Consider the following 134,221-nt stretch of genomic DNA (forward strand, 5'->3'; position numbering starts at 1 on the left):
GATGAAGATATGTACTATAATCCTGAACGGTATGTTCCCATTGTGGAACTTGAGAACCGACAGCAGAAAAAACAATTGGCTGAAGCTAATAAGCGGAATGAGGAGTTGTCTAGGTTAGCTACAGAGGCTCGGGCGGTTCATCCCCCACCTCCGCATGAAAACCAAGCCTCTCCTCTGAGGGACGTGCATGTCCCTCCCCGCAGGCCTCGTGGGCGACCCTGAAAAAATGCTGCCACAAGGAGACCAAAACAACCTCCTGCACCAGCAGAGCAATCTACTCCCTCGAGTCCCCAAAGAAGTACCCGTGCCAAGGCTCCGGTTAATCCAACTACGGAGGTACCAGCAGGAACTGGGAATAACCAAGCCCCTGCAGAGGCTCAGACTCAAATCCCTGGAAACACGCAGAATGCAACCGACCCGTCTCGGGCAAACTCTGGACCGTCTAGGCCTCGAAATGGGTGGCATCCACCGTCACCCATACGATTCCCTCCATCTCCTATATGATATTCTTCACCTCCTCGCAGGAATGCTCAATCAGTTCGAGATGATGAGGAAAGACATGCGGGAAGGAGGCAAGGGAACAGAGAAGCTTTCAGGGAGCAGAGAGGTGCCCAATCTGCAAGAAGTCAAACGTCCCGGTCTCGCACTGCAGAGACGAGGCAACATGAAAGAGACCCATCTTGAAATAATCATGCAACGAGTCTTACTAGTGACGACTCTGAAGACACCAGATCAGTCAGTATGCACGATCGAGGTCGAAAGAATACTGGGAACTACAGGAATCGCTCCGACCTGCGAGAACACTTGAATCAAAACCAGGGTAATGTTAACTTGTCAAACTCAAACCTGAGGGATCGCCTAAATAGGCATAAAGACCCCCTGCGGAGGCGCGAGCCTGGAATTGTAATCAACGACAGCCAATTTCAACCAAGACCCCTCGCGGACCCGATCCAGGAAAGAATTGATCAGTTGGAAAAGGCCTTCAGGCTTTTGAAAAATGAGCAAGGTCGGGGTCGATATGAAGATTCTGAAGAGGAGCTTGAACCGTTCGCTCCCCATATTTCCAAAACTCCGTTTCCTCAAGGATTTCAGATCCCTCATGTCCCAACTTTTGAGGGAAAGTCCGACCCATACAACCATTTTCACAAGAAATAAAGGCTTTAATTAAGCCTTAAAAGAAGGCACTGTTGACCAAGACCAATACCAAGACTGACCCAAGTCTTCTGGTCCAGCACTTTATGTGTTTTGATTTTCTTGTGTTAAAAAACAAGAAATGGTATATATATATAATATAAATATATTTTGAAACCTCTTTATATAAACCACATGATTGTTAATTTTTATTTTTTTTTGATTAAATGAATATATGTGTTTGATTCATTGTGAATTTAAGTTGCCCAAAAAAAATGTATATATTTGATTCCAATAAACAAAACATTTTATAAAACAAAAATGTATACGTGAAAGTTTAGCATTGAATATGTATAAAAAAAAGGCTATAAATTCTTAAAATAAATAAACAAAGCAGTATTAGTGATATAAATATATAGGTAAAGGAAAACGTTTATAATAAGAAATAAAAAGACATAAAAGTCTAGCATTGAGCAATAATGGAATATTATGTTTAGGGATATTTGTGACAAAAATACCTAATGTTTTATACTTGTTATAGTTAAATACCTACTATTTTATTTTTACGGTAAAAATAAAAGATGTTCAATACATGTTACATAAGCAGACATTTGCCACTCTGTAATCGGTCAATTTCATATTTTTGTTTTTTTATATATTTTAAATTAGAAAAATGAATTAAAAAGACATTTTAAATTAATAAAAATACATATTTTGGGAACAAAAATACATAAATTACAGAATGATACATATTTGGTGAGAAAACACTTAACAACTCCAACAGATCAGGTATTGAAAAAATATTATTTTAGAAACTTTAGGTATTTTTGCTACAAAGAAAATATATTAGATCTATATCTTTAACATATATTAAACATTGAATATTTTTACCGTAAAAATAAAAATTAGGTATTTAACGGTAACAAATATAAAACATTAAATATTTATACTGTGAATATCCTTTATGTTTATTATATACAAAAAAAAATTAAATTAAAAAAAGTTGTATAAAAATAAAAGAAGAAATAATTTTTTTGGTCTATTATCCTTGCCAAAAAAATAAAATTTGATCTTCTCAAGCAACGACATAAAGTATTATGTTAATGCTACAATTTTATTTAATGCTAAACTATACAAAATAAATAAAACAGTAATATAAATCTACTAAAATTTTATTTAATGCTATTTTTTTTAGGCTAATGTTTGAAAACAAATAACACAAAGAACTCTCTCTTTCCAACTAGCTAATGCTTAACAAAGTAAATAAGATATCCAAAACACCCAATCCACTTGAGTCACTCATCATAACAAGATTAATGATTTAATTTATATATATATATATATATATTTGGAGTTAAAAATATGTTATTCCATTTCATTAATTAAATTAATTTTTTTATTAATTATTTCTACATCAAATTTTAATTATTTAAAATATAGCTTTTTTTTAAGTTTTATATCAAATTTTAATTCAATAATATTTTATTTGGTATGATTTAATTCATTAAATAAAAAATATGGGCTCTTTTGGTCATTATGATAAATTGTTTGATCAAAATTGGGCTCATAATTTTATTTCGATCTATTTTGCAAAACACAAGTCCAGTCTATAGATTTAATGTTTTTTTATTTTGTGGTTTCTACTTTTTTTTTCTTCTTTTATATAACTTCCTTTTGTACAATTATCTGCTCATTGTTTTCTCCATTCATATTTACTTTGTATTATTTTTAACTAGGTAATATAACTACACCTCCCAGATCTTTATCACAATTGAAATTCTGTAACACTCTACAAATCTAGCACTTCTACACTAGGTATTTAAAATAGTACTTAACTCGTTAAGTGAGTTATTTGGACTCAAAAGTGTAATTAAAAATAAAATAAGAGTTTAAGTACTAAAATTTTTTGCCAAAAAAGTTTAAACTTTTCATTAAGGTTATAAAGGGTTTTACATGAGATCCCAAAACGTTTAACAAAATACATAATCACAACTAGAGTTTATCATCTTTTAATGAATAAATTATTTTCATGTGATTGGAATTTGGATCTACACAGTAACCATGCTAAAATTACCAAAATGTTCTGCAGTAACTTAGGTAGTGAAAGTTGAAGTGAAGGTCAACTAAAAGACAAGGGACAATCTTGATACTAACAAAAACTACACACATCGAAATGACAGTGTCATTGTCAATAATTATGATAAGCCAAACTTTAAGTTAGCTAAAAAACAAGGGACATTATTGATACTATCGAAATGATTGACTAATTGAAGAGTTTATGACTCAACAATGGAATGCACAGAACCTGTGCTTCTTAATCACCACAGTAAGTAAACTTATCTGAGAGAGAGAAGAGAAGCATGTGTGAGGTTGGAGTAGAGGACTTGGTCAAGGCTGGGCTAAGCACTGAGGAGGCCAAGTATTTCCAAAGGGTCCTTGAAGATATAGTGAATGGAGCCAAAGGGTTTGACAACAATGATTAAATGAAGTTTACCAGAAAAAGGAGATGAATATGCTGCAATCAAAGGGCCTTTAGTTTACCCTGTTTTTAGAAGTGTAGTTGGAGTTTAAGGAAAAAGGAGAGCAACTGCAACACTACATTATAAGGTTAAAAACATGGAATAAATAAACAAAAAAAAAAAGTGCTAAGAACAAGGACCAGTTACCCCGAGGAGAGAGCTTCATCCTTGATTATTATTATACAAAGAAATGATTCTCAAACTTGTCCAGCTACTCTTGCACCCTTTCCCTTTTCGTCTCCTCAAGGCGGTAGAGAAGAGAGCGAGTTGCTATACTTTCTTCTTAATATTCTCTGTCAACGGGTTCGCTGTTGCAACAACATTTTTAGACGAACCTCGATATTTAACTAATTCTCTTGGATCCTTGCAAGTTTTCAATATAGCCGACATTGCTTCAGCTTTTCGAAGAATGGAGGATCTCCGCGCACGAGATGCGTCTCCATCTCTTTTATAAGTATCTGGCAACTTCATAGAGTGGGGAACAGAAGACATCAGGCCACATACTTTCCATGCCATCTCGGTCATTCCTTGTTTCTTTAGTTCATCATTTAGTCTTTGGAAAGTAAGATACTGAGGAACAATGCCTCTTCTGATCATATTTCCAAATTCCAAACTCGCCTCTTCGAATTTTCGCATATCACAAAAAAGATGGATTAACAGTGTGCTTGTAGCTAAGTCCATATCACATCCCCTGGATCTCATTTCTTCAATAACTTGAACTGCCAACTTAAGTTTCCCATCCTCACACAACATCTTTAACAACAGATGGTATGTGAGTCGATCAGGAGAATATCCAGATTCAATCATCTTAGTATACAAGTTCATTGCTTCCTCAATTTTTCCCAACTTTGAAAAGTACTTAAAGAAATAGTTATAAGTTGTTGGTGTTGGGACGAATCCCCGACCTATCATCATCTTGAGAATCTTACTTGCCCCAACAAGATTTCCTGCCTTGCAAAAACCCTTCACCAGAGAATTGTATGTTGAGATAGTGGGTCCTGATTCCAGAACCAAAAAGCGCTCCATCATGCCCAATGCCTCCTTAAACATCCCGGCTTCCCCCAGCGCGTCAATTATTGGGTTATACACAATAGCATTCGGCTTAATTCCTTCTGTTTTCATCTCACTAACTAGTTCAATTGCCCTTTCAGACCAACACATCCGACAGTAACCTTCCACAAGAGTACCATATGTCACAACAGTAGGCTTCACATTCTCCTTGTTCATCTCCATCCAGAGTCGCTCTGCGTGTTTGAGCTTCCTCATTCGAAACCAACCATTCAACAAAATGTTGTAAACTCGGATCGACGGAATCCAATTTGAGTCTGACTTCTTTTTCCTATCAAAATAAGCTGAAGCATCTCTAACATGCCCTTCCTTGCAAAGAGAATCCAACAAAATCTCAAACAAACTCATTTCTGAACCCAAACTAACAACTGTAGTCAAAGTACTCGCAAATTCAAAAGTTCGAACTGCAGATTCGGGCATACCTGCACGACCATATCGTCTGATCATGATCACAAACGTATCCACAGAAACCAAAACGGGTTCATCCTCTTTGTCAATTTGATCCTGAATCAAAGACCACGCTGAGTCAAACTCCCTAGATTTCGCAAGCACATTGACCATGGAGTTAAAGAGCGCAGCAGATGATTGAAATGTGGTTTGCTTCTCTGCCCAAAGAAAGAGCGAGTACAATAACTTGGGGGAAGAATCAAAGTGGTCAACCACAGTTTGTAACAAACTTGAATCGAGCTTGATTCCTGTCTTGTCCAAGGCATCATGGAGGGAAGGACCAGAGGAAATGTCAGGGTTGGTGAGGAGCCCAGAAACCGTGAGGAACTCATTCTAAGAAACTTTAGTGCCTAAGTCAGGAACCGGGGCTAGTTGTGTGGCTGGCGGAGTGAGGATGTCGTGAGGCCACTTGATCAGGGGCTTACTAGGTATGGACAGCCATGACTGATCGGAGGAGAAGAACTGCAAGTAGTGAAATTGAAAAGGTTTGGAATTAGGATTTGGTCCAAAGAGAAGAGAGGTTAGTGGGATAGCACGGCAACGTTTGAGAACCATGAACATGAATTACACCTGCCGAATATAAACAGTGCAAATCACATAAATCACTTTGAAAAGAGCAAAGTGTATATTTGTTATAAATAAATTGAAAAAATACAGCACAGAAAAAGAGCAAGAACCATCCACATGCATCTAGCCACATTTGTTCATTTGAAGGAAAATGCCTCCTAAAAAAAGGAGAATACCAGAACATGCCATTAAAAGCCACAAAGGCAGCAAACATACAAGCAAAGCAACAGAGAAGAAGCCAAAGTCTAGAACTAGATTCAATAATGTGAATCTAGTTCCAATATCATCATCATATCATCATCATCATCAAACAAGTGTTTAATTTTACTCTGGCAAAAATAATTTCAACGTAGCATAATGTGAATGTTTACATACAAATAAACAAAACAAACTATACTACACTATAACATCACTTCAAATATATAAATTTCACAAATTAACAATCAAGCAAATTGTTTTCTCTGTTTTTCAAAATTAAAAAGCTTCCCAGTGGAGTGAGTGTATTAATCTTCAAGAAATCAAAAACAGAAACGTAATAAATTTCCCAATAACAGTTATTTCCCAATAATTTAGGTTATTTTACCGTGTTTGTGGGTCGAGGTGAGAGCTGTCCTGCGCCGTCGAGAGAGAAAGCAAGAGACGGTGGAACTGGAGGCAGAGAAGAGGAGAGACCGGTCTTATTCAGTATTCACTTTTTAGTATCATTAAAAATATATATTTATATATATACGCGGTCGGGTCGGGCTGTGCCCGCAATGAGAAATCTAACCGATCCATCCATGACTTCTCCAACCCATTCTGAGTCTCAAGATCAAAGCTTTCTCCCCCGAAATCCTGTCTCGGAAGAAACCCTCAACCCCATTCCCTTTGTGTCCCTCAAAAGTCTGGACTTTTCGAATCACAAGAGCTTTCGAGTAGGCATGGGGTGTGCTTTGAAGCTCCCGGTGAGAAAGAACAGCATCGATTGTAATGTGTTTGAATTCATAATTGGCATTTCTTTCGTTGGTATTCTTTTGAATGCTGAGAAATTTACCTTCCTCAAAAAAAAAATGAAGCAATTTGGGATAAGGATATTATGCTGTTTTGGTCAGATAATGCGTGAATAAATGGTTGAACTGAGTTTGTTCTGTCTTTGATCTAATCTACTGTGGAGAGTTCACTGATAGAACTCCAACCAACGATTGCTATGAATATTGTGATGAGATTGATTGCTTGCTGTAATGATTGATTATTGGAAACTAAGTGATGCAATTACTGCAGCTGGAAGATAATGTAAAACTTCCAAGTTAACTAAGCATTGGAATGTTAATGAAGACGAGCTTGATTCTGGAGTAGGTGAAGGTGAGATTTTGGAGTCTTTTCTTTTCTTTGTTCATTTTGGTTAATATCAGTTTACTTTATTCCACAGAGATTGCTATCCCAAGGAATGGCAATTCAGATTATTAGCAACTCTTTTCCCATTTGAGTCCCCTGAATTCTTTACTTAAGATGTTCTTGTTCTCTATCAACATGCTTGGCAAGATATGCATACTTGATTACAAACTTTTGGAGAGCATTTGCAGCAAAACTTTTGGAGATTGACGCAATGCAGCGGCCAAATTCTACGCTTGAAGATTTTGTTAGTAGTTTTCTGTTTGTTAAAGAAAAGAACCTGCCACAGTTGAATAAAACTGAGAAAATAATTCAGAAGTTCAAGTTTAAATATTTAAAGGCCATTTTTGATAATTAGAAAGAACGAATTGACCTGTTGTTTTCATTTTTCTCAAAATTGAATCTGTTTCACATTGTGCTGCTACTGCTGTCTAATTTGTTCTAACTTCTATGTCGAATAATATTCAAGAATAATGTATATTGTAATTCATATATTCAAATTGTTCCTTTAAAGATTTGTTGTCGTTTGAAACAAAAATAACATCTCTCTCTGTATGTTTGCAAAGCCTTGCATTTTTCTTAACTACAAATTGCTAATTCTTTTTGTCATTTACTTTCATTATCTAAACTTTCCTTTTATAAATAGAGGAATTTCAGTCTTCTCTCATCAAAATTCAAAAATAAAAAAACAAAATTCCTTTATTATTTTCCTAGCCGTTAGAAGGGTTTATATATATATATACAATTTTTTGTAAACCAAAGCAAACCAAATAGATTCTCAAATCTTTCCTAGATTTTTCAAAAAGATTTTGGTTAATTTTGGCCCCCAAGGTTTCACATTCTATTTTACTTAATTTTGGTTTTGATTATTTTTCTAAGTTTATGATTTGATCTCACATTTTGGATTGATTGAGATTCTTAGTAAAGAAATTGGTATTGTCTTCAGTTTAAAGAAAAATTGGTGCCTTTGTATCATGTATCACACACATGTTTTTCGTTAAAGCTTTTTGTTCGAAGTGTTACAATAATATAGAAAGATGAACTGGAATAGGAAAAGGAAAAGGAAAAATGAACATATACCATAGGCTTTGAATTTTAAGGAATGAAAATAACGAAAAGCTTTTCTTTTTACCATATGTTTGGCAACATTGTTTGTAGAGCCAGCTCAGCCAAGAATGATCATTATTTTCAACTTAGACTCAGAACAATATTATCAGTTCAGCTTACTAGGCCTTACTTTTGCCACTTGAAAGAGTCAGTGCTTTCAATTTTGTTTGGTTGAAGCATATTGTTGAATTGTTTTTTTTTTCGTAAATCATTTTCTTAGGGAGTAGCTGGGATCAATCCTCAATAACAGAAAATCACTTCTGACTATTAGTAATAGAATGTTGTTTCTTGTCTGAGATTTTTTATCATAGGTATGTAGTTTGTCTATGTCTCTTTAGACAAGAGAAAAGTTAGAAGAATCGAGGCTATTGCATTGTAACCGTGGCACATTTGTTTTGGTTTATGCTTTTGTTGCTTACAATATTTATGGATTGAAATTTTACTTCCAGTTTTTCACATCTGGCATGGGAATTTGTTGGGAAGATTAAATTTCATTTTCATATGTTATAATTTACACCCAACTTTGTAATGAATACTAAACGCGTGACAATTCTTTTGGAGATGATTCATTGATATTTTGTTTTGTTTTGTTCTTTCTGTTTCTTATGTCCACAGCTTGCAAGAATATTTTAGCTTAAAAGCAATGTTATTTCTGCTTAGCTGGGATGATTAGCAGTATTTACACAGTGTGTTTATGTTTGTAGGGACACCATATGAAGGCGGTATATATTTCCTCGACATAACATTTCCCAGTGATTATCCATTTAAACCTCCAAAGGTAGTTCCCTATTGTTGGTTACTTCCAACTTTTAAAGATAAAACATCTCTTAGTAGTGTTTTTTTTTATCCAACTGTCCTCTTTTTCAGCATTGAAAGCAAATTGGTTATTTGGTGTTTAACTGTTCAGTTTTTGAATGGAAGTGCTTTCTTCAGAGATCCCTTTTTGTGTTAAACATACAATATGTCTATATTCTTCTGTAGTTAGACAATGCAGGCTAGTGAAGTTGTGTAACTTAATTTGGTTTTCGTTAGTATTAATCAATGAAGTTTTTCAGGTTGTGTTTAAAACCCGAATCTACCACTTCAATGTTGATTCTTCGGGTAACCTTAGATTGGAGATCTTGAATGATGGTTGGATTCCAGCTCTAACAATTACAAAGGTGTTGCTTGAAATTAAAAAACTTTTCACCCATGCTGACCCTTGTAAGTGTTCTGGACTAAACAATATTAATCCATTAATCTGTGTCTGTATTCTTTTTGTTCTCTTTCTCTTTCTCTTTTGGTTGTGGAAGGGGGCCAACATGTTGAGGATTGTGATAATACTATTATTTCATTGGGCTTTAGTTTAGATTACAATTATCTACATGTGCTTTTGCTACAAAACTCTGAACTTAAACTTGTTCTAGAGAGGTTCTTACATAGTTTGGCATATCCCAAAAATCTTATGCTACTTGAAAGCGAGAATTTCCTATAACAATTTCAAGAACATTCACTTTCTTATAGGTAATAAACCTCTCGTTCCCGGCATTGCACAGCTATACTTGGCAGACAGAGCTAAGCACGATCAAATCGCTGCGCAATGGACATTGCGATTTGCAAAGTGAATCTGACACAAGAGCTAGAGCTCTTTGTGTGTAGCATGCATTCAACAATTTTGTATATATACAATTTGAGGATATGAACTTTACAGTGTAAGTGTCACATTTCCAGCTTATAACCGAAGCTTTACTGTGTTCTTTAAGCAATAGCAATCACAAGGGAAAAGCACTTCTTGTAGTATATCTTTTACTTTAATTTTTTCTTTTTGGTACTAATCACGATTAGTGATCGTATTTTGTTATCAACTCTTTCGTTTTATGATAAATTATTTTTTCAATAATCATGTACAAAGAGAGAAATTTCTCACCTATTGCAATGCAACTAATAAATATTGAACATATTTCAGTTTAGGAAATTATATATAATCTAACTTTATAAGCAACAATAATTAAAACACTAATAAATTCACAAGTAAATCACGCAGAGAGTCCTTTTATGTAATACATTCAAAGATACAAATACTAAATAAAGATGATGATTTTATTTGGAGCCATAATCTAATGGATAAACATCTTGATACTTCCAATTGCAAACTCTTGAAGCTTCAAAGCTACACCTTCTGGCATGTGATAGACATAAACAGAACAATGAAACAAAATTAATCTAAGCCATAGAAGAAATATGAAAAACTGAATTAAGCTAATACTTTATTACCTTCTAATTAAGGAACCTCCTCTTCAATAAATTTGTCTTGACAGAGATCGTCACGTAAAGCCAATCTCCTATGGTGCCCATGTAATGGAAATAGTTACGTCTCCAAGAAGCATTGACTAATAAATTACCACAAACTCCAGCAAATCCAATTCCAAATCCAACTCCAATTCCCATATGAAACCATGACATGTCAAACCATTCTTCACCATCGTTAAAAAAACCTTCAGTACCACCCAAGTGATCTTGAGAACCATTTGGTGACTCATCTCCAACGCATGATTTGGTCAATGGAGGTCCACACAATCCATCATTGTCAATGTACATCGAAGCATCAAAACTTTGTAGTTGAGTGCTGGTGGGGATTCTTCCTGATAATTTGTTACTTGACAAATCCAAGAACGACAAAGAAGACATGCTTGCCAAGCTTGTTGGAATTACACCACAAAGCTTGTTGTGGGATAAATCTAGAGAGTCTAACTTATTCAAGTTCCCGATCTCCATAGGGATAGTACCATTCAAATCATTCCTTGAAAGGTTAAGTTGAACCAATTGAACAAGATTTGTTAACTCTTCAGGAATTTTTCCAATCAAATTATTACATGAGAGATCAATCACTCTTAATAATCCAAGAGTGCTGCTATACTCACGAAGAATACCTTTCCACATGATCGATATAATAACATCAGACCGTACAACGGCAGTCATTGTGCCAATGTCTTTCGGATCATTAAACTTGTTCTCCTTGGCCTTGGCTACCATAGAGGTGAAATTTTTTATGCATAAAGGAATATATCCAGATATAGCATTTATGGAAATGTCAAATATTCGAACAAATTGAAGATGGCATAAATTTAATGGTATAATTCTATAGAAATTATTTGATCTTATTCGAAGAAAAATCAGATTTGTGAGTCTTTCCCCAATCCAAGATGGTATATTTCCTTCTAGATTATTGGATTCGACATCAAGAACTTTAAGTTGTGTACACTTTTTTAAAGATGAAGGAAGATTTCCAGAAAAATTATTATGTCCCAAAAGCAAATGCTGAATTTTAGATAACGAACCAATTGATCTTGGAATTACTCCAGACAAATTATTGCTATCTAGTTTCAGAAAAATCAAATCCTTCATGTTCCACTGACAATCAGGGAGGCTTCCATTCAGCATATTATTGGAAATGTCAAGAAGTTGTATTAATCCTTGTATTGGGTAGCAAAGAAAAGTCTTTACATTAATGAATCTATTATTAGAAAGAAACAATGCTGTGAAATTAGATAGATATGGTGGAATAGTACCACGAAATTGATTTGAAGATAGATTTAGAAAATGCAATGTCAGAGTTTGACTGAAAAACCAATTGGGGATTTCATCATGAATTTCAGAGTTTGAAAGATCAAGTTTTGAGATATCTATTTGGGTTTTGAGCCAAGTAGGAAATTGTGGACCTGACTTGCAAGACCTCAATGATAGAACAACTAGTTGAAATGGTGGGATCCAAGTGGAATTGATCCTCAATGTTAAGGATTTATCGGATAAATCAAGAATTTTCAATTTGGAAAGATTTTGAAAGTGGACTTCAGTCACAAGCCCAGTGAAAGAGTTTGAGGAGAGATCTAAATACTTGAGTTGTTGGAGCTTTCCAATTCCTTTAGGCAGAGTACCATTAAGCTTATTATTAGAGGCATCCAACTGTCTAAGGTATGAACTAAACGTTGAAATATTGGGCAGTGGTCCTTCAAATTGGTTTGGATTCAAATCCAAAATTTCTAAATTATTAGCACAACCAATAAGTCTTCCTATAACATCACAAAGTGTTGAATTGAATTTGTTGTAGCTCAATACTAATTCCTGAAGATTACAAAGATTCCCCAATGATTTTGGTAGTTCATCTTCGAATCCATTCCCAGACAAATCCATGCGTGCGAGAGATCTCATGTTTTCGAAAGAATTTGGAAGAGGGCCTTTTATTTCATTTTCCAATAAGGTGAGATTAACTAGATTGATACTCATATTTAGCAACCAAGGAATTGTTTTAGGAGGTATGATACTGTATGAAATATCAAGATTGGTGAGAGAATTTGAAGAATTTTTGTAGGTGAAGATATGATCATCTGTTGGTGGAAATAGACAGTCAGATAATTCTAAACTTGTTAGAGATGGTGCTATTTCAATTGAATGAAGCCAATCTGTAGATTTAGTTACATTGATGTCTCTCAATGTTAAGAATCTCAGAGAAGAGAGATGAGAAAGCCATTCAAGATTAGTACTAATATAAGAAAATTCAGTACCTTCTAGATTGAGAAATTGCAACATGGTGAGGTTCCCGAGCTGGGGAGGAATGGACATAATAGGATTGTATTCAAAGGAGAGAGATATGAGTCTAGTTAAAGAACCAATAAACTCAGGAATTTTAGTAAATTCATTGGCACTAAGATACAAGTATCTCAAATGTTGCAAATCAACCAAGGAATGACCAATTTCACCACCCAATCCGTTAAAAGAAAGATCAAGACTTATAACATGATGAGTTAAGTTATCACACCTGATACCACTCCAGGTGCAACAATCTCGACTAGAGCTTGTCCACGAGGATAGAGTGTTGTCATTATCAACAAAGCGTTGCTTCAAGCTGAGAAGAGCTTGTCTCTCCTTCTCTATGCAATAATGGACTTGATCAGAATCTCCAATAGTAGCACTACTCCACACATGACTTGTGACTAGCGCCAACACAAGCACAACAACTTTGATCATATTTAGAACAAAGTAATTTAAAGTGAGATAATTATATTGGGTTAATGCAAATCTAGTTACACCATATATCACCAAATATATAGGAAACGAAAAAACACAACTCAACGAAAATAATATCACATTTTTCTTTAATTGGGAAGACTTCGAAAGTCAATATTTTATTTAGTGCTATTTTTTTATTGGCTAATGATATTTGAAAACAAATAATAACACACCCCAAAGTTGACTACATTTTTCTTTTTTGAAAAAACTTTAATTAGGTACATTCTTTTTTGTTGTTGTTGTTGTTTATAACTAATAATAATTATTATTGTTTGAATGCGTGTTTGTGGCTAATTTGATTTTTTGAGATGTTGCAGATTTATTTTATACATGATAATATGCGATACATCTGTAGAAGGGTAATTAATGATTATTTACCCAATTAAGTCTTCTGTTAGTGGAGTAGGACCAACAACACATTTAATATATATATATATATAATGTTATAAATTCTTAAAATAAATAAACAAAGCAGGTTAGGGTATTTGCGGCAAAAATATCTTATATTTTACACTTGTTATAGTTAAATACTTAATTTTTATTTTTATGGTAAAAATACTTAATGTTCAATATATCTTAAAGATAAATACCTATTTTTTTTTCTTTGCGGAAAAAATACATAAACTTGCTAAAATATTACTTTTGTCAGTACCTCCTGTGTTGGAACTGTTAAGCATGTTGACTAAGCAGATATTTATCACTTTGTAATTGGTTAATTTTATATATTTTTTAATATTTTAAACCATAAAAATGAATTACAAAGACATTTTAAATTAATAAAAATACATATTTTGAGAACAAAAATATATAAATTACAAAGTGATTCATATCTGGTGAGAAAACACTTAACAACTCCAACAGAGCATGTATTGAAAAAAGTAATGTTTTAGCAACTTTATGTATTTTTGCTGCAAAGAAAACATATTAAGTATTTATCTTTAACATATATTAAACATTGATTAATTTTGCTGTAAAAATAAAAAAAAATAAGTATTTAACTATAACAAAGTAAAACATTAAGTATTTATGCCGCAAATATCATTTATGTTTATTATATACAAAAAAATTAAATTAAAAAAAAACATTAGTGTAAAAATAAAGAATAAATTTTTTGGTTTATTGTCCTGGCCAAAAAAATAAAATTTGATCTTCTCAACCAACGACATAAACTATTATGTTAATGCTAAAATTTTATTTAATGCTAAACTATACAAAATAAATATTACCGTAATATAAATTTTATTTAATGCTATTTTTGATTGGCTAATGTATAAATCTTTTAGGAGCACATCTGAATCCCCATAAGCACTAATCTGCTTGAGGCACTCATCACAACAAGATTTATGATTTTATTTTATATATATTTGGAGTTGAAAAAATGTGCTTCCATTTCATTAATTAACTTATTTTTTTATTAATTATTTCCACATCAACTTTTTATTATTTAAAATATAATTATTTTATTATTCTTTAATTTATATCAATTTTTAATTCAATTTTGGTCATATTGATAAACTTTTTTTATCATAATTGGGCTCATAGTCTTATTTTGATCTGTTTTGCACAATACATGATTTGATTAATTGCTATTTAACAATACACATGGTTTGATTAATTGTTATTTAACAAAACACAGGTCCCGTTGTGTAATTGAAGAAAAACTACTGAGGCAAAGTTTAAAATTTTCCTTTATTTATTTATAGAATTACTATTTTTATTTGGTGGTTTCTACTTTTGTTTCTTCTCTTTTATATATAATCTTATTTTGTACTTTTTTCTGCTTGATTAGAGTGTAAAATTGCATTCAAGATTTCATTTTTAGGGTTTTGAAATAACCCTCAACTACAAAGAAATAAACTCCATAATCACATTCATATTCACAAATATAAATATTCAATGAAAATAAATAAGTTTTTGAGAAGAAAGAAAACCTAGATTGAAGATTGTAGATGCTAGTGTCTTTTCTCATCCTCTGCTGCTCTAGCCTCTAAAATTCGCAACCCAAAGTTATATTAAAAGTTAACTCTAATCCCTTTTACAGCCCATTAAAAATGACATTTAAAAATCAAAATTTAAGAAAAATTATATCGCAAGCTGCAGGCACGAGACTGTTCTGGGTAAAATATGCGCTCTGGTTGCGACCAGGAGTTTATGGTGACTGCTGCCACTACTCTCTGACTCCCAAGCCGCGGCCATTTACCACGCGTGCTTTTTTCTTCATTTTTTCGTGTTTCTTCAGCTGCAGCCACTGACGATATTTTAACCCAAACTTCCTCAATATAGCTTGATATTGGACGATTCAAAAAGCTATGGACAACTAAGAAAAAGATCTAAAACTTGTATTTATTGAAATATTTTCAAAAGAGAATTGGAAAATTATCAAAATCAAGTGTGAAGTTTCAGACTTGTAATTTCGAGCTTAATCATTACTTGTAAAACATTCCAAATTTATTATTTTTCACTCAAGTGTGTTGGAAGTCCTAAAACACAAAGTAAATTTATTAAACATATATAAACAAATGATCATGTGCATAATCATAAAAGAATAATGAATTAAAAATAGATCAATTCGACACTTATCATGTGGGTTGATCCAATTATTGACTCATGGCCCAATCCAATTGAGCAATACTAGTCATGAAGTGATCTTGACTCCATAAGACCCCTTAGCCCTTCAAATGAAAGAACAAGCTCAAGTTCAAGTCCAGTGAAAAACTTCATCCGTACGTATACAACAAAGAAGTAGATGGGCCCACATGCTGATGCATTTACTTGTTTTAGGTGATAAAAATGAGTGAATTATTTTAGAAATATTGGTGAGATTAGAGTATAGTTCTTGTACTTCTCATTCTTAATAGTGATATTGATTCTTTTTAGGGGCTGTTTGGTATGAGGAGTTCACAGTTTTCATATTACTGGGAAGGTTGAAGAGGGTAATCTGATAGTCTAGAAACTTACATCATTGTGTTTGGTTGTGCACTGTAATCTTATCTATGATTTCTGGGAATATTACTTTCTATGTTTGGTTGTGCATATGAATCTATTAAGTTTTCATATTTTCATAAAATTAATATAATAATATATTTCATCAAAATAATTTATAAACAATTTTACTCATGAAATATTTTTTAACAGAATTAAAAAAATACATCTATTGAATACTAGAATCAAATATCATTTTTAAAATTACAAAAATACCCTTATTTTATTTTTAATAATATTTCATTTGTTATTTTAAACTAAGGTAATGATATAAAGGCTTTACAAATTAATTTCTTTAAATAAACAAATATTATTTATCATTTTATAGTTTGATATATGTATATTTGTTTTTTTTCTTCATATTTTCATAAAATTAATATAATAATATATTTCATCAAAATAATTTATCAACAATTTTACTCATGAAATATTTTTTAACAGAATTAAAAAAATACATCTATTGAATACTAGAATCAAGTATAATTTTTAAAATTACAAAAATATCCTTATTTTATTTTTAATAATATTTCATTTGTTATTTTAAACTAAAGTAATGATATAAATGTTTTACAAATCAATTTCTTTAAATAAACAAATATTATTTATCATTTTATAGTTTGATATATGTATATTTGTTTTTATATTATAAACTTCAAAAATAAAATAAGTCATTAGCTAAAAAATTATTGGTTTAAGATTTTTTTTAAAAAAAAAATAATAATAATTTTGAAGTGTTTCACATTCCTGGGTATCTGAAAACCACTTGTCAGATGAGTTTCACTTGAACCTAGAATCTGGAAAAGTTAAAACCCCTGGAGTACAGATTCCCAGGTTAGAAAAACTCAAACCCAGTACCAAACATGAGAAAGTGTTCAGATTCTCATTCCCGTGTCCAGACTCCTGCATCCCAAACGACCCCTTAGTGTTTCATCTTCATATCTCATTAATTATTTTGTTTCTCATCTTCTAATTTTTTTTCTAAAATTATTTTACATTTTTTACATAAGTTCAATCACTTTTTTCTTATGTAACTTAGATTTTTAATTAATTTTGGTTTATTGATTATATTGTATGTCTTTTATTGTATTCTGCCAGTGGTATTTTGTCGTTCTTATATATATATAGTATGATATGTTATGAAATTAGAAGTTAAATTTAATTTAATATAGATCAATTAATTTGTGCTTTTAACATATACATCTTCTAATTGCAATGGATGGTGTAGAATTGCAATTGTGTTTTGAATTAATATATCAATATTAGTCTCTTTATGTATTTTTCTCACTTGAATATGTTAATTATTGTCTAGAAAATGAAATAAATACCCTCACAAAAATATTATAACTCTTGTTTGTTAAATTAGATTAGAACATTTTTCATCTAAAAATAGATGTTGAATTGGTTTTTTTTTTTTTTTTTAAAGTGTTCTATACACACATACATTAATATATTAAAATTTATAAAAATATTTTTCTTAACCTAATAAAAAGGAATAGGTTTAATATATACACACTCCACACTGTAATAAACACTGTTAGGTTGAATTGATCAAATAATTACCCAAAATTAAAACACAAATTATATACCTATAAGAACAATCTGATTGCAGTAGCATGTATAAGACATAATTTAATACATATACATTTTTTTCGAGTATTAAAGAGAGAAATTTCTCAACTATTGCAATGCAACTAAAAAATATTGAACATATTTCAGTTTAGGAAATTATATATAATCCAACTTTATAAGCAACAATAATTAGAACACTAATAAATTCACAAGTAAATCACACAGAGAATACTTTTATGTAATACATTCAAAGATACAAATACTAAATAAAGATGATGATTTTATTTGGAGCCATAATCTAATGAATAAACATCTTGATACTTCTAATTGCAAACTCTTGAAACTTCAAAGCTACACCTTCTGGCATGGGATAGACATAAACAGAACAATGAAACAAAATTAATCTAAGCCATAGAAGAAATATGAAAAGCTAAATTAAGCTAATACTTTATTACCTTCTAATTAAGGAACCTCCTCTTCAATAAATTTGTTTTGACAGAAATCGTCACATAAAGCCAATCTCCAATGGTGCCCATGTAATGGAAATAGTTACGTCTCCAAGAAGCATTGAGTAATAAATTACCACAAACTCCAGCAAATCCAATTCCAAATCCAACCCCAATTCCCATATGAAACCATGACATGTCAAACCATTCTTCTCCATCGTTAAAAAAACCTTCAGTACCACCCGAGTGATCTCGAGAACCATTTGGTGACTCATCTCCAACGCATGATTTGGTCAATGGAGGTCCACACAATCCATCATTGTCAATGTACATCGAAGCATCAAAACTTTGTAGTTGAGTGCCGGTGGGGATTCTTCCTGATAATTTGTTACTTGACAAATCCAAGAACGACAAAGAAGATATGCTTGCCAAGCTTGTTGGAATTACACCACAAAGCTTGTTGTGGGATAAATCTAGAGAGTCTAACTTATTCAAGTTCCCGATCTCCGTAGGGATAGTTCCATTCAAATTATTCCTTAAAAGGTTAAGTTGAACCAATTCAACAAGATTTGTTAACTCTTCAGGAATTTTTCCAATCAAATTACATGAGAGATCAATCACTCTTAATAATCCAAGAGTGCTGCTATACTCACGAAGAATACCTTTCCACATGATCGATATAATAACATCAGACCGTACAATGCCAGCCATTGTGCAAATGTCTGTCTGATCATTAAACTTGTTCCTGGCTACCATAGAGGTGAAATTTTTTATGCATGAAGGAATATATCCAGATATAGCATTTATGGACATGTCAAATATTTGAACAGATTGAAGATGGCATAGATTTGATGGTATAATTCCATAGAAATTATTTGATCTTATTCGAAGCAAAATCATATTGGTGAGTCTTTCCCCAATCCAAGATGGTATATTTCCTTCTAGAATATTAGATTCGACATCAAGAACTTCAAGTTTTGTACAATTCTTTAAAGATGAAGGAAGATTTCCAGAAAAATTATTATGCCCCAAAAGCAAATGCTGAATTTTAGATAACAAACTAATTGATCTAGGAATTACTCCAGACAAATTATTGTTATCTAGTTTCACAACAATCAAATCCTTCATGTTCCACTGACAATCAGGGAGGCTTCCATTAAGCATATTATTGGAAATGTCAAGAAGTTGTATTGATCCTTGTATTGGGTAACAAAGAAAAGTCTTTACATTAATGAATCTATTAATAGAAAGAAACAATGCCGTGACATTAGATAGATATGGTGGAACAGAACCACGAAATTGATTTGAAGATAGATTTAGAAAATCCAATGTCAGAATTTGACTGAAAAACCAATTGGGGATTTCATCATGAATTTCAAAGTTTGAAAGATCAAGTGTTGAGATAATTATTTGGGTTTTGAGCCAAGTAGGAAATTGTGGACCTGACTTGCAAGACCTCAATGATAGAATATCTAGTTGAAATGGTGGAATCTAAGTGGAATTAATCCTCAATGTTAAGGAGTTATCGGATAAATCAAGATTTTTCAATTTGGAAAGTTTTTGAAAGTGGACTTCAGTCACAAGCCCACTGAAAGAATTTGAGTGGAGATCTAATGCCTCAAGTTGTTGGAGCTTACCAATACTTTTAGGTAAAGTACCACTGAAAGAATTTGAGTAGAGTACTAGATACTCGAGTTGTTGGAGCTCTCCAATTTCTTTAGGCAGAGTACCATTAAGCTTATTATTAGAGGCATCCAACCGTCTAAGGTATGAACTAAACGTTGAAATATTGGGTAGTGGCCCTTCAAATTGGTTTGAACTCAAATCCAAATTTCTAAATTATTAGCACAACCAATAAGTCTTCCTATAACATCAAAAAGTGTTGCATTGAATTTGTTGTTGCTCAATACTAATTCTTGAAGATTACAAATAAGATTCCCCAATGATTTTGGTAGTTCACCTTTGAATCCATTCCCAGACAAATCAAAGCGTGCAAGAGATCTCATGTTTTCAAAAGAATTTGGAAGAGGGCCTTTTATTTCATTTTCCAATAAGGTGAGATTAACTAGATTGATACTCATATTTAGCAACCAATGAATTGTTTTAGGAGGTATGGTACTAACACCAACACAAGCACAACAACTTTCATCATATTCACAATAATTTAATGTGAGATAATTATATTTGGTTAATGCAACTATACTATATATCACCATATATATATTTATATAGGAAAATAAAAATACAATTAATTGAAAATGACCATTTTCTTTAATTGGGAAGACTTTGAAGTCAATATTTTATTTAATACTATTTTTTGATTGGCTAATGATGTTTGAAAACAAATAACACACCCCAAAGGTGAAATTAAAGGTCCCTTATTTTATTTACTATGACTTACTAGCTCATACACTTGAAATTTAATATTATGATCAATCATTATTTTTTTAATAAATAATGGCGCCTTAAAATTTCCACAAGAAATAAAGCCTTTAATTAAGCCTTAAAAGAAGGCACTGTTGACCAAGACCAATACCAAGACTGACCCAAGTCTTCTGGTCAAACACTTTATGTGTTTTGATTTTCTTGTGTTAGAAAATAAGAAAGGGCATATGTATAATATAAATATATTTTGAAACCACTTTATATAAACCACACGATTGTTAATTTTTTTTTTTTTTGTGATTAAATGAATATATGTGTTTGATTCATTGTGAATTTAAGTTGCCCAAAAAAAATGTCTATATTTGATTCCAATAAACAAAACATTTTATAAAACAAAAATGTATACGTGAAAGTTTAGTATTGAATATGTATAAAAAAATGTTATAAATTCTTAAAATAAATAAACAAAGCAGTATTAGTAATATAAATATATAGGTAAAGGAAAACGTTTATAATAAGAAATAAAAAGACATAAAAGTCTAGCATTGAGCAATAAAAGAATATTATGTTTAGGAATATTTGTGGCAAAAACACCTAATGTTTTATACTTGTTATAGTTAAATACATATTCTTTTATTTTTACGGTAAAAATAAAAGATGTTTAATACATGTTAAAGAGAAATTTCTAATATTTTTTCTTTGCGGCAATAATATCTAAAGTTATTAAAACATTACTTTTGTCAATCAACCTATGTTGGAACGGTTAAACATGTTAACTAAGCAGACATTTGTCACTCTGTAATTAGTCAATTTCATATTTGTGTTTTTTTAAATATTTTAAATTAGAAAAATGAATTAAAAAGACATTTTAAATTAATAAAAATACATATTTTGATAACAAAAATACATAAATTACAGAGTGATACATATCTGGTGAGAAAACACTTAACAACTCCAACAGAGCAGGTATTGAAAAAAATAATGTTTTAACAACTTTATCTATTTTTGCTACAAAGAAAACATATTAGATATTTATCTTTAACATCCATTAAATATTGAATATTTTTACGGTAAAAATAAAAATTAGGTATTTAACCGTAACAAATGTAAAACATTAAGTATTTATGAAATATCCTTTATGTTTATTATATAAAAATAAATTAAATTAAGAAAAAGAGTTGTATAAAAATAAAAGAAGAATAAATTTTTTGGTTTATTATCCTTGCCAAAAAAATAAAATTTGATCTTCTCAACCAACGACATAAAGTATTATGTTAATGCTAAAATTTTATTTAATGCTATTTTTTTATTGGCTAATGTTTGAAAACAAATAACACAAAGAACTCTCTCTTTCCAACTAGCTAATGCTTAACAAAGTAAATCCGCTTGAGTCAATCAGATTTATGATTTAATTTTATATATATTTGGAGTTAAAAATATGTTTTTCCATTTCATTAATTAAATTAATTTTTTTATTAGTTATTTCTACATCAAATTTTAATTATTTAAAATATAGTTTTTTTATTATTCTTTAAGTTTTATATCAAATTTTAATTCAATAATATTTTATTTGGTATGATTTAATTCATTAAATAAACAATATGAGCTATTTTAGTCATATTGATAAATTATTTGATCAAAATTAGGCTCATAATTTTATTTCGATCTATTTTGCAAAACTATAGATTTACTATTTTTATTTTGTGGTTTCTACTTTTTATTTCTTATCTTTTATATAACTTCCTCTTGTACATTTATCTTCTCATTGTTTCCTCCCTTCATATTTACTTTGTATATTTTTAACTTGGTAATATAACTGCACCTCGTGAATCTTTATCACAATTAAAACTCTGTAACGCCCTACTAATCTAGGACCTTTACACTGAGTGTTTAAAATAGTGCTTAACTCATTAAGTGAGTTATTTGGACTCAAAAAGTGTAATTAAAAATAAAATAAGGGTTTAAGTACTAAAATTTCTTGCCAAAAAAGTTTAAACTTTTCATTAAGGTTATAAAAAGGTTTACATGAGATCCCAAAACGTTTAACAAAATACATAATCATAACTAGACTTTACAAAATAGTCAGCCTATACCGGGCGGGTGTGTACAACAATCCCATAATGGCCCTGCTATCACGACCTGCATTTTGCATGTTTATCGTCGAATACGACCCATGCCAATCAAAATCACAGATAATTATAACGCAATCAGATGCAACAAGCACAAATATAAAACGAGTTACATAACCCTAACTTAAACATTCAAGTATAATGTCATAACCATTCGCATATCAATATTGGAGCCAATGCCATGCTCTATGTACATATACTAGTTTTCTTACCTCGAGTCACATGCACATGTTACTGTTATGAGAAACTAGAATCGACAAAATACCATTGACAATATGCAGGAAAAGTCTATCCACAAAATAATAAATTAAGATCTCATGCTAATACTATTGTTATGAGAAATCCTAAATCGACACTACACCATTTTGACGATAATGCAGTAAAAGACTATTCACAAAATAATAAAATTAATATAAAATATTTTTATATAATTACATAAAAAAAAAAGCTTGACTGAATCTATATAAAATTAATAATAAATATTAATTGCATTAACAAAATTATGAAAGAAATAATAAAACTCAAATATTAGGCTTTGAAAAATATTTATAAAATAAATAGAGATTACAAAATACAAAGTTTCACCCTTAGTCTCACCAAAATAAGCTCTAGCCTAAGTTAAAAGTCATTCTCACATTTTCCATTGAAAATGTGAGAAGACTACGCTTAAAGAGAATGGAGAGAAAGAAAGAGAGAATTGAGAGGTGTAAGAGAAGGTGGTGGTGAATGGTGTCTTTTACAAATGAAAACTACATCTTATTTATAGATGTAGAATACAAATAAATTATGGTGGAAATGTGTAATGACCCACTAATCTAGACTAATTGGACCATTATCGAAACTATACATAAAACTTACATTTTTACGAAAATACCATAATTTATTGAGTAACTTGAAAATAAGAGTTATTTACAAAGAAACAGAATACTAAGAAGGATTTTGGGATCCCATTGTCTTTAAAACAAAACAAGATTTAAAATAAAAGACATTACATAATAATGCGGAAAATACACATAAAAACCATAAAAAACATAAAAGGAGACTATATCCTCGAATCGAATAACGCTCGGCCCCTTGACTCCATTCATCATCGATACACATTCTCCAAGCGTCACGAATCTTTCCGCCTCTAAACTTATTTTCCTGCACATAAACAGAAAGGAGTGAGCCTAATGCCCAGTAAGGAAAATCTAACACAAAGTCACATACATAATTTCATAAGAAAACATAAAGACTTAACATAATATATATAACATACACTTATTATAATGGCCATTATTACTTGGGGTCCCATAGACTAAACAAGCATATGCCCATGGGATTAGTGGGGTCCTACTAGCTAAGTAGGTCATATGCCCATAACCCATTTGGGGTCTTGTTAGTCATATGGGTCATATGCCCAAGCCTACAAACATACACATATACATATCATAACACTTTTAATAACATAAAACATATAGATAACATAATCACATAACATGTTGATTCTAGCCTATTTCCTTACCAAAGTTACCGAGATTATGGACTGAGTTGGGATTGTTGGAACACTCCTAAAACCATAAAAAAAAAGTAAGTCTAAAGAAAGGAGATGAAATGAAAGAGATGGAAAGACTAAACCATAGAAAACATACTTACCAACTTATATGCTTAAAAGCTTGGATTCCCTAACCAAAATAAGAATAAGGTTAGGGGACTGAGTAGAAGGTTTTGAGAAAGGAAATAACATAAAAATACAGAAAAGAACTAGAGTTTTGGGTTTACCTCAAAGATTGCAAGATCAATCTAACATCCACCGAAATACTATAGCACTCACTTACTTCCCAAAGTGTTTGATAAGCTTATGATGTTTAAGCTTATAGTTTTTCCCCAAACCAAGTGTTTACACTCTCACACTCACTTAACACTAGCAGCCTCTGAACTTAGAGCAAATGGTGAATAATGGCTGGGTACTAGGTCCTATTTATAGAGTTTGGGAATGAAAATATCTTGATTTTACTTGAATAAAAATAATGGCTTTTTAGGTGAAAATCATTTGAATAATCGTTCAGCAGAGGCTGAAGACTCGTTCAGAAGATGCTGGACTGTTGAAGGAGTTTGAATGGCTGAAGGGAAAAGAATTCAAATGTATTTGAATTCATGCTGGTGGAGGCGATATATCGCCCCCTATAGGCGATATATCGCCTGGACCTTTGTTCCCGAGGCGACCGTGCATCGATTCGTGTTTTCCGTATCTACGTGCTGCGATATATCGCCCCCTATAGCTGCGATATATCGGCATACGCTGAATATTTAAACACGAATTTACACATTTTTAGCTGAGTTTGAATGGAGTAAACAGCCTTGACTAAGCCCTCAACGTGCTCAAAGCTGCTGACTGACCCTATACATTCAAACTTTTACCCTTATTTAATTTAATCCTCAAAAATACTTAATCCTTAATTACCATTCAAAACATGTGCTTAAAATCCTATTGGTTGATGTCTAAACCTTATAATATAATAATATAATCCTTAATATCAGACACATTAATCAAACCTTAGGTTATACTTAATATTCTTAAACTATAGGTTAAACTTAGAAAATCTATAAGTACTACTATGAGTGTCCAAATAACTCCCGGTCTGAACCAAAAATCCAAAGTAACAATGATAACACTAAACATACTATAATACTACTAAACAATTAGCTAAGTAAAGTTCTTGGACTCTACAAAATGACATGTGGCAAGCTACCATTGGTTGAGAGGGAAGCATATGCATTGCTAATTTTTGTTGAAAAGAAGACACTTCTATTAATTAAAAATGAAACACTACAAGAAATCTGACATTTACCTACCAATTTCTTACCTATCTATATATATTGGTAGGTAAAGTTACTTTTACCTACACAAAATTTAATGGTACGCATTATTAGTAGATAAATATTAAAATTTTCCAGAATTATATTTTCTGTACCAATAATATTGGTAGGTAACAGGTTTTTCCTACGAATATATTGGAGGGAAATTTTTTCAGCTTTTGGAGCTCATTTTTCCCACCAATTTTATTTAAAGTTTTAATTTTTTTAATTAAAATTAATGCTGATGTGGACAACATTAACATTATAATATTCATTTTTTCTTCATAAAATCACAATCATATACATTTATATATATAAAAAATAACATAAATATTATTATATAAATATATTTTATTTAATAAAAACATAAATATAACTTTTATAAACCTAAACCTAAAACTATCTATCTCTCAAATCCCTCTTTCTCTTCTCTCTTCTTAGTCACGAACCAGTCCCTCCCAGCCGCCTCCCTCTTCATCGGGCCCAGCCGCCACCTCCCCATCGATGAACCCAGCCACCTCATCTCATCTCTTCCAAACACTCAGCCAACCCTCTCTTTTCTCTTCTCTGAAACACCTCATTTCTTCAACCTCTTGTTGGAACCCAAACGCCTCTTAAGCCACTCATTGCAGCATCCAGAACCACCCATCACCGCCTCTAGAGCCACCCATTGCTGCCTTTTTTCTCTGTTTGCACGACCTTCGATTTTCGACTTTATCTGTGGTTGGTCCTTAATTTTTTTTAATTTTATGTTTGTGGTGGGTATTGTTTTATCCAATTCTAATTATTGTGTGGTTTTGAGTATATGTGTATATGTGTTTATTAGATTGCATTTTTGGTTTTTTTTGGAGGCAGGGAGCTCGGGCCTGGCTTTGGATTGCAGTTGCTGGGTTATGGCTTTGGATTGCAGCGATTAAGGTGCGGCTTTGGAACGAGTTTGAGGTTTTCATATTGGTTGGCTGGTGGCTTTGATGTTTTTGTATTCGTTGCTTGGTTTTCAAACCTAATTATGGTTTATTTTGGTTAAGTTTGAATATGTAAATCTAAGTTTTAATATGAGTTTCGGCTTGTGGCTTTCAGATTTTTGGATTTGTGGCCTTGGTGGATTTGAGATTTTTCAGATTGGTTGGCTAGTTGTTTGAGGTAATATTTATGACAATGCTGATGACATCCCCAATAATCTGAAGGGCTTATGATGAGTCATTGTTCTCAGATTGTTTGTGTTGTTTTCTTTATGATCATGTTATGTGTATTTAGCTTTACAGTATGTTTGTGTTATAATGTTAGATTTATATTTTATTTTAGTGATTCATTTTTCAGATTAATTGATTTTAACACATACATGTTTTCGTTGGATTCATTTTATCTTAATTTAAATGTGTGGGATTTATAGGGATCAAATTTATGACTTTGATGCATTTCTGTTTTGGCGATTTATGTGTTTCATTGTTGTTCTGAGGCTTGAGTTGTGTTTTATTGTTTTGGAGGTTTGTTTCATTGTTTTGAAGCTTTATTTTTTTCATTGTTGAACAATCTAAAATATATAAAGATCTCCATTGTTGTAGACCTATGTGTTTCTAGGTTGGGTTTAGTCTTTATTTTGCTCCTGTGATTGTGATGCTATGTTAGTATAAGATTCAAATTTCTAGTATTTTTTTCTTTCAAGATATTTAAAATCTGTTTTGTGGATTTATGTCTTTTGTAATATGAAGAATTGATGATGGCGACTTTTTACACTTTCTCTTATATATATCTCTGTTTTGTTGTTATTTGGTAGTGAGTTTTAGTTAGTCTAAGTACACTTGCTCTATTTTTAAAGTCTTGCATTATAAGTGTTTTTCTGAAGCATAAATGATATTTATAATCTGGTTTTTTAAGTATGAGATATTTATATGTTTGAATCTGATTTTTTAATCTAATTGGAGTGTGTTTTATGATTTGTGTCATGTTTGTAAATTTTCTAACATACTTGTAAATATTTCATTGAAAAATACCTTAGTCATTTTGTTTGAGTGATCTTATTTGATGTTTGCTATCTATATATGTATATAAGAAACTAGTTTTTATGATTCTTTTGCATATTTAAACTTTATTTATTGTTTTATTGAGATAAGGTTTGACAAATTTCTGTTTTGATGATTAGTGTGTTTTGGCTTTGAGTTGTGTAGAGTTTTTCAGTTATATTTCATTGTTGTAATCTGGTTTATGTGTTTCATTGCTATATTCTAGTTTATTTGTTTGATTGTCCTTAAGCTTTGAGTTGTGATTTATGGTTTTGGGGTTTTGTTCATGTTCAGGGAGTTTGTCATATCTGATATTGTTTTCCCTATGCTTTCATTAGTTTTATTTTGATGAAAAGTTAGTTTTACATGTAGTTCTATATAAATCTGATTGATTATACTTTAATGCAGTTTCAAACTTTTATTTATTCATGTATAAACTTTAATGGGAAACTTAGGAAATGTATATTTATTTATAGAGTAACCAATATGTTTCAAGTATTAGTGTGTTTCACTGTCCTAAATCTGATTGATCAAGCTTTCTTTTATATATTATAGCTGATGTAATTGACTAAGGATGAATTTTTTTTAATAGTTAAGCACTGATTTGTTTGGTACTTTGTTTCTGATATTTGTATTTAGCTTTGGTGTTGTTATTTGAGTGTAGGGTGTGGTTCTGTTTTGAGGAAGGAATCTGTTTTAATGCCTGTATATGAAGGGATCTATTTTAAGCTATATTTTAGTATATTTTGTTTGATACTTTGTTTATGATATTTGTATTAAGATTTAGTGTTGCTCTTTGGCTGTAGGGTCTGGTTCTGTGTCTATAATCTGATTTTTATAGTTTGTGGATTTTCGCCATTGTTACTTTGAATTTATTTTGCCTATGATGTTCAAGAATAAGTGTACTCATTCTATGTTGGTGATTATGAGACTTGATGTGCTCATATATTTGTTTTTAATATATGCTGGTATGTCAAGTGTCATAAATGCCCATAATAATAAGTCATATATAATCTAAAATCCTTATGATGATTAAATTGAGGATATTTTTTATGTTGAAGTTAATTATAGTCATTCCCACTATCGCCAACCCAAACCTCACCTCTCAAAGCCATCATCGACAATCTCAAAGTTCAGTTAGAGGAAAGAGGCTCTCGTGCAATAATTCCAAAGTGAAGAATATCAAGAAAAATGTAGTTAGAGAAAAGAGAATTGTATAGAATTGTTGATATTTTATTTTATGAAATGTAATTAGTGTAACACTCATCATTTAATAAGCAATGAATATTTTATAATATATGTTTGTTTATTTTGTTATTCATGTTAAATAATTTATTTGAGGAATAATGACAAATATTTTTAAAATTAATTACTTTCATTTATTGTTGATATTAAATTAAATTTAAAGATATAATTAAAATTACCTACATATAAACATTATCTTTACTCACAAATAAATAAATGTAGGTAAAAATAGGTATACCAGCTCATGCCATGTGGACCAGTTATTTAGTGCTACGTAACCAATAAAAAGGGACAAGTAACCCAATCATTCAGTGCCACGTGGAGTGCCACGTCACTTGCCACGTATAATGCCACGTCAAATGATGGACCCAAAACGGGTATGTTTTAAATATTTATAACTCGCAAGCGCACGAATCATATTTATAGAATAGTGTTCGTGTAAGCACGAAATCGAACCCAAATGAGTTGTCTAAAATAAAAAAGAAAACTATTTTAAACCAAAATTAATAAATTCTAACCTAGTTCCAAAGATTGATGAGAATTTGTAACAATAAAAATAAAATAAAAGATAATAATAAAGAAATTAAAGACAATATATAAACATAAATTAATAATTGTAAACAATGTGGTAAAATAAGATTATTAAATATTAGAATCCACAAAATATAAGTTTAATAATATTTATAAGTACATTGATTCCCAAGTTTTAGTGATAGTTAAAATAAATCAAATTATCATTTTCTTAATAGATTTATAATTTTAAGCACAAATTATTTCTAAAATGATAGGATTTTTCTTCACTTTTCAAAATTATAGTTTCAAAGCATTTAGTGTAAATCAATCTAATGAAATAACAAATAAATCAATGAACATTATTTATAAGGCAAAACATAATATTTTTGTTCTAAGCATGGATGTGTACAATTTAATGACACATCTTACACAAAGAATATTATGTTTTAACACTAATGAAGAACAAAGTGTAAATATGTGCTAACAATCCAAAATACATGATATTTAAGATGAAAGAAGATATTTGAAGAAGAAAATTCCATAAACTTTGTTGCACAAAATGGGAAATCAACATACAAAATAGATACTATCTAGTTACATAATGTTTCATCATCACCTTAATAATCTTAAAAAGATTAGAAACACATAACTAGAATAACAAATACAAACATAAATAGGAAAATTTGGAGGAGAAACCCCCAAAATTTCCTCTAAGAATACATAGAAAATAACCAAAAAGAAGAAGAAGAAGAAGAGAATTTAGAGGTTTTGAATGTGTAGAAATTATGGTATAGTAATGTTGTGAAAATTAATATACGCAAGTATACGCAGTCACACAAGTAATAAAGTGATAAGTAAGATCGTCTCCACAGGGATTGCAAGTAAAATTTAATGCAAAATCAATTATTTAACAATTTGGATTTTAAGAAAATAAATTGATTGGATGTTGTGAACTAGAATAAAATTGATTGAACTGGAATTAAGATTGAAATATTGCTACAAATGCTGGAAAATTAACTGCAAGGAAAAGTAATCAAAGGACAAACAGACTTGAATAGCTAAATCCCCCTATGTCTAAAACTGCCCAGTTGCTACAGCATTGCTTCAGCAAAACACACAGAGTTAACTAGAATTCCTATATGTTCATGAGATTTTTCCAAAACTCATGAAATAAGTTCTATCATCTAACCCAATATATTCCTATATTAAATCAGATCTAAGAACACAATCCAAGCATCAATTCTCAAAGTTATGCAAGGTAGTAAAATACTCCTATTCTACTTACTAAGAACAACCTAGAAAATGGGTGTTCTCTTGCATCACTCAAGTACCAACTACTAGATTTAACCTTTCCAGTATTAAATCTAGCTTAATAACCTGCCATTGATTTCCAAACAACAACAGTAAATAAACATGAAACTCACTTGAATGAACAATGGCAATTTAGCTTAAGTAATGCATTCAAACTTGAAATACATGAAAAATAGGTTTTTAACTATTCAAGTCTCAAAAGTTTAGCTCATAACTAAAGTAGCAAACATAAACCAAAATAGAAAATTAATATCCATGAGTGCTAGAATAGCTATGCAAAATAAGAAAATACAAAATAGAGAAGAAAGGAAGAAATGAGAACAAAGCCTAGATTGATGATGTTGTAGGTTGGATCTTCTTGTCTTTATCTTCCTCATTCAATTCCTTGTGTTTCCTTCTTTTTCTTCTTCTTCTTCTTCATGCTCTTTTTTTTCTGCAACTTTTCTCCAACGATGGCAGCCCCCTTTTGTGTGTATTCAATGTGATGGTGGCTGGTACTTAGTTGCCTCCTCTCTAGGGTACAATTTTCATTTTACCCTAATTAGAAAGCCCACTTTCTTCTCTTTGGTCCACTAGTCCAATCCACATCAGCCAGCTGATGTAACTTTTAAGTAACTGCCACATAAGCGCTGAGTTAGATGAAGAAAAGCCTGCTGGTATTTTGTCCACGTCATTTCCCAATACCCAGAAATGCTATAGCATTTTGTTCTCCAGCAATTCAGCAGCATTTCCAGCTTAGTGTTCTCTTTAGCCTCAGATTCCTTTCTTTCCCTTAAAGATTCAAAAATTCATTTCCTAAACAACAAAACAAACAGAATTAATTAATTAATTACATTTAATACTAACAACTTAAAAGACTCCTAAATTAGTACACTAACTAGAAAAGAAAGATAAAAACTAATCAAACTTACAAACAACATCACATTCATTACTCTTTTCACTAAAAATCAAGTTTAAAGTTAATAAAAATAACTCTATACCATAGAGTTATCAAGTAACCTCCCCTCTCAAAATGGACCCCAAATCTCTTATTTATAGCCAAAAATGAGGTATTAAAATAATCAATTTAAATTAATTAAATTGATTAAATTAATTTAATTAATTATAATATGGCAAATATGATTGTGATTAATTAATATAGCCACATTATAAGGTGGATTGGTTCGAGCTAGTCGACATGAGACGATCATGAGATGTAAGTGTTCGGTCTAGTCATAACGGGCTTATTAAGTTCGGGGCTCGGGGTGAGTCTCGGGGTGAATTTTATGATTAGAGCATTACCGGGAATTAAAGGGTAATGGGATATGATTTATTGGTATTTAGGAATATTGAGAATAGCGAGAGTTGGAGGGTGTTAATTGTGATTAATGAAATAGGTGCGAAAGGACAGTTTTGCCCTTGGTGGCTGTTAAGGTTTTGTTTAGACCTAAGGGTATTTAGGTCTTTTTACCCTAAGAGATATATATCAGCCATTAAGGCTAAGGAAGAGTATCAAAAACAGAGTTTTCTTTTCCTTCTCTCCCGATGGATTTTCTTCCTCTTTTCTCTTTGGATTTTCAAGCTCAGTTTGTGGGATTAAGCCAAGGAACCAAGCTTAGCCAAGCTAGGGCTGTGCTCCACCATTGAAGAGGGTGTGTTGCCAAGATTAAGGTGAGTTTCTAGCCATTAGAACTCTTGGTTTTACTCTGTTTTCTAAGTTAAGTTTCAGCTGGTTTTTGAGTTGGTAACTTGGGAATTGGTTGGAGTTTTGGCTAGGGTTCTTGGGGTTGTGGTCCCTAGGACATGTGGGGATGGTTTTTGGGTTCATTTGGCACCAAAAATGGGATTTGGAAGCTTTGGAATCGAGTTAGAATTGAGGAAATCGAAGAAGGAAGTTTCAGGGGTGGTGCTGTCTGGGGGTAGCGCTATAGCGCCCATTAGAGGGCGCTATAGCGCTACACAGGGTTTTAGCAGGGCGGTTGTAGTTCTGTCTTGAGCGCTGGGGCGCTAGAAGGGCAGCGCTGTAGCGCTACCCTGTTTCCTCATAACCCTGTTTTGGGTGTTTTTAAGGGCTTTTGGCTTGGGGTTTCAATTCTTAAGGCCCGGGATCGAATCTACTCACCGTATGGGCATGTTTCGAGGTCCCGAGAGTGGGGTTTAGGTTAAGACCCTATCTTTGGTGATTTTCATTAATTGGAGATTTTATTTGGTTATGACTAGGTGACCGCTAAAGGACTAAAGTTGATCGTTCTTAAGGGTCGTTCTTAGATTGGTTCTAGCTCGGATTTGAGGTAAGAAAACTGCACCCTGTGTATATGTGACATGCGTGGTTATTATTGATGCATGTCGGTTGATTATTATGTATGACGTACATGGCTATTCTTGATGCATGTTGGCGGGTTATTAAACGTGACGTGCATGGCTGTTATTGGTGCATGTTAGATTGCTGGATGTATTGTATATGATGCATGAGAAACAGGTGATTAGGACATGCTTTGTATACTGGGTATGATATTGTTCAGAGCTTGAGCCTCAGTGTTATTGCATAGTCCTAATTGTACTGGTATCTGTTAGTAAGCATGCTAAATACCTTGTTTATGGACATTGGACATGTGATATATATTTGGTGGCATGGCTTACCTGTGTATGGCGCTGGCTTATTAGTCAGAATCGACAATGGTGTCAGATCCGTCTGTGAAGCTATGACTTATCAGTTAAGTTCACCACGGGCTGTGCACTGGTCGCGTTTTACCGACCCAAGGGTCAGAAGTGGCAGTGCGTTGTGAACGCCGGGCCGATTAAAGATTGGATCTAATCGAGGTCGGCATTGAATGACTCATATGGGGTATTAATGCTAGACCGACCGGAAGGTCAATGAGAACTATAAGCGCTTGCCTGGTCTACGACCAGATGACTATAGCCAAGGTATATGACCCCGGTGACCGTTTGTCACATGGCTAAGGGACGTTGTCCATAGTTTCGACTCTAGAGTCGTGAGGAAGGTTATGTTGGTGACTAATCACCATGCACCTATCCTAACCAATCTTATGAAAGAAACACTTATCAGTTGAGCCACGGTGACCCTATCGTCACGTGGCTAGAGGGAGCGATGCTCATTATTGTGACTTTCGGCTATTGTCACCTATCTGGATGGACCATTGGTTCCAAATGGTTACTATGGTTATAGTTGATATTATATCATGTTATATTGTGTTTTCTTGCTGGGCTTCGGCTCACGGGTGCTATGTGGTGCAGGTAAAGGCAAGAGGAAGCTGGACCACTCTTGAGTTGGAGAGCTTAGGTGATGACGTGTACATATGCAGCTGCTCGTCCGCCACGGCCGAGGTTTAAAGTGGAACTAGGGTTGAACCCTGTTTTGCCGCTTAGAACGGCCTGTTGTAAATATTTTCTGTAATAAACTCTGAAACTTTATTTTCGGGATCCCAATGTATATGCTAAACGTTCTAGTGAAACGTTACCTCCTAACCAAAATGTTTAATCCCTAAACCGCTAATCATACTTAGTTCACGATTTTGGCCAAATGACTCGGTTAGCGAGTTTAGCACTGTTTACAAGGCACACCGTAACGGTCCTTGGAGTTTGGGGCGTTACATTGTGTTTGGTGATTTTCTCTTCAGATTTGGAGACCCGAAAACCATTCAGATATTTCAATTTTCTGGAGTAGTTATACAGATTTTTTTGATAAGGTGTCTTTGAGTTGGAATGAGGATGTTACAGGGACTCCTATGTACTGTTTAATTGTAATGACCCAACTACTCTAGACTTTTGGACCATTGACGAAAACTATACATACTAATCCTTAAGAAAACTTACAAGTGAAAATACCATAACTTTATTAAGAAACTTGTAAAAATAAGAGTTGAACTTACATAAAATTTAGGTTAGGATATGGGATCCCATTGTTTTAAAAACAAAACAAAACATAATTTAAAATAAAAAGGGATTACATAACAAGTGCGGAAAAATACATGTAAAACCATAAAAACAAGACTACATCCTCGAATCGTAACGCTCGGCTCTTGAATCCATTCGACCTCAATACACATTCTCCAAGCTACCAAGAACCTTTCCCGCCACTAAGTCTATTTTCCTGCACATATAAACAAAAAGGAATGAGCCTAATGCCCATCAAGGAAAAATCTAACACATAGTTCACATACATAAATTTCATAAGAAACATAAAAACATAACATAACATAACACTTATATCATACACATACTATAATGGCCATTATTACTTGGGGTCCCATAGACTAAACAAGTCATATGCCCATTAGATTAGTGGGATCCTACTAGCTAAGTGGGTCATATGCCCATAATCTGTTTGGGGCTTGTTAGTCATATGGGTCATATGCCCAAGTCTACATACATACATATCATAACACATTTCATAACATAAAAACATAAGATAACATAAGCATATAAAACATATAACATATGAATTCTATCCTATTTTCCTTACCAAAATTACCGGGATAAGAGGACAGAGGTGGGACTTTGGAACACTCCTAAGAACCATTTGAAAAAGAGTGAGTATGGAGAAGAAGAGAATTGAAAGGAATGGAAGGACTAAACCATTGAGAAAATACTTACCAAAAACTTATGTGCGAGTTCTTAGATTTCCTAACCAAAATAAGAATAAGGTTAGAATAAGTAGAAGAATATGAGAACTTTTAAAGAAAAGGTACAGAAACGAACTAGAGTTTGGGTTACCTTGAAGACTTGTAAGATCAATCTAAACCTCGAACCAAAATACTATAAAACCTTACTTTCCCGAGTGTTTGATAAGCTTTTGATGATCAAGCTTATGATTTCCCCACCCAAGTGTTTACACTCTCACACTCACCTAGCAACTTGCAGCCTCTGAACTTAGAGCAAAAGATGAATAATGGATGGGTACCAGGTCCTATTTATAGAGTTTAGGAATGAAAGGATCTTAATTTTACTTGAATAAAAATAATGGCTTTTTAGGTGAAAATAATTTGAATAATCATTCAGCAGAGGCTGAAGACTCGTTCAAAAAGGTGCTGGACTTATCAAGAGGTTGAATGGTTGAATGGAAAACGAATTCAAAATGTGCTGAAGGAGGCGATATATCGCCCCCTATAGGTGATATATCGCCTGGACCATTATGCCCGAGGCAAACGTGCATCGTTTTGTGTTTTCCGAATCTACGTGCTGCGATATATCGCCCCCTATAGCTGCGATATATCGACATTCGCTGATTATTTAAACACGAAATTACACATTTTTAGCTTAATTTAAATTGAGTAAACAGTCTTGACTAAGCCCTCAAACGTATTCAAAGCTGCTGACTGACCTTAGAGCATTCAAACTTTACCCTTATTAAATTTAATCCTCAAAATACTTAATCCTTAATCACCCATACATAACATGTGCTTAAAATCCTATTGGTTCTTATCTAAACCTTATAGTATAATAAATATTATCCTCAATATCAGCCATATTAATCAAACCTTAGGTTAACATTAATATTCTTAAACTATAGGTTAAACTTAGAAAATCTACAAGTACTACTACGAGTGTCCAAATAAATGTCGGTCTGAACCAAAAATCCACAGTCATAAAGATAATACTATTAATACTATAATACTACTATCTAACTAGCTAAGTAAAGTTCTTTGACTCTACATTAATTACCAAATTAAAACGGCTTAGGGGAGTTTTAGCTAAGATAAATAAGGAAGGAAATGGAGATGTATTTGTTCAGGATGCTAAGAAATATCACAAGCTGATGGAGATTCAGGAAAGAATTAAAGAAACCCCTGGCAATACCAAGTTCATGAATGAGGAAATTAGCTGTAGAGTTGAGTACCAACATGCTCATCAGAATATGATTCAATTTTTAAAACAGCAGGCAAAAATGGAATGGTCAAATCAAGGAGATGAAAATACAAAAGTTTTTCATAGGTGTACCAGAAGTAGGAGGATTCAGAATTCTCTTCATTCTATATGGGATATGAAGGGCCAGTGGTTTGATACTCAAGAAGGAGTGACTCAGGCTTTCCAAGATTATTATGCTGAGTTGTTGGGTTCTGTTTCAGTTGGGAGGAAATCAGTCTTAGACAAGGTGATGCAAGTAGGGAAGTTAGTTTCTGTGCAACAGGTAGAGTTTTTACTGAAGATGTACACCAAAGATGAAGTGAAAGAAGCTCTATTTTCCATTCCTGATGAGAAGGCACCAGGACCTGATGGGTATAGTAGTGCCTTTTTTAAACACACTTGGGATATAACTGGTCAGGATGTTGTTAAAGCTGTGCTCTCTTTTCTTCATTCGGGTAAGCTTCTTAAGGAACTCAGTACAACCAACTTAACTCTTATTCCTAAATCTAGCTGCCCAAAGAATGTGAGTGATTATAGACCAATTGCTTGTTGCAATGTGGTTTACAAAATTGCTACCAAACTTATCTGTTCAAGACTTAGAGAGATATTACCTTCAATTATCTCTGAAAATCAAAGTGGGTTTGTTCAAGGCAGAAATATAGCCCATAATATCATGATATGCCAAGACTTGGTGAGGGGTTATGGGAGGAAAAGTACTAGCTCATCTTGTATGATTAACATTGATCTTCAGAAAGCTTATGACACTTTGGATTGGAATTTTTTGCAAGAAATGATGATGGCTCTTAAATTTCCTTATAAGTTTATCAAGTTGGTGATGGTTTGTGTTACTACTCCCAGATTTTCTTTCATGATTAATGGGGCTCAAATCGGCTACTTGAAGTCTAGGAGAGGTTTAAGGCAAGGGGATCCTTTGTCCCCTTTGCTGTTTGTTATTGGTATGGAGTATCTGTCAAGGATAATGGTTTCAGTTGGGCAACATAAGGATTTCAATTTTCATCCAAGGTGTGAATATTTGAAACTCAATCATCTTTGTTTTGCAGATGACTTGCTTCTGTTTAGCAAAGGAACCTTTAAAGCTATTCATGTTTTACTCAGAGGTTTCCAACTGTTTACTGATAGTTATGGTTTGCAAGCTAACAGATCAAAGTCAGCCATTTTTGGTGTTGGGTTGCAAGAAGGGGACTGGAATAGGATTACTGATATGACGGGGTTTAGCCGAAGTAATCTTCCTTTTAAATATTTAGGAATGACCATAAGCAATACTAGAATAACTAAAGCTGATTGTGAATGTTTGGTTGAAAAAATGGTTAAAAGGATTAGGAGCTGGAGTACGAGGAATCTGTCTTTTGCAGGGAGATGTATTCTTATCAATTCTATCCTCCTTTCTATCAATAATTACTGGTCTCAATTGATTATCTTGCCCCGAATGGTGATTACAAGAATTAACCAAATTTGTAGAGCATTTCTATGGAAAGGTACAGAGTATATGGAAGGGCCGGGTCGAGTTTCTTGGACTGAGATTGGGAAGAGTAAACAAAAGGGAGGTCTTGGTTTTTCAGATATTGGCATGTGGAACATATGTGCTATTGGGAAGTATGTTTGGGCTATAGCAAAGAAGGAAGATAATCTTTGGGTGAAGTGGGTTCATTCGGTGTACATTAAAGAGACAGACTGGTGGGGCTACATGCGGCTCCTCTAAACAGCAATTGGTACTGGAAAAAAATAGTCAAAATAAAGAATGAGTTAAAGGAAATTCTGATGCACAGTATACATAGTTGGCCTACTTATACCATTGCTCATTTGTATAAGCTGCTGAAGGAAAAAACAAATACAAAGTGGAAATTTTCCTTCATTTGGGACAGACTTGGAATGCCAAAACATAAATTTGTGACTTGGTTGGTGTTAAAAAAAAAGATTACCAACTAGGGATAGACTTTTCAGGTTTGGTTGTGTGCAGGACACTTGTTGTGTTATTTGTGGTAAGATGGAGGAAACTCATAAGCATTTATTTTTTGATTGTGAGTTTAGTAAGCTTTGTCTATCCCATATTATGAGATGGTTAAATTTTTGATCTAATAGATATGAGATAGATGGAATTATGAACTGGATTAGAAGGAATGGTCAGACTACTTGTCGTAGGAAAGTGTACTGTTGCGCTTTAGTGGCTAGTGTTTATCACATTTGGAAAGTTAGGAATGAAGCTCTTTGGAATCATTGGGTGCCAATGGTTAGCACTGTTGTGGGGAAGATTAATCTGATGTGTGTATCAGGTTATGTTGTCAAAAAAAAAGGGAAGATAAGTAAGGAGGATTTAGCTTGGGTGGGATAGTTATATTTGTAATTAATTGGTGTTTTGTATTTGTTTCTGTGCTTAATAAAATTCTTTCTCTAATTTACCAAAAAAAAATTACCAAAATGTCCTTTAATATCACAATTACATAAAAGAATCAATAATTTTCTAAAGATTATCATATGACAACAAAATTTATCAACCAACTTTCCAAAACTCTAAATAATCAGTAAAGGCTCATATAAGACCAAAAAAATTACTTTTAACATTTATAAATTATTTTTCCTTAATTTCCCAAATAAAACCTAATAAATTCAATTAATTCAAAATAAATATACAACCATTCCAAAATTCAAACTAATCATACAGAACTATTCAAAGAGCCAAAATAAACTTATAAAAATTATTTTAGAATTTTCTGGACACGCTAACTAGTTTTTCTAAATTCATTTAATATAAAAACTAAATAATTCAAGAAAAATACATAAACGATTAAGAATAGAATCTAACTTTTCAGACCGGATTTTAAACTCTACAGGAACACATAAAAAATACCTAGGGTTCAGAACAGTAATATTAATATTTTTCATAATTAAAATATAGAATAAACCAAATAAATCATGAAAATTACATAATTGATACAAATTTTAAATATAAATTACAGAGAGTCTTAGAATCACATTTAAACATATACCAAAAATTCCCAAAATCTGTAGAATACTTTAAATAATTTTCCATATTTACTTCTTTAAATCATATATTTAAAAGCAAAAATTACCAAACATGATGAAAACTTAAATATAAACATACAGAGCCATTTTAAATCATATGAGATCATTCAAACATAAACTCATATTTTTCTGAACAATAAAATTATTTTTCATAATTAATCTCTATTTAAAATTCAATAAATCATAGAAATTCAAGAAAAAATCAGAAAAATACCAAACCAGTTGGAAATTGCTCTAAAATTATTGTAATAATTTTTAAGATTGAAAAAACAAATAAAATACCTCAAGAAACACCCAGATCGGGTTCCTCGGAGTTCACGCCAGTGTTCCTTCTTCTCTGTTGATTCGTATGACCATTCAAGATTCTTGAGAAAGCAAAGCAAATTAGCAAGGTGAGGAAGAAAATATATACTGTGGTCCTGGCTACTCTGGTTTACCACATCTGGATAGCCCGGAATGATGCTCTTTGGTCTCACAAAGTTTGGGAAATTAACCATACTGTACAGAGAATTCAAAGCGATGTTAAATTTCGTATATATCATGTAATGCCTAAGAAGGCCAAGATTGTAGATAGAGTTTGGTTTGAGCATATATGTAGTTCTATACAGGGGAGAAATTAGCTTTGGGTTCAGGTGTTTTGGTTTTTCAAAGACTATTGTAGTTGTGTTTTGGAAGTAATACAATGGTTCTTATTCACAAAAAAAAAAAAAGAAAAAAAAAAGATTCTTGAGAAAATTGGACAAGTAGCCTATCGGTTAGCCATGCCTGCAGCATTGGCAAGAGTGCTCAAAATGTTTCATGTCTCCATGTTACGCAAGTCTGTTTCAGACCTGTCTCACATTCTTAGCTATGAGGCGTTGGAGATGCAATAAGATCTCTTGTATGAAGAAAAACCAATAATGATTATGGATAAGAAGGAAAATGTGTTACAAAATAAGATAATTGGTTTAGTCAAGGTTCTTTGAAAGAACAACTCCGTTGAAGAAGCGACATGAGAATTGTAATCGGATATATATATATATATGAGCATTTAATAACAGTTATAACTTACTGAACAATTCATCCAATTTTGACTCCCATTCATCTTCGCTGATTTGATCTGTTACGAAAATAACATTCAATATAGTTAATATGAGGTTAAACTAATGAGTACTTCTATAATTGTTCACGCGTACTTCAATTTTTATTTTTCTTGCATTGTTCATACGGATGGCATAAAGACAAATTTATACATATTGCAAATTGAAACACAATTGTGTACATATTTGTTCTAGTCAACTAAACACCTTACTTTCACATTAATCATGAAAAATGAGAAAGGTTTATATATTCAGGTTAATGGGACGTTAGGAAATGAATTAATTGAAATAAATATTATAGTATACAATAATACAATATCAAAACATAACTTACAAAGAGTTCACTTACCTCGAACAAATTCTATGACTGCCACAATCTGTTCCATTCTACACATCCAGAATTTTCCATCAACTGGGTAATACAGTCGAATGTCTACTCCAGCTCTATGAAAGGTCTGAAAAGTTTGCGACATCAAGAGGATTTTTGGCAGTTCAAACCATTGAAGTTTTTTAAGGTTTCTTAAACATTGGAATCCAGAGGGAAGCTGCTTTAGCTGTGGGCAACCCCCAATGTGGAGGTCTTCAAGATTACACAGTGCTCCTTCCTCGATTACTATCAAACGTAAGTTGACCAAGGACTCCAGCAAGAGCAGCTTAAGTTTTGGAAAACTTTCTTTCTCAAATTGTAATTTATCGCCATCATACCCATCGTTACATATTCGGAGTTCTAAAAGATTGGGCAGATCACCAAGGACATTCAACGGATCAATTTGTAGCTTTGACCTATAAATTCCTATCCTACTTAGATTTTGAAGCTTCACGATCCATTTATCAAAGTTCTTCAAAGGCCCTAAGAGGTGGAGATGTCGAAGAAATTGAGGGGGACAAGACATGGATTCCAAATCAATCGTCTCATCTTCGCTTATTGAAGATATATCAAGGGATTCAAGGAGATTCATGTTTTGAATACAGTCACATAATCTCTTTCCATCTTCACTTCTCAACTTATTGATGCCCAATTTTCTCAACTCGGTCAACTTGCACAGCTCTTCAAATAAGTCAAATCCATCAACATTGACATTAATAAAGCTTAACTTCTGCAAGGCTTTCAATTGACCAATCCCCATGTCTACTTTTATTCCTTTTAGATAATCAAATCTTTCATTCCCATCTATACGGTAGGCTAAAAGGTGTCGCAAATTTCGAAACCTCTTGATCTCAATGGGTATCTCCAAAACCAGAGTATGTTTTAAATCAAGGGTCTCTAAATTTTCTAATTTCTCAATTGACTTAGGCAAAGACGAAACTCTTGTGTGCCGAACACTTAAATATTTTAAGTGAAATAGGATTCCAACATCTTTGGGAAGGTGATTTAGATTTGGAGCATTTTCAAAATCAAGAACTTTTAAGAGCTTGAAATTAATGATAATTTCCCTTACACGATGATTAAGCACTTCGCCTTTATCAAAGATAAAAATAGACCGCACCTCAAAATCTGTACTAGTATTACTCTTAATAACTTCATAAGACCCGTTGACAATGGAAATGCGCCGAGATGATCCTTTGAAGCTGCAACCTTTCGCTGACAAAACTTGACAGAAACTTAAATCTTCCATCTTATTGATCACAATCTCACGTAGAAGATCATGGATTCGACATGTTCTAGCTTTACCATCAAAATCTACCTCTAACACTTGAACGAGATTTCTATTTACTAAATCTTTCAAGTAGTCTTCTGCAATGTCCTCTAATGCTTTACCCTTACTTGACTTCACAAAGCCTTCAGCAATCCATTGTCGAATTAATCTTCCACATCTCATTGGGTAATCTTCGGGAAAATATCCCAAATATAAGAAGCACGGCTTAAGATAGTATGGTAGATCATTGTAACTGAGAAGAAGAATTTTTGTTATGCTTTCCAGATGTTGATTGCTCTGCAGCTCTGAACTAATAGTAGTAAGCATTTTTCTCCATTCCTCAATAGTGTTGTTTGTCGTTGATAGAAGGCCAGCAATGAGGACAATAGCAAGTGGTAATCCTTCACATCTTTCAACAATTTCATGCGATAATTTTTCTAAATGGGGGGGACAACAACCATCATTAAGTTCATTGCGAAAAGTTTTCCTGCAAAAAAGTTCCCATGACTTCTCTGGAAGGAGAGGTTGTAGTTGATGGATATGGGCATATGATGATTCATTACAAAACCTTGCAACTTCAACATTTCTTGTGGTGAAAACTACTCTTCTATTTTTTTGGCCATCATCAGGGAAAATATTTTGTATATTACCCCAAAACGTTTGCTCCCAAACATCATCGAAAATCACAAGATAGTTTTTTTCTTGTAAGTAATCCCTTAACTTTGTTGTTAATGTGAATTCATCCATTGCATCAAATCCATTAGGAATAGACTCCTCTCTTGAGTCATATAATTTCTTCGCTAACTTTTGTAGTAACTCCACCTTTTCGTATGATTGAGAAACTTCTATCCAAGCATGACAATCAAAACTTCTTTGTGTACGAACATACACTTGATAGGCAAGAGTAGTCTTGCCAAGTCCTCCCATCCCTACTAAAGAGATCACAGTGCGCTTTGGAGATCCACCTACAACTTTTTTAATCAATTCATCTCTAGAAGATTCGATGCCCACAAGCTCCCTTTCCTTAATGAAGCATGAATTTTTTCGTGGATCATACCATCTACTCGATTGAGAACGAGATGATGACTCTTCTTGCATTGTCGAATTGAAGCCATAGGATGCACTTGTTTGATTTATTTCTCGAATTGTTTGTCTAATATCTTTTATTTTAGAGGCCATGTTATGGTGTGGTGTGAGTTTGATAACCAAGCATGCACTTGTACGAAAAAAGGCAATAAATCTTTGGCTATAAGAATGACTTTGTTGTTGCTTGAACAGATGTGTGTATTCATCAATAACGTCTTCCACTTCAAATGCTGCTTTTCGAAGCTTCTCCACCCATACTTTAACACCGTGGCTAATGTTGTTGTTTGGATTTGTATAGGCTTTTGCGTCTGCATCCTTGAGGAAAGCGAGAAGAAAGTCTAGATCACACTTGATTCTCTCAACATCTTTGTGAATACCTCTCAATAGGTATGCTTCTTCAGTCAACAATGGAATCAGCTTGTCTATGACTAAGCCCACAGCAATCTCTGCCATTTGACTGAGTTTGGTTCAGTACCTACCATTAATTAAGCATTTAAATATACGCATGTTAGTATATATCTATTTTATATGTATATATATATACATATATACATACATATAAATGCATCGATCTATCATCTTATCTACATATGTTTCTAATCACTACGTTACAAGCTAGTCTAAGCAAGCCATATTGAGAGTGAATATTGTGGTTGTAACTCTAATTTTTTCATACGATGGTGTATATTGTAGATATATGGAACCTCCTACAAATTTTTAAAAAATTCTGAATAATTTAGAGTCCGGAAATTAGGATTCAAATTAATAATTGCATGCGTGTCTATTTTGTATTTTAGCACCCTAAATTATTTAGAATTTATCAAAAATTTGTAGGAGTTCTTCTATAACTATAAATACACATGCATATGGAAAAAATGAGATTACAACTTATCCATACCAAAAATAGAAAACATTAACTTTTTAAGGGTTTCCTAATATAAATTAAAGCTCCCAATATATATAATGGTGTAACTAAAATGTGGAATTGATTGAAGGGTATAGTAAGAAATGTGAGGTTTAATCTCAAAACTTTTAAAGATAACATATAATAATATTAATTTAAAGTACTAGAAAGGTAAGGAAAGAGAAAATAATACAATAATTAACACAACATACTGAAACTTAAAAAAAAAAACACAGCACTAATTAATTTGGGTTTTTTAATGTGTAATAATTGATTTATTGAATATTTTATTTTAATAAATTATTAAAATATAATAATTTTAATATATAATTTAATTTTTACATATAAATTAGTTATCGAGTTTTAATGGAAATAAAAAGAAAAGGTATAGTGTTTGAAAGAATGTTTTCTTGGTGTAGCATTTGGTGCTCTAATGGTTTGTGTTGTGTTAGTAAACGTAATTGAATCTACACCAAATTAGTGTAAAAGTTACACCAAATTAGTGTTATCCCTAGGAGATGTCGTTTTTATTCGACTATTTTTCTGAGAATCAAAATTGCTTCTATTTATTGAGGAATATATATATATATATAATACTTAGTGTTGGACCCAAATTTCGGTCAACTAAAACTTTCCATTCAAAAATATTTTATAAAATTAAGGGAAGTGGATAAAAATACATTGATTTAATAAAAGGTTGTTAGCCAGCAGTAGAGAATCAACAAGGCTATGCACCTCCACAGTTGTAGAGGCAAAACCACATTTTTAGAATAGAATTAGCTTACTCGATCAATTCACTGATCGCATAATAGTTCCTCTTTTGAACAATTTACATTTTGCCTATAAATGGTAGAATTCTAACCTACAAATGGAATTTTTATTCATTTTTCATACTGGTGCTCTTTCGAAATAGAGGAGAGATCCATACTGTCTAAAGTATCAAAGGATCTTTTTGTATGTATTCCCACGTTCTTTCTTCCACACTCAATTATGTCATGATGGTTTATGTATTAGGGATATACAAAATAGGGATGATTTGTTGTAGTTTAGAATATTTGATGAGATATAGTAGTGGCAAGAGTAAGTATGATGACATGAGTTACGATATTAGGTGTGAGTGTAGTTAATGTTGTTGAGTGGAGAAGTGAAGAAAAGGTATTTGGGTTTAGAGGAGTAATGTTTGTGTTTTAGAGAATATAGTATAGTATAGTAGAAAGTAGTAGATTTTTATTGATAGTTTTTTTTTTTTTTGCACCATTTGCAACTTATGATGAGGTACTTATAGTGGCTAACTCACTTTACACTTGTGGCTATTATTATTTGTTCTGGATCATTCTTTTACTAGAGAAAATTTTAATCACACAAATTTAATTTAGTTGTTTCTCAAGCATAACTAGAAAATGGGCCAGTGTAAAGCTCCTTTTATGCATTTTTTGCCGACAAATTTTATTTTTATGAGGAAAATGTACTTTTGCAGTCGACTTATTATCGGGGGTCTTCACTGCCACCAAAATGCCCTAGAGCAAAGAGAATTATGGCCTTTACTAGCTTGTTTTATTGACTTTTGCCAATTCAAAAAATCCTTAGCAAAAGTCTTCATTTGTTTTATGATTTTTTTATATCATAATAATAAAAAGAAAACATATTATAATATTTTGTGTTAATTGTATTTTGTCGATTTGGTGATTAGTTTTATGGTCCCTACAAAAAAATATTACTTTTAGTCACTAATAAATTTCTGACTAAAAGTGAAAAATGTGTGACTAAAAAAACATCTTATCACTAAAAAGGTTGTAGCTAAATGTATTAGCCACAAAAGTTATAATTTATTATAACCAAATATGTTTTTAGTCACAACAAATCTTATCACTTTATAGAATAGGTTGCAACTAAAAAACATTAGTTATCACAAGCAATGTTTTGTTTTGACTAAAAGTGATCTTTCACAAAAATCTAAATTGACTAAAAAGTTGTCACTAAATAATAATTTTTTTTTCAATGAGTTTCATAGTTCAAAAAATGAAAAAACATTAGTCATTCACTAACTCATTGGCCAATAATATATATTCTTTATTCTAGTAGAAAATAGGCCTTTCACACAATTTTAAAAAAATGAAAAAAAATGGCAATTTATATTAAAATTGAAACAACATCCTACCTTGAACTACTAAAACAAACAATTAGAAGCATATTATTTTTATAAATAATTATAATACTTAAATAATTTTTATACATTAGTAATGTTGGATTAAAAACTTGATCCAATTCATTTGTGATAGCCCAAGTGCAATCCAAATTGAAGTTCAACAAATAAGCTAGTCATCAACCCAGAAGTTTCTAAGTTAGGTGGGTGAATAATTACCTTAATGTAAGATATTAAAAGTATTCAGGGATACTTTAAGTCTAAGGGATAAATCATTAAAAGTTATTGTTTATAACTAAGTGGATAAGTCATTAAAAGTTGTGGGAGACGTAATTTGAATAAATTAAAAAATTCAGAATAAAATAATTAATTTATAAAATTGCAGATTTTGGGAGGCATCTAACGTCTCACCTCGGTAGACGTGGAGACATTCAACGTCTCTCCTGGGAGTCATCATAGGGTGTAAACCGTACACTTTACGATGAATCCTAGGGGAGGCATTGAATGTCTACAAAGTCTCTCATGAGAGTCATCGTAGGGCAAGTTATGATGGCTCCTCCAACATTGTCTACAATGTCTCTCCCGTATAGCCATTAATTAAACTCCTATTTTGTTGTAGTGTAGTGATGACTCAGTTGTATTTTCTTTAGTGTGTGTGGTTGTGATTAATTTGGCTTTGTTTATTGAAAGGCCCGGCATGATTGAATTCAGCTATAAATAGGCCTTGTATTTTATGTTTATATCATTAAGCAAAGAGAGAAAAACACGAGGGAAAGAAAGAAAGAAACAAATTAAGCTTCTTATAGTGATCTTGTGAGCGAAAGCTTGAATGAGTAGTGTGAGAAGTTTGTAAGAGTGTTTATCTTTGCAATAAATTTTCAAAGTTTTTTTTATTTCCAACAAAGTGGTATCAGATCAGCTAAGTCCAAAGTCTCTTGATTGAGATTGTAGAAAATTTATTCTAAAGATATCATCTTTTTGAGTGATATGACAAATAATATTATGGCATCATTTCAGGTTACCAATCTCAATAATGAGAATTATGATAATTAGAGTGTCAAGATGAAGGCACTCGTTGGGGCTCATGATGTTTGGGATGTCATTGAAAAGGCTATATATGATGAACCAAAAGATGAGTCAACACTAAAAAGGATAGTAATTGTTTTTAGAAGATCTCAAGTGTAATTTCAGCCAAAGAAGAATGGGAAAAGCTACAAACATCTTACAAGGGAATAGAGCAAATCATAAAGGTGTGTCTCCAACGACTAAAAAAGGAGAATATGAAGTACGTACTACGCATGAATTATGGTGAATCGGTGTCAACCTATTTCTCTAGAGTTTTGGCCATTACCAATCAAATGAAGAGAAATGGTGCCAAGTTGGAAGATTTTACTATCATATAGAAGATTCTTCTATCGTTAGATCAAAAGTTTGATAAAATTGTAACTGTCATCGAGGAAGCCAAAGATTTAACAACCATTACAATTGAGTAACTCTTAGGTTCGCTACAAGCCTATGAAAAAAGAAAGAAGAAAAATAATATCAAGGATCAATAACTCCTCAAGATACAACTAAACCCAAACAAGAAGGAAGAGCCTCATGGGAATGATAGAAACCAACATAATCGTGGAGGAAGTCATAGCCGTGAAGGAGGGCATGACCATGGACGAGGTGGAGGTAATAGACGTGGACATGGACGTGGAAGAGGCTGGAGTTTTAAAAATAACAACACAAATTCAACAACAACTATGAAAGAGGAGAAAGCTTAACAAGAGGTCATGGAAAGGGAATTTCAACTCGAGGTATGATAAAACTCAAGTTGAATGCTACAATTACTATAACCCTGCGCATTATGCTAGAGAATGTAGAGCTCCAAATAATAGAGCCAATAAAAAGTGAACTATGTGGAAGAAAAGAAAGAAGAGGATGGCGCAAACAACAACAATGAAGAACAAGAGAGTACATGGTATCTCAACACTAGCACAAACAATCACATGTGTTGAAAACGAAGCATGTTTACATAACTCAATGAGACAATCAACGGAAATGTCTCATTTGGAGATAATTTCAAGACATCGGTCAAGGGAAAATGGAACATTTATATTAATGCAAAAGATGGAAATCATCAGATAATCTCGGAGTACTCTATGTTCCCAACATTAAAAGCAATATTTTGAGTTTGGGTTAACTCTCTTAGAGAAATGCTATGATATTCATTTGAAAGATTATAGTCTTTACATAAGAAATGACAAAAGGAATTTAATGGTGAAGGTGATAATGTCAAAGAATAGAATGTTTCCTTTAAATATCCAAAATGATGTTGCAAGATATCTAAGGGCATGCTACAAAGATGCATCCAGGCTTGACATCTTCTTTTTGGGCATCTCAATTTCAGAAGTCTATAACTGCTATCCAAGAAAGAAGTGGTGAAGGGACCAGCTTTGTGAAGGGTGTGTAGTTGGAAAACAATTTCGATAAAACTTTCTAAAGGAGTCAGGGACTCATCAAGAGCCAAGAAGCCACTCGAGCTCATCCACATTGATGTATGCAGTCTGATTAAACTAAGTTCTCTTGGCAACAGTAACTATTTTCTTCTCTTCATTGAACAACCGATGGGTTATGAAGTGAAGGGACAAGAAGGTAAAGAATTAAAGTAAAAGAAGGCACTCTATGGACTGAAGCAAGCACCAAGAGCATGAATCACTCGCATAAGCATGTATTTTCTCAAAAACAACTTCACCAAATGTTCTTATGAGCATGCACTAGTCTACGTCAAAGTCAAAAATGGAGATATTCTAATTGTGTGTCTTTATGTTAATGATCTCATCTTCACCCGAAATAATCCAAGTATATTTGAAGAGTTCAAGAGAGTGATGAATTATGAGTTTGAGATGATAGACATTGGAGTAATGGCATATTATCTCGGAATTTAAGTCAACCAAAAGGAAGAAGGTATTAATTTTCATCTCCCAAGAAAGTTATGCGAATGAGATAGTAAAAAGGTGAAAAGGTTTAGGATGGACAATTACAAACCCATAAGCACACCGATTTAATGCGGAATCAAGCTATCCAAGCATGTGTCCAACATTCTTCAAGAGTTCGATTTGAAGTTTGTGTTACCCAACTTATTATAAACCCGATCCAATTCATTTTTGATAGCCCAAGTCCAATCCAAATTGAAGTCCAACAAATAAACTAGTCATCAACCTAGAAATTTCTAAGTTAGGTGGCTGAATAATTACCTTAGTGTTGAGTGAGTTGTATTTTGTTTAGTGTGTATTGTTGTGATTAATTTGGCCTTGTTTATTGAATGGTCTAGCATGATTGAATTCAGCTATAGATAGATGTATTAATTTGATGTGTATATCATCAAGCAAAAATAGAAAAAACAAGAGAGAAAGAAAGAAAGAAGCAAAGCTTCTTATAGTGATCTTGTGAGTGAAAGCTTTCTAGAAAATTGAAGATTGAATTCGTAGTGTGAGAAGTTTGTAGGATTGTTTATCTTTGCATTAAATTTTAAAAGTCCTTTTATTTCAAACAAGTAAGATTATAATTTAAAACATTATTATCTTATTATGTTAAATCTACCAATAAAAAAAAAGTCCGAATTTTCCCTACACGTATACCTATATATGTTATCCTCAACAGTAATTTTATATTACAAAACAATCAACAAATCCATTACAATATTGTAAACTAATCCAACAATCATGGTAAAATAAAAATATATTAATTATAAAAAATCATAAATAAGAAAATAAAACAAATAATACAACAATTATAAATTTTTTGAAATACATACCTCAGGTTCAATTAATTAAAATCGAAGCACAACTCCAAATTGCAAGTTCTCTAGTGATTATTTGTCTGCCAAATCGAAGTACCAATAAAAAAATGTCAGAATTTTCCCTACAGTAGTTTTATATTACAAAACAATCAACAAATCCATTACAATATTATAACCTAATCCAACAATCATGGTAAAAAAATATTAATTATAAAAAATCATAAATAAGAAAAAAAAATGATAATACAACAATTATAAAATTTTAGAAATACATACCTCAGGTTCAATTAGTTAATATCGAAGTGCAACTCCAAATTGCAAGTTCTTCTAGTGATTAATTTGTCTGCCAAATCACGTTTATGGTAGATTTAGAGGTTGTACATATCTTTTATAGGGAACAATCAAGTTCTAGTAATTATATCTTGATTTACAAAAGCAAGCAAAATCCATCAAGCTGATACGCAATATAAAAGCTATATTATTAATTTCTCTGTAGCATTCTTTTCATGGTGTTCAAGATTAATGAAAAACCCAATTTCGAATCCGAGAAGAATATATTCAAGAAGTGTTAATGTCAATCCCAGGTACCCATAAGTAGTTAGAATATAGAAAGAAATATTGTACAAATGTGATAAGATTTTGTAATGCCGTATTAAGTATTGAAAGAGAGCTCAGAGAAAGCTTTCTACCGATAGTTTTTGAAAGGCTATTTCTAAACAGTAGTTGTATTCGATCTTTAATGATTCATAGTAGTAGATTTAAATCTTGCTGTTCATTTGTCACGACCCGAGCCCTAGGTCGTAGCAGATTTGTAATATCCATAACTTGGGTAGTCAAAGGTCAAACTTTGACCCTCGTTGAAAAATATTCTTTATAAATGATCATTTAATTTATATTAAATCGTACTATAATTATAAGTTAAAATAATGAAATAACTCCTATAATTATATATAAAAATATTAGTAATAAAAATATGATCACTTATCATTATACATAAAACAATAATATTCCCACAGTTATGTAATCACCAAATAGTTAAATTTAATAAGTCATAAACACCCAAAATAATACTTAGTATTCACCATTCCTCATCCCTAACTATTTCATAGCTCATTCAGATATACCGATCATTAGATTCGAAGTCGAATACATATATAATGTTCAAAAGATAAGACAATGACACGAAATAGAAATAGGCTAAACATATTGGCCCCATCGATAATTCATCTTTTCCACGTTCGCGTCACTAGGCTCCTAGAATGGGAGAGATAGAGGGTGAGCTTATAAAGCCCAGTAGGAAAACAACTAATAACATAGGACTCAAAAATGTAATACAACCCCTGCATGGTTAGCTTTGAAAACAAAACATACATCATCATGTATAAACCAAAATAGAGAAACCACAAATAATCATAAGAGCATAGCTACAAGTGCACATCACACCGTCCACTAGATCCCTAGTTCCCATTACCCACCATAGAAAATCCGACATCCTAAACCGGGTAGCCGGACCTGATAACCACCACAAGGGGGAGGCTTAGAACACTTCCTGTATACAGATGCTAGCTCTTTACACCTACAGGTGAGTGGACACCTGATCTACCTGTGATGACACAGAGACTAGGTCGTGAAACAACAACGTGCACCAATCATGATCACTATGGCTCTCATCAGTATAACAAAATGCAGGTAAACATGAAAAGAAAGAAACATATTCCCTTTATATTTTAGAAAATTAGGCAGCATAACAGCTACATTTGAATAAACTCAAAAATCATAACCTGCATAAATAAGTGAACAAAAATATATATTTGGCACTCAGTGCCCTCAGAACAGATCAGAAAACATGCAGGTTAAGTTTTCAATTTTTCAAACATTTTATAAATATCAAAATTTGAATATGTTTAATGCAATTCAATACGAATAAAATAAGTCAAATAGTCAAGTTGAGTCCCTACCTCTTTAGATACCTCCTTAGAATTTAATCCGAGCCCAAAGCAACGCTCCTAAACTTATCGATGATCTTAGAATGATTTAGTCCAATTTTAATATCACGTTTTTCCTACGTGCACCAAATGAGCAAACGATTATCATCATAGCATTCCTTATTCAAAATCGTGTCCAATGACATATAATATGACCATATTTAAAATTTCAAGTTCCGAAACCTTTCCCAAGCGGTGCACAATAGCGGTTGGTGGCGCTATCGGAAACGTCAACGAATATATGCATGGCATATATTAAAACGATCCTCTCAATGAGTACATCACGAAAATACAGCTCCTTTTCTCAAATGACCTCCGATGTCGCCGGAAAACGCTTCCAAAGGGCAGAGATACCAAAAATCTTGCCGGAGAAAAACGGAGAGTTGACCGGAATGACTTAGTGGGTTTTGTTCCTCTCTTTACGCTGGTTCCAAAGGTACTAACCACTTGCCGAGTGGTGGTTGGAGTTGGCCGGAAAACACAGTCAAAGTTGACGGATCAAAACTTTGACTGGCGATTCCGAACGATTAACGGCGAGTTGGGCTGTGCCGCTTGGCAGTTGTGGTCGCCAGAGCAAGGCGAAACCGATGAGCTGCCGCGCGTCAAAAATGGTAGCTGGTGGTGATTGGGTCTGGTGTCTTGCCACCGGTTGCCAAGAGAAGAAAGAAGAAGAAGAAGAAGAAGAAGAAGAAGAAGGAGACGAGAGTGCTCGGGAAGGAAAAGGAAAAGGAAAAAGAAAGAAAAAATATTCTTATTTTTTAAAACAAGTGGGTCCACCACTTAAATAATATATATATATATTCTTTTTTTTCTTTTTCTTTTCTGAGACTTCACATCATTAGTTTGATTGATTCTGCACTTGTTTATATTTCTGATATATTCTTCTTTTTATTCCGTCGTGTTACAAGTATCTTGATTAATCAGTTTATAGATTGAACTACTAAGATTAATTTTTGATTATATTGCTAACCAATCTGTTAAGGCTGACTGTAAAAATTCATCGTTACTCAAACTTTTTTTTTCCAGCAATGAATAATTCATTGAAAATAATTATAGTGTAATACATCATGAATAAAATGATGAAAATTCTTTATCCAAATTAATTATTTATCCATTTTAAGAGCATGCATAACTGGTCTATAAGCAGGCTTATTAACCAAACGACGAATAAATCTCTCTTTGTATAGTAATTATATACCTATATAGTAATTATATTTTGATTTAAAAAACACTCTAGGAAAATTGGACAACAAACTTGCAATATCATCTAATAAAGAACTCAAAATAATTAAAAAACTTGGATCTTTAAGAGAATTGGTGAAAAAAAAATCCAAAAGACCATGGCCCCCCAAACAAGGTTGGAACTAGAGAAGTTTGATGGAGCAAGCAACTTCAGAAACTCAAAAGAAGGGTGGAATTGTTGGATATTTTTTAATGAAAAAAACCAATTGGTTTTTGTCCCACATTTTTTGTGAATAAAAGTGTCTCAAGAATAGCCTATATATAGAAATCTTAGGCCTTAGTTTTATTTACACCAAAAACTTATATTCATATATATATTTTGTCTTCCTTTGAAGATTAAAGATATATATATTTTCAATATTGTTTTTCCTTTCTACTCTTTAGAGTTCTTAGATATATTCTAGTGTGATAGAATTCGCGTATATTTGGTTCGAGTTACTTGTCGTTCACCGTTGTATCCTGAGAAATAGACGTCGAAACCTCGTAGAGGCGGCGAATCTGTTTTAAGGAAACTGTGTGTTACACAGACCTCGACTTTTAATTTTGTTCTTTATAATTATTGTGTAAATTAATTATAATTGCTATTTATATTATAGTTGTTTATATATTGTTATTTATAATTATAATATTGTTATATATATTATAAGTTATTTATAATTATAATATTATATTGTTGTATATATATATATTATAAGTTATTTATAATTATAATTTTATATTGTTATATATATATTATAAGTTATTTATATTGTATTATTTATAATTATAATATTTATGTATCTTTAATTTAGTAGATATAAATATTGATTTTATTATATTGCGTTTATTCAAGTATTATATAAGATATGTTATTCTTCCAGGAATTTGGTGAATGGGGGACCTCGGATGAGGACCTTGTATTTGCACATAAATGAAAATGGTTTGAATTCACTGATGAAAGAGGAAGTTTTGTGCAATCTTTTCCCTTAGACCATTGTCTTTATTTGAAAACTTGCATTATGGGAAAGCAACATAGATTGAAGTTATGAAGGACTATATCAAGGAAATTTGAGAAGACAAGGAGGTTTGCAATGAAAAAGAGATGGGCTCACTTACCAAGAATGACACTTATTGGGAATTAGCCATTAAACCAGCAAAAAGGAAGGTGATCTCTTGCAAATGGGATTTACAATGTGAAGGATCGTGTAACACAAAATGAACCAGTTAGATTCAATGCTACGTTAGCAGCCAAGAGATTTATACAAACTAAGGGAATAACCTAATACATATGTATTCTCCCAAGTTGTGAAGTATAAGATAATTCGGCTTTAATTTGTTATCGATCACAGTTTAGTTAGACCTTGGAAACATTACTTTTAAATGGTTTCCCCATTAAGCCATTTACATAATGGAACAACCACTTGGATTTTTAATATTTTAAAGATTAAAAATATAAAATTATCTATTAATTGGCTACCTTAATAGACAATATCTTTATTATTCAAAAGTGTGTCTAGAATGTATGATATACATGTTTAATTTTTAGTATATATATGAAAGGCATGTTTATTTCTTATATTGTGTTCATATTGCCAAAGCCAAAGATCTGATTATTTATTTAAAAATGATTTTCTTGTCTTAACTTTTTGAAATAATTAAATTGTGAAATTTGCATGTAATTCGTTCATTTGGAAATTGGAACATACAATGATTTTTCTAGCTAAAAAGATTATTTTTATTTTCAGAAATATTTTCTTAAAATAAAATGAATATTTCCTTGTTTAGAAATGAAGACTTTGGTGCAAAATAAAAGATATTTTATTTAGACTATTTGTTCTATGAATATATATATATATATATATATATGAGCTTTTATTGCAGATTCTGATATTAAATAGGAAAGGATATGAAATCCAATTGGTCGAAAACTTCGTTCTAATGAATCTAGACTATCTGTCCGTCCAGATACACAATTTGTCAAGACAGAATTTGACAGACTAATAGAATCTTCTTTATAAATAATTTGTGCAATTTTTTCTTTGATGTTTGCAAATTTCGTAAACTGCTTTGAAAGACCATTCCTCCTATAAATAAAGGACCAAACAACCACAATCCTGAGTTCTCTCTCTTCTCATATTTAATGTCATTTCTATTTTTGAGGGAGTTGCTTTTGTGAGATTAAAAGTGCATACCTTAATTTATTTTATATAGGTAAAAGAATAAAATAAAAAATGTGTAATTCATAAAATCAAAAGATAAAAATAATTGTATATTTTATCATTGGTAGTGATATATATTTATTACGATATAGTAAAATCATTTACAACTAAATTGAATGCATTATCAAAAAGATACAAGTACAAAGTAAACTATTCGGTTTATCTCATTTATGTTACATTATTTATGTAATTACATAATTAAACTACTAAGTTAAATAATTTATTTAATATTTTAAGTTATAAATTTTATACCTATTAAATAAGATTTTACGAGTATTTAGTTAGTAATTTTTAAGTCTAAAATAAGGCAGCAAAAAGAAATCTAAAATCAATATATAAAAAAACAAATTTCATAGCATTAATTTTTATGAATTTATTTGTGTGGATTTTTTCTTTTGTAAATTAAATATATTTTGAAAATTTTAAATTAAAACTATGAATTTATGTATTATTTAATTATTGAGTAGAGAAATTAAAATAAGTAGTTTCTCAATAAAAATAAATAAACAATAATATAAGAAAATATGTAGATTTATGTCTTATTTTAATGTAACATGTATGTTTGGATAAACAAAATACTTTAAATGAATGAAGAAATATTTAATAAAAGAATAAATTTAAGTAAAGAAGTATTTTTCGGTTTGAAAATATAATTTATAAAGTAATTTAAATACTTTAATACGAAATTTTAAAATATATGTGATGAGAAATTATTATGGTTTATTTATCACTTTCTATTGTTATTAAATTTATTTATCTTATTTAGATGATTTCAAAACAACAACTTCCATTAAATACAACACAAATCACACTTAAATATATATATATACGTACGTATAATAAGCATCCATACATAATATAATTTATATTCCATAACAATTCATATTTTTATATGCCATTAGATAATTAGTAGTTATGATTACCTTTTTCTCCTCTTGCTGCATATGCTATATATACATGAATTCCTCCGAGTAGTTATCTGCTTTAATAAATTGATAACCAAAATGTTAAGTTGATGTATATATTTATTAACTTACAGAAATGAACGTTTTTAAAGAGTATTTTTATATGACATGGTGCATTATTGTTGAATATATAATTATTTTTCCTAGTTAAATATATATTTCGTAGATTTGTATATGCAATTTAACCATGTTATTTTTTTTCCGTAATTAAGCTTCGTGTATGGTTATTGTATAAAGACATAAACTAACTTTTATATTCAATATATATATTATCAGCTATATTACAATAGCTATCATCAATTGCATATATACATATATATATATATATATTGGGTAAATTAGAATATTATGTAGTTATTTATACCATATAGTTATTGTATCAAACACAAAATGATTTGTCAACAACTAATACTAATAATTTTTCTTATACATGCATATAGTTATGTATTTGATAGAACTTTCCACTAGACAGGTCTTCTCTATGAATTTTCTATGCTTTTTGAGTGATGAGACCAAAAAAGAAGAAGAAGAGGAATGATATAAATGTAAATATAGATATATACATATATATATTTCATAATATAATTGATTTATTCATGAAGTGTGTATGCTATATTAGATATGATTAGTTAGTTAATTACCTTTTCTTGCTTGCTGCAGGCTTCATATATATAGATCTACTATGAATTCTTCCAAAGTATTCATCTGCTTTAACGTTAAGTTGATTGAGCTACTAATAATGAATGTAAAGAGTATTATTGTATAAATATACGATGACGTACGTACGTGTTGAATTGTTATTGGATACGCATAATTATCTTTCTTAATTGTATTATGTTGTCTGAAAAATTATAATTATTTAAGTAGAGAAATGGTAAGGGGTACCACTGGTATCTAGCACTACATGGCATATAATTATTGGTGCAATATAATATCGGAGCCCACACAATTTGAATTTATAATTGATATAGAGTATCGTTGAACCACCCCTTGTGGTGTTGGGCACCTTAAAGTGCCAAATAACAACTCCCTTTTAAATATGTAGAATGGTCTATACATTTGACCTAGTCATATTTCTTCCTATTCTTTACCCACGTAAGCAAGGAAATGGACATTCTAACTACTACCTGATTAATAAATTATTAGTCAGACAATCTCAGCATATAAAGAATGACGACTCATCTAGATTGAAAGAGTAGGTAAACGAATTTCGTTTGATTTGTTTGGAACCACTTATCAGAAGAATAATCTATCAGTGTGATTATGATGTTATTCGTGCATCTTAGAGTATATTGAGTTGTTCGATCTAAACAAAATTTGTATATGAAATTAAGTATGCATGCTAATTGACAAATGATGATTATATGTGAACTTCCCATTCATTTTTTTATTTTTTAAAAGCGCTACTTAATAAATATATATTTGCTGCAAAAACATTAACAATGAAAAGAGTCAATTATTCTATAAATATAGTCAAGAAAATAGGACAACGAAGACGAAACAAGATTTCTACCCACTCGACCTTATTTTTTAATCCTAAGTCATCATGTCCTAACTTTACTTGTTTTCATTTTTTAATTATATTATAAAAGTAACTGCTTCAAATAGTTTTTGTGACCACTAGTTGTCTCTCAAAATAGTAACCTCTGAAATTCCGTTTTTTTATGATTACCAACTTAATTATTTAAATTAAATAATTAATTGTTGAGCTGTTACAGAAATGTTTAAACAGATATCAAGACTGTTTTAACAGAAACCAGATATGTTTAAACAGTTTGTGACCAGAAGATAAAAACGAACATAAAGTAAAGAACACACGAATTTTTACGTGGTATCAGCAATCTTTGCAGATTACTACTAGTCCACGAGGCCACGCCCAGAGAATGAAATTTATTAGAAGAATATCTAAACGATTACAAAACCAAATTGACTTATACAAATAAAGACTCTCTCTTGAATCTGTCGCAACTGTTGTAATCTAAACTCCTAATCAAATTTCTGAAGTGCTAAGATCTTGAACTCCCTTCAAATCATAACACTTGCACTTTTCCTCCCGAAAAGTGACTCACGAACAAGACTTCTCCCGAAGCTTGATGACCAATGTCCAAGTGTGTTCAACCTGCACAATTAACACAAAGAAAACAATACAGAAGTACACTGTAATAAACCACTAAGAACTTGCTGGACTCAAGTTCTTCACATAATAAAAAGTCTCTCTAAAACTTGAAAAATATTTGGAAAATAATACACCAAGAGAGATAATTAGAAACCAGCAACCTAAGGATGATTATATACATTTTAGAATCCCTTTAGGTCGTGGAAAACAAATCAGAAATCAAACAGCCAATAAATGGAAAATCTTCCAAAACAGGAAAGTCAGAATCTGTTCAAACAGACTGGCAATCCGTTCAAAAAGATTCATTGAACCTGGACAGTTTTTCAACCCAGTTTCCTAAAATAAATAAGGAAACAATATATAATTTATGATTGCAAGCTGTACACGATTTCTGGGCAACCAAATCAGATAAATAAAATAAATACTAATAATTCCCAATTCAAGAAAAAAAAAATCTTTTATAGGAAAATATATATATTTATTTTATTAACACATAAATAGAATAATCTGATTTATAAAAAGACACATTTCAACAAAACAGGAAACTACCTATTTTTCGAAAATTACCACTCAATTTTACAAAACAGGAATCTACCCATTTCGAAAATACTCCTTTAATTAATTTTGTTTATATTGTCAAATATGCCAATAAAGGATTTTACAACCTCTTTGTTAGGGAATTCACTTTCCTCACACGAGCTTCATCTATAAACACAAAAGCAACAAACCAATAGACACAACATACACAAATTTCAATAGAAAAAATCAGCAAGAAAAACAATAAAATGAACACCAAGAATTATAGAGGTTCAGCCCAAATAACTTGAGCTTACATCCTCTTTGAACTCCCCTTGGGATGTTCTTCTCTGCACTATGAAACAGCAATGAAGATTACAATTTGTCACCACTAGAGAACTTCTACACTTGATGGATTACAATGCCTTGAACCCAAGCAAAAACCCCAAGTACACTTGACCATGTACAAAGAAATCTCTCACCCAAGACCCAAGTGTTTCTCTCTCAAGCTCTCTCTCTTTCTCTCTCTGAAATAGCTCCTATTTTACAAAATGAAATCTGTTCTCATCTCACTCTTAAACAACTGAGATAATAAGACTTATTTATAGGGGGTTTTACAACTGTCATCTAACTTAAAAAAATACCATAAATAAACGTAAACTCATCTGGCAAAATGGTAGACAAGACTGGAAGAAAAAACATAACTTTGCTGATGAATTCTGATGTTTAATGCAGACCAAATATTCTAACAAATTTCCACCTTGGTCTTCATTAAACATGGATTGCAGAGATAAACATAACTTCCCAAGGATCCCAGTTCAGCCATCAACTATCATCCATGATCAATTCCGAGCAAGCTTAGGCAGTAGTTAAACTTGCTCAATGGCAATATCTTAGTTCCAGCATCAGCGGGGTTCTCTTCTGTGGGGACTTTTTCGACATTGATGACACCTTCAGTGACCTTGTCACGAATAAAGTGATACTTGATCTCCACATGCTTAGTCCGGTCATGAAATACTGGATTCTTACACAAATGTATGGCACTTTGACTATCTGAAAAAAATTGTAGCTTTTCCTTTGAACACTTGTAGCTCTTTTAGAAGACCTTGAATCCAAATACCTTCTTTGATTGCTTCAGTAGCAGCCATGTACTTAGCTTCAGTAGTTGAAAGTGCCACTACAGATTGTAGTTGAGACTTCCAACTCACACAATTCCCACTTACTAGAAAGTAATAGGCTGTAGTAGACTTTCTAGTGTCTCGGTCTCCAGCATAATCCGAGTCTACAAACCCACTGATTTCCACCTGGTTATGATGTCGCTTGTACACCAACCCATATCTAGTAGTATTAATCAAATAACGCAGCAACCACTTCATAGCATCCCAATGAATTCTTCTGGGATTTGCCATGTATCTACTTAGAGCACTAATCGAGTGTAATAAATCAGGCCTAGTGAAAATCATTAGATACATTATAGCTCCAACAACATTAGAATAAGGTACCTTGGCCATATCTTCCCATTCAAACTCAGTTTTAGGACAATCAGCATTTGTAAGCTGATATTGACTTGTCAATGGCTGTTTGACAGCTTTAGCACCCTTCATAGAAAACCTTTTTAGAACCTTTTCAACATAAGACTTTTGACTGATGAAGATGGTATGTTGATCCCTATTTCTCTTGATCTCCATACCTAAAATCTTTGTAGCCATGCCCAAATCCTTCATTTCAAATTCTGTTTTGAGAAGAGCCTTCAATTTATTCAGCTTGTCCCTTTTGTCACTAATCAGCAACATATCATCCACATACAACAGTAGATACTCAACATCTTTGAATTGTTGTCCTTTGAAGTAGAGGCAAGGATCATAGTAGCTTCTTTGAAAACCATGCTTTATCATGAACCCATCAAAACGTTTATACCACTGCCGAGGTGATTGCTTGAGGCCATACAACGATCTCTTGAGCAAACAAACTTTATCTTGGCCTTTGAACATCTCAAACTCAATTGGTTGTTTCATGTAAATAGTCTCTTCTAAGTCACCATGTAAAAATGCAGTTTTTACATCCATCTGGTCAATTTCCAGATTGAACTGGGCAACCAAAGATAACATGATTCTTATGGTTTTATATTTAATGAATGGTGAGAAAATCTCTGTAAAATCCACTCCTTCCTTTTGAGTGAAGCCCTTAGCAACCAACCTTGCTTTGTATCTCACTGGTTCTTGATCATTCATGCCTTCTTTTACTTTGAACAACCATCTACATGCTACTACATTCTTTTCTTTGGGTCTATTAACCAGCGTCCAAGTATCATTCTTGTACAAAGACCGCATTTCCTCCTTCATAGCATCAATCCAATGCTTTGAATTTGAACATTTTACTGCCTCTTCATATGAGTTGGGTTCTGAATTAGCTAACTCAAGTGCAGACATCAGTGCATAAGCTATCATGTCATCCCAAGCTGTAAGTGGAAGCTTCTGGACTGGTTTTGGTTCCCTCCTGACTCTGTCTCTTGCAAGCTGATATGACGCAGTCGAATCTGCATGTATTTCAGATGCATCTACACTTTGTTCGGTTTGCATTTCAGCTGGAGTTTGAGTTGGGATCTGAATCTTATTTTCTTCCACCTGGTTTGTGTTGGGTGTTCTTGTTCCCATCTGAACTAAAGTCTCTACTGTACCTGCATTGTTAGTACTATTTTGTTCCTGACCTGTAGGAATGTTAGTTTGAGATAAACAAGGAAAACAATCTTCTTTAAATATAACATCACGACTGATTATAAGTTTGTAACCTTTGTTTTCTTTAACCCATAATTTGTAACCTTTAGTTCCCTGTGGGTAACCCAAAAATACACACTTAACTGCTCTAGGATCTAATTTACCCTCTCTTTGATGTGCATAAGAAGCACACCCAAATACTCTTAAGTAAGACAAGTTTGGTGGTTTATTTGACCATTTTTCTTCAGGTGTCTTAAACTCTATAGTTGTATTAGGACATCTATTTGCTAGATATGTAGCTGTCATTATAGCTTCCCCCCAAAATCCCTTGGGTATACCTGAACTAATCATCATACATCTAGTTTTATCAAGTAGTGTTCGGTTCATTCTTTCAGCCACCCCATTTTGTTGAGGTGTTAATCTCACAGTCCTATGTCTTTGAATACCATTCTCTCTACAATATGAATAAAAAATCTCATTGCAAAATTCTAATCCATTATTGGTCCTCAATCACTCAGATATGAATCAAAAAGCTTACTTGTGCATGGCCCTGATCATTCAGATTTTGCATTGGTCGTGTGTTACCACCCTGGGAGCTAGAAATGGCATAAGCATCATGAACGCACAACCTGTAACGCCCTGGATAACCAAGACTGTTACACTGTGTGTTTAAAGTAGTGCAAAACTTGCTAATCAAGTCATTTAAACAAAGTGTGAATTCAATGTCATCAACAGATTAGGAATAAAAGATTTTGGTCACAAACAAGCTATTTTCATTAAAATGGCAGTTTACTACATGGAAACTCAAAACAGGATTCGGATGTCTTAGTTACAACAAATTCCAAGAGTTACAAGTAATTCAAGCCACTCTAATGGCAAAATATATATTTTAGGTTTCCGTCCCTGTACAATTCCTCGACCGTGGCGGCCGAGCAGCTGACCATGTACACCTCGCCCCCAGAGCTCTCCAACTCGTGGTTGATTCAGCTTACCCTTGCCTTTTCCTGCACCACGTAGTACCCGTGAGCCGAGGCCCAGCAAGAAAGCATGATAACATAGCAAGATCAACATCATCTATCAAATATTTCACAATGCACAACCAAGAATTCAACATTTCATAACATTTATCCAATCAGTGATATCACACAACAGATTAATAGTTTGTCATCCAAACAGCCAGCAAATCACGTTCATAACACAATATTCACAATCATAATCAACAGTTCATCACATCATTAAATGATATTCAGGGTCAGCGTCCTTAGTCGCACCCTCTATTTAATACACTGTCTTCGGCTCTCTTGGGCCGCCCCCAGTGTAATACTCACTGACTCCGGCCAGCTTAACCGAGCTCAGTGATAGATAGGCTGCTTCAGCTACCAGTGGCCGAGCCGCGCCCTGTGCGCAAATATTGATTCCGACACTCTTAGGCCGGTTATCGCATGTCCCGTGGCATAATAATACCATCTCATGACATGATATACAAGTGTAGGGAGCTCTTAGTCCCATCGTGTCCACATGGTTAAACACGTTCACATAACAATGCATACAAACATAGGGATCACTTAGTCCCAACCTAGCCACATAATCAGGTGTAGCTTTCTTACCTTTGGCTTTCAAACGAGCTAGTTATAAGCGATGTTCCTTGAGCGCGATCCGATCCTCGAGCCCTAGCTTAGCACCTAGTCACAACCAAGATAAAGGTTACCATTAACAATCTTAAATGAGCTTCTAAACCAAGTTCTAGTCCTCGGAACATTGAACTTCACCAAATATGGTAAAAGACTCAACCTCGAGCACCCTAGGTTAAATTCCCAAGCCTAAATTCTCAAAATCCCAAAATCCCTTAAGCGCCGCGGCATGGCCCCTGGCAGAACCCTCCATGGGCACAAAAAGAGGTAAGGGCCGCGGCATTGCTTGGACCATGCCGCGGCCCGCCCTCCTTCCTCAGCATGCCACAACATCGAAGGGCTGCGGCTCACCAAGAACCATGCCGCGGCCCGACCCTTCGAACCCAAAAAAAACCACCATTTTCAATCTCTAAACCTCACCTAAAACCATCCTAAAGCCCCCAACTCAAAACCAATTAATAATAACAACATTAGAATAATTTAGACAACACAACCCAACCAAAAATCCAGCCTAAGACTCACCAAAATCCCAATTCCAACTTCTGAAATTTCAAACCCACAAACTCAAAACCAGCCATGAAAACTCTCAAGTCCAACCATCAAACTTCAAATTAATCCTTACCTCAGCTGTAGAATCGTTCTAGCATCCAACCAGCTTCAAGCCCTTCAACTCCTCAGGTTCATATCCCTTTATTCCATCCAAAACTCAAACTTAAAAACTATCTCATTAAAACCCAGAAATTCACATCAGAAAACCTTAAAACTTACCTCAATTGACTGGCTTAATTCTGCTAGTTCTTCAAGCTTCACCAAAGTCCCTAGCCCTAAGCTCCATCCTGAGCTTGCTCTAGAATTCCAGCTCCAAAACCCACAAGGAATGGTGAAGAGATGACCCAGCCGAATGAGAGAGAGTGAGATAACTCTAAGTGTTCTGTTTTTCTTTCTTTCCTTCTTCTTTTCTTTTTCTTAAGTTTCTAAGTTTATCTACAACCTCCACTAACATCAAAAAGCAGAACATAGCCTAACCTTAAGTAAGCCAAATGACCACCTTGTCCTCCCAATAATAACTAAACCTTTAAACATTCTAAGGGCATTTTAGTCATTGCTCCCGATTCCCTCTAATTCCTCAAGTGTCTTAAATATTTACCACTTAATTCCCGTCACCTAGTTAGTCACCAATTATATTTCTCAATACCAAATCATCTCCAATATATTCTCCAAATTCTCAGATACATCCCCAGGCTCTCACCGAGCCGGGTAGAAATCCCCGCTGTGTCTTTCCCGCTAAACCGCTTGTTAGGATCGCCTCAAGCCACAAGCTGCAGACATACCCACATAATAATGTGGTCTCAACATTAACCTACCAGTATACACATAAGTATGCAATTACGCTCTCAGTGAGCCAAATTACCAAAATACCCTCACAACAGAGTATATAACCCCATGCATGCCTTTATCATCATATAATAATATGACCCACATAATCATGCATATAATCATATAATAGCACAATAAATCAATTATGGCCCTCCCGGCCTCCTAATCAAGGTCCTAAACCTTATTAGGGAATTTGGGTCATTACACAACCGATAAAAGATTAGATCTAATCGATATCTGCATTAGATGACTCAACAAGAGCATTAATGCCGGACCGACCTCAAGTTCGATGAAAACTAAAAGCGCTTGTGTGACTTACCCATCAATCACTCATCTATTTAAGCTAGTGACTACCCATCAGTCACTCATCTGTTTAAGCTAGTGACTACCCATCAGTCACTCATCTGATTAGAGCCACTGCAGGAAAGCCCAGGTAACGATTTCGTGACACGGCTATGGGCACCGAGCCCCATAATGACTTGCTTGTCAGTCACTCATTATGGTTTAACAGAACCTCAAAGTGATATTCACTCATTTGTTCAGGGCTATAAGCTCTGTATGATCATTCTGATCATCATTTGCATGGCTTTGGGTACTGAGCCCTGTAGTGACTTGCTTGTCGGTCACTCAGTATGGTTTACCAGAACCTCAAGTGTAGAACCCACATTATTTTGATATAATATAGCCAATAATCACATGATTGCATTGCATTACATATCATACAATATGTATAATTTAAGCATATGCATATTCTTATAAGTGTTTTCATGTATAAGTATAAAAGTTGTGTACATGATGTCTATATGTATGCTCAATATTATTAACCTTGTGGCGCTTGAGTTGTCTTTTTATGGGTGTTTGATGTGCTCAATATATAAGAAAGGATAAAAAATATGGACAAGGCATGAAATTAAGTGAGAAAAGTGAGATATAAAAGGCAAAAGATGTTAAGTGGTGAAAAATAGTACAATGTCGATTACTAGTATTTCGGGGTAAAATTTAGTATTAGTGGATTTACCAAATATAATTGAGGTATGATTAAGGTCTCATTGATGAAGTAAAAATTGTTTTAGAACCATTAGATCAATTCTTGATGGGAGGTATACATAATCAGTGGTATTGATGCAAAGTCAAAACGAGCTTAGCATAAGTGCGCTACGCTCAATCGGGTAAGCATAACTATTTGGTATGAACTCATATGGACCTAAGGTTTGGTTTGAGTGTTTTACACATAAGGATAATAGGCCTAGCAGATGATTAAGTCGAAATTATTGAAGTGATAAGGTTTTCATAAGTCAAAAGGTGAAATGGTGAGGTGAAAGGTGTCAAATTTTGATACAATAAGGCACTACAAGAAACAAGGTTTTTGCCGGTGCAATTCGGAATTGCGTCGGCAAAAACAACTTTCACCAGCGCATTTAGTGAATTGCGCCGGTAAAAGTCCTTGTTTTTGCCGACGCAATTTTGCGCCGGAAAATGTTACTTTTGCCGCCGGCGCAATTCCGACTTGCGCCGGCAAAAGTAACCTTTGCCGGTGCATTTCTGAGTTGCGCCGGCAAAAGTTTAGCAATATCTTATGTAGGGACTTTTGCCGGCGCAATTCACCTAACGCGCCTGCAAAAGTCAGCGTGAAATTAATGGTGTGCACGTTTTCAAGGAGGTAGGTGGCCAGACTTTTGCCGGCGCGTTTTGTTGCGCTGGCAAAAGTAAAAAATGCGTCGGTAAAGGTATGCTTATTTAAATTGCATCGTTTTGAACTAGGGTTTCTCTGATAGACTTTTGCCGGCACAATTTTATACTTTTGTCGGCGCAACAAATCGCGCCGGCAAAAGTCATAACATTATAACTCAGCCGCCCGAGCCTTCTTCTCCATTTTTTTTCATTTTCTCATATTTCTCTCCATAATCCTCTCTTCTTCAACAACGACACCACCTTCATTTTCCCTCTCAAGGTAAGGTAAGTTATTTTATTCTCCATTGTTTGTTTGTTTTGCCCATAAATATTTCCTCTCATTTCTATGTTTTTTTTCTCAGTTGTACACCCCGCCGACGGGACCACTCCGCCACCACCAAACCACCACGCCGACCGAACCACCCCGCCACCACCGGACCACCACGCCATCTGCAGGTATATATTAATATATATTTATATATATATTATATATATATAAATTGATATATATTATGTATTATATATTATATATTTAAACTAATATATATTTAAACTGGTATATATATTTATATTTATATATGTTTTTTATGTTTTAAAATGTATATGTTTATATTTATATTTATGTTTTTTTTTTCTGTTTTGTATTTTCTTATTTTTTATTTTTTTATTTCTGTTTATATATGATTTAATTTTTGTTTTCTATTTTTTTTTTATTTTCATTTTCTGTTTTAAATTTTAGAAAAAAAGGTACAAGAAAAAATAAAATTTTATGTTGTGCTTGATAGTATAGTAAAAATCATTACATTAGATGAATCATAATTAGAAATTAATTTAATTAGTATTCGATTAATCTTAAGATTATGAGATTAGATTTGGTATTATAATAAGATTAAATTTTAGCAATTAAAAATTAAATTTTAAAATATTTTAGAAATTTTAAGTAAATATGCGTTTATGTTGTGCATGTTCTGGGAATATTCTGTATATTGATCTAGTAATATTATGTATATTTTTGTGTGTAGTTTGCAGGTTTTATAAAATTTTGGGATAGTTTAAAATATAGCTGTTATGCTGCCCAAATTTTGTTAGTCTTAGGAAAATTAACATTAATTACAAAAAATATAGCCGTTAACATTAATTTTTATTTTAATGCTTTATATGTATTTGTTTCTCTTTATAACAACTATATTTAAGTTACTTTTATAATATATGTTTTTTTGTATTTATTAATTTTTTTTGTAAAATTAAAAAAACAGATTTGAATATGTATTTTTTTATTTTAATGTGTTATATGTATTTGTTTAATTTTGCTTGTTAATATTTATTATATTGTATTTTGCGATATATGTATTTTAGTTAAAGTATGAACTTAAAAAAAACCAGATTAATAATGTATGTTTATATTTTTAAATTGTTTTATATTAAATGTGATATTTTTGCAAATATGTATTTAATAATTTTTTTTATTGTATTAATAAAAAAATCAGTTTTGGTATATGTTTTTTTGTGGTTAAATATTTGTATATATGTAAATTGATGTATTTGTTAATGTATATATATGTTTTGTATGATCTGGGAATATTCTTGGTATATATGTGTTTAATTTGTATGTTTTTCAATTTTTGGGATAGTTTGAAATATTGCCGTTATACTGCCCAAATTTTGATAGAGTTAGTAAAATTAATAAAAGTTTAATAATTAATTAAAGAAAAATTTAAGTATAATTAAAAATTCATCAAAAAAATAATTTTTAACTATAATTTAAATAAAATAAAATTACCAATCATAATAATTAATAATTAATTTTAACATTAATATTAGATGTTTTGTAATTGAAAAAGTTAAAAATATAAATGATTTAATAAAATATAATTAAGTAAAATATAAATATAATAAAATTGTTATTGATTAAGTAAATAATCCAATACAAATTGAAGAATTTAATAAAAAATTACAAAATAAAATTAATGTATAATTAAATTAATTTTAAAATAAAAGTAATGAATAAGTAAATGTTAAAGTTGACTGGTCAAATGACACGTGGCACTACATGATTTGTCTACATTGTTATTATTCTTAAAATAATTTTTAATTTATTTTTCAATTTAACAAAAAATAAAATTTACATTTTTTTTAAAAAAAAATTCAAACTTTTTTTCAATTTAAGATTAAGTATGAAAAATACATTTTTTTTAAAATTTAATTTTTTATTGTTAATATCCTCAAATTTTTTAATTTATTATTATTATTAAAATCTTCCTATTTATCATTTTGTCTACTTTTTTTCAATTAAAGATTAAGTCATTTTGTTTATGTTATACCCAGATTTCGAGACTTGAGGTTGTAACCTCGAAAGCTGGATCCGTCAGGGGTGAGTTCGAGATGGTCAAAATACATGCTCGTAACCTAGATACTGAACCTTCAAAGCAGGTGGCAACCTCGAAGATGGCGACCTCGAAGTTCTTGCAAGCTCGAAAGACAGAACATCGGAGTACGTCTATTATCAGATGACCTTGGATCAAGTGGCTCGAGATTGGCATGAGTGTGAGCTCGGGGAAAGGCGGCCTTGGTGGTACTTACCCTCTTCAGACTGATTTCAGAAAAACAAGATAACTTGTACTTCGCTCAGACTTAGACGGACATGGTACTGATTGCTGACCTCGAACAGCTTAATAGGTCACTTGAAGAGACAGTCCATGCATTCAAGAGATATTATTGTTGTAACTTCCCCACAATAAAGGGATATTTATTAGTCAGTTTCACGCCCCCTGGTCTTCAGGGGACGTTTCCTTGTATATAGGAGTTACAGGCTTTAAAGCCATTAAATTTATTAATATACAGAATAACTTCCCTGAACGTGTGGGATAGTATTCTGAGACTCCTCTATAAATAGAGAAGTCGTGCACCTTTGTAAAGGACAAAAATTTGGTGATCTGGGAAGAAACTCTGGAGAATTCATTCTTGAAGAATTTCCAGAAATTTCCTAAGTTCTAATAACAAAGACTCGTGGACTAGGCAGAGTTAACTGCTGAACCACGTAAAAAATCATTCTTGTTTTATTGTATTTTCTGGCCATAAATATTTACTGTTAGACATTTCGAGTTGACGAAAAACGGCGTTAACAGTTTGGTGCTTTCATTGAGAGCCTTAAGCAGTGCGATCCCTGAACAAGTTATGGCCGCAAACGATAAAAACATTCCTGAAGAAAACTATCCAAGCGCCCTGGGAAGCAGCCAATGGAGAACCTGGATGTAGAGGAGAGAAGCGAGTCCTCCGATTCTCGGGGACCACCAGCACCCCCAAGGGATGAAGATATGTACTATAATCCTGAACGGTATGTTCCCATTGTGGAACTTGAGAACCGACAGCAGAAAAAACAATTGGCTGAAGCTAATAAGCGGAATGAGGAGTTGTCTAGGTTAGCTACAGAGGCTCGGGCGGTTCATCCCCCACCTCCGCATGAAAACCAAGCCTCTCCTCTGAGGGACGTGCATGTCCCTCCCCGCAGGCCTCGTGGGCGACCCTGAAAAAATGCTGCCACAAGGAGACCAAAACAACCTCCTGCACCAGCAGAGCAATCTACTCCCTCGAGTCCCCAAAGAAGTACCCGTGCCAAGGCTCCGGTTAATCCAACTACGGAGGTACCAGCAGGAACTGGGAATAACCAAGCCCCTGCAGAGGCTCAGACTCAAATCCCTGGAAACACGCAGAATGCAACTGACCCGTCTCGGGCAAACTCTGGACCGTCTAGGCCTCGAAATGGGTGGCATCCACCGTCACCCATACGATTCCCTCCATCGCCTATAAGATATTCTTCACCTCCTCGCAGGAATGCTCAATCAGTTCGAGATGATGAGGAAAGACATGCGGGAAGGAGGCAAGGGAACAGAGAAGCTTTCAGGGAGCAGAGAGGTGCCCAATCTGCAAGAAGTCAAACGTCCCGGTCTCGCACTGCAGAGACGAGGCAACATGAAAGAGACCCATCTTGAAATAATCATGCAACGAGTCTTACTAGTGACGACTCTGAAGACACCAGATCAGTCAGTATGCACGATCGAGGTCGAAAGAATACTGGGAACTACAGGAATCGCTCCGACCTGCGAGAACACTTGAATCAAAACCAGGGTAATGTTAACTTGTCAAACTCGAACCTGAGGGATCGCCTAAATAGGCATAAAGACCCCCTGCGGAGGCGCGAGCCTGGAATTGTAATCAACGACAGCCAATTTCAACCAAGACCCCTCGCGGACCCGATCCAGGAAAGAATTGATCAGTTGGAAAAGGCCTTCAGGCTTTTGAAAAATGAGCAAGGTCGGGGTCGATATGAAGATTCTGAAGAGGAGCTTGAACCGTTCGCTCCCCATATTTCCAAAACTCCGTTTCCTCAAGGATTTCAGATCCTTCATGTCCCAACTTTTGAGGGAAAGTCCGACCCATACAGCCATTTTCACAAGAAATAAAGGCTTTAATTAAGCCTTAAAAGAAGGCACTGTTGACCAAGACCAATACCAAGACTGACCCAAGTCTTCTGGTCCAGCACTTTATGTGTTTTGATTTTCTTGTGTTAAAAAACAAGAAATGGTATATATATATAATATAAATATATTTTGAAACCTCTTTATATAAACCACATGATTGTTAATTTTTTTTTTTTTGATTAAATGAATATATGTGTTTGATTCATTGTGAATTTAAGTTGCCCAAAAAAAATGTATATATTTGATTCCAATAAACAAAACATTTTATAAAACAAAAATGTATACGTGAAAGTTTAGCATTGAATATGTATAAAAAAAAGGCTATAAATTCTTAAAATAAATAAACAAAGCAGTATTAGTGATATAAATATATAGGTAAAGGAAAACGTTTATAATAAGAAATAAAAAGACATAAAAGTCTAGCATTGAGCAATAATGGAATATTATGTTTAGGGATATTTGTGACAAAAATACCTAATGTTTTATACTTGTTATAGTTAAATACCTACTATTTTATTTTTACGGTAAAAATAAAAGATGTTCAATACATGTTACATAAGCAGACATTTGCCACTCTGTAATCGGTCAATTTCATATTTTTGTTTTTTTATATATTTTAAATTAGAAAAATGAATTAAAAAGACATTTTAAATTAATAAAAATACATATTTTGGGAACAAAAATACATAAATTACAGAATGATACATATTTGGTGAGAAAACACTTAACAACTCCAACAGAGCAGGTATTGAAAAAAAAATATTTTAGAAACTTTAGGTATTTTTGCTACAAAGAAAATATATTAGATCTATATCTTTAACATATATTAAACATTGAATATTTTTACCGTAAAAATAAAAATTAGGTATTTAACGGTAACAAATATAAAACATTAAATATTTATACTGTGAATATCCTTTATGTTTATTATATACAAAAAAAAAATTAAATTAAAAAAAGTTGTATAAAAATAAAAGAAGAAATAATTTTTTTGGTCTATTATCCTTGCCAAAAAAATAAAATTTGATCTTCTCAAGCAACGACATAAAGTATTATGTTAATGCTACAATTTTATTTAATGCTAAACTATACAAAATAAATAAAACAGTAATATAAATCTACTAAAATTTTATTTAATGCTATTTTTTTTAGGCTAATGTTTGAAAACAAATAACACAAAGAACTCTCTCTTTCCAACTAGCTAATGCTTAACAAAGTAAATAAGATATCCAAAACACCCAATCCACTTGAGTCACTCATCATAACAAGATTAATGATTTAATTTATATATATATATATATTTATATATATATTTGGAGTTAAAAATATGTTATTCCATTTCATTAATTAAATTAATTTTTTTATTAATTATTTCTACATCAAATTTTAATTATTTAAAATATAGCTTTTTTTTTAAGTTTTATATCAAATTTTAATTCAATAATATTTTATTTGGTATGATTTAATTCATTAAATAAAAAATATGGGCTCTTTTGGTCATTATGATAAATTGTTTGATCAAAATTGGGCTCATAATTTTATTTCGATCTATTTTGCAAAACACGAGTCCAGTCTATAGATTTAATGTTTTTATTTTGTGGTTTCTACTTTTTTTTTCTTCTTTTATATAACTTCCTTTTGTACATTTATCTGCTCATTGTTTTCTCCATTCATATTTACTTTGTATTATTTTTAACTAGGTAATATAACTACACCTCCCAGATCTTTATCACAATTGAAATTCTGTAACACTCTACAAATCTAGCACTTCTACACTAGGTATTTAAAATAGTACTTAACTCGTTAAGTGAGTTATTTGGACTCAAAAGTGTAATTAAAAATAAAATAAGAGTTTAAGTACTAAAATTTTTTGCCAAAAAAGTTTAAACTTTTCATTAAGGTTATAAAGGGTTTTACATGAGATCCCAAAACGTTTAACAAAATACATAATCACAACTAGAGTTTATCATCTTTTAATGAATAAATTATTTTCATGTGATTGGAATTTGGATCTACACAGTAACCATGCTAAAATTACCAAAATGTTCTGCAGTAACTTAGGTAGTGAAAGTTGAAGTGAAGGTCAACTAAAAGACAAGGGACAATCTTGATACTAAGAAAAACTACACACATCGAAATGACAGTGTCATTGTCAATAATTATGATAAGCCAAACTTTAAGTTAGCTAAAAAACAAGGGACATTATTGATACTATCGAAATGATTGACTAATTGAAGAGTTTATGACTCAACAATGGAATGCACAGAACCTGTGCTTCTTAATCACCACAGTAAGTAAACTTATCTGAGAGAGAGAAGAGAAGCATGTGTGAGGTTGGAGTAGAGGACTTGGTCAAGGCTGGGCTAAGCACTGAGGAGGCCAAGTATTTCCAAAGGGTCCTTGAAGATATAGTGAATGGAGCCAAAGGGTTTGACAACAATGATTAAATGAAGTTTACCAGAAAAAGGAGATGAATATGCTGCAATCAAAGGGCCTTTAGTTTACCCTGTTTTTAGAAGTGTAGTTGGAGTTTAAGGAAAATGGAGAGCAACTGCAACACTACATTATAAGGTTAAAAACATGGAATAAATAAACAAAAAAAAAAAGTGCTAAGAACAAGGACCAGTTACCCCGAGGAGAGAGCTTCATCCTTGATTATTATTATACAAAGAAATGATTCTCAAACTTGTCCAGCTACTCTTGCACTCTTTCCCTTTTCGTCTCCTCAAGGCGGTAGAGAAGAGAGCGAGTTGCTATACTTTCTTCTTAATATTCTATGTCAACGGGTTCGTTGTTGCAACAACATTTTTAGACGAACCTCGATATTTAACTAATTCTCTTGGATCCTTGCAAGTTTTCAATATAGCCGACATTGCTTCAGCTTTTCGAAGAATGGAGGATCTCCGCGCACGAGATGCGTCTCCATCTCTTTTATAAGTATCTGGCAACTTCATAGAGTGGGGAACAGAAGACATCAGGCCACATACTTTCCATGCCATCTCGGTCATTCCTTGTTTCTTTAGTTCATCATTTAGTCTTTGGAAAGTAAGATACTGAGGAACAATGCCTCTTCTGATCATATTTCCAAATTCCAAACTCGCCTCTTCGAATTTTCGCATATCACAAAAAAGATGGATTAATAGTGTGCTTGTAGCTAAGTCCATATCACATCCCCTGGATCTCATTTCTTCAATAACTTGAACTGCCAACTTAAGTTTCCCATCCTCACACAACATCTTTAACAACAGATGGTATGTGAGTCGATCAGGAGAATATCCAGATTCAATCATCTTAGTATACAAGTTCATTGCTTCCTCAATTTTTCCCAACTTTGAAAAGTACTTAAAGAAATAGTTATAAGTTGTTGGTGTTGGGACGAATCCCCGACCTATCATCATCTTGAGAATCTTACTTGCCCCAACAAGATTTCCTGCCTTGCAAAAACCCTTCACCAGAGAATTGTATGTTGAGATAGCGGGTCCTGATTCCAGAACCAAAAAGCGCTCCATCATGCCCAATGCCTCCTTAAACATCCCGGCTTCCCCCAGCGCGTCAATTATTGGGTTATACACAATAGCATTCGGCTTAATTCCTTCTGTTTTCATCTCACTAACTAGTTCAATTGCCCTTTCAGACCAACGCATCCGACAGTAACCTTCCACAAGAGTACCATATGTCACAACAGTAGGCTTCACATTCTCCTTTTTCATCTCCATCCAGAGTCGCTCTGCGTGTTTGAGCTTCCTCATTCGAAACCAACCATTCAACAAAATGTTGTAAACTCGGATCGACGGAATCCAATTTGAGTCTGACTTCTTTTTCCTATCAAAATAAGCTGAAGCATCTCTAACATGCCCTTCCTTGCAAAGAGAATCCAACAAAATCTCAAACAAACTCATTTCTGAACCCAAACTAACAACTGTAGTCAAAGTACTCGCAAATTCAAAAGTTCGAACTGCAGATTCGGGCATACCTGCACGACCATATCGTCTGATCATGATCACAAACGTATCCACAGAAACCAAAACGGGTTCATCCTCTTTGTCAATTTGATCCTGAATCAAAGACCACGCTGAGTCAAACTCCCTAGATTTCGCAAGCACATTGACCATGGAGTTAAAGAGCGCAGTAGATGATTGAAATGTGGTTTGCTTCTCTGCCCAAAGAAAGAGCGAGTACAATAACTTGGGGGAAGAATCAAAGTGGTCAACCACAGTTTGTAACAAACTTGAATCGAGCTTGATTCCTGTCTTGTCCAAGGCATCATGGAGGGAAGGACCAGAGGAAATGTCAGGGTTGGTGAGGAGCTCAGAAACCGTGAGGAACTCATTCTAAGAAACTTTAGTGCCTAAGTCAGGAACCGGGGCTAGTTGTGTGGCTGGCGGAGTGAGGATGTCGTGAGGCCACTTGATCAGGGGCTTACCAGGTATGGACAGCCATGACTGATCGGAGGAGAAGAACTGCAAGTAGTGAAATTGAAAAGGTTTGGAATTAGGATTTGGTCCAAAGAGAAGAGAGGTTAGTGGGATAGCACGGCAACGTTTGAGAACCATGAACATGAATTACACCTGCCGAATATAAACAGTGCAAATCACATAAATCACTTTGAAAAGAGCAAAGTGTATATTTGTTATAAATAAATTGAAAAAATACAGCACAGAAAAAGAGCAAGAACCATCCACATGCATCTAGCCACATTTGTTCATTTGAAGGAAAATGCCTCCTAAAAAAAGGAGAATACCAGAACATGCCATTAAAAGCCACAAAGGCAGCAAACATACAAGCAAAGCAACAGAGAAGAAGCCAAAGTCTAGAACTAGATTCAATAATGTGAATCTAGTTCCAATATCATCATCATATCATCATCATCATCAAACAAGTGTTTAATTTTACTCTGGCAAAAATAATTTCAACGTAGCATAATGTGAATGTTTACATACAAATAAACAAAACAAACTATACTACACTATAACATCACTTCAAATATATAAATTTCACAAATTAACAATCAAGCAAATTGTTTTCTCTGTTTTTCAAAATTAAAAAGCTTCCCAGTGGAGTGAGTGTATTAATCTTCAAGAAATCAAAAACAGAAACGTAATAAATTTCCCAATAACAGTTATTTCCCAATAATTTAGGTTATTTTACCGTGTTTGTGGGTCGAGGTGAGAGCTGTCCTGCGCCGTCGAGAGAGAAAGCAAGAGACGGTGGAACTGGAGGCAGAGAAGAGGAGAGACCGGTCTTATTCAGTATTCACTTTTTAGTATCATTAAAAATATATATTTATATATATACGCGGTCGGGTCGGGCTGTGCCCGCAATGAGAAATCTAACCGATCCATCCATGACTTCTCCAACCCATTCTGAGTCTCAAGATCAAAGCTTTCTCCCCCGAAATCCTGTCTCGGAAGAAACCCTCAACCCCATTCCCTTTGTGTCCCTCAAAAGTCTGGACTTTTCGAATCACAAGAGCTTTCGAGTAGGCATGGGGTGTGCTTTGAAGCTCCCGGTGAGAAAGAACAGCATCGATTGTAATGTGTTTGAATTCATAATTGGCATTTCTTTCGTTGGTATTCTTTTGAATGCTGAGAAATTTACCTTCCTCAAAAAAAAAATGAAGCAATTTGGGATAAGGATATTATGCTGTTTTGGTCAGATAATGCGTGAATAAATGGTTGAACTGAGTTTGTTCTGTCTTTGATCTAATCTACTGTGGAGAGTTCACTGATAGAACTCCAACCAACGATTGCTATGAATATTGTGATGAGATTGATTGCTTGCTGTAATGATTGATTATTGGAAACTAAGTGATGCAATTACTGCAGCTGGAAGATAATGTAAAACTTCCAAGTTAACTAAGCATTGGAATGTTAATGAAGACGAGCTTGATTCTGGAGTAGGTGAAGGTGAGATTTTGGAGTCTTTTCTTTTCTTTGTTCATTTTGGTTAATATCAGTTTACTTTATTCCACAGAGATTGCTATCCCAAGGAATGGCAATTCAGATTATTAGCAACTCTTTTCCCATTTGAGTCCCCTGAATTCTTTACTTAAGATGTTCTTGTTCTCTATCAACATGCTTGGCAAGATATGCATACTTGATTACAAACTTTTGGAGAGCATTTGCAGCAAAACTTTTGGAGATTGACGCAATGCAGCGGCCAAATTCTACGCTTGAAGATTTTGTTAGTAGTTTTCTGTTTGTTAAAGAAAAGAACCTGCCACAGTTGAATAAAACTGAGAAAATAATTCAGAAGTTCAAGTTTAAATATTTAAAGGCCATTTTTGATAATTAGAAAGAACGAATTGACCTGTTGTTTTCATTTTTCTCAAAATTGAATCTGTTTCACATTGTGCTGCTACTGCTGTCTAATTTGTTCTAACTTCTATGTCGAATAATATTCAAGAATAATGTATATTGTAATTCATATATTCAAATTGTTCCTTTAAAGATTTGTTGTCGTTTGAAACAAAAATAACATCTCTCTCTGTATGTTTGCAAAGCCTTGCATTTTTCTTAACTACAAATTGCTAATTCTTTTTGTCATTTACTTTCATTATCTAAACTTTCCTTTTATAAATAGAGGAATTTCAGTCTTCTCTCATCAAAATTCAAAAATAAAAAAACAAAATTCCTTTATTATTTTCCTAGCCGTTAGAAGGGTTTATATATATATATACAATTTTTTGTAAACCAAAGCAAACCAAATAGATTCTCAAATCTTTCCTAGATTTTTCAAAAAGATTTTGGTTAATTTTGGCCCCCAAGGTTTCACATTCTATTTTACTTAATTTTGGTTTTGATTATTTTTCTAAGTTTATGATTTGATCTCACATTTTGGATTGATTGAGATTCTTAGTAAAGAAATTGGTATTGTCTTCAGTTTAAAGAAAAATTGGTGCCTTTGTATCATGTATCACACACATGTTTTTCGTTAAAGCTTTTTGTTCGAAGTGTTACAATAATATAGAAAGATGAACTGGAATAGGAAAAGGAAAAGGAAAAATGAACATATACCATAGGCTTTGAATTTTAAGGAATGAAAATAACGAAAAGCTTTTCTTTTTACCATATGTTTGGCAACATTGTTTGTAGAGCCAGCTCAGCCAAGAATGATCATTATTTTCAACTTAGACTCAGAACAATATTATCAGTTCAGCTTACTAGGCCTTACTTTTGCCACTTGAAAGAGTCAGTGCTTTCAATTTTGTTTGGTTGAAGCATATTGTTGAATTGTTTTTTTTTTCGTAAATCATTTTCTTAGGGAGTAGCTGGGATCAATCCTCAATAACAGAAAATCACTTCTGACTATTAGTAATAGAATGTTGTTTCTTGTCTGAGATTTTTTATCATAGGTATGTAGTTTGTCTATGTCTCTTTAGACAAGAGAAAAGTTAGAAGAATCGAGGCTATTGCATTGTAACCGTGGCACATTTGTTTTGGTTTATGCTTTTGTTGCTTACAATATTTATGGATTGAAATTTTACTTCCAGTTTTTCACATCTGGCATGGGAATTTGTTGGGAAGATTAAATTTCATTTTCATATGTTATAATTTACACCCAACTTTGTAATGAATACTAAACGCGTGACAATTCTTTTGGAGATGATTCATTGATATTTTGTTTTGTTTTGTTCTTTCTGTTTCTTATGTCCACAGCTTGCAAGAATATTTTAGCTTAAAAGCAATGTTATTTCTGCTTAGCTGGGATGATTAGCAGTATTTACACAGTGTGTTTATGTTTGTAGGGACACCATATGAAGGCGGTATATATTTCCTCGACATAACATTTCCCAGTGATTATCCATTTAAACCTCCAAAGGTAGTTCCCTATTGTTGGTTACTTCCAACTTTTAAAGATAAAACATCTCTTAGTAGTGTTTTTTTTTATCCAACTGTCCTCTTTTTCAGCATTGAAAGCAAATTGGTTATTTGGTGTTTAACTGTTCAGTTTTTGAATGGAAGTGCTTTCTTCAGAGATCCCTTTTTGTGTTAAACATACAATATGTCTATATTCTTCTGTAGTTAGACAATGCAGGCTAGTGAAGTTGTGTAACTTAATTTGGTTTTCGTTAGTATTAATCAATGAAGTTTTTCAGGTTGTGTTTAAAACCCGAATCTACCACTTCAATGTTGATTCTTCGGGTAACCTTAGATTGGAGATCTTGAATGATGGTTGGATTCCAGCTCTAACAATTACAAAGGTGTTGCTTGAAATTAAAAAACTTTTCACCCATGCTGACCCTTGTAAGTGTTCTGGACTAAACAATATTAATCCATTAATCTGTGTCTGTATTCTTTTTGTTCTCTTTCTCTTTCTCTTTTGGTTGTGGAAGGGGGCCAACATGTTGAGGATTGTGATAATACTATTATTTCATTGGGCTTTAGTTTAGATTACAATTATCTACATGTGCTTTTGCTACAAAACTCTGAACTTAAACTTGTTCTAGAGAGGTTCTTACATAGTTTGGCATATCCCAAAAATCTTATGCTACTTGAAAGCGAGAATTTCCTATAACAATTTCAAGAACATTCACTTTCTTATAGGTAATAAACCTCTCGTTCCCGGCATTGCACAGCTATACTTGGCAGACAGAGCTAAGCACGATCAAATCGCTGCGCAATGGACATTGCGATTTGCAAAGTGAATCTGACACAAGAGCTAGAGCTCTTTGTGTGTAGCATGCATTCAACAATTTTGTATATATACAATTTGAGGATATGAACTTTACAGTGTAAGTGTCACATTTCCAGCTTATAACCGAAGCTTTACTGTGTTCTTTAAGCAATAGCAATCACAAGGGAAAAGCACTTCTTGTAGTATATCTTTTACTTTAATTTTTTCTTTTTGGTACTAATCACGATTAGTGATCGTATTTTGTTATCAACTCTTTCGTTTTATGATAAATTATTTTTTCAATAATCATGTACAAAGAGAGAAATTTCTCACCTATTGCAATGCAACTAATAAATATTGAACATATTTCAGTTTAGGAAATTATATATAATCTAACTTTATAAGCAACAATAATTAAAACACTAATAAATTCACAAGTAAATCACGCAGAGAGTCCTTTTATGTAATACATTCAAAGATACAAATACTAAATAAAGATGATGATTTTATTTGGAGCCATAATCTAATGGATAAACATCTTGATACTTCCAATTGCAAACTCTTGAAGCTTCAAAGCTACACCTTCTGGCATGTGATAGACATAAACAGAACAATGAAACAAAATTAATCTAAGCCATAGAAGAAATATGAAAAACTGAATTAAGCTAATACTTTATTACCTTCTAATTAAGGAACCTCCTCTTCAATAAATTTGTCTTGACAGAGATCGTCACGTAAAGCCAATCTCCTATGGTGCCCATGTAATGGAAATAGTTACGTCTCCAAGAAGCATTGACTAATAAATTACCACAAACTCCAGCAAATCCAATTCCAAATCCAACTCCAATTCCCATATGAAACCATGACATGTCAAACCATTCTTCACCATCGTTAAAAAAACCTTCAGTACCACCCAAGTGATCTTGAGAACCATTTGGTGACTCATCTCCAACGCATGATTTGGTCAATGGAGGTCCACACAATCCATCATTGTCAATGTACATCGAAGCATCAAAACTTTGTAGTTGAGTGCTGGTGGGGATTCTTCCTGATAATTTGTTACTTGACAAATCCAAGAACGACAAAGAAGACATGCTTGCCAAGCTTGTTGGAATTACACCACAAAGCTTGTTGTGGGATAAATCTAGAGAGTCTAACTTATTCAAGTTCCCGATCTCCATAGGGATAGTACCATTCAAATCATTCCTTGAAAGGTTAAGTTGAACCAATTGAACAAGATTTGTTAACTCTTCAGGAATTTTTCCAATCAAATTATTACATGAGAGATCAATCACTCTTAATAATCCAAGAGTGCTGCTATACTCACGAAGAATACCTTTCCACATGATCGATATAATAACATCAGACCGTACAACGGCAGTCATTGTGCCAATGTCTTTCGGATCATTAAACTTGTTCTCCTTGGCCTTGGCTACCATAGAGGTGAAATTTTTTATGCATAAAGGAATATATCCAGATATAGCATTTATGGAAATGTCAAATATTCGAACAAATTGAAGATGGCATAAATTTAATGGTATAATTCTATAGAAATTATTTGATCTTATTCGAAGAAAAATCAGATTTGTGAGTCTTTCCCCAATCCAAGATGGTATATTTCCTTCTAGATTATTGGATTCGACATCAAGAACTTTAAGTTGTGTACACTTTTTTAAAGATGAAGGAAGATTTCCAGAAAAATTATTATGTCCCAAAAGCAAATGCTGAATTTTAGATAACGAACCAATTGATCTTGGAATTACTCCAGACAAATTATTGCTATCTAGTTTCAGAAAAATCAAATCCTTCATGTTCCACTGACAATCAGGGAGGCTTCCATTCAGCATATTATTGGAAATGTCAAGAAGTTGTATTAATCCTTGTATTGGGTAGCAAAGAAAAGTCTTTACATTAATGAATCTATTATTAGAAAGAAACAATGCTGTGAAATTAGATAGATATGGTGGAATAGTACCACGAAATTGATTTGAAGATAGATTTAGAAAATGCAATGTCAGAGTTTGACTGAAAAACCAATTGGGGATTTCATCATGAATTTCAGAGTTTGAAAGATCAAGTTTTGAGATATCTATTTGGGTTTTGAGCCAAGTAGGAAATTGTGGACCTGACTTGCAAGACCTCAATGATAGAACAACTAGTTGAAATGGTGGGATCCAAGTGGAATTGATCCTCAATGTTAAGGATTTATCGGATAAATCAAGAATTTTCAATTTGGAAAGATTTTGAAAGTGGACTTCAGTCACAAGCCCAGTGAAAGAGTTTGAGGAGAGATCTAAATACTTGAGTTGTTGGAGCTTTCCAATTCCTTTAGGCAGAGTACCATTAAGCTTATTATTAGAGGCATCCAACTGTCTAAGGTATGAACTAAACGTTGAAATATTGGGCAGTGGTCCTTCAAATTGGTTTGGATTCAAATCCAAAATTTCTAAATTATTAGCACAACCAATAAGTCTTCCTATAACATCACAAAGTGTTGAATTGAATTTGTTGTAGCTCAATACTAATTCCTGAAGATTACAAAGATTCCCCAATGATTTTGGTAGTTCATCTTCGAATCCATTCCCAGACAAATCCATGCGTGCGAGAGATCTCATGTTTTCGAAAGAATTTGGAAGAGGGCCTTTTATTTCATTTTCCAATAAGGTGAGATTAACTAGATTGATACTCATATTTAGCAACCAAGGAATTGTTTTAGGAGGTATGATACTGTATGAAATATCAAGATTGGTGAGAGAATTTGAAGAATTTTTGTAGGTGAAGATATGATCATCTGTTGGTGGAAATAGACAGTCAGATAATTCTAAACTTGTTAGAGATGGTGCTATTTCAATTGAATGAAGCCAATCTGTAGATTTAGTTACATTGATGTCTCTCAATGTTAAGAATCTCAGAGAAGAGAGATGAGAAAGCCATTCAAGATTAGTACTAATATAAGAAAATTCAGTACCTTCTAGATTGAGAAATTGCAACATGGTGAGGTTCCCGAGCTGGGGAGGAATGGACATAATAGGATTGTATTCAAAGGAGAGAGATATGAGTCTAGTTAAAGAACCAATAAACTCAGGAATTTTAGTAAATTCATTGGCACTAAGATACAAGTATCTCAAATGTTGCAAATCAACCAAGGAATGACCAATTTCACCACCCAATCCGTTAAAAGAAAGATCAAGACTTATAACATGATGAGTTAAGTTATCACACCTGATACCACTCCAGGTGCAACAATCTCGACTAGAGCTTGTCCACGAGGATAGAGTGTTGTCATTATCAACAAAGCGTTGCTTCAAGCTGAGAAGAGCTTGTCTCTCCTTCTCTATGCAATAATGGACTTGATCAGAATCTCCAATAGTAGCACTACTCCACACATGACTTGTGACTAGCGCCAACACAAGCACAACAACTTTGATCATATTTAGAACAAAGTAATTTAAAGTGAGATAATTATATTGGGTTAATGCAAATCTAGTTACACCATATATCACCAAATATATAGGAAACGAAAAAACACAACTCAACGAAAATAATATCACATTTTTCTTTAATTGGGAAGACTTCGAAAGTCAATATTTTATTTAGTGCTATTTTTTTATTGGCTAATGATATTTGAAAACAAATAATAACACACCCCAAAGTTGACTACATTTTTCTTTTTTGAAAAAACTTTAATTAGGTACATTCTTTTTTGTTGTTGTTGTTGTTTATAACTAATAATAATTATTATTGTTTGAATGCGTGTTTGTGGCTAATTTGATTTTTTGAGATGTTGCAGATTTATTTTATACATGATAATATGCGATACATCTGTAGAAGGGTAATTAATGATTATTTACCCAATTAAGTCTTCTGTTAGTGGAGTAGGACCAACAACACATTTAATATATATATATATATAATGTTATAAATTCTTAAAATAAATAAACAAAGCAGGTTAGGGTATTTGCGGCAAAAATATCTTATATTTTACACTTGTTATAGTTAAATACTTAATTTTTATTTTTATGGTAAAAATACTTAATGTTCAATATATCTTAAAGATAAATACCTATTTTTTTTTCTTTGCGGAAAAAATACATAAACTTGCTAAAATATTACTTTTGTCAGTACCTCCTGTGTTGGAACTGTTAAGCATGTTGACTAAGCAGATATTTATCACTTTGTAATTGGTTAATTTTATATATTTTTTAATATTTTAAACCATAAAAATGAATTACAAAGACATTTTAAATTAATAAAAATACATATTTTGAGAACAAAAATATATAAATTACAAAGTGATTCATATCTGGTGAGAAAACACTTAACAACTCCAACAGAGCATGTATTGAAAAAAGTAATGTTTTAGCAACTTTATGTATTTTTACTGCAAAGAAAACATATTAAGTATTTATCTTTAACATATATTAAACATTGATTAATTTTGCTGTAAAAATAAAAAAAAATAAGTATTTAACTATAACAAAGTAAAACATTAAGTATTTATGCCGCAAATATCATTTATGTTTATTATATACAAAAAAATTAAATTAAAAAAAAACATTAGTGTAAAAATAAAGAATAAATTTTTTGGTTTATTGTCCTGGCCAAAAAAATAAAATTTGATCTTCTCAACCAACGACATAAACTATTATGTTAATGCTAAAATTTTATTTAATGCTAAACTATACAAAATAAATATTACCGTAATATAAATTTTATTTAATGCTATTTTTGATTGGCTAATGTATAAATCTTTTAGGAGCACATCTGAATCCCCATAAGCACTAATCTGCTTGAGGCACTCATCACAACAAGATTTATGATTTTATTTTATATATATTTGGAGTTGAAAAAATGTGCTTCCATTTCATTAATTAACTTATTTTTTTATTAATTATTTCCACATCAACTTTTTATTATTTAAAATATAATTATTTTATTATTCTTTAATTTATATCAATTTTTAATTCAATTTTGGTCATATTGATAAACTTTTTTTATCATAATTGGGCTCATAGTCTTATTTTGATCTGTTTTGCACAATACATGATTTGATTAATTGCTATTTAACAATACACATGGTTTGATTAATTGTTATTTAACAAAACACAGGTCCCGTTGTGTAATTGAAGAAAAACTACTGAGGCAAAGTTTAAAATTTTCCTTTATTTATTTATAGAATTACTATTTTTATTTGGTGGTTTCTACTTTTGTTTCTTCTCTTTTATATATAATCTTATTTTGTACTTTTTTCTGCTTGATTAGAGTGTAAAATTGCATTCAAGATTTCATTTTTAGGGTTTTGAAATAACCCTCAACTACAAAGAAAACTCCATAATCACATTCATATTCACAAAATAAATATTCAATGAAAATAAATGAGTTTTTGAGAAAAAGAAAACCTAGATGGTAGATGCTGATGTCTTTTCTCCTCCTCTGCTGCTCTAGCTTCTAAAATTCGCAATCCAAACTTATATTAAAAGTTAACCCTAATCCATTTTATAGCCCATTAAAAATGACATTTAAAAATCAAAATTTAAGAAAAATTATATCGCAAGCTGCAGGCACGGGACTGTTCTGGGCAAAATACGCGCTCTGGCTGCGACTAGGAGTTTATGGTGACTGCTGCCACTACTCTTTGACTCTCAGGCCGCAGCCAATTACCATTTTTAGCACGCGTGCATTTTTCTTCATTTTTTCGTATTTCTTCAGCTGCAGCCACTGACGATATTTTAACCCAAACTTCCTCAATATAGCTTGATATTGGACGATTCAAAAAGTTATGGACAGCTAAGAAAAAGATCTAAAACTTGTATTTATTGAAATATTTTCAAAAGAGCATTAGAAAATTATCAAAATCAAGTGTGAAGTATCAGACTTGTAATTTCAAGCTTAATCATTACTTGTAAAACATTCCAAATTTATTATTTTTCACCCAAGTATCTTGGAAGCCCTAAAACACAAAGTAAACTTATTAAACATATATAAATAAATGATCTGGTGCATAATCATAAAATAATAATGTATGAAAAATAAACAAATTCGATACGGGTTGATCTAATAATTGACTCATGGCTCAATCCAATTGAGCAATAATAGTCGTGAGGTGATCCTGACTTCATAAGGCCCATTAGCCCTTCAAATGAAAGAACAAGCTCCAAGTTCAAGTCCATTGAAACACTTCATCTTTACGTGTACAACAAAGAAGTAGATGGGCCCACATGCTGATGCATTTACTTGTTTTTGGTAATAAAAATGAGTGAACAATTTTAGAAATATTAGTGAGGTTAGAATATAATTATTATACTTCTTATTCTTAATAGTGATATTGATTCTTTTTAGTGCTTCATCTTCATATCTCATTAATTATTTTGTCTCTCATCTTCTATTTTTTTTTCTAAAATTATTTAACAGTTTTTACATAAGTTCAATCACGCTTTTTTTTTTATGTAACATAGATTTTTCACTCTTTTATTTATATATATATATATAATATGTAATGAAATTAGAAGTTAGATTTAATTTAATCTAGATCAATTAATTTATACTTTTAACATATATATCTTTCAATTGTAATTGATGGTGTAGAATTAGAATTGCGATTTGAATTAATATCAACGTTGGAATAGGATTTACAATAGATCATCTCTACCTTATCAAGCTCTTTATCCGATCAATCTTTTTTTATATATCATTTTATTATTTTTTTACTCTTTTTTACATTTCACAAAATTCATCTTTTCAATTCTATATTTTCTATTTTGTATCTTTAATTTTAATAGTCTAATTTTTAGTTGTGTTTTGCTTCTTTCCGGATACGAAATATCCAGATTACTACATCAACCACTTATGACTTTATTGGGCGACATCCCTTCTCCATTAACATTTCCTTTGTATTATTTTTAACTAGGTAATTTAACCGTGCATCGTGCACAATCTTTATAATAATTGAAATTATATTTTTCAAATTATGTTAGTGTGGGGAATATATACCTTAAGTAGTTATTAACATTTTTACTGAATGACATAAAATAAATCATCACATTTTACGCTCGAAAAATAATCTTTTGTTATAAATAATTTTTTTGATTTATTTTAGATCAACAATCAATATTAAGTGAAAGACTTAAATCATGATTTGCAATGAATTTGAGTATATAATAATGTATGAAAAAAATTGAAAAAGGAAAACAATTGTTAAGAATGAATTTAAAATATGTACAATAGAAATGAAGAATTTATTTAAATAAATTGTAACTTAAGAGCTAAAAATTTAATGCAGGGAAATTAATATAGAAACTGTATCATTTTTTAGAATAAATAATTTATAGTTTTGTTTGTTGAATATAAGTCCGACCTAAAATATAAGTTAGAGACTTTTGTCTTAATATATAAATATATAGGAATTCTCTTATAGGGGCTTCACTTTAAGTCCTATCGGTAGGGCTCTCAGTGTTTACAACCCGTGAACAGTTTTCGGCGCGATTTTTTTTTTATGACCGTGTATATTGTAGCTATTTAGAGCATCCTGCAAATTTTCAGAAAATTCCGAATAGTTAACAGTACCGAAAACTAGGTTCAAACATGTTGTTGCACGCTGTTATACCCAGATTTCGAGCCATAAGGATTGTGACCTCGAAAGCTGGATTCATAATGAGTGAACTCGTAAAGTCCGGAATATGTTCGAAATCTAAACAACGAGCCTACAAAGTAGAGACGACTTCGAAGATGGTAGCCTCGAAATCCTCATGAGTTCGAAGGATAGGCCCCGAGGTGCATCTGCTCTCTGGGATGACCTCGGATCAAGAGGTCCGAGCCTGATGCGCGTACGAGCTCGAAGCCATGTGGCCTCGGGAAATGTCATAGCTCGAAAGTCAGTAAGAAACCTGGGAGAATATGGTCTTGGTGATATAGGATAATAACTTTGAATATCCTAATGAGTCATCAGTAGCAAGACGCGGTCTACATTTATTACTGAAAATCTCCTACAATCAGGGGATATTATTTGATTAGTTATACGCCCCCTGGTCTTCAGGGGACGTTTCCTTTTACATCGGATTGCAGGCATTTAATGCCATTTAATCTATTTGCAAATATAGAGTAACTACCCGAAATATGTGGGATAGTATTCTGCAATCTTCTCTATAAATAGAGAAGTCATGTACCATTGTAAATGACTGAATTTTTGTGATCTTGAGGAAAACTCTGGAAAATTCATCCTTGAAGGATTTTCAGAGATATTCTTAAGTCTTAATAAGAAAGACTCGTGGACTAGGCAGATTTAACTGCTGAACCACGTAAAAAATCATGTTTGTATTATCATATTTTTATTGGTCATTACTGATTATTGTTTACATGCTCTTCTTTCACTGTTGACAAAAAATGGCGTCAATAGTTTGGTGCTTTCATTGAGAGCCTTAAGCATTCATTCCTGAAAAATTCATGGCCACTAATAATCAGAATACACCTGAAGAGAATTATCCAAGACGTCCTGGGAAACAGCCGATGGAAAACCCAGATGTCGAAGAAAGGAGTGGATCCTCCGATTCTAGGGGACCACCTCCTCCACCAAGAGATGAGGATATGTACTACAATCCTGAGCGATATGTTCCTATAGTGGAACTCAAGAACCGGCAACTGAAGCAGCAGTTGGCGGAGGCCAACAAACGGAATGAGGAGTTGGCAAGGATAGCCGCGGAGGCGCAGGTGGCTCAGCCCCCGCCTCCGCGTGAAAACCAAGCCCCTCCTCTAAGGGACGTACATGTTCCTCCCCGTAGACCCCGTGGGCGTCCACGGAAAGATGATACCACAAGGAGGCCAGCTCAACCTCCGGCACCCGCAGATCCATTCGCTCCACCTAGGCCCCAGAGGAGTACTCGGGCTCGGGCCCCGGTCAATCCACCTGTGGAAGCACTTGGGGGAACTGAGAACAACCGAGCCCCTGGGCATGCACCACACGCAACCAACCCATCTCGGGCAAACTCCGGACCATCTAGGCCGCGAAATGGGTGGCAGCCACCGTTGCCCATACGGTTCCCGCCATCACCAATAAGATATTCTTTGCCCCCTCGCAGGAATGCTCAACCAATTCGAGATCAGGGAGAAAGGCGTGCGAGAGAGAAACAAGGAAACGGGGAGACTTTCCAGGAATGGAGAGGCGCCCCATCAGAAAAAAGTCAAACATCCTGGTCTCGCACGGCGGAGACGAGGCGGCATGGAAGAAATCCATCTCGAAATAACTATGCGACGAGTTTTACCAGCAACGATTCTGGAGACACCAGGTCGGTCAGCAAGCATGGCTGAGGTCGTAAGGATAATGGAAGCCGCAGAAATCGCCCCGACTTGCGAAAACACCTGAATCAGAGTCGGGGTAATATTGACCCGATAAATCCGGACCTGAGGGATCGCTTGAATAGACGTAAAGATCCTTTACGGAGACACGAGCTTGGAATTGTGATCGACGACAACCGATTCCAAACTTTTCCTCTCGCGGACCCAGTCCAAGAGAGAATAGATCAGCTGGAAAAGGCATTCAGGCTTTTGAAAAACGAGCAAGAGCATGATCGATATGAAGATTCTGATGAGGAGCTTGAACCGTTTGCTCCCCATATTTCCAACACTCCATTTCCACAAGGGTTTCAGATCCCTCACGTCCCGACGTTCGAGGGAAAGACCGACCCATATAGTCATCTGAGTACGTTCAACACCATAATGAGAGCCAGTAACGTGGGTTACGAGCTCAGATGCATGTTATTTCCAGCGTCATTGACAGGACCAGCTAAAAGTTGGTTCGAAAAATATAAAAGACATTCAATAACCTCTTGGGAGCAGCTGTCTAAGGACTTCAAAAAGCAGTTCAAATCCATGATGGGGGTTCGATCTGAGGAGTCAACCCTAACTAATGTTCGGCAACAACCAGACGAAACATTAAAAAGTTATCTTACAAGGTTTAACTTGGAAGTCGCCCGCTCGGAACGTGGATGACAGTGGACACTTAATGGCTGTCCAGGATAGAGTAATGCCAGGAAGGGCCCTCTGGGATGATATGCAAAGAAAACTGGTGAGGTCCCTGACCGAGTTTAATAGACGAGCGCAGAGGTTGGTCAATGTAGAGGAAGCGAGGTCGACACTTAATGTGACTTCCCAGCCCGAAACTACAACGATAAACGTAAACTCTGCCTCAACCTCGGCGGACCCAGTAGCTTCAAAGCCTGCTGTGGAAAACCCTTCCAAGAGAAAAAAGAACGAAGGAAGTAACCCCGAGGCCGAAGGAGGGAAGAAAAATAAGGGGGAGAGATATTTCTCCGTGTATAGAGTGTACACCGAGCTCAACGAGTCTCGGGAGAACATATACCTGGCTAATGAAAACCAGGTCCCCTTTAGGCGTCCGGACCCGATGAGAAATCAAAAGTCCAAGAGGGATGCAAGCAAGTATTGCCGATTTCACAGAGACACCGGGCATACTACTGATGAATGTCGACAGCTGAAAGACGAGATCGAAGGATCGATCTCGAGAGATTACTTTAGACAATATGTCAAGAACCAGAGTACTAATCATGCGTCCGCGAACCAGAGAGTTGCCGCATCGCAGCCCGTACCAAACAATAATTCCCGAACTCGGGAAGAGGATAGGCCCCCGCCGATTGATGGAGAGGATGTGATAACCATCTCGGGAGGGCCTCATCCCGCAGGAACGGGCATAAATGCCCAAAAGAGATATGTTAACGAGCTGAAGACCGGGGACAGGTCTCCCTACGAACCCGAACCTAGAGCTCCAAAAAGTCAGAGGATTAAATCCCAACCAATTACTTTACTGAGGAAGACGCGTCCCATGTTCAGTTTCCTCACCATGATCCGTTGGTCATCACTCTCCAGCTGGCAAATAAGAGGGTCCATCGAATTCTTATAGACAATGGGAGCTCAGTTAACATCCTCTATAAAGCAACCCTCGAGAAGATGGGACTCTCCCTTCGTGACCTGAAAGCATGTGCAACTACTTTATACAACTTTTCAGGAGAAGGAACCGCCTGCATGGGCTTCATCGAGCTCCCCGTAACCTTAGGAGACTATCCAGTCTCGACAACTAAGATGATGGAATTCGTGGTAGTGGATCTACCTTCAGCCTACAATGTTCTGCTCGGGAGACCTGCCCTGGTCGGGCTGGGGGCAGTCTCATCAGTAAGGCATCTGGCCCTTAAGTTCCCGACCCCTAGCGGCGTCGGGACATTAAAGGGAGATCAATTAGCTGGGAGGAAGTGCTACATCATCTCCTTGAGAGGAAAGAAACAGACGAGCGCACAAGCACTCGTCATTGTTCAAAATAAAGACGGGACGGTCTTAGAGATCGATGAAGAAATCGATCCAAGGGTTGAGGAGAAAGCTGACCTCGAACCCTTAGAAGAGCTCGAAGAAATTCCGCTCGAGGAAACCAACCCGTCAAAAAAAGTGAAGGTTGGAAAATACCTCCAAGATGAGATAAAATAGCAACTAATTTTCTTTTTGAGGAAGAACCAGGATGTCTTCGCGTGGTCACACTCGGACATGGTGGGAATAAGTCCGAATATAGCTAGCCATGCGTTGAATATAGACAAAAGCTTCCCTCCGAAGCAACAAAAGCGAAGACAACTGGACGAAGATAGAAAGAAGGCATTAAAGGAGGAGGTTGACAGGTTGAAGGCAAACCGATTCATTAGGGATGCCTTCTACCCTGACTGGGTAGCCAATCCGGTGTTAGTCCCAAAACCCAATGGGACGTGGCAGACCTGTATTGACTATTCAGACCTCAACAAAGCTTGCCCGAAAGACTATTTTCCGTTACCAAGGATTGACCAGCTCGTGGATGCCACAGCGGGGCATGGCCTGATGTCCTTCATGGATACCTATTCTGGATATGTAGAGTCCAAGAACTTTACTTAGCTAATTGTTCAGTAGTATTATAGTATGTTTAGTATTATCTTTGTTACTGTGGATTTTTGGTTCAGACTGGGAATTATTTGGACACTCATAGTAGTACTTATAGATTTTCTAAGTTTAATCTATAGTTTAAGAATATTAAGTATAACCTAAGGTTTGATTAATGTGACTGATATTAAGGATTATATTTATTATATTATAAGGTTTAGACATCAACCAATAGGATTTTAAGCACATGTTATGAATGGTGATTAAGGATTAAGTATTTTTGAGGATTACATTTAATAAGGAGTAAATTTTGAATGTTATAGGGTCAGTCAGCAGCTTTGAATACGTTGAGGGCTTAGTCAAGGCTGTTTACTCCATTCAAACTTAGCTAAAAATGTGTAATTTCGTGTTTAATTATTCAGCGTGTGCCGATATATCGCAGCTATAGGGGGCGATATATCGCAGCACGTAGATACGGAAAACACGAGACGATGCACGGTCGCCTCGGGCATACTAGCCCAGGCGATATATCGCCTACAGGGGGCGATATATCGCCTCCTCCAGCATAAATTCAAACACTTTTGAATTCTTTTCCTTTCAGCCATTCAAACTCCTCCATAAGTCCAGCATCTTTTGAACGAGTCTTCAGCCTCTGCTGAACGATTATTCAAATGATTTTCACCTAAAAAGCCATTATTTTTATTCAAGTAAAATCAAGATACTTTCATTCCCAAACTCTATAAATAGGACCTAGTACCCAGCCATTTTTCACCTTTTGCTCTAAGTTCAGAAGCTGCTAGTGTTAAGTGAGTGTAAGAGTGTAAACACCTGGTTTGGGAAAATCATAAGCTTAAACATCATAAGCTTATCAAACACTTTGGGAAGTGAGGTTCTATAGTATTTCGGTTAAGGAGTAGATTGGTCTTTCAAGTCTTTGAGGTAACCAAAACTCTAGTTCATTTCTGTATTATGTTATTTTCTTTCTCATAGTCTTCTACTCAATCTCTAACCTTAATCTTCATTTTGGTTAGGGAATCTAAGTTCTTGAGCACATAAGTTTCGGTAAGCATGTTTCTCAAATGGTTTAGTCTTTCCATCCCTTTCATTTCATCTCCTTTCTTCTTTAGACTCACTCTTTCTTATGGTTTTAGGGGTGTTCCAAAAAGTCCCAACTCAATCCACACATCCTGGTAACTTTGGTAAGGAAAATAGGCTAGAATCAATATGTTATATGCTTATGATATCTTATGTTTTATGTTATTAAATGTGTTATGAATATGTATGTTTGTAGACTTGGGCTTATGCCCTATTTGACTAACAAGACCCCAAAAAGATTATGGGCATATGCCTACTTAGCTAGTAGGACCCCACTAATCTCATGGGCATAAGCTTGTTTAGTCTATGGGACCCCAAGTAATAATGGTCATTATAATAAGTGTATGTATTAAGTGTTATGATATGTCTTTACGTTTATTATGAGGTTTATGTTTATGACTATGTGTTAGATTTTCCTTGCTGGGCATTAGGCTCATTCCTTTCTGTTTTATGTGCAGGAAAATAAGCTTTAGAGGCGGTAAGATTCGTGACGCTTAGAGGATGTGTATCGATGGTGAATGGAGTCAAGGGGCCGAGCGTTATTCGATTCGAGGATGTAGTCTTGTTTATGTTTTTTATGGTTTTAAATGTATTTTCCGCATTTTCTATGTAACTCTTTTTACTTTAAGTTATTTTTGTTTTAAAAACAATGGGTACCCATATCCTACTTATTTTTATGGAAGTAACCTTTGTTTCTACAAGTTTATAATAAATTATGGTATTTTCGCAAATGTATGTTTTAGTAAGAATTTGTATGCATAGTTCGATAATGGTCCAAGAGTCTAGATTAGTGGGTCATTACAGGATATAACCAGATTCCCATGCATGCCCCCGACCAAGAACATATGAGCTTCATAACGGATAAGGGGCTATACTGTTACAATGTCATGCCATTCGGGCTCAAAAATGCTGGGGCCACATACCAACGGCTCGTGAACATGATGTTTACAGATCAGATAGGCAACAACATGGAGGTTTATGTTGACGACATGCTTGTCAAATCTCAACTTAACGATAACCATGTTGATGACCTTGAAGAGTGCTTTGGCATGCTCCGAAAGTATAGCATGAAACTGAATCCTCAGAAATGCACTTTCGGGGTATCCTCAGGAAAATTCTTGGGCTTTATCGTAAACACTCGTGGAATAGAAGCTAACCTCGACAAGATCAAGGCCCTGATTGACATGCCCTCACCTCGAAGACACAAGGATGTCCAAAGTTTGACCGGCAGGATGGCGGCCCTAAGTAGGTTTGTTTTGAAATCTACGGACCGTTGTCTCCCGTTTTTTAACCTTTTGAGAGATGGAAAGAAATTTGAATGGACAGAGGAGTGCGAGCTGGCATTCCAGGAACTTAAAAAGCACCTCGCAGAGCCCCCTGTCTTATCAAAACCTGAAACGGGAGAAATACTGTACCTATACCTTTCCACCACCGAACACGCAATAAGCGCAGTACTCGTTCGAGAAGAAGATAAGGTACAAAAACTCGTTTACTACATCAGTAAAAGATTACTGGGGGCAGAGTCGAGATACCCCCTGTGCAATGCCCTGGCTACCCCAGAACATTTACGGTGAACGGTGGACCGGAAATTTGACTCGCTACCCGAGTCCTTTGGTCAAAAACGTGCTCTAAGTGTAATTAATAGGTTAAGGCATGAAACCAATAAAAAGGAAATGGAGATTTTCATTAAAAACTGCTCTGCAGAGCTAAACAAAACATTTACAAGTGGTTCTCAGTTCAAAATGGTCATTACAGTTTTAAATTTACAATCCCGCCGACCTAAGCGGCAAAAATTAGGGTAAACCCCCTAGTTCCTCTGAGAACTCCTTGGCCGTGGTGGTCAAGCGGCCGCATATGTACACATCACCACATCAGCTCTCCACTCAAGGCTAGGTGAGATTTTCTTTCCCTTTACCTGCACCACGTAGCACCCATGAGCCAAAGCCCAGCAAGAAAACATAATACTTTTCATAAACGTTATCAAATGATTATCATTATAATCACACTGAACATAAAACTTTCAAACCGAAGAGTGAACAACACATGGTTCAAGAGGGAGAGTGGCTGCTAGGTAAGCCACTAGCCTCCAAGTGCTTATCTCAATCATCGACCCTCACGGTCGGTCTGGCATTAATGCTCTTTGAGTCATTCAATGCCGAAAGTCATTCAATACTGATGGTCGATTAGATCTAATCTCCGTTGGCTTGCGTGATCCACGCTAAGGTCGTTCTGACTAATAAATCAGCACTATGTGACCAGTGTCCAGTATCACTGCCGAACTTGACTAATAAGTCACAGCTTCACAGCTGATACTAACATCTTTGCCAATTCTGACTAACGAGTCAGTGCAACATGACCAGTGCCCAGTACCACTGCCGAACCTGACTAATAAGTCACAGCTTCACAGTTGATACTAGCACCTTTGCCAAACCTGGCTAATAAGTCAGTACCATGCACAAGTGAGCAACATATTCCCAACATTCTATATTCAATCCATGTCCATATTACACAACCAACATGCCTCACGATTATCCATGCATGTCATACTTGGGGTGCAGTTTTCTTACCTCTGGTTCGAGCTAGAATGAATACAAGAACAACCCCGAGAACGATCAACCTTTTGGTCCTTTAGCGGTTACCTGGTCATAACCAATTATGGGATTCCATCAATAAATTGAACAATAAAAGGTTCCTAAACCAAAACCTAACCTTCAGGACATCAAACACTACTCAACCGGGTAGTAGGTTCAACCCCGAGGCCTAAGGTTTGAATCCCCATGCTTAAAACACTATTCTGGCCAAATTTGCCTTGATGGGCCGCGGCTCACCCTCCTGACAGAGGCGTTTCCACCTCTGAAGCCATCTCAGGCCGCGACTCATTATGCTAAATAACCCAGAATTCAACACGCACCAGCAAGCATCCTCATGCGTTCATCCCTAGAACCAGCCCTTCAAATCAACTCAAAACCTCTTCCAAACACCCATTTAAACCTCCAAACATCACCCATAACTCCCCCCCATCATAACCCAACCTAAACATCACAAAACTCCACTTGATTCCAACTTTCCACACCAAAATCTAGAGCTGAAATCTTAAAACGAAAACAGAGTACAACCATAAAATAATGGATAAAACTCACCTCAAATTCAGAACCAAACCCTCTTCAATGGCTGAACTAAGTCTACAACCTTAGCCCCTTGATCTCCTAGCTTAATTCCACCCTTTGAGCTCAAAACTCCAAAGAAGAAAGTGAGGGATAAGAACGTACGGGAAGGAGAAGGAAACGTCTCTGTTTTTGCTCTGTTCTATTCTGTTTCTACAGCCATCTAAACCTCACATATATCCTAGCCAAATGACCTAAATGCCCCTAGGTCATTTTAAGGCTTCTAAAACCAACTCAAGGGTAATTTTGGCACTTTACACCTATACTGTTAATCATAATTAACGCTTCCCAATTCCCGCTAATCTCAATATCCTCAAACACTAATATTTCACATCCCGTTACCCTTTAATGCCCGGTAACACTCTAATCATTAAAACACCCCGAGACTCACCCCGAGCCTCGAGCTTAAGCCTGTTATGACCAAACCGATAATTAACATTCCTTGATCGTCTCATGCCAAATGGCTCAAACAAACCCACATCATAATGTGGTCTCAAGATATATCACCAACATGCGTACAAATAATCAATTTACCCTCAACGAGCCAAATTACCATCACACCCCTGTAATAAGAAATATGGACTCACATGCATGCATTTCACATCATATCATAATATAATCAGCATATACATGCATTTTATCAATTAATAACATAATTAAGCAAGTATGGTCCTCCCGGCCTACTGTTCACACCGTTAAACACAACAGAGAATTCGGGGCATTACACCCTGATGGAGAAGCTAGCGCTTAGTCTAATTCATTGTGTTGACTGATCAACCACTTCGACAAGTCTTGTCCAAACCAGAGGCTTCAGGTTGACTTCTTAAATGGGCGATTGAGCTCGGGCAGTTCGAGATCACCTACCACCCGAGGACGACCATTAAGGCGCAGGCGTTGGCAGAATTTATAGTGGAATGTACTGGTATGCCCAACGACGAAGTCATAACCCCGACCCACGAGCTGTGGAAACTATACGTCGATGGCTCATCCAATGAAAATGGATCGGGGGCAGGAATCATTTTGATTACCCCCGCAGGGAGCAGATTTCATTCTGCCTTGAGATTTAACTTCAAGGCGTCGAATAATGAAGCTGAATACGAGGCTTTCCTGGTAAGGCTTCGTATAGCCAAGGAGCTAAAAGCTAAAGCAATACATTGCCACAACGATTCCCAGCTCGTTGTTAACCAAATCCTAGGAGAATACCAGGCTTGTGGCACGAGAATGGCGGCTTATTTGGAGAAGGCAAAATCCACATTGGAGTGTTTCGAATTTTATACAATCGAACAGGTTCCCCGAGAACGGAACTCAAATGCAGATGCTTTAGCTCGGCTCGCTACCTCCGCTGAGAATGATGAACTGAATGTTGTCCCCATAGAACACCTCTCGGTACCTAGCATTAACGAGCCGGAGGAGGAATATGTATGTATGATTGAGTCCGAGCCAACATGGATGACCCCGATAGTGGAATATCTCGAGACCGACGTCCTTCCAAAAGACCGGAACCAAGCTTGAAAGTTAATGTATCAGCTTCCCCGATATACCATGATGGACTGAAAGCTGTACAGAAGGGGGTATTCCATGCCATTACTACGGTGCGTAACTCCACCCGAAGCCAAGAGGATCATCGAAGAAATTCACGAAGGGTTCTGTGGAGACCATACTGGGGGGCATAGCCTATCCAAAAAAATCATACGCCAAGGATATTTTTGGCCCACCATTAAGTCAGATTCTTTCGAATATGTAAAGAAATGCGACAAATGCCAGAGATTCGCCACGATTCCTTGAGCTCCACCAACTGAGCTGACCATGTTGACATCCCCATGGCCATTCGCGGTATGGGGAATCGACCTCATTGGCTCTCTCCCAACTTGCAAAGGTAGTGTAAAATATGCTATGGTCGCGGTGGATTACTTCACAAAGTGGACGGAAGCTGAACCGTTGGCAACCATAACTTCCAAAAAAGTCCTTGACTTCGTAGTAAAGAAAATTCTATGCTGATATGGGGCGCCGAGAAAGATTGTGTCCGACAACAGGACCCAGTTCGATAGCGACTTGTTTACCAACTTTTGTGAAAAGAATGGAATAATAAAGAGTTTTTCGTCAGTGGCTCATCCTCAGGCGAATGGCCAGGTCGAGGCTGTAAACAAAACTCTCAAGAGTTCATTAAAGAAAAAGTTGGAGGAAGCAAAGGGACGTTGGGCCGAAGAATTGCCCCAAGTCCTATGGGGTTATAGGACCACTGCTCGAACTTCAACGGGACATACCCCATTCTCTCTAACATACGAATGTGAGGCTATGTTGCCTATTGAGGTCAAAATTCCAACAGTTTGAACACAAATTTACGACCAAGACTCGAACCACACTCATCTCGAAGAAACCTTAGACTTGATTGAAGAAAAAAGAAACGAGGCTCAGCTAAGGAACGCTGCCTACCAGCAGCAAGCTACCAGGTATTTCAACAAGAGGGTTCGAGATCGAAAATTCGGTGTGGGAGATCTGGTGTTAAGACGCGTATTCTTGGCGACACGAGATCCAGCAGCTGGTGTACTCGGACCGAATTGGGAAGGACCATACCAGATAGAGTCAGTCATCCGATCCGATGTGTACAAACTTGCGAGATTGGACGGGAGCCTGGTACTGCGAGCATGGAATGACGAACACCTTAGACCTTACTATCAGTAGTATAGGAAGTGTGTTGCTTGTAACCATGATTGATTATCTTTACTAATTTGTCTATTTTCGAATTCTATTGAATAAGGATCTATTTCGTTCAATATGTTATCTTTTTATTTTTGCAATCTCTCTTAATTTAATAACCTATGGTCACACTCATAGGATATTAAGGGGGCATCATTGGTACATATACCATCAGCTTAAAAAATAAAATAACATACACGTAATACATACAAGTGTTTGGAAACAACCAAATGCGCGAGCTTAGATAGTTTGGACGCAACCAAATTGTCAAAAACATACAAGTGTTTGGAAACAACCAAATGTGCAAGCTTAGATAGTTTGGACGCAACCAAATTGTCAAAAACATATAAGTGTATGGATTACAAACCAGATACGACCTTAATAGGTTTGGAACAAACCAGCTAAAACTAATCGATGAGTTGGAATTTAAACCTACTTCAAGATAAGTCAAGATCGAGGCTGGAATATCTTATGGGAAAATAGTTTCGAACTCATAACTTCGGAGAAATAACTGAGGACGAGGAAAAGTAACTAAGCAATAGGATATAACTAGACCATTTATATATTACACACCATACAAGTACTTTCGAGTTCATGGTTAAAGTAATGTCCGACCTTGATAAATAACGAGATCGGAAGCGGATAATTCGAGCAAACGATGCATGAATGCGTCGAGTTTCGAGCCTAAATCCAAACTATGTTTGTATGAATAAATAAACATAAACGATTCATTAATATAAAATGTGCAAAATATTTCGAGATAAGAAATGTAAAACATATGTATTAATATAAAAAGAAATTGTATCAGCCCTACGGGCATAAATTAAAGTGATTACAAAAAATAAGGGGACACAGCCCCAAGATAGGATTTCCCCCGAAATCAGATTGAAGAAGAAGCACCCTCCTTGGCCTTCTCAGCATCAGCAACATTGGACCCCTCAGGACGAATAGCATGAATATCCTTTTGAGCTCCCTCAGAGGCGGCCTCCCGAGCAGCCTCTTCCGCCTCAAGCCGAGCATTCCACTTATCTAGGAGCTTCGCCTCGAGAGGGCCTAAGAAGCTGGTATCCAGGTCTTCGTTGTTGGCCTACATTCTGTACATGGCCGAATCAACCGCCTGGTCCTTCTTCTCTTTATACTCAGCAAGGAGACGAGCCTTTTCACCCTCAATAATATCAAAGGTGGCGGCCTTTTCCTCTTCGAGCTTTTTGTTGTCCTCCTGGAGCCGAGCGTTCTCCTTCTCAAGTTCTGCGAGCTTGGAATTCTCCTTCTCAAGCTCCTCGAGCCTAGCTTTCAGCTTCCCAAGCTCGGATGCCTTGGCCTCAAGCTCCTTAGCTCCTACATCAAGCTTTGCATTTGCTGCCTTCAGGTCATCACTTGCTTTGAGGTGGAGATCCTTCGCCTCCTGAGCATAAGACTTGCTCGAATGGATCTCATTGTTCAACTTATAGTTGAGCTGGGCAGTAAAGGCAAGAGACTGACAAAAGAAGAAATCGTCATTAGCGCCAGGTCTGTGTTATTATAACTAAGAAGTAGAAGAAAACTTACCGCGGCAGCGAGCTCGATACTCTTCTCATAGAGGGTAGTGCAGTCTCGGGCATTGTTCAAGTATTGCCATTGAGGAGCTTCGAGACTGCTAAAGCTCTGGCCGATTCGGGACATAACATCCGAGACCAGCGTAGACCCATGGGACCCAGCGGCATTCTCAATCACATACGCGTTCATGTGGGTAGAAACTGACAACTTCTGAGTTCGAGAAGCAGAAGGCTTTCTAGGAGGTGGACTGAGTGTCGGCCGAACCACTACAGGAAGTTGGGGCCCGGTCATGATAGAGGCATCAATCTGTGAAGTCGGTGCCACGGTGGAGGCACCGACCTGCGAAGACGGCACCGTGACGGAACTGGTAACAGGCGGAGTCGGGGGAGGAGGTGTCTTCTCGGTCCTCTTGGGGACTTTGGCAGGCTGGTCCATCTTTCGCGACCCCGCCCTGGGATGCTTGCTCCTTTTGGCGCCACCACTCTCGATGATGTTGTCGAGGTCGGAGTCCATTTTGCCTGCACAGTCACACCACAATGTGAATCATAAAAAAAAAAGGGAATAATATATAAGCAGTGATAGAAGAAACCTAACTGGAACTCTCCCCCGAACTAGAGCTCGGGGACCATGAAATTCCCCCATCTTCAGAAGAGGCGGGGGGAGTACCTTCCCTATAGGTGGGCGTCAACCTCGAAAGGTCCCTATAATCATTGGTCCCATATTGGACAGCTATCCCATTCCACACCTTGTTTGAACTGTACATGGTGTCATACTTCCCGAGCCAACTATCAAACCTATACACTCGATCGTCTACCCAAGTCCATATGTAGAAGTGGTATCTATCATATGGACATGAAACTAACCTATCGGGTTTATGCTTTAATAAGGTGGGGGACCACATTCTCGAGGTAAGGATGACTTTACCTTCTTCACTCGAGTCTAAACTTGAGGCTTCTTCATTAGCCTCATTCCCCGATGTTGGACTCCTTTGGCGAGCTGGAGGTGGAGGCCTCACCTCTCTCCTCGGGGGGAGGATGCCTGTGGGCAAAGGCACCTGCTCCCAATGATCATACTTCTTGTTGGACCAGTCCGAGGTGGACTGGCCATCTCCTAAAAGCCCACAGGCTCGGAGTTTACTCTCATGTAAGAGGTACGAGAGAGACCTCCGGCCGTAAGGGAGTTGGAGCACGGTCTCTCTATGCTCCTTCATCGTGACTTCGGGGGTAGGATGGTGAAAATTGTCTGGAAAATAAGACACATTTTAACTAAGTGCAAGCCTACAAACCAAAGCCCGAGCACAGAGATAAAGAAAGTTGGAATACTTACGAATCCGTCTGAATGAGTAGCATCGAGACGGGGACAAGCCATCTGTCCAGAAGAAGGCTTTCTTAAAGTCTGGAGGATGGTTAGGGAGGTCCTCGAAGACTTTTTTCTCTTTGGGATAGCTCGAGAGATAGTAGAAGCCGTCTCCTCCTCGAGCTCGGGAGGGGTTGCTTTTCAGACAAAAGAGATATAAAATCTCCTGTGGTGAAGGTCCTTCCCACTTCAGCTCATGGTATAACGACCTTAGGGCTGACAGGACCCTGTAAGAATTGGTGTTGAGCTGGAACGAGGCCAACCCAACAAAGTCAGTGAAGTCCTTGAAGAAAGACTTCAAGGCAGTAGCGCTCCTGCCTTCATGTGTTCCTGGCTCCATGCCGCATACCTCAGCTTACTGTCAGGGTTTCCAGCCCCTGGAGCATGGCAGCTTCGTTCACTAGAGGTTGGAGCTCGAAATCTTAAGGAGCTTGACAGCCTAAGGCCATGTAATGCCAGGATGTCAGTTACCTAAATTATTGAGGTGACCGAGCTCCAGTAGTGCTTGGCCTCAAAGAATTCTCTCCTCGGCTGCAAGGAAGAAGGCTCCCCCATCAATGAAAATTGGAGTTATCCTGGACTATACGCGATGGTGACCTTTAATGCGGGGTCGAGTGGGATCGGCCTGGGCCCTGAGTTGGGTTCTGGATAAATGGCCTCTCGAAGAATCCCCATTTTCTTCTCTATGACCTCGTCTATTTGGCGGTGATAATGAGCTCGAATATCCTCCTGCTCGCGCGCGAGGTCGTACTCACGAATTCGACGTTGATTCTGAGCAAACAACGACTTTGGGCTCGGGGTTTTTGGTGAGTAAGGGATTGCCAGCAACGACCTCCACCGTCTTTCCAGATTCTGTGACATCTAGTGAGAAAGAAAAAATGGTGAGGGCCATGCATGCAAGAGTTCAAAGGTTACGAGCTTGACAGGACAAGCTCGGAGCTTAAGAACGAAGCGAGTTCGAAACTAAAACCCTTATTAAAGAGTCAGAAGTGTATTCTACGGGAAAAAGGAGGAGAGTGGGCATAACCTTTTGAAAATCCCGAATTATCTGGGAAAAAAGGTGGCGGTTATTCAGAAAAGGTAACATTGGGTATCATGCATTCTTCAAAACCAAGGTTTTGCACCCAAATATCTTGGTGTGCAAGATACATCTTTTAAAATTTTAAAACCTAGAAAAAAGAGATCTTGCTCAAACACCAAAACTGGGTATGGAACCAGTGGATTAAACCTAGTATGGAGACTTAAATGTGAAAGCCTATCGATCAAAAATTCCCTAACGTATCGTACTAAGAAAATAAACTAGTACATTCGCAGAAATAACAAGAACAATATGAACAAAAACAGGTATAAAAGAAAAGGAAAAGAGAATTGGACACTTACACAATAATGGCGATTACAGAGAAATCGTTGACTGAAGGAGAGGCTGCAAATATGAGCTCACGGTCTCGAACAAACTGGTGGTCCTCTGTTTCTTCGGTTGAGAGAACATGCACAAGCAAGAAGTTCTCTGGGATGGCCTCTGGTTTGTCCCTTCTTTTTTGCTTCTGATGCGTGTAAAGTAAGAGGAAGAAGAAGACCTTATATATATAGAGGGAAAAAAGTGATAAAAAGGATTAATCTGAGCCATTGGCCAGAATCCTCATAAAATCCAACGGTCAGGGACTGATGACATGATGGTACCAAAAAGGTGGTAGATGAATGATCGTGGGCAGATTTCCAAGGCACTCGAGTACCCTGAATAAGCAATACCCGACTGACACGTGTCCATTCTAAAGTATGTGACGGTACGGTTCCTGAAGAAGGTAGTTCAAAAGTTTCCTTCTCATAGGATTCGAACAGATACTTTTGAGGGGGTAAGATGTTATACCCAGATTTCGAGCCATAAGGATTGTGACCTCGAAAGCTGGATTCATAATGAGTGAACTCGTAAAGTCCGGAATATGTTCGAAATCTAAACAACGAGCCTACAAAGTAGAGACGACTTCGAAGATGGTAGCCTCGAAATCCTCACGAGTTCGAAGGATAGGCCCCGAGGTGCATCTGCTCTCTGGGATGACCTCGGATCAAGAGGTCCGAGCCTGATGCGCGTACGAGCTCGAAGCCATGTGGCCTAGGGAAATGTCATAGCTCGAAAGTCAGTAAGAAACCTGGGTGATTATGGTCTTGGTGATATAGGATAATAACTTTGAATCTCCTAATGAGTCATCAGTAGCAAGACGCGGTCTACATTTATTACTGAAAATCTCCTACAATCAGGGGATATTATTTGATTAGTTATACGCCCCCTGGTCTTCAGGGGACGTTTCCTTTTACATCGAATTGCAGGCATTTAATGCCATTTAATCTATTTGCAAATATAGAGTAACTACCCGAAATATGTGGGATAGTATTATGCAATCTTCTCTATAAATAGAGAAGTCATGTACCATTGTAAAGGACCGAATTTTTGTGATCTTGAGGAAAACTCTGGAAAATTCATCCTTGAAGGATTTTCAGAGATATTCTTAAGTCTTAATAAGAAAGACTCGTGGACTAGGCAGATTTAACTGCTGAACCACGTAAAAAATCGTGTTTGTATTATCATATTTTTATTGGCCATTACTGATTATTGTTTACGTGCTCTTCTTTCACTGTTGACGAAAAACGGTGTCAACACACGCGTGACTAATTTTTTTTATACGTGTGGAAAACAACATGTTTGAACCTAGTTTTCAGTACTGTAAACTATTTGAAATTTTCTAAAAATTTGCAGGATGCTCTAAATAGCTACAATATACACGGTCATAAAAAAAAGTCGGGCCGAAAACTGTTTACAGGTCGAGAAACACCGAGAGCCCTACCGGTAGGGCTTAAAGTGAAGCCCCTATAGAAGAATTGTTCTATAAATGTATATATATATATATATATATAATTAAGATACTATTCAAAATATTCTCACAAGATAACAATTGTTAAAATCTAATGACCGCAATAAAATATAGTTAATATATATCTCTTTTATATAATAAGTGTGTAGATAACGGAAATTCTTGGTTTTAACGATTTTTTTTTATTTTTTTAATGATAATTTTAAAAGAATATTCTTATATTTAACGGTAGTTTGTAAATACTTAAACTTAAATAAAATAAAATAAAAAATTAAAAAAAAGATATTTTTGAGATATTTTACAATGATAATTTTTAAAAAATAATAAATAATTAAACAAATTAAATTATGATATTTTTGAGATATTTTACATTGATAATTATTTAAAAATAATAAAATTATTTTATAACTTAAATAAAATTTAATCAAACTTAAACTAATTTATTAGAATAATATCTTATTAAATATATAATATAATCTACTATCAATTAGTAATAAATTGATTTAAAAAAAAACTAGCAAGAAACTTAAATTTAAAATACATGTATAATATTTAATATTATATTAAATATATAATATATTGTTGTCACTCCCAAATTCAAAAACTAAAACAAACTACAACAATTATAGGCATTTGCGGCGTGGTCATTAGGGGCGGGCTCAGTCTGCCGCCATTAGAAAGACTATTAACGGCGGACACTAATAATATTTGAGTATTTTAAAAAATATAAAATATCTATATTTATATCTATTAGCGGTGGACATACAATTATTAGCGGCGTATAGTCCGCCGCCAATAGACGTAATAAAAAAGCCCGGGAATTTTTAAATTATTATTAGTGGCGGGTAATTACTATTATTAGCCGCGGACTACCCGCCGCTACTATTATTAGCGGCGGGTAATTACTATTATTAGCCGCGGACTTACTGCCGCTTATAATATTAGCGGCGGGTAATTACTGTTATTAGTCGCGGACTACCCGCTGCTAATAATAATATTAGCCACGGGGACTAATAATAGCGGCGAGACCCGCCGCTAATGCTCTTGAGCAGTTTAAAATTTTATCGCATCCCTTCTTCCTCGGCTCTCACATTCTCTCTTCTCCGTCTGCTCTCTCTAACCAGACGAAACCGCCGAGAAACACCGAACCAATGGAAGCATCACCCACGGCGAGAAACACCCACAGTCGCCGCCTTCGTCGTAAGTTACATTTCATTTTCAATTGCTACATAGTTCCTATTTCTATAATGCCCTTGTTAAAATTAGTGTCATCTGTGGCAGAGAGGTTTTATCTTGTTATTCGTTCTTTATTGACTCAAGAGGACATCTATTTCACTTTGGAGCCAAACTTCAAGTTTCTCGAAGTAGGACGTTTCTTGACAGATTTTTTAAATACATTGACTCTAATTATAATATTCTCTGATATAGGATAATATATATATACATATATAAATATATAAAGTACATTCTAGAAATGAAGGATATATGTTAATAATATGTATGTATCGTCAAATTGATTTGTTTGTCCATTTTCCTCTCTTTTTCGTTTTTATTTCTCAGTTAGTAGTTGGGTGCTGCAAAGAAATTTTATTATTATTTTTTATTACAAAATTTCAATGTTTATATTTTGTAATTTTTAGATTCTAAAATTGAACTTTTATCAATTATGTATTGGTTGGATCTTATCAATTTTTTTTTCCTCTGTGTTTTGAGAATTGTAAGTAATACAATTTCTAAGAAATCATATTCAATATGTATTACACAGACTTGAGACATTTTGATATTGTTGTTTATTTTTTGTTTAAAAAAATGAGAATATAGGAAACCATTTGATGAATTGTTTTCAATGAACAATAGTTATTTCACTAATGTTTATATATATATATATTATTTTATAAAAAACAATTAAATGGAAAAATTAATCAATATATTAATGGATAAATATATTAAGTTTCTCGAGGAAAAATTAATAAATGAATTGATAATTATATTTAATAAAATTTTAAAAAATTATGAATAAATAATAATTTATTTTTAATTATTTTTTGTTAATTTAATTAATTAAATAATAAAAATTTGATATAATATTGTCTAATTAAATAATTTTGTTGACCCAGATTTTGGCCAACTGACACGGAGTCAAAAATACGTTTGACGCGAATGATATGTTGAAATGATTGTGATGACGAAAATAATAAGAACACAAGATTTTATAGTGGTTCGGCCCCAAGATCTGGTAATGACCTACGTCCACTTGAATTGTTATTAGAACGAGATTTCGAGGAGTGATCAAAGAACTAGGGTTCAATGAGTTTCACCAACCTCTCCAGAAAAATACAAATATTCTAGTGTCTTTTTCCCTAATCTCAAAGCTCAAGATACAAAAGATCGATCCCCCTCCCTGAGCCCCTTTCTTTTCTATTTATAAGCTCAGGGAAAGTTTACATTGATTTGTTACAGATATTATTTCCTAAACAATCGGATATTCAGGAAATTGCAGGAGATAATTTCGGATTCTATCATAACTGCTTAAGATCTTCTTCGCGTATAATGCGCATACGACCAGGCTGGTCGTATGAAGAAGCCGATTGCATGACACTGGCTGTTTTCCTAGTCGATAGTCGAGCAAAGATTCTGCCAGGTGTCAGCCATGTGTAATTAATGCTTGCCATGTCATTTACTTCTGATTTTTGGGATAACATTTTCCCCCTAAGTTTGTTTAGTGCGACCAGCAATAAAGAAACTTAAGGGAACAACCGTTCATATCCCATGATGTTTGTCAGAACTCCCGTGCGTTTTCGAAAACCGTGACATAATTATGTCTAATCAAGCCCTTTCAGTTTCCAAAAAGACACTTTTGACGGCTTATACACTTCCCCACGTTTCGAAAGTGGGAAGTGATGATTACTACCTTTCTGCCATACCCTCAATCCCTCTAAGTAACTTTTCCTTTCCCATTAAGAAATCTTTACTCATCATTTTTACCGATATTCTCAAGAACTTGCACCAGAGTTCAGAGCTTCAAAAATTAGTTCGCCATCTAGCCAAAGGTCTTCCAGTTCGAGTTTTCATTTTCTTCCGAATCTCCATCTCCTCTCTGGTAAGGACTCCATCTTTTAGGCTCTCTATTACACCATGCATGTTGTTTTTATGCTCTGATATTTCTACGTTCTTGAATAGGGTTTTTAGGGTTTTCTGGTATAAATCGCCTACTGTTTGGTAAAAGTGTGTCTTTATTCCTTGTATAGGTTAGGTTGATACTTTGATAAATAGAATCTCTAATTTGGGACGTTAGGTTGATGAAAGATTCAACCTTTAAGCTAGGGGAAAAAAATTGAAACTTTTTCTCGCCCCTTAGAAGTCGAAAAAAGTTCTTTTCAGAAAACAGTTTCCTTTCTGTCTTCATCCGTCTTTTAAACTACACACGTTGAAGTTAGTGTAGAATTAGGATGCTGCTGGTTATTTAGGTACGAGCAACGTTATCCCAACTTCCCACACTACTTCGTGAATTGTGTCTTATCTCCTCCATTGTCTGTTTGCAGTTCATATGCAAGACCCTTGGGGAGGAGAAAGATCTATCGAAGACGAACTCTTAGCTCAACTGCTCGAAGGCGAAGAGAATCCATCAACACTGATTCCAGAAATTCCATTTTCACGTCCTAACCCAAATCCTCCACCAGCTTCTACCCAGAAAATGGCCAGAACAAAAACTAAGGCCAGAAAAAGACGCAACCCTTCTTCTCCAAGTCAGCCTCCTGCTGATGCCCCCTCGACCAGTGGTTGAGGAGAATTCCCTCCTGAAACCGAAGTTCAGGGGCGTGCCCATCCTCGCCATGCCGACCAGCCGACTGTCGAGTGGCACGTGGTTTCTCCAAGCACGGTGACCATTCGCATGGTCTCAAATTATTTAAATAAGTACAATCTGACGGGGGTGACCCTAGTCAGACCTACCATCGACCAGCGAGCCAACCTGCTAGGGGGATTTTAGTGCCTGGTCGAGATACCATATCGAGGCGGGTGCCACCTTACCTCTGTATTCATTTTTCCAAGGGGTGGCTAATTACTTCGGGGTGGCCCCTTTTCAGATTACCCAGAACGGATATAGGATGCTGACCGCGCTTTATATCCTCTACAAACTCAAGAAATGGCCAGCCCCTTCCCCTTACGAGGTCAATTATCTATTTGACCTCAAGTCCAACCCCAACCAAGATGGTACGGGGTTCTTCCATTTTTTCCACCAGGAGACCGGGCGTACCTTTCTGTCCGAGACCACCCATATCTCCAACGTGGGGAAGTATCATCTGGAATACTTCCTTACGCCTGACATTGCCGCGGAAAACCTGGCCTTCACCAGAGGAGGTATGGGAAATAATGAGCCTTAAACCAGTATTTCTTGCCCTTTAAATCTTTCTTGTCATAATATTCCACTGTCCAATGTGTTCCAGGTCCATGGTTGCGCCCGACCCCCACTCCAGGAATGGAGTCGAGGGTAGCCCTCTTAGCTAGAATGTCCAATGCTGCTAAGAGTGTGAAAAATTTGATCAATGAGGCTAACCTTAGGTTGGCTGGCCTTAAAGGCTCCCCACCTGCGACCAGCGAACCCGCGGTGGGTGGTGTCCATGCTGGCATGGGACGTGAGCAGGGACCCGAGCAGCAACCTCAGGCACCACCTCCTAGGAGGAGGCCAACTGGGGTTACAATCAGGGAACCTGCTGTTCCCCACCGAGTAGCAGAAGCGTCGGTCCCCAAGGGTAAGGGGAAACAAAAGGCTGCTGAGCCTGTCAAGCAATCTGATGACTCGTCGGATGTATACGGTACACCATTCTCATTTTTAAATAACTTGCCAATTCCCATACACCTATTTGATGGGGACGGCAACTTTAGAAACACTCCTTCTTTAAATTCAGATTTCTTCCAGGAACTAGGTAGTTCAGTAGATAATGTTTCGACTAGTAGGTGTAGCTCGGGTACCTTACTTTTGTAATCCTTCTACTCTAATTTATGTTTTTCTGCGACCCTTTAATCTCATTGTTTGAAATGTTATTCTTTGTGCAGGCATGGACTCTGGGGACTTCTTTGAACATTACCAAGCTGCTACCGACGCTTCTGTCCCGAAAAAGGACAACAAAAGGGCTCGAGGGGAAAGTAGCAAGACCCCTTCGAAGAAGGCCCGAACAAAAGATGCTCCTGCCGACGCTCCCTCCAAGGAGGACTTATCACATCCGCCTGCCCCCGAGCAGCAGACTCCCACGCCTGCCAATCCTCGGTCTTCCTCAAAGGCCGCAGACAAAGAGACAGACCATTTGTCTGAAGGCTCCCTGCTCAGCCACATAGTTGGCATGGCCAAGGAGAGAATATATCGGCTCTCCAAGCATAAGCGCACCCAGGCTGCCATCAACGACACTGTCCCTATGGACGCCAACTAGATCGTCAATAGGGGGCTGAATGAGCTAGCCAGCGTAAGTCATCTTTTGATATTTCTCGGCTTATATTATACTTCTTTTCCTGACTTTCCCCATTTTTTCTTCAGGCGATGCTGTCTTTGACTGCGGGCTGGCGCCGTACTGGGGCGCTGGTTTCTCGGGAGAAGAATTCTGACTCCAGGCTTGCCCAGGCTAAGCAAACACTTGAGGGTGAGAACGCCAAGCTGCTCGAGGAGAACCGGGGTTTGTTGAAGCTGAACGAGCAACTATGCGAGGACCAATCCACTCTCACACTGGAGCTTCAGGAGAGTCAAGAGGCCCTGCAGAAAGCCATCGAGGAGCGGAAAAAATGGAAGGAGAGTGTTGTCCTCAATACCGAAGAGTGTAAGCAGTTCAATCTTGATCTGATCGCCAGCAGAGGTGAGGCGTAGAGGCTCGAGGAACGAGTACAGGAACTCGAGGGGCGCGTTCAGGAGCTTGAAGAGCGAAATCAGGAGCTCGCGGAGGATGGGGCCAGAAATCTAAAGAAGTATAAGGAAGCCACCTTCCTAAGCTTCTATGATTTCTGGAAACACAACCGGGGGGCTAAAATCGACTACCTCTCTGAGAATTTGCAAAGGACGCTAATGGCGCAGTGCAATGCTCGGCTGGAGGCTGAAGAGAGAGCTAAGACCAAGACCCTTTCTGATAAGAATGCTCCTGCTCCCAAAGATCCTCCTGCTCCAAAATAACTTTTTTTCTTTTTATTTCAGTTTTTTATGGCCCACGGGTCTATTTGCAAAGACAATTTTCTTTTATTGCTGCGAGGGCAGCTCATTTACTCATCTTTAAACAATTACACCCGAGCAGTACTGCTCGCGGTGTAAAGGTTTTTCCTTTTAATTTCATATTTACATCTGAGCACTGATGCTCGCGGTGTAAACGATTGCCTTAATGATATTATAATGTTTTTATTACAATACCTGTTCGCATGACCGAACTTAGCATAGTACTTTGGTTTTATTTAACAAAACATAAATTTTGAAAAATGCTCTAAGTACCATAGCATGCTTTCACTCATTTTGTTCATGTGTTTACATACCTCATGGTATGCTTTGCTATCGATGTACCTTATATGCCCCCAAGTGATCGAGGAGCTTTAGGTCCTTGGTCACTTGCCTTGACCATGACCTGTTCGAACATTACTGCTCGTTATGAAATTCAACACTTGTAATACAGCAAAACAACACACGTAATGAACAAATACTTGTAAAAATAAATTTACAAAGGTTGGCAAGAAATGACTGGCTGTGCACAGTCCCTTATAATCTCGTATTAAAATGGACTAAACATGTCTGTACGAGTGATCTTAAAATGAAAGATCTTACACTTATAAGGATTAGCCATACAACGTGGCTAACCTTTTCCGAAACTTGTAAAAAGTAAAATTTAATACAAGCCAGCCCTTTAAGAAGGGCTGTTCATTGGTAGTACTTGTGCAGGTGTTCTCCATTCCAATAGCGTGGAACGAGATCTCCATTTAAGCATGCAAGTTTGTAAGTTCCCGGATGAAGGGCGTCTTCGATCTGATACGGTCCTTCCCAGTTTGGTTCGAGTACTCCAGCAGCGGGGTCGCGGGTATTTAAGAAAACTCGTCGTAGCACTAGATCTCCGATGTTGAATTTTCTTTCTTTTACTTTTGAATTAAAGTACCGGGCGACCTTTTGTTGGTATGCAGCTACTCGGAGTTGGGCTTTTTCTCGTTTTTCTCCTAGTGAGTCTAGGGACTCCATCATCAATTGGTTGTTCTGATCCTGGTCGTATGTAATTCGTCGATGCGAGGGCGAATCTAACTCGACTGGCAACATGGCTTCATATCCGTATGCTAAGGAAAACAGAGTATGACCGGTTGCTGTTCGATGAGACGTTCTATACGACCAGAGGACTTTGGGCAACTGTTCTGGCCATGCTCCCTTTACTTCTTCTAGCCTTTTCTTCATGGTAGATTTGAGCGTCTTATTCACGGCTTCCACTTGTCCATTTGCTTGCGGATGCGCAACTGAAGAGAAGCTTTTAATAATCCCGTGCCTTTCGCAGAAGTCTGTAAATAGGTCACTGTCAAACTGGGTTCCGTTGTCTGAGACAATCTTCCGGGGCAAACCATAGCGGCAAATAATGTTCTTGATGACGAAGTTAAGAACTTTTTTAGTCGTTATGGTAGCAAGCGGTTCAGCTTCGGCCCATTTGGTGAAGTAGTCGACTACCACAATCGAGTACTTTACTCCACCTTTTCCTATTAGCAATGAGCCAATCAGATCTATGCCCCATACTACGAAAGGCCACGAACTTTGCATCTGCTTTAATTCATTCGGAGCTGTGCGTGGAATTTTGGAAAACCTTTGACATTTGTCGCACTTCCGCACGTACTCTGCAGAGTCTTCATTCATAGTTGGCCAGAAATAGCCCTACCTTAGAATCTTCTTTGCCAAACTTTGCCCCCCAGCATGATCTCCACAAAAGCCTTCATGTACCTCCTTCATCAGTTCCTTAGCTTTCTCAGGCGTAACACATCTGAGCAGTGGCATTGAATAACCCCTTCGGTATAAAATGCCATCGACCAGTATATATCTCGCGACCTGCCTTTGAAGAGTTCTAGCTTTGTTCCTATCTGTCGGCAGTGCACCGCCGGTAAGATACTCCAAGTATGGTGCCATCCACGTATTTTCCATCCGGATTTCCATGTTAGCCACATCTGTTCGTATGCTCGGCTCGCTCAATCCTTATTTAAAAAAAAAAAAAAGTGTTCTATACACACATATATTAATATATTAAAATTTATAAAAATATTTTTCTTAACATAATAAAAAGGAATAGGTTTAATATATACACATGTTCACACTGTAATAAGCACTGTTAGGTTGAATTGATCTAATAATTAACGAATATTAAATAAATATTGAACATATTTCAGTTTAAGAAATTATATATAATCTAACTTTATAAGCAACAATAATTAAAACACTAATAAATTCACAAGTAAATCACGCAGAGAATCCTTTTATGTAATACATTCAAAGATATAAATACTAAATAAAGATGATGATTTTATTTGGAGCCATAATCTAATGGATAAACATCTTGATACTTCCAATTGCAAACTCTTGAAGCTTCAAAGCTACACCTTCTGGCATGTGATAGACATAAGCAGAACAATGAAATAAAATTAATCTAAGCCATAGAAGAAATATGAAAAACTGAATTAAGCTAATACTTTATTACCTTCTAATTAATGAACCTCCTCTTCAATAAATTTATTTTGACAGAGATCGTCACGTAAAGCCAATCTCCAATGGTGCCCATGTAGTGGAAATAGTTACGTCTCCAAGAAGCATTGAGTAATAAATTACCACAAACTCCAGCAAATCCAATTCCAAATCCCACCCCAGTTCCCATATGAAACCATGACATGTCAAACCATTCTTCTCCATTGTTAAAAAAAACCTTCAGTACCACTCGAGTGATCTCGAGAACCATTTGGTGACTCATCTCCAACGCATGATTTGGTCAGTGGAGGTCCACACAATCCATCATTGTCAATGTACATCAAAGCATCAAAACTTTGTAGTTGAGTGTCGGTGGGGATTTTCCTGATAATTTGTTACTTGACAGATCCAAGAACGACAAAGAAGATATGCTTGCCAAGCTTGTTGGAATTACACCACAAAGCTTGTTGTGGGATAAATCTAGAGCATCTAACTTATTCAAGTTCCCGATCTCCATAGGGATAGTGCCATTCAAATTATTCCTTGAAATGTTAAGTTGAACCAATTCAACAAGATTTGTTAACTCTTCAGGAATTTTTCCAATCAAATTATTACATGAGAGATCAATCACTCTTAATAATCCAAGAGTGCTGCTATACTCACGAAGAATACCTTTCCACATGATCGATATAATAACATCAGACCGTACAACGGCAGTCATTGTGCCAATGTCTTTCGAATCATTAAACTTGTTCTCCTTGGCCTTGGCTACCATAGAGGTAAAAAAATTTATGCATGACGGAATATATCCAAATATAGCATTTATGGAAATGTCAAATATTCGAACAAATTGAAGATGGCATACATTTAATGGTATAATTCCATAGAAATTATTTGATCTTATTCGAAGCAAAATCAGATTTGTGAGTCTTTCCCCAATCCAAGATGGTATATTTCCTTCTAGATTATTGGATTCGATATCAAGAACTTCAAGTTTTGTACAATTCTTTGAAGATGAAGGAAGATTTCCAGAAAAATTATTATGTCCCAAAAGCAAATGCTGAATTTTAGATAACGAACCAATTGATCTTGGAATTACTCCAGACAAATTATTGTTATCTAGTTTCAGAACAATCAAATCCTTCATGTTCCACTGACAATCAGGGAGGCTTCCATTCAACATATTATTGGAAATGTCAAGAAGTTGTATTAATCCTTGTATTGGGTAACAAAGAAAAGTCTTTACATTAATGAATCTATTATTAGAAAGAAACAATGTCGTGACATTAGATAGATATGGTGGAACAGACCACGAAATTGATTTGAAGATAGATTTAGAAAATACAATGTCAGAGTTTGACGGAAAAACCAATTGGGGATTTCATCATGAATTTCAGAGTTTGAAAGATCAAGTGTTGAGATAATTATTTGGGTTTTGAGCCAAGTAGGAAATTGTGGACCTGAGTTGCAAGACCTCAATGATAGAGCATCTAGTTGAAATGGTGGAATCGAAGTAGAATTGATCCTCAATGTTAATAAGGAGTTATGGGATAAATAAAGACTATTCAACTTGGAAAGTTTTTGAAAGTGGACTTCAGTGACAAGCCCAATGAAAGTGTTTGAAGAGAGATCCAAGTTCCTGAGATGCTGAAGCTTACCAATACTTTTAGGTAAAGCACCAGTGAAAGAGTTTGAGGAGAGATCTAAATACTTGAGTTGTTGGAGCTCTCCAATTCCTTCAGGCAGAGTACCATTAAGCTTATTATTAGAGGCATCCAAATGTCTAAGGTATGAACTAAACGTTGAAATATTGGGCAGTGGTCCTTCAAATTGGTTTGAATTCAAATCCAAAATTTCTAAATTATTAGCACAACCAATAAGTCTTCCTATAACATCACAAAGTGTTGAATTGAATTTGTTGTAGCTCAATACTAATTCCTGAAGATTACAAAGATTCCCCAATGATTTTGGTAGTTCACCTTCGAATCCATTCTCAGGCAAATCAATGCGTGCGAGAGATCTCATATTTTCAAAAGAATTTGGAAGTGTAAGAGGACCTTTTATTTCATTATTCGCAATTGTGAGATTAATTAGATTGGAACTTATGTTTAGCAACCAAAGAATTGTTTTAGGAGGTATGGTACTGTCAAAAATTTCAAGATTGGTGAGATAATTTGAAGAATTTTTATAGGTGAAGATATGATCATCTGTTGGTGGAAATAGACAGTCAGATAATTCTAAACTTGTTAAAGATGGTGCTATTTCAATTGAATGAAGTCAATCTGTGGATTTAGTTACATTGATGTCTCTCAATGTTAAGAATCTCAAAGAAGAGAGATGAGAAAGCCATTCAAGATTAGTACTAATATAAGAAAATTCATTACCACCTAGATTGAGAAATTGCAACCTCGTGAGGTTCCCAAGCTGGGAAGGAATGGACATAATAGGATTTTATTCAAAGGTGAGAGATATGAGTCTAGTTAAGTAGTTAAAGAACCAATAAACTCAGGAATTTTAGTAAATTCATTGAAACCAAGATTCAAGTATCTCAAATGTTGCAAATCAACCAAGGAATGACCAATTTCACCACCCAATCCGTTAAAATAAAGATCAAGACTTATAATATGATGAGTTAAATTATCACACCTGATACCACTCCAGGCGCAACAATCTCGTCTAGTGCTTGTCCATGAGGATAGACGGTGGAAATTATTAACAAAGTGTTGCTTCATGCTGAGAAGAGCTTGTCTCTCCCTCTCTATGAAATAATGGACTTGATCAGAATCTCCAGTAGTAGCACTACTCCACACATGACTCGTGGCTAGCACCAACACAAGCACAACAACTTTGATCATATTCAGAACAAATTAATTTAAAGTGAGATAATTATATCACCACATATATAGGAAATGAAAATACAACTAATTGAAAATGACATCACATTTTTCTTTAATTGGGAAGACTTGGAAGTCAATATTTTATTTAATACTATTTTTTTATTGGCTAATAATGTTTGAAAGCAAATTGTTGGTGCAACAATTTGTCTTTCTATATCTAGAGGCTTCTCCCGATTATGGATGATGCTTAGTCACTATTCCGGTGATGAAAATTTTCGTTTGACTCATCGGGATCACCTGCAAGAAAGATACTCCGATGCTTAAGTTAGTTCAAAGTCCGATCCATTTTCCTTATATGAATCTTATATTTATAGGACAAAATATGCAAAGCAGTTAGTTGGTTCAAGCGAACCCTGGAATGGGGGGAAAGAAATAACAGAATTTCCCTCCAAAAATACCGACTTTGAATGTCTCGCTCAGGGGTCAGAGGCGCGGATCGCCTCTGACCCACAGCTTCTGCCTTCGGAACTTCTCTTTGCCAAAACGTTCCGTTTTGAATATTTGATAAATCAGGAAAGGGATTTTAGGCCGAAAATTTTGGGCCCAACAGATGCCCCCTGGCCCAAGCTTCGAACAGGCGAGGTGTGCTAATCTGTTAGAATCTTGGGCCAACTCTTCAACACCAAAAAGTTCGCCTAGAGCCGTCATTCTCCGTAAACCGAGGTAATCCATAGGTGCATGATCATTTGATTACCTGACAAGTTACACTTAATGCAAACATAGTTATCGAGTAAAATGTTTGATTCAAAATTTTACCTTTCATTTAAATAGTTTTTATTTCAAAATAATTTTCATTCAAATTTCCAAACTTCATTCTAACTCCCAGAGAAAAGCTTCGAAGAAACCCTAGAGATTTCCCTCAGTTCAATCCTTCAACAATCATTTCATCCTGCATAATAATGTCTTCTCGTTCATCTTCCGAGCCTTTGGACCGCGAAGGATATAAGAATGCATATGAATGCATGTGCAAATCGTTCGACATTCCTGAAAATGTCACGGTGAGGATGCTCTCGGATGCTGAGGTTCGAGAATGGCGATTTAAGGACGTAGTGAAGCCTTTCGAGATCGTCATGAGTCTGAGACACATCGAATGGCTTCGCTTCCCTCTCCCGGCTCTGCTTGTTCAGATAATTTCAAACTCCGGGGCACACATTTCGCAATTTCTCCCAAATGTTATTCAGTCGATAGTCGGGGCTCAGATGATAGGGAGCCTCAGGAATGTCACCATTCAATCGGACGACATTTACGCATGCTTCACCAAGTCTACGAACAAGGCGATAGAGGGAAAGCCTTGGAAAACCTTCTACCTCTCTCCCAAAAAGGATCGGACAATCTTCACCGATTTCGATAGCTCCCATCGAAATTGGGATAAATATTTCTTCGCTGTTGGAGGAGCGTGGTATCCTGAATTCTTGCCTCAGGAAATTTTTCCTTTGGCCAGGGTGTTTATAAAAGGTGAGTCACATTTTTCATTCTGTTCCTTATTGATTTTAATGTGAATTAATCATATCTGGATGATTATCTGCTAGTTTAACTCTGTGTATTACTGTTTTGCTTCTCTGTATTAGATTTTTCTTGGCCTCAGGTTAATATGAGTCTTGAAAGGCAGCGCAAGCTGACGGAGAAAGGGCTTCTACATGAGTCTAAGGAGAATGCTATTAGTATAAAGGGTGTACTGAACCCCTACTGTATGCAGATTATGACTCGGCTTTGTTTTGTGGATCGAGTCGATCCTGGTGCAGTGCGAATTAGATCGCAGAAGGGTGACATGACCCTCAACAAGATTACAACAGCATGCGCGAAGCACCTGGGAGCTTTTTTGAAGAAATCCCCTCCTACTCCTTCAAATCTGTCGCTGATGAAGGCTGAGTTCGAAAAGGCGTGTTCTGAAACCTACGCTGCGTGTGCCAAGCGTCAAGGGGTCCCGGAGGGTAAAAAGAAGGAGGGCTCTGGTCTGGCTTCTGCTGCAGAGTCTTCCCTTGATAAGTCCGGCTTATCGCGCAAGTCTTCCCGCATCCAAGGGCGATCATCCACGCCTTCTGACGCTCTATAGATTCAGCCTCTTCAATAAGTGCCTTTGCCTACAGACGCCTTAGGAAAAAGAAAGGAGCGTGAGGAGTCCTCTGGCGAAGATTCGGACGACGGGAAGTGCATTTCATCCAAGCTTCGGATCCCAAAAGGTTTTGTCTCCACTATTCAAGGATATCCCTTTGCAATCCCCAAACTTACCCCAGGAAAATTACCAACGGGCCAGGCTCTCTCATTGTGCAAGAAGCCACGGGGATCTGCCCCCGTTGGGCATTTACCTGTGGCGTCTCCTATTTCACACGCAATTGGGTCTTCCTTGATAGCGGGCTCAGAAGGGGTGGCTCATGCAGAGGGCGTTTCCTCTTCTCCGTCCAAATTATCAGGAGTGGTGAATGGAGATGGAGTGCAGGGTGGCTTACCGGTTGAGGTGAAGTCTCTTGTTGTCTGTGTGAAGCCGTCAGAGGCATTGCCCTCTACTTTTGATTTGGCTGAAGGGTCTGCCATTGGCCATAAGCGTGGCTCAGAGGGGAGACGCCCTTCCTCTGCCTCTCGTAAAAACAAGCTTCTAGAGGATGCCTTCGGAGAGGGTTTTGAGTCTGCGGATACCACTCCTTTGCCAGTTGAGCCAAGTAAGGCTGTTGTATCCGAAACTACCCCTGGGTGTCAGGAATCGGGGGCTGTCGAAGTAACAGGTGTTGACACTCTCAGTGTTGATGTTTCCTTATTACCGCCTACCGCTTCTGAGTCTCATCCAGGAGATGTCATTGCTGTGTCCCCGAAGGGTACTAGCACTTTTGAATCTCCTAGCGCTTTCTTGGAGCAGCTAACGTCTTCTGCCGTGCAGACGCCGGTGTACCTCCCCAGTGATTTGGGTGAAGATGATAGCCTATTTAGACGCCCTTCGAAGACGTATTCCTCTGGCGTGGGGACAGTTGTGCTGGCATCTGATAGCATTATGGTATCGACGTTAGCAGAAGGTGGGAAGCCAGCTGCCCCCGTTGCTTATGCAGCTGCGCTTGTAGGGGGAGAAGCAAGTGACAGAGCAGGAGTAGTGTCGGAATATGGCCCTTCTGCGTCTACTGAAGTTATGGATGAAATGCTACGTATAAGTAGACCCCATCTGCCGACAGAAGCAATTGGATCCTTGAGCGGGCAAGGTGATTTGCTGCAGCAAGTATCAGATCACATCTGGATGGTAAGTTGGTTAAAAAATCAGGCCTTGTTTATTTCTCGTGATATGTATAAGATGTTATTTTTAATGGGTGTAATTGATTTTTCACAGAGCTATGTATGCGCATCTGCTGCAAGGCGGGAATATGCGGCGGCTATACAGAATGGCTCTAAACTAGCAGAGCAGACGGCGAAATTAGAAGAGGAGCGGGCGGGGAGAATGATGGCCGAGGCAAATCGGTACGTGCTCATGGAAGCCATCAAGAAGTTAGAGGCAGAGTTGGCAGAGGCAAAAAAGAGGGTGACTTCCATAGAGGAGAAGCTGATAGGCACTATCGGGCTCGAAGTAAAGCGAGACAAACTGAAAGCTGACTTGGTGGATATGACCAATAAGTGGATGGAGAAAAATCAAGTCTGCGTTCAGCATGAAGCCCGCATAGAGAAGCTTAGTAGCATGATGAACGACCTTGAGGAGGATGTAGTGTCGTTGCAGACTGATAAGGAGATTTTAGAAAAAGAGAAAAAAGAGCTGGAGCGAAAGTCAAATGATCTTAAGGCCAGTGCAGCGGACGCCAGGAAGCAGAAGTTGGAGGCTGAACTCCATTTAGGGAAGAAGTTGAAAGAAGAAAAAGAGGCGGTGGCCGAAACCAAGAAGCAGTTGGAGGAGATGGCAGAGGTATGCGACTCTTCTTTTGTTATTAATGTATTTGAAAATTAATGGGCCCATAAAACATGTGTATTGATTTCATAATGTTTTTGGTTTTGCAGAGGGCAGCAGAGGCGGCGATTGAAGCCACAAGGCAGCGCATTCGAGATCGCGAGATCACCGAACGCAAACTTGTGAGGGTGGTTGAGGTAGATACTGTGAAGTATCTGGATCTGGCATTACGTAATAAGAAGCAGTCCCCAGAGGAGAAATGGGCAAAACTGGAGATGTATTGTAAAAATGTTGATGTGAAAATAGGAGAGTATGATGTCGACAAGTATTTGAATGAACTTGGGGATCTGCAGATTTCCTATCCGCCGTGTCATCTGGAGAAGTTGAAGTTGAGGGGCGACGTGCTTGGGTCGATGTATAATGCCAATGGGGAAGCTATTGAAGATAGTGCGGTTAATGTGGTGTCTGATCAGAAGGCAGCAGAATCCGTGCCTGTTGTAGAGGCCAAGCCAGATGGTGAAAGAGGTGCCGTAGAATGAACGATACACTATCGGTTTGTTAAATTCTGTCATGTCTTGCTTTGAATTAAATTTTGTATATGCATTCTTTGGGCTTGTTGGCCGCTAGTATGTAGATGAATGTAATAGAGCAAATTATCAATACAAATTGAGCTTTGTTTCTTGTTGGCTGTCTTCGTGTGTGTATTGGATGTGTTCGTTGTCGTTTAGGACTTAATTGAAGGCATGATGACAGATGAGGGCCATATGGTTTATTCAGATCAGAAGCTTCATAGACCCTTCAGGCCACTGCTTGCGAGATACAGCGAAAGGTCATACATATTGTGGGAGAGAATGCCCAGTTAAGTGTTGTGCGGACGATTCGTCTTAGTGTTTTGGTGATGGGTTGGAGCTGACAACATTGTTGTTGCAGGTGAGCACCGTGAGTGGACGAAGGTTCCCTTTTTGAGGAGAATCTTTGACAACCCACAGTGGCTTTACTCAACGTGGGCTATGGAAGAGTTTATCAGAAGTGGCATCTCGTACTACATATCGTGTGAACGCTATGGGTTAGGCCATCCGAAGCTAGAGAGTGCGATGGCAGAGTATATGCGTCGTATTGAATGGGATTAATTATGGGCAAGAAAATAGTTGTTCATAGAGAATAGATCAATTATGAAATCAGGAATTAATATCGTCGTTAATGTAACATAATTTATAAATAACAACTTCTGATTTATTGCCATTTTTGAGTATACATCGCCTTCTGATCGTGCACAGTACAAATATTCATTTTTGTTTATTGAGAAAGGAATTGATCAAATATGTGTGCCCATGCTTAGCATCTGCCAATTTAAGTTGTAGTGACAAAAGTGTTGTACTTCTGCGGCGTTGTCGTTATTGTTGAGTGGTAGACCTTCTTACGCGTAGGGTGTTTTGTAGTGGTCTTGATCGGAACAGGTTCGGCCTCTGGAGGCTGAAACTTTCCCATGAGAATAGAGGGGTTAATATGATTCAGACCGAACGCGGGGGGCGAAGCGTAGAATCGGGCATCGAGGCAGAGGCTAAAGGGTCAAGAGTGCGAGGTAGATATCTTTCCAATGCACCCATACCGTGTGGTATAACGATGGCTTGTTTGGGCTGTCTTGTATCCTGTCAGAGGCACTCATTGTGTAAGACATGGGTGCGACTGCGGGACAAGTTCCTCCCAGGCCTTGGATTGCCAAACCAGTTAGTATGTACTGGTGAAGAATCCGAAGCATGACAGTTGATAGTTCTGCTGTGATAGTCAGGGCAGAGTAGACAGTAGGAAGTGCTCCTTTTACGCAGGTAAGAGGGTAGGGTTTGTAGTGCACCTCCGTCGGACGACCATATCGGCAGACTGCGAAATGGCTGGCCGTAGCTCCCTGTGAGCTTAGTCAAGTCAGATTAGAATGCGGCGCAATATCTAGTTAAGCGGCAGAGGCTTTAGGATCGTGTATGCAGGTTGTGTGTAGTGGCCTTGCTGCCACGATCTGCTGAGATTCAGCCTGGTGCCAACGTGCGGGGGCAAGTCCTCGCCGTGCATTATTATTGCTCTTTGTTTATTGGAGTGTAGGTGTGGGTAATGTATGTGTTGAGGCTAAAGACATATGGTGTATTGGTAGGGGGGTTGATAACTTCAAGCTTTCAGACAATTATTTATTTATAGCCATTGTGGTAGGTGATTTTTGAGTGCACGTGAACAATGTTATTTTTGAACAAGGGTAGGTGGGGATATATTTGAGAAAACCTTGCAAGTGAAATGTTAATCGTCACGTGTCTGGCTTGGTGTAATATGGTGGACAATAATGCCAAGAAATTGAATGTACAAGAGAAATTTAAAATAATGTGAAAAAATGGAAAGTTGTTGTATTACTTTTGAATTGCACAGTACAACTATTAACAATAATATTGTTTCAAAGACATTGAATTCCAAGTACGGGGTACAGTTTTCCCACTACGTACATTCCTTAGGGTGTAAGACCCTCTGCCTAGTACTTTTATGATTTCAAAAGGCCCTTCCCAATTAGGTTCTAGCTTCTTCTTGTTGCCTGTGACCTTACGCAGAACCCAATCACCTTCTCGAAATGTGCGTGTGTGGACTCTTTTGTTGTAGTAGCGTTCTGCAGCCTTTTGAAAAATTTCTAGTCGTAATTGCGCCATCGTACATACTTCTTCCAGAAGGTCTAGGTTGTGTAATAGTTGAATGTTGTTGGTTGTTTGATCAGACACGATCTCTGTTCGAAGTGTAGGTAGGCCCACTTCTGTTGGGATGATGGCTTCTATTCCATATACCATGGCGAAGGGAGATTCTCCCGTAGAGGATCTTTTTGTTGTCCTATATGCCCATAACACTTTTGGTAGTTCGTCTGCCCATGCTCCTTTTTTATCTTCTAAGTTCTTCTTTATGTTGGCAAAGATAACTTTGTTGGAAGCTTCTGCTTGGCCGTTGCCTTGTGGGTAAGTGACAGAGGCAAAGCTCAGCTTGATCTTGTATGTGTCACATAGTTCTTGTACCTTCGCATTTTGGAACGGGGTTCCATTGTCCACGACTATCTCCCATGGTATCCCAAATTGACATATGATATGCTTCCGAATGAAGGACATAGTGTCTATTTTGCTGACTGTGACGTATGCCTCTGCCACAACTCATTTTGTGAAGTAATCAGTGGCCACCAGAGCATACCGCCTTCCTCCGACAGCCTTAGGTAGTTCGCCTACCACATCCATTCCCCATTTTGCAAAAGGCCAAGGTGAAACGATGGAGTGTAAGGTTTGAGCAGGTTGATGGATGGTGGGTGCAAATCGTTGGCACTTGTCGCATTTTTTGGCATAGTCACGTGCTTCTGTCATCATGTATGGCTAGTAATACCCTGCTGTAAGCACTTTATGTGCCAGACTCCGTCCCCCTGTGTGATTTCCACATGTCCCCTCATGTATCTCTTATAGCAATTTTTTGGCTTTTGATGGACGCAAACTCTGTAGGTAGGGGCCATTGAAGGACCTGCGGTATAGCATCCCATGGATTATGGAATAACGTTGTGCCCGAAGGCGCAGAAGCTTTGCGTCATTCGGATTATGTGGGAGTTTGGAGGTGGACAAGTATCTTATGATTGGATCCATCCAGCATTCAGGTTCTGATGAGGTTGAATAGATTTCCATGTCCTTGCTTGATCAGCTTATAGATATGGAGGACTGGCATGTGCAATCTCCTGCAGAGGCTAATTTGGCAAGGGCATCGGCCTTCTGATTCTGCTCCCTAGGTACTTGTATGAGTTCGAACTGGCGAAAATGTGATCGCAAGTCAGTTACCTTCTGTAGAAGGTTAGCCAGATGGGGTGTCTTAGTGTCGAAATTTCCAGCCACTTGCTCTATCATAAGCTGTGAGTCTCCTCTGACATTCAGACGCTTGATGCCCATTTCTCGTGCTAGTTATAGACCATAGATTAGTGCCTCATATTCTGCTTCATTATTCATCGTGGATTGCTCTAAACGAATGGCTTCTTCGATTTTGAGGCCCGAGGGAGCTTCTAATACGATGCCAATGCCAGCCCCTTGGGAATTGGATGCTCTGTCGGTATACATCGTCCACACCCATTGATCTTCTGACTTTAACAATTCTGGCAGAGTGTCAGGGGTGAATGACTGAATTTCGACCAGGAAGCCAGCTAGTACCTGTCCTTTTTTTTCTTTTCGTGGCGAGAACTGAATATCACACATTCCTAGCTCAATTGCCCATTTAGATAACCTTCCAGAGAGGTCGGGCTTACTCAATACTTGCCTTAATGGATAGTCCGTATATATAATGATGGTATGGCTTTCAAAATATTGTCGTAGCTTCTTCTTTGCCTAAGGAGTGCGAGTGCCAATTTTTCCATCATAGTGTAACGAGTTTCAGCGTCCAGGAGCATCTTGCTGCAGTAGAACACTGGCCTCTGACGATTGGCTTCTTCTCGGAAGAGAACAGAACTCACAGCGAATTGTGAAACTGAGAGGTACAAGAATAAATCTTCGTTAGCTATGGGGGAGCTCAATATAGGAGGGGAGCTCAAATAAGTTTTCAATTCTTCCAACGCTTTTCTTTGCACCGGTCCCTAGGTGGTGTTGGTAGATTTCTTTATGCACTGCAAGAAGGGCTGGCAACGGTCAGACATTCGTGATATGAATTGACTTAATGCTACTATTTTTCCCGTCAGAGCCTGTATGTCTCGGATGGTTCGGGCCTCTTTGACTTCTGAGAGGGACACAATCTGTGTTGGGTTCGCCTCGATGCCCCTCTGACTGATGACGTACCCCAAGAACTATCCAGAGGACACCCCAAAAACGCATTTGGAGGGGTTTAATTTCATTTTATAAGCATCGAGGATGTCAAAATACTCGGCCAAGTCGTCTATATGTGAAGAGCTTTGTTTGGACTTGCTGACCATGTTGTCAATATAAACCTCCATATTTCTCCCGAGTAATGAGGAAAACAGCTTGTGCATCAGCCTTTGGTATGTTGCGCTTGCATTCTTTAGACCGAAGGGCATAACTTTGTAGCAATATAAACCACCTTCTGTTATGAAAGCCGTATGAATTCGATCCTCTAATTTCATGGGGATCTGATTGTATCCAGAGTAAGCGTCAAGGAAGCTCATTCTTTCATATCCTGCCGTGGCGTCTATCATATGCTCGATCTTCAGTAGAGGGTAGCTATCTTTGGGACATGCTTTGTTTAAATTCGTGTAGTCTATGCATACTCTCTTTTCCCATTCTTCTTTGGAACCACGACGGGGTTGGCAAGCCAACTGGGATATGAGCATTCTTCGATTGCCCCTGTGCCCAGGAGCCGTTGGACCTCCTCTTGTATGACTTGATTCACCTCTGGAGCGAACCTCCTCTGCTTCTGCTTGACAGGTGGGAAGTTGTTGGAGATATTTAGGCTGTGACTCATGACGGAGGGGTCTATTCCAGGTATGTCATGTGGAGACCAGGCGAAAGTTCTCATTCTGGTCTTAAGAAATCGTATGAGGATCTGTCTTTCTTCTTTAGAGAGCTTGGTACTTACCAGCACTGTCTTAGAGGGGTCAGCGTCGTCTAGACCCACTTGTTCTAAGGTATCTAGCGTAACTAGGGGTTTTTCTTGGTCTTCCTCTAGATCGACTCCTTTTAGGCATGCTGGTAGGTCCTGCTGTAATTGCTATTTTTCGGGGGAGTTGTTATGGGAAGCAGTGCAGAGCTATTTATTTCTTTCAAGCTAAGGAAGCACTTTTTGGCCTGCTTCTGGCAGCCCATGATGTCGATGGTGTAGCGCCTGTTGAGTGATTGACACCGCATCACCTGATGTAGAGTTGAGACTACCCCCTGCATCCGGTGGATCCAATTTCTCCCCAAGATGGCGTTGTAGCTTATGGCGGAATCTATAATGAGAAAGTCTATTGGCAGGGCGCGTTCTGCGTGTAGGAAAAACTAATTGCAGGATCTTTATTTATTTTCATGCAATTTACATATTATCAACACAAACATGCAAATTCCTAGAACATGCTCCTATGAAATTGATACAAATACAAAGTAAAGTAAAAACTTACATTACGCAGCGGAACTGGAACAACTCCATCCTTCAATCTCTCTAACCCTTGATTCCATTCTGTAGCAGAGTATTATCAAGAGATTGAACAAGATCAGCAACACAGTCTTCCTCACCAAGCCTTTGATCAACCTAGAACTAGTGTGGGCTGGCTCTCAACACATGAGATAGAGATCTAGAAAAGAAGAAGAGATTGTGGCTAAGAAAGGATTAGAGTGTCTAGGTTTTCACTTACCCAAATCAACTGAGACTGACTTGCTTCCTTATGAAAAACCCTAGATATCATATTCCTTATATAGGCAACTTAATGGGATTTATTTAAATTTAAATTAATTAAAAATAAAAAACAAAAATAAAAGCCTTGGGCTGCCATAAATGGACTTGGGCCCAATCTCTTTATTTATTATTTTTTTTATGAGACTTGAAATTCATTATGCAGTCGTTATCCAGAAAAGTTGCATTTGTAGAGCCAAACACTTTCTTGTCTACTGGACTATAAAACAGACCACTCTGAGTACCTTTAGAATAGTCATCAAACAAGCAAACCCTCAGCTCACTGTTCTAGCTTTCTACCTTTTTCCTCATGACAAAAACATGACACCACCAAATTCCATAATGACGTAAACCAAGTTCACGACCATTTCATAATTCTAGTGGTGTCTTGGAGACAACTTTTGAGACGGCACAACATTTAAAAAAAAATATCACATGCGGTCTAGGTAGTATGTCTCCAGAAAAGATCTGGGTAAGAAGTTGGTAGAGTTTAATAGCTTATCATAGAACACACATTTTCATAAACGTGCAATTCACACCACTCAGCAACACTGTTTTGTTGCGGAGTCCTTGGGGCAGTTGTTTTAAACAAATCTTCAAGTTCAATCAAATGATCTTGGTTCTGATTATCCAAATATCCTCCACCCCTATCAGATCGCAAGATCTTTAACGTTTTACCTAATTTGGTTTTAAAGCCATAGCAATGAATTCTTTGAACTTCTTAACAAATTCGCAGAATTCTTATGCTTTAGGTACTTACACGAGTCTCTAGAGCAATCGTCGATGAAGGTGACGAAATACTCATAACCACCCCTCTCTTGAACATTCATATGTCCCCAGACATTTGAACATACTAGCCCTAGTGGTTCTTTGGCCCTTTCTCCTATCACAGAGAATGGACGCTTTGTCATTCTGCCCTCGAGACTAGATTCACAAACAGGTAGGTCACCCTAGGTGAGTTCCCTCAAAGGCCCAGCCTTTGTTAGTCTTTGAATCCTATCATAACAAATATGACCAAAGCGAAAATGCCAAAGGTACATCATTTCTAACGTTATTGACCTTTTGTCGTTTAACAGTCCTAGAATTAGCTGTCTTAAACAACTCATTATTTTTAACATAGGGTTCGTCTAGTTGCAATAGGTATAGCCTGTTTTTCATACATCCACCCCACAATTCACATCCATTTAAAGAAATAGGATTTTATTACTTGTGAAAGTAACTACAAATTGTTGTTGATGTAATAAGAAAAACTTAAATTAAAATTTCCATTGAAAATCGGAATAAAATAAACATTGTCTTAAAACAATATATTTATTTCCAAAATTCATTCAAGCTTATCCTTTTGCCTTGTTTGATACGAACAACCCTTGATGGATACCAAGTCGTGGCTTTTTATCCTTCATGGCTTTCCCAATGCTAAAAGTGTAAAAAAGGTACATACATGTGTTAGTAGATTGTGATTCAGCGATCCAAATTCGAAGTATCATCCTCTAAAATCACATGCATCCAAGACAAATTTAATTATTTTGGGTTCCATATGCCTTGAGTTCCGGGCAATCTTGTTCCAATTCCCAGTCTCCTTGCAATTGGAAACACTACCATTTTTGTGTACTTATAATCAGGCCTTGCTCCAAGATACTTTGCAGCATTTGATGCCTTGCCAGTTGACTTCTTGTTCTTTTTGTATGAATTTCTTTCTCTCTTGCTCTTCGAAGAAGAAGCTCAAAGCAGCTTCTCCTTGAGCTTGTTTAGTATTATTAGTATTCTTTCATTTGCTCGAACTACCATCAACAATCCTCTTTGAAGGATTCGGTGATCGTTGCATGGGAAAAATAGAAATATCTTTGATTATCACGAACTCGATGTTGTCTAAAATCAACACCATGTTGATGTTGGACAAACATTTCGTGAGGTTCTCACCATAGAGTAACATTTTAGAGATCAGAGAGAGTATGAGGTGGGAAGCCTAGAGCTTCTATTATCAACTAAGTAGAAATCAACGCATTGCTTGACAAACATATATTCATTAAATATTTTAGAAATAGCATAACATACAAAATGTTTTGAGATAAGCAAAATACTAAAACACTTATCTTCTATTTCTTAGGTACTTTAGCTAGCCATGAACCCATGTGTCCCGGTAGGCGAGAGTCACAAATATTCACGTAGTTAAATAGAGAAACATCTCAATTAATAAAACGTCATAGACTTTTATTAACTACCTATTCCATCCGATCAAAGTAACGGAAACTCATGTGTCCCGGTAGGCGAGAGTCACAAATATTTCTTACTTTATGAGCTTGACCCACGGTTTCGATTATTATAGACTTAATTCCTATAGTCACCGTAGGGATGAGTCTATAGAAAGTCCATCTATAACCATCTATCCTAAGAAATTTAACCATGTTAAGAAGTCCAGTGAACACCTTCCGTAGGGAGACGAAATCAAAGCGTCATGAGGCCCCACTGAACTCTAACCTTGTTAAATCAACGGTGGAGATCGAATTGAAAAATTTTAAAACTCATTATTAAATATTTTAGTATTTTATTCTTTTTGAAAAAAAAATATCAACTTAGGTTTTCCAAATTATCAAAATAATCAATAAACCAACTAAGGTTCGCTAAATTATTAAAATAATCAACAAACCATAGTTTATAATTTTTCCATTAATTCTAAAATTACCATTGAAAATTAATCAAAAAATTAGAATTAATATGTTTCTAATCAATTATTAGGTCCAACTAAAAAGAATAACCTAATACAATTAAGTCCAACTTAGGTAAATGGGCCTTAACAATTCGAGCTTGCATGGAGGAGAGCTGGGTTCAGTATGTCGGACCCACTACTAAGGCTCCCTAACTTCCACACAAAGCCCAAAAAGACAGGAATTTGAACCTTTGTTTTATTAATTGTTATTCAATTGATTAGGCCCAATCTAGTAATGCAAAGCAAATGGGCCTTCACAAGTGGAACCACTCACAAGAGAGGAATTTAAACTTTACATGTTCAATTGGGCCCAAATAAAGCCTAACATTTTATGAAAGTTTTATTTGAGTTTTCCCACATTTTTTTTTAAACGCAAAAAATGGGCCATCATTATACTTATATTTAAAGCCCAAATGCAAAAAATAACTTAATAATGATGCTTGATATGTTAATAATTGGATGGGTCTAACATGTTATTCTATAAGCATGTATTATTAAATTATGCAAATATACCACAACAATACACTATTTTGTAAAATACCATAATTAATTAACATAGAATTCATCGGACAAAATTCAATATAATTAATTAAACAAGTTACAAAATATTAAATTAATTAAAATAGAATTTATCAAACAAAATTCAATTTCAAATAATTAATTTAACCATGTTAAGTTGTTAGGAATGATAATATATTTTATTTTTAAATATTTTAACAAATTTTAAAATATCAAAATATCTTTTAACCAAATTTAAAATATCTAGTATTATCTCATAACCAATTATAAATATTTTAAACAATAAAAATATATTGAAAAATCAGATAACTAATTTTAATATTTTATTTATAACAAAATAAAAAAAATATCTTAAAATATCATGATTATCAACAAATTCAAAATATTTTAAAAAGAAAAAAATATCTATAAAATTATCAGATAATCAATTTTAAATATTTTAAACCTAACTGCACAAAATATCCAATTTTAAAAAAATAATTTTTTTTTTTTTTGCGAAAAAATGTCGCGCGCGGGTTCCGGCACCGACGCCGTATGGACGTCCGTACGGATCCGTACGGCCGGGTCCCGCCGCGCGGCTCCATGTGTGCCCAGCACACACACTGCAAAAATCAGTCCAAAAAAAAATCTGTGCAGTTTTTAAATCCATAACAAGCCAAAACACAACCAAATTATTGCTAAATTTACATAAGAAAACATACATACATACACCAATAACATGTACCATCCAATTAACACCTAACATATCAATCAATTTCATACATATTCATTCATGAAAATAAACTGGCAACCTGTGGCTCTGAGGCCAATTGTAGGAAAAACTAATTGCAGGATCTTTATTTATTTTCATGCAATTTACATATTATCAACACAAACATGCAAATTCCTAGAACATGCTCCTATGAAATTGATACAAATACAAAGTAAAGTAAAAACTTACATTACGCAGCGGAACTGGAACAACTCCATCCTTCAATCTCTCTAACCCTTGATTCCATTCTGTAGCAGAGTATTATCAAGAGATTGAACAAGATCAGCAACACAGTCTTCCTCACCAAGCCTTTGATCAACCTAGAACTAGTGTGGGCTGGCTCTCAACACATGAGATAGAGATCTAGAAAAGAAGAAGAGATTGTGGCTAAGAAAGGATTAGAGTGTCTAGGTTTTCACTTACCCAAATCAACTGAGACCGACTTGCTTCCTTATGAAAAACCCTAGATATCATATTCCTTATATAGGCAACTTAATGGGATTTATTTAAATTTAAATTAATTAAAAATAAAAAACAAAAATAAAAGCCTTGGGCTGCCATAAATGGACTTGGGCCCAATCTCTTTATTTTGAATTTAAATCCCAACTGGGCCTAAATTCAAAACCTTTTATTTATTTATTTTTAATTAATTAATTAAATCCTTATTCAAATTAACTAATTATAATTTGAAACTTGATTTAATATTATTTATTTATATTGATACCAATTTATCAATATTAATAAATTTACCCAAATATTCTCTTTTATTCTCTAAATCTCATATCTCTGTAAATTTTCCAAAATTGACCTAGTCAACTTTAAAAAATCCTAATTGATAATTAAATCAATTAATTGAGACATTCTAGATGATTTACTCAAAGGTGATGCGGGGACCATGGATCCATGAAATCAAGCTCCAACAAGTTACCGTGAATTTATTTACGAATAATTTCACTACCTTATTAATTCCTCGTGACTCCACTATAGACTCGGAATTGAACTCTTGAATTCATAGAACGTATTTTCAAAAGCATAAATACGTTATCCATTGTTATAACCATTACAATCAGTCAATCCTCTATCGATGACTTACTAACGAGCTGGGTGCAAATTACCGTTTTACCCCTCATCAGTATTTTATCCTTAACTCCCACTAAGTTCCTTATAAATGATATTTCCGTGAACTTAATCACATAAATGAGATCTCAATCATTTAACCTTTTGAACAAAGCAATTAAGGAAATCATCTTTTCACTTCTCATACAGAAGTTATAGATTTCGTATCTATGAATAATACTCCCACTCAATTACACTAATAAATCTCCAAGATGTAAGTATGGGCTAGACCGTAGGGTAAGCTGGTAACGAACAAGTCAAAAGATTTAAATAATATAATTAGCAGAATATTATCACTCAGAATTAAGATCGGCTTAATATATGGTCAACGTTGTGACATTGATTAGATTTGATAACAACGATACTTATTTATCAATCAATAATCAATATCGGTCCTAGTTCGATGTAACTAAATACATCCGATCTTATCTACTTGGTCGATGCCTTGGACAAGACATCACACCCTGAATGTGTAAGTAGATCATATCGTAGATTGCCTAATCAGTGAAAATCCAATGCACTGATCTAATCTTAGGACTCGTTCTTTTGAACATATAATTACAACTATAATCCACTGTGACCTAGTCACTATAATTGTAACTATCCATATGTTCAGGATTTTATAAATGTTTGTATTATTTCAATAATCATGTAATAAAACAAGCAAGCAACACGGTTGTCAAACTAAATGATTTCTACTACTTTTATTGATAATATGAAATCATGCTACATGTCCGACATGGTTTTATAAGGGCATAAAACCCAACACTGCGGCCACCACAGTTAATCTAATGATGCCCTTCGGATATACTCTTTGGCTGTTGAATCCCAAAATGGGCGTGGTGGAGGACCGGATCTAATTCTCCTCCAGCCCCATCTTCTAGAAGGCTTCTCAGAAGAGGATGTCGACCCCACTGCCCCCGTCGACCAGAACTCTGCCCAGCTGGCAATGGTCAACCTGTAGGGAAATGACGATTGGATCATCATGGGGTAGGTGCACGCCCTTCAGGTCGTCATCGGTGAAGGTGATTGCAGAGGCTGGGTAGCTTCTGTCTTCTAAAGTGACGAGATTGACCACGTGGCCTAATGATTTGTATCGCTTCACTCGTTCTTCCATTCTTTTATGGATTTTGGTGATATGCTCTTGATTGTTAGTGAGTTCTACGGTCCCGTGGATCATAGGGACTTGCTTAAGAGGCTCCTGGGTACTGTCAGAGGTTGGGTGCACAGGGCTGACGCTTGTGGAGCGGGGGTAGAGGCGGGATTATGCCGCGAGGCGCCGGGTCTGCCCGTCTCCTTGATGCATTGGGTGAGCCTCCCACTCCTCATGAGGGCTTGGATCTGATTGTTCAAGTTGTGGCATTCAGCGATCGTATGACCATGATCTTTGTGGAAGAGACAGTATCTGCTTTTGTCCCTTCTGTCAGAAGGAGTGGTAATTTTGTAGGGTTCTCGCCAGATAGGTCTGTCTTTATTTTCTTCATAAATGACTTCTTGCGGGACAATGTATTCGAAGGACGGGTATCGTGATGACTGTCGATCCTATCTTGGCCTTTTTCCTTCCTTCGTGTGATCTGTTTGGTTCCGCTTCCTCTTGTCATCCCTAGTAGGTGGTGGAGGATTATTTGTTGGTGGAGCAGAGATGAGTGCATACTTCTTCTGTGTGCATTCTCGAAATTCCAAGACCTTGAAGACGCCCTCGGCTTGGGTCTGCACGTCTACCATGTCGTATGGTGGCGTCATGGTGAGATTCTCATGTAAAAGAGATCCCACCTGCAAGCTCTTGACGAAGAGATTTGCTGCAATGACTAGATCGACGTCGTGGATTTGATGCACGAGGTCAATGAAACGCTGTAAGTATGCTTTCGGATGTTCATTCTCCTTCTGTTCAATCCGATAGAGATCAGCCATTTTTCTGGGCGCCTCTCGGTTCGCACTGTATTGCTGTAAAAAGGTCCGTCGGAGATCACTAAAACTATTGAGCGACCCGGGATTTAATTGTCGGAACCATAACAGAGCTGGCCCGGAGAAAGTCGTTGAAAAGACTTTGCACAGAATAGCTTCGTTATTGGCTTCTAATGCCATCTTCTATTGAAATTGGAATAGATGGTTTAGTGGATCTCCTTTTCCATTGAACGCAGGCAAGGAAGGGATGACGAAGTCTCGAGGCTTTGGCTCATTCTGGATCCACTCCGAGAATGGTGATTTCTCAGTGGTTCTTGATACTAGATCCAAATGGTCGGTGGCGTAGGTTGATCGTCCATCTGAGAACTTCTGCATCATTTCCCTCATCATGTCTTCTTTCCAGCTGTCCAAGAACTGGATTGAGGGAACACGACCTTCAGAGGGAGAATCGTGCGCGGCTTGAGGTGTGGTGCGTTGAGGCCAGATTTCAGCTGCTGGCTGAGCGGATCCGGTGGGTTCTGCTTCCGTCCGCCCCTGCGTGTCAGAGGTTGGGGCTCGTCGCTCTTCGGCCCCGGAGGATGGTGGGATGCCCTGAGAATTTTCGTTACCTGGGTTCATGTTTTGATTAGGGGAATTAACGTGGTCGGTTGGAACTTCAGATCTGCCAGAATCAAGATTGTTGTGGGCTTGGGTGTGGTGTGTTGTGTCAGCAGATCTGCGCAGCTCTGTGATCTCGGCTTCGAGCCTAGCTTGAGCTTCGGCCAATGTCTTAATTGCTTCGTCGGACCGCTGCTAGCTCGCTTCCAACAGGTGACACATCCTGTCGATTTGATTGCTCACGTTCGCCGGAGGGGCGCTCTGTGCGACTGGGCCCGAAACTCCGTTGCCTTTTGGTGGCATGATTTCAAGGTTCGTAGAGGATCTTGATTTCTTGATTTCTTTATTCGACTACGTGGCTATGGCCGAGATGTTTTTTCGATTCCCACAGACGGCGCCAATTGTTGGTGCAACAATTTGTCTTTCTATATCTAGAGGCTTCTCCCGATTATGGATGATGCTTAGTCACTATTCCGGTGATGAAAATTTGCCTTTGACTCGTCGGGATCACCTGCAAGAAAGACACTCCG

General features: G+C 35.6%; 7 protein-coding genes and 2 pseudogenes across 9 annotated transcripts; 2 read left to right on the forward strand and 7 right to left on the reverse strand.

Annotated features, from left to right (window-relative positions):
• Nucleotides 1–3,644: 3,644 nt before the first annotated feature.
• LOC133781609 (pentatricopeptide repeat-containing protein At5g11310, mitochondrial-like) lies at nucleotides 3,645–6,675 on the reverse strand (annotated as a pseudogene).
• Nucleotides 6,488–9,986, forward strand: LOC133784654 (constitutive photomorphogenesis protein 10-like). Its single transcript, XM_062223945.1, has 6 exons — nucleotides 6,488–6,737; nucleotides 7,295–7,350; nucleotides 7,910–7,934; nucleotides 8,915–8,988; nucleotides 9,266–9,413; nucleotides 9,714–9,986. The coding sequence occupies exons 1-6, from the start codon at nucleotides 6,488–6,490 to the stop codon at nucleotides 9,812–9,814; spliced, it is 654 nt and encodes a 217-aa protein (XP_062079929.1). The 3' UTR covers nucleotides 9,815–9,986.
• Nucleotides 9,987–10,221: 235 nt separating this feature from the next.
• Nucleotides 10,222–13,214, reverse strand: LOC133784655 (receptor-like protein EIX1). Its single transcript, XM_062223946.1, has 2 exons — nucleotides 10,464–13,214; nucleotides 10,222–10,368 (listed from the first exon to the last, which is right to left on the reverse strand). Exon 1 carries the CDS (start codon nucleotides 13,212–13,214, stop codon nucleotides 10,467–10,469), a length of 2,748 nt encoding a protein of 915 aa, XP_062079930.1. The 3' UTR covers nucleotides 10,222–10,368; nucleotides 10,464–10,466.
• Nucleotides 13,215–18,019: 4,805 nt separating this feature from the next.
• Nucleotides 18,020–20,334, reverse strand: LOC133784656 (receptor-like protein EIX1). The gene is made up of 4 exons (XM_062223947.1): nucleotides 20,214–20,334; nucleotides 19,835–20,055; nucleotides 18,263–19,744; nucleotides 18,020–18,167 (listed from the first exon to the last, which is right to left on the reverse strand). Exons 1-3 carry the CDS (start codon nucleotides 20,332–20,334, stop codon nucleotides 18,266–18,268), a joined length of 1,821 nt encoding a protein of 606 aa, XP_062079931.1. The 3' UTR covers nucleotides 18,020–18,167; nucleotides 18,263–18,265.
• A 14,157-nt stretch (nucleotides 20,335–34,491) lies between these two features.
• LOC133781608 (disease resistance protein RPM1-like) lies at nucleotides 34,492–50,562 on the reverse strand. 3 transcript variants are annotated; one of them, XR_009870167.1, is made up of 6 exons: nucleotides 50,476–50,562; nucleotides 50,215–50,279; nucleotides 40,992–43,840; nucleotides 40,615–40,662; nucleotides 39,846–40,061; nucleotides 34,492–34,767 (listed from the first exon to the last, which is right to left on the reverse strand). XR_009870167.1 is itself a non-coding variant. In XM_062220650.1 (5 exons), exons 3-5 carry the CDS (start codon nucleotides 43,816–43,818, stop codon nucleotides 40,036–40,038), a joined length of 2,901 nt encoding a protein of 966 aa, XP_062076634.1. In that variant the 5' UTR covers nucleotides 43,819–43,840; nucleotides 50,215–50,279; nucleotides 50,476–50,562; the 3' UTR covers nucleotides 39,845–40,035. The 3 variants fall into 3 exon arrangements, 2 of the variants coding, with proteins under 2 accessions (XP_062076634.1, XP_062076633.1); XM_062220650.1 differs by lacking the exon at nucleotides 34,492–34,767 and having other exon boundaries at nucleotides 39,845–40,061; XM_062220649.1 differs by lacking the exons at nucleotides 34,492–34,767; nucleotides 39,846–40,061 and adding an exon at nucleotides 40,074–40,440.
• A 23,289-nt stretch (nucleotides 50,563–73,851) lies between these two features.
• On the reverse strand, nucleotides 73,852–76,600 carry LOC133781610 (pentatricopeptide repeat-containing protein At5g11310, mitochondrial-like; annotated as a pseudogene).
• LOC133784659 (constitutive photomorphogenesis protein 10-like) lies at nucleotides 76,413–79,911 on the forward strand. Its single transcript, XM_062223948.1, has 6 exons — nucleotides 76,413–76,662; nucleotides 77,220–77,275; nucleotides 77,835–77,859; nucleotides 78,840–78,913; nucleotides 79,191–79,338; nucleotides 79,639–79,911. The coding sequence occupies exons 1-6, from the start codon at nucleotides 76,413–76,415 to the stop codon at nucleotides 79,737–79,739; spliced, it is 654 nt and encodes a 217-aa protein (XP_062079932.1). The 3' UTR covers nucleotides 79,740–79,911.
• A 235-nt stretch (nucleotides 79,912–80,146) lies between these two features.
• LOC133784660 (receptor-like protein EIX1) lies at nucleotides 80,147–100,611 on the reverse strand. The gene is made up of 3 exons (XM_062223949.1): nucleotides 100,280–100,611; nucleotides 80,389–83,191; nucleotides 80,147–80,293 (listed from the first exon to the last, which is right to left on the reverse strand). Exons 1-2 carry the CDS (start codon nucleotides 100,609–100,611, stop codon nucleotides 80,392–80,394), a joined length of 3,132 nt encoding a protein of 1,043 aa, XP_062079933.1. The 3' UTR covers nucleotides 80,147–80,293; nucleotides 80,389–80,391.
• Nucleotides 100,612–113,326: 12,715 nt separating this feature from the next.
• Nucleotides 113,327–115,841, reverse strand: LOC133784661 (receptor-like protein 35). The gene is made up of 3 exons (XM_062223951.1): nucleotides 115,484–115,841; nucleotides 114,297–115,193; nucleotides 113,327–114,201 (listed from the first exon to the last, which is right to left on the reverse strand). The coding sequence occupies exons 1-3, from the start codon at nucleotides 115,839–115,841 to the stop codon at nucleotides 113,327–113,329; spliced, it is 2,130 nt and encodes a 709-aa protein (XP_062079935.1).
• Between the last annotated feature and the right edge of the window lie 18,380 nt (nucleotides 115,842–134,221).

Source organism: Humulus lupulus, chromosome 6 (genome assembly GCF_963169125.1).
Source record: "Humulus lupulus chromosome 6, drHumLupu1.1, whole genome shotgun sequence".
Lineage (NCBI taxonomy): Eukaryota > Viridiplantae > Streptophyta > Magnoliopsida > Rosales > Cannabaceae > Humulus > Humulus lupulus.

Excerpts from the sequence above, each read along its gene's own strand:
- LOC133781608 (XM_062220649.1), bottom strand. The coding sequence starts at position 43,818 with ATGGCAGAGATTGCTGTGGGCTTAGTCATAGACAAGCTGATTCCATTG. Across the intron at positions 40,663-40,991 it reads AGTCATAGAATTTGTTCGAG|ATCAAATCAGCGAAGATGAA; the intron begins GTAAGTGAACTC and ends TTTTCGTAACAG. Across the intron at positions 40,441-40,614 it reads AAAATTGGATGAATTGTTCA|AGATCTTATTGCATCTCCAA; the intron begins GTAAGTTATAAC and ends TCTTCATACAAG.
- LOC133784660 (XM_062223949.1), bottom strand. The coding sequence starts at position 100,611 with ATGGACTCCGACCTCGACAACATCATCGAGAGTGGTGGCGCCAAAAGG. Across the intron at positions 83,192-100,279 it reads GTTTCTACCCACATGAACGC|ATTTGCATTAACCCAATATA; the intron begins GTATGTGATTGA and ends TGGTGTAACTAG.
- LOC133784661 (XM_062223951.1), bottom strand. The coding sequence starts at position 115,841 with ATGATCAAAGTTGTTGTGCTTGTGTTGGTGCTAGCCACGAGTCATGTG. Across the intron at positions 115,194-115,483 it reads TAAAATTCCTGAGTTTATTG|ATGATCATATCTTCACCTAT; the intron begins GTTCTTTAACTA and ends TTCCACCAACAG. Across the intron at positions 114,202-114,296 it reads ATCTTCAAATCAATTTCGTG|GATTAATACAACTTCTTGAC; the intron begins GTCTGTTCCACC and ends ACCCAATACAAG.
- LOC133784659 (XM_062223948.1), top strand. The coding sequence starts at position 76,413 with ATGAGAAATCTAACCGATCCATCCATGACTTCTCCAACCCATTCTGAG. Across the intron at positions 77,276-77,834 it reads ATTCTACGCTTGAAGATTTT|ATTTTGGTTAATTTTGGCCC; the intron begins GTTAGTAGTTTT and ends TTTTTCAAAAAG. Across the intron at positions 79,339-79,638 it reads TTTCACCCATGCTGACCCTT|GTAATAAACCTCTCGTTCCC; the intron begins GTAAGTGTTCTG and ends ACTTTCTTATAG.
- LOC133784656 (XM_062223947.1), bottom strand. The coding sequence starts at position 20,334 with ATGAGTATCAATCTAGTTAATCTCACCTTATTGGAAAATGAAATAAAA. Across the intron at positions 20,056-20,213 it reads GTCTGGGAATGGATTCAAAG|GGCCACTACCCAATATTTCA; the intron begins GTGAACTACCAA and ends ACCAATTTGAAG. Across the intron at positions 19,745-19,834 it reads CAAATTCTTTCAGTGGGCTT|ATTCCACCATTTCAACTAGA; the intron begins GTGACTGAAGTC and ends AATTCCACTTAG.
- LOC133784654 (XM_062223945.1), top strand. The coding sequence starts at position 6,488 with ATGAGAAATCTAACCGATCCATCCATGACTTCTCCAACCCATTCTGAG. Across the intron at positions 7,935-8,914 it reads GGTTAATTTTGGCCCCCAAG|GGACACCATATGAAGGCGGT; the intron begins GTTTCACATTCT and ends TTATGTTTGTAG. Across the intron at positions 8,989-9,265 it reads ATCCATTTAAACCTCCAAAG|GTTGTGTTTAAAACCCGAAT; the intron begins GTAGTTCCCTAT and ends GAAGTTTTTCAG.
- LOC133784655 (XM_062223946.1), bottom strand. The coding sequence starts at position 13,214 with ATGATCAAAGTTGTTGTGCTTGTGTTGGCGCTAGTCACAAGTCATGTG.